Genomic DNA, 120,712 nt, shown 5'->3' with positions numbered 1-120,712 from the left:
CTAATCCAAAATAGCTCACAACAAAGGATTTTCGACAATTGCAACTTGCCCCGTTGTCCGGCTTGGTTGCAACAAACATGAAACCTAAGGCCATTTGTGTAAATTTGAGATGCTGAAACTTTTACCAACATTGCAAATGTTTCCTTGGATTAAAAGAAATAAAAAATTGATTTTAACATGTGATGCACACATTCTAGCCTTGCCTTGCCTTGCCATACCTTCCTGCTACTGTCAGTGTGACTGTGTGAGTCTGATGACCAGCTCACAAGTCTTGGTCAAAGTTTGTCTTTCTTGCGTGGTTCACATTGCTTTGCACATACATCAGCGTGACGCACTTGAATGAAACTGGCTTCACCGTTCAACTGCTGCAGAAATTCAGTCATATATTATGGTAATAGAACAGAGTGATATAATCCTCATATAGTTTGCAGAACAGCAGAAATACTTCACCATGGAACCAGAACAGAGTGATACTGCCGAAGCAGTCAAGCAGACTTCAGGTAAAAGGTTCAGAATACACTATTGACAGAGACGCTCAAGTAACGAGCCACTGCAACTCTGCAAAGGAAAGCACCACACTTTTTTAAAGAGAGAAGCAACATACAACAAGGAATATCCGACCAAACCTATCTTATTTTAGTACTGTTTGTGTTGCATGAAAGTAGGCATCATGATTTGTGTGCACCAATTAATTCACCATTGACGCCGATTTGGCAAATCTGCACAAGGATTTCTTAAAGATGTACTCGTAGAAGATTCTTCACTGATTATATGATCTCACCTCTCTGGAAGGATTTGGTTCAGATCATGATAAGATCAAGTGTCTGTGCCCGCTGTCCCTTGATCCTTTGTTTAGGTTACTAGTCAATTTCAGACAATCTATTTTGCATCCAGAAAGGCATAAAATTTTCTTGTAATGACCAGTCTAAAGTAGTGGATAATAGTGGGTGAATCAACAAGTATGTATTTTCTAGTGGTGACAGGTATACCTAGTCAACAGCAAGGTTACCAGCTGTCTCCAAAGAAGAAGACAATTCAAAGCCATAGCCCCAGTCAAGAAAAATATTCTTGAATAGGGACCCCTAGTCAAATAATGGAAAACTTGAGGAATTATTGACGTATAACAGCTCCAAAAATGATATTTACGAGTTGTATGAGCATATGAGTTATTTGAAATGTTAGTGGATAAAAATATGCATGATTTTAAGTGGACCACAGAAAGGGGCAGCCTGACCATCAATCTGCTTCTATTCTGAAAACCAAGTCTGTTTTGTGTTTTCTCGTAGCGTGATATGGATAGATGGATGGATATCATGCACGCATTCACAAGTACTTCGATGGGAACTTGGATCGAAGGTTTTACAAAAGAAGAAAAATAGGTGAACTCCCATAAGTGCATGATCTTCCTGATACAAGCTTCCATTTCAAGATTCGCGAACATTTTACATTTTGACATCATGACTTAATCCTTGAACTTTCAGTTCTGGTGAGCATGATATTGTTTTAGGGAATGATAACATCATGATCCCAGCAGCATACTTTGTAGTTTGTTTTAAACATGTGGTTAAGAAAAATGCTCTCTGAAAGAACTGATTCAAAGCACTAAAGAATTCAACCAAGGGTCTACCATTGTGGATATTGCATAATCGAGTAGACATAACCAAGGAGACAACCCAAACATACTAATATTTGCTTCATGACATCAGATATTGCGGTTCAATCCAGTGCACTGTGATATTCGTTACCACCAATGGTATGTGCTAATCTTTTCTCTTTGAAGTAAAAGATATGGATACATCTAACTATCCTTCAGTCTCTTTCAAAGGAATTGATATGCGTCTAGTGAGATAGGATCTAAAATTCTAACTTACGGATTGCTCAACCAACAGATTGTTTGATTTTTAAGTTAAAATGCATTTCTGAACGAGTCAGGAAAGGCAGACCTAATCCAAGAAAAGGCTTTAAATCTTATAATAGATCAGAAGCATGTATGTGAACAGCCATATCATACCTTTATGCGGTTCAGACTTCAGACCAATCTAGCGACTACAATACAGGTACATTTGATCTGCAGCAGATCCTAGTATCTCTGAAAGCAATACAAGATATTTTTTTTCAATACTTTTCAGTACAGTACTAGACTGCTACTTTTCTAGTGGTCAAGTTCACTGAACATACGATATATATATCATTATTGAGACCCTTCCAGCAGACTTTTTTCTGACAGAACAAACATGAAAAAGCTAGAATAAATACTTGATTCTTGGCAGAATTTTTTCATACGGAACAAACATAAGATAGACTACTGAAGCAACAGAAAGATTGAGACGAAAGTCTAGTCATGGAGCACGAGGGACTACATGATTCTTGGCTGTTCGTTGATCCTAACGAAAATGATTCAGTCAGGCAGGCAGAGGCGTAGAAAACAAGAGCTGCATATCACTGGGAATCTGAATAATTAGACCGCTCGAAAGAAGACGTCGACCAAACCTATGGTGGCTGTTATAGAACTCTAAACCTGCTGTTTCTGTAAATATATGCACAGCTTAATTCAATCATGGCAGATTCCTTGGAGAAACCAATGGTTGTAAGGTAGAGCCAAAAGCTCGGTTTCATCTCAAAAAAGAGAATGCAAAGGCACATCAGTGCTGACCGTGGACCTCTCCTTTGTCACAGCCTGGAGACTGAAGAGCCTTGCTCTGTGCAGTGAAGTAGATACGGAGCAATCACAATTCACAATAACAGAATCATCAAGGAGATAAGAACAGAGGAATATAGAATGGCCATTGCGACAGCTCCTCCCCTGATGTTGGCAGTTGGCACAAACACGAACATCGATTGAGAACACCGGCGTCGAAGAGCATCACCGATTCACCTTGCTCACAACCTGACCTTGCCCGCCATTTGTGCTGCTGCACTGTTGCGCTGTCAGTTGTCAGCTAAACAAAATACGGCGTACAGTCGAGTGTGCTGGAGCGTTCTCACTCACAACGACGCGCGCCGGTGTCAGAGGCGTTGACCCGTGCCTATCAGGCTAATCACTGGTCTGGAAACTGGGTGTGAAAGCACGAGCTTCCGCCGGTCAAAGCTTGGCTGGATCACCGTATGGCATTCTTCGCCAGTCGTCACCGGTTGGACGTCACTCACTTCTAGCAGAGCTGCAGCCTTCAGCGGCAACTAGTAATGCCAGCAGCACGCAGTCCTAGCTTGCCTCTCTCTGCTTGCCGCCTCTATATAAAGGCAGCACGTGTGTGTGTATTCTGCAGGCATAGGGACACAGAGAAGTAGTAGTGCAGAGACATGGTTGTGTGTATCTTCAGGCAGCAAGCAAATACTTGCAGAGCAGCAGAGGTAGTAGCAGACTAGTGGTAGGGCACGAGGCAGAGGGGGGACGAGAGGGACGAGAATTGCTAGCTGTTGTGGGTGTGCGTCCTAAGCTCAGGAGAGATGACACCGATGTCGGACGGGCCGATCGAGATGTGCATCTGCTGTGTCGATCCGTCCGAGGCCGGTGTCATTTCCCCAGAACTCAGGACCCATTAGCCCTGAATGAAGGGCACGAAGACACCGCGGCGAGCCGTCCCCGTTTGCTGCTTTGGACGCTGGTCCTCCTGAGTCTTGAGCCCGCTTTTGCCAGTGGTTTACGAGGTGACGCAACAGCTTCTTTCAGTTCTGAAGTTCATCTTGTTTTGAGTTTGTGTGTTGTTTTGCAGATGAACTAGTGAGGTGAGGTGGAGAACTGGCATGTGAGATGTGAGACGGGATGTTGGATGGTAGTGGTCAGTGGAGCAATTAGCCATTCGTGCAAGGTTAGCCATGCGACCAGAACTAGATGGCTATTCCTTGGGCTGACCAGCGGCAAGCACTTTGCCCACTTCCAGCATCGCTCCTGCTTTTGCATGTCTGAAAAACGAGAGATTTCAGAATTTGGGTCTCAATTCGTGAGCCTTTCAGAATTTGACACCCCTATCACAATAATACGTGGGGTCAATCTGAGTCATTGACATATGGGTCAGGGTGTCAAATTCTGAAAGGCTCACGAATTGAGACCCAAATTCTGAAATTTCTCTCTACAAAACACCTCCCAGAGCCCAAAGCTAGCTATTTACCTGCTTAAGAGAACCTGAAACGTCCCGGCAACACCTGCCTGCACTAACTCGGAGCTTGCCCCCCCCCCCCCCCCCCCCCCCCCCGCGGCACGCACTGTATTTTTGTTCGATTCATCCTTTCTCTCTGCCTGCACGACCAGTTGGGATGATGTGCTCTGAAGTCTGAGCTGCCCTTTGGATGGGCGTCCACCTGAATCCTGATGGACCTCGTTTGCACCGCACATTAAACCAGGAACAGTATGATTCAAACAAAAGTCGATCGATCTTGAAATCAATCCCAGTTTCACTGTTTTCTTTTTCTTTCGTTGCTGGGTTACGACGAAATAAGCTGCCTGCCAGGCTAGTTAGTTTCCTGATAGGGTTTAGATCGCTCACCGTCATGTATTTTTCTTGGAGCATTGCATTGGTCAAAAGAAAATACTGTTAAATCTTTGTGTGCCAATCAAGCTCAACGGTCATCATGAATGTAAACTTGAAGTTGTTCTATCTGAAATGTTATTAGTTCAGATAAAGATCATGAGAACACTCTGAATAGTGAATATGATGCTCTGTTGTCTGTCAGACTTGGGCACTTGGCCTCTTCGGACTTGAGGTTGGGTTTCAGTCTGTCAGGCAAAGTCTCCGACGATCTACTTCGATCCCATCTTGCTTCAATCCATCAGCCTTATATTTGCTGCCATTCAACATTCATTGGAGTAGAGAAATCAGGAGCATTTGACATGGTGGGGTATGGAATGCAATGCCGAGGGGAGATTAAGAGGACTCACTCCAGCAGTACAAATAAACCGTTCCAGCCGGCCGCGAATCCCATCCGCCCCTTGACCAACTCTGACATCCGACGAGCCACCATGAGCTGCTACGCCCGGTGGCCGGCGCCGCCCTCCGTGGCTCGCGGGAACGCCGAAAAGGCGGGTCCTTTGCTGGGCTGCAACAAGGTGCCTGATAGAGTTGAGCGGAGGATCTCCGGCCGTGAGCGGGGGTGGCTGCATCATCAGGGCACGCGAGCTTGAGGAGACTTGCCTGGGATGCACGGCGGCGGGGCTTGCCGACGGCAAACCGGGCACGGTCTGTTTCCATGATGACGGAGGAAAATTTACATAATATTTTACACAATTCATATTGTGATTACTAATCACGATCCAATATTTTACAAATACGCCCCTCTTTTTGGATGGCCTGCTCATCTCTTCTCCCTCGTCGGCGTATTCTTCGCGATCGCGCCCGTCCTCCGCTTGTCCACGCCGTCGTCCTCCCAACCTTCTCAACCAGCCAGTCCATTTATTTTTCTTAGCGTTGACTCAGAGAAACTACGAAGAAATCATACAAAAATAGCAAAGAGCCGGATAAAATTGTCCACCAAATCTCAGTGGTTCGGTACCCTGGGTGTCCAGAATTACCATCAGCGTCAAGAATTTAATGGTGACACGCCGGAGCCTGCCCTACCCTACCATGAACGGCCAACCACCGAGCATGAAGCGGCGCGGGACCTGGATCCAGTGCAGTTGTTACTGCTACTGGAAGATAAGCGGTCGCCGTATCTGGACCATTCAAGGAGCTTTCTACGGCTAGGATTAGACCTATTTTTTTCCATCTTTCATCCCAACTTTTGCTGTTAGTCAGTAAGCAAAAACAACAACAACAAAAAACAGAGAAGAGAAGACACGTATTTCACTAGAAACTGAGAGTTTAATGCCCTACAATTTACATTTCCAAAAGAGCATATACTAAATTGAGATCCTCTTGTATATATACCAAGATTCTCTATTTCTATTCATATACAAAAGCTTGCATCACCCAGATTTACATTCACAAAAGATCATATGCTTAACACAAAAGAGCATACGCTAAACTGGGATCCTTTTATTGCATATAAGAACTCCCTAAAATTTGCATCATCCACTAGCAGCCATGGCTTCAGTATACGGCCTGCTAAAATAATTAGAGATCATGACTTGTCAAGACAATTGAACGTGTATAGTTGACCTACACTTACAGTGCTACACTTACGCTTACTATTTTTGACCTACACTTACACGGCCTGCCATATCTTTTTCACCATTAGATAGCCTATTTCTGGTTAATAAAAAACAATTTGTTCAAGTAGTGACGGGTGCTACAATGCTGCTCTGTTAGCTGGGGACTAAAGGCCAGAACAACGCCGTCAGACCTCAGTACCAGGCGTTTGGTCTACCTCTTACGTCTACGATCTCACGCACTCGGAGTGCGCCGGCCACCTCGTCAGGCCCGCTGCCGTCCTGTTCAGCCCCCCGGCGGCGCGGAGGACGGCCCTGAGGTCGGCGACCTTCGCCCGCTTGGTGGGGCAGCAGTTGACGTGCATGAAGAAGCCCGTGTTCAGCTCGTTGCCGACGTAGTCGCGCGCCTCACCGTTGAGCTTGTCGGAGCTGATCAGGAGGTCCTCGCAAGATGGCAACGGGTAGAAAAAACCCGCAAATCTGCGGACACCGAACCCGTTGGGCGCGGATTCGGGTCTGGGTTCGTACCCGCGGGCGCAGGCGCGGATACGAATTCAAAACAGATTTCAAAATTTAATACCCGAACCCGCATATCCGCTGACATGTGGGCCCAAATACATGAGTATATATAAGAGTTTTAGGGTTTGCTGGCTCCCAGCCGCCACGGCGCCACTCAGTCACTCACCCACCCCGACTCCCAGTCCCAGCCGCAACAAACCCCATAGCCCGGTCGCCCCTAGCCCCTGCGCGGCTGCGCCCCCAACTCCTCGCCATCGTCTCGGTCCAGCTTCGGGAACGGGTTTCTCAGCCACATCATATCCATGTCCTTACAAAAATCAGCATGTCCATGGCCCTTCGATTCGTTCCTGACGCTCAGGATTGTCCGACTGCTAAAGTTGCAGTTACGATAAGACTGCACCTGATCTCGGTCGAGCAGCGCGTCCAGGCGGCGCAGCGGCAGGATCAGGCCACCGGCGGCCGCCTCTCGCAGCGCCGCGCGGGACGGCCGCACGCCCCCCACGGGCCACGATTATGCACAATGGGAGGCCAAGGCCCAACCCGCAGCCGCAGATGCTAATAATTGGGGTCCGGCCTACGTGCAGACACATTGGGCTTCGTAGTTGTAACCGGCCCAATGCAGTACGCGGATCACGACGCAAACCGGCAAACGAAAAGGAAAAACCGTGGACATTTTCTTGGATGCAACCACCTATCCAAAGCGCAGGCGCAGTGCTCGTTCGTATACTTCTTAAAAAAAAAGAAATTGCCTGATGTAACCAACATGTCACCATTTATGCTATTTCGAGTGCTCGTTCGTATACTTCTTCTTAAAAAAAAAGAAATTGCCTGATGTAACCAACATGTCACCATTTATGTTATTTCGAGTGATTTTAGTGATCGAATGACAACGCAATCAATGAAACTAATGGTTTTGTTAAGAGAATATTTATAGATCCCATGGATGAAGTAAAAAGGTCATGCAAAACAAAACACGAAGAAAGAACTCTAAGAAACGTTGAAATAGACGAGTTCTGCAGAAACCTGTAGCACCGGAAGAACCGATGCCCAAGCATCGGTGCATCCGATGGTTGTCGGATGATCCGACGTCCTCGCTGTGGATCAAGTCTGAGTGCCTCTAGAAATCAAGTGGAGAAATAAAGTGAAGCACCGGTTGAACCGACAGCTTCAAGTTAGGCATCGGTGCATTCAGTGTACCATGTTCCAGAGACGTTGTCAAGCGAGCAGAAGCGAAGTCTTCAGCGCCGGTTGAACCGGTGGTGCGTCGGAGAATAGCATCGGTGTAATGACGTCAGCAGAAGAGAAGAGGGCCAACGGCCAGTTGAGTGCTGAGAGTGACCGGTTTAACCGACGGCTAAACATCGGTTCAACCGGTGGTCACTGTGTCAGCTGTCAGAAGCCAACGGCTACTTCAGTTGCTTAGAGAGACTGGATGAACCGACGCTACTCATGCCAGAGGCATCGGTTCATCCGATGATACGCAGTTTCTGCTGACCGTTGGAGCAACGGCTACAAGACTTGGTGGCCTATATATATGCCTCACCCTGGCCATTTGAAAATTGCTGGAGTCCCAAGACACCTCATACACATCCAAGAACACCTCCAAGCCATACAAGAGCTCATTGATCATATCCTTAGCTTTTAGCACTATCTTTGTAAAGTGTGAGTGCTAGATTAACTCTTAGTGAGTGTGATTGCAAGGTCTTGAGCCTTTGTGCTGTGGTTCTCTAGTGAACCAAAACAAGAGCTTGGTGCGCCGGCACCTTGGAGCTTTGAAGCTCACCGGCAACATCATCGACCCTCCGACTTGGTGTGGAGCGGCGACGACACTTTGTGCGGGGGACGTGGAGACCCCCATCCTTTGTGGAGAAGCTCCTTAGTGGAACCCGGGCCAAGGTGACCGTGATTGTGTTCACGGAAGAGACTTGGTGGCCGAGTAGCAATACTCTTAGTGAGTGCTACAACAACGTGGATGTAGGTGTGCCTTTGTGGCTAACTTTACCACGAGATAAACACCCGCGTCAAGAGTTTGCTATCTCCTATCCCGCTCATTAAGCTTCCGCATTTCATACTAGCAATTTATGTGCCTTTACTTTCATAGAATAGTTTTTTGATAGGAAAGACTATAGGTTGCTAAACTCTCTTGGGATAGGGGTTTCACACTAGAACAACCTAGTTGCACATCTAAATAGTATGTTTTATTTTAAGTTTTGTGCAAACTAGTTGGAGCCATAAGTCTAAGTTTTTATTAGTGTCTAATTCACCCCCTCCCTCTTTTAGACTAGAGCACCCGATCCTTTCACCCGACACGACTCAAACTCAAACATCTTCTAGTCTGATATCGAGATTTGTGAGTACTCATGTATTATTAACGGTGCCAGTGCTATGTGTTTTTTACACTAAGTTGCTATCATAATTTTCTTCGTATAAATGTCCAAACGAATGGAAATTAGAAATATCAAACGGTAACAAGATGATATTACTACTTGTATCTTGGGAACTTTATAAAGAGTGATACACATAAAATTTTCAACGCAATGAATCAGCACCTTCATACTTCTGATCAGAATAAAAAGGTGTAAACTGAGTCTAGTAAGGTTATTGTGTAATATAACCTCTCTCCCCGGTTTGAGTCCTGGACTCGATAAAGATTCTAGATGTATTTAACAATATAACCTCAACTATTCATTCAATAGTGGACGACATGATCGTCATATTTGGTAGCATCTACATTCGTATAGCGGCGGATCTTTAATGTAAATGGGATCTTTAATGTAAATCTAGTGTGGCTCATTTTCCTCTTTCTCCTCCTTTTCCTCTTCCTCTTTTTCAGTCATGGTTGAAAATTGTTGGTGGGCTCCATGGGCTGTATGGGGTAGGGGGCACTAGCCCCCACGCTAGATCCACCTCTGCATCCGTACAACCTGGGAGTCATAAATAACAAATGGTAGATAATTAAGGGAAAAGGTAGGAGTACCGGCTCTAATTCTAAAAATTGAACGTGGGTGTGTGAACAACCGTGACACCTGCAAGCTGAGATATAGCTCATCCTCGGTTTTTATTATTCTCCTAAACTTGAGAATTATGCTAATAATTATTCTCGCCTAAGTTAGGCCGAACAAAAAATAGCAGCATTTATTTTTTAAAGAAAAATACAGCTTAATTTTTCCTGGAATATAGCCTAGCAGATCTTGTTGAGAAAAGATTTTGCATGATTAAACTTTGGCAAGAACTAAACATTTGCCTAAGCATGTCTAATAAGAGTCTATTGCAGATCAGACTGTGACGAAGTATTTCATAGTGACAGGCTGACAGCCAGTCCAGTGGATCAAATTGATGGCTAGCCTCCAGTCAAACGAAATGGAAAACCCATGATGTGAGCCATCGATAGTGTCACTATTCGATTCCACAACTAAACCCCCACCGGGCCCGTTCAGCCGCTGGCTGCTTCGCTGAATATAAAATAACCGGGCATCCCTGAGCATTTCCTCGTCAAGGCGAACCTGCCGTGGTGGCGTGGTGCATCAACAATGGCGTCCATCCCCGGCAGTCCCTTGTGTTGCTTAAGCTTCTTGCTTCTGCTTGCACAAGCCTCAGCCGCCGTCCCACCACCAAGCAGTCAGAGCAGCGGCCACCATGGGCGCAAGCCTCGCCCGCCTTGCAACGCCTACATCGTCCACACCGACCACCTCACCAAGCCATCCCACTTCGCCACCCACGGGCACTGGTACACCTCAATGGTGGCCTCCCTCTCCCCGGCCACCAACTCCACCAGCCGCGTGCTCTACGTTGTTGGCGCCGGCTGCCGGAGTGGCTGCGCCGACGGCGATCGGCACTTGCGCCGGCGAACTCGCTCTCGCTCACGACGTCGCTCAGAAACGCGAAAGGGAACACGAGAGAGTTTGTTTTCCGCCGCACGAAAGTCACGGCCTTTTCTGTGGCGTTTTCCTCTCTTTATTCATCGGTGTTTACACGATCTCCCGATCCGACTTCCCCGCCACGCCCGCGCACGCTGCGACGTGCCCACCTAAAGCGCGGGGACGTTTTCAAGCGTGCGTGGCGGAGGACCTGGTCACCATCCCGTGAACCCAGCACGAGTCTGGTGCTAACACCGTTACAGACATGCAACCAACAGCTAGCTATGATGAAACGTAAACATGCCAATGCAACTAACTTATTTACATCATGGTCCAAGCATGCACGGGATTACAATCAACAGATCACCCCCTAATCCCGCTGCACCTCGATAACTCCCAGCTGCTGACGAAGTTCAACAAACCTGACACGCCCGAGTGCCTTTGTCAGGATATCAGCTAGTTGTCCAGTCGTGCTCACATGATCAATGTCGACTTCACCTCTATCAACACAATCTCTGATAAAATGAAATCTTGTGTCGATGTGCTTACTTCTATCATGGTGAACTGGATTCTTGCTTAGAGCAATTGCTGATTTGTTGTCTACAAGGAGCTTCACTGTTGGGGCCTGAATGTCAAGCAGTCCACCTAGCAGCCGGCTCAGCCAAATTCCCTGACATGCTGCACTTGCACTTGCAATATACTCGGCTTCACAGGATGATAATGCTACCACCCGCTGCTTCTGAGATGCCCATGTCACAAGACTCGACCCTAACAGAAACACACACCCACTTGTGCTTTTCCTGTCATCAACATCACCGGCCAGATCACTGTCACTGAAGCCAACTAGGCTAACTGAACCCTGCCTGTGATATACACACCCATAGTGTACTGTACCAGACAGGTATCTCAAGATTTGTTTTACAGCTGCCCAATGACTTGCTCTAGGTTCCTCCATGAACCTGCTCACAATCCCCATGGCATATGCTATATCTGGTCTCGTGTTAACCAAATATCGAAGGCTCCCAATTATGCTCCTGTACTTGGTTTTGTCGACAGGTGGTGTCTTATCATTCTTACTGAGCTTGAGTCTATTTTCCATTGGTACAGCACAAGAGTTACATCCTTGCATCCCTGCCTGTTCCAAAATCTTCATAGTGTATGAGCTTTGACATAATTTGGTCACACCCACCTGCTGATCAACTTGAATTCCCAAGTAGTAGCTTAGCAGTCCAAGATCACTCATGCTGAAGCTGCTCATCATCTCCTTCTTGAACTGATCAATACTTGTTTTGCTTGAACCAGTGATTATCAGATCATCAACATAAACCCCAACAAGGAGAAAACCATCTTGATCTGACCTCCTGTAAACAGCATGTTCCAGGGCGTTCCTGACAAAACCAAGTTTCAGCAGCTCACTGTCTAACCTGGCATTCCAAGCTCTTGGAGCCTGACGCAGCCCATACAAGGCTTTCTTCAGCTCTAGTACCTTTTCACTGCCACCCTTGACAACAAATCCAGGAGGTTGTTGCACATATACCTCCTCCCTCAGATCACCATTTAAGAACGCCGACTTAGCATCCATGTGATGCACCTGCCAACCTTTTTGTGCAGCCAAAGCAATTAACAGCCTCACTGTTTCAATTCTTGCCACAGGAGCAAAAACCTCATCAAAGTCCACCCCCTCACGCTGAACATTTCCTTTAGGGTCCTTCTTGACTTTGAACACCCACTTAAGTCCTATAGCTCGGTGGCCTGCAGGTAATACTGACAGCTCCCAAGTTTTGTTTGCCAAAATTGATTCCATCTCGGCCTCCATGGCTTTTCTCCAACATTGCTCACCCAATGCTGCCTCAACACTCCTAGGCTCTTCTGCTGCAAGATAGCACACTCCATTGTACTCAAAATCAGTAACTTCATCGGTTGTGTCATTTATATTGTCTATTGTTCTGTATCTTAGTGGCACTCCCTCTGAATCAGCTGACTCTCCAGAAAGTGGAGTTGCAAATTCAATCCCTTGCACAGCTGGACTACCTGGGGGCGTTGAGTGGTTTGATCCAGCACTTGAGTTGTCGTTGATGACCCACTGATCTTGGGAGGGCGACCCTTGATCTGGATTCTCAGAATCGGCTGCTGCAACTTCTGAATCTTCTTCTACTGTTCCTTGTCCGACAACTGTGAAAAACTCAACTTCAAATGTAGGAACAGCTGATTCACCTCGGGCTTCTTCTTTCCATGGCCAAGCTTGATTTTCCTCAAACACTACATCCCTGGAGATATGTAGTTTCTTGGCCACAGGATCATAGACTCTATAGCCTTTTGTCCCGGCCTCATAGTCGATAAACACCGTCTTTGTCGATCTGTCCGACAGCTTATTCATCCCAGGCCCTACTTTCTTCACGTGTGCAACACAACCTAAGGTACGTAGGTGATGCACCTTAGGCTTCCGGTTGTGCCACGCTTCATATGGTGTTTTACCTTGCAGGCTCTTGGTTGGAGCACGGTTCAACAGGTACACAGCAGTGGACACTGCTTCACCCCAAAACTGTCCTGGCACATTCTTGCTTTTCAGTAAGCATCTTGCCATTTCCACCACGGTCCGGTTTCTTATCTCGACGACCCCGTTTTGTTGTGGGGTGTATGGCGTGGTTGTGAAGTGCTTGACCCCATGCTCATCACAGTACTCTTTGAATTCGATGGAGTTGAACTCTCCACCGCGATCACTGCGAAAAGCACGCAGCTTACTCCCATGCTAGGTTTCAGCCAATGCCTTCACTCTTTTAAAGCATCTGAAAGCTTCATCTTTTGTTGCCAGGAGCTCAACCCACATGTATCGACTGTAATCATCAACTATGAGCAGAAAATAACTCTTACCTCCAGGTGTCTTTGGTCTGATCTGGCCACATAAGTCTGCACGAAACAGATCAAGCTGCTTCTCAGCTCTGTAACTAGCTGTGGCAGAACCGCCTAAATTATCCCGGCTCAAGTGCGCAGGCCATCACCATAAAGGCAACATTAGCTTAAACGCACTTCAAACGGAACAATTTTTGGTCTGTCGGGTAACGTCCCGATACAACCACCGATTCTAGGATCGAACAAGCATACCCCGCACGAAGGCGAGTCCAGAGATATTACAACCACAAGTTTTGCATCACAGGTATAAAAGTTATTACAAACTAGTTCTAAAACATTATTACAAGTACAAACTTTAAAAAGCAGTTATACAAATTATGATTATAAGTTCAGAGTCTAAACAGCGGAAGAAGAAACACGATAACTATAACACGTCGCAAAAGTATACCAAGCTAGCCCAAGCATGGTATCACTCGTCATAGTCATTGCCGGCCGAAGACGTATCCCATTCTACGGACCAGCCAGGAGGCAATGAGCAAGGATAGGTTAAGCTAGCGATCTGATCCTCAAAACTCATACCTGAAAAAGAGTTTCAACAGCAAGGCTGAGTACTCTAATACTCAGCAAGACTTAACCGACAACGGGTGTAAGTAGCCCACTTTTACTAGACTATGCAAGGCTTTGTGAGGCTCTGGTTTTTCCTTTGCTGAAAAGCAATAAAGCGTAGGTCCTTACTTTCAAGTTTTAGCTTTCAAGATTCTAGTTGATTAACCATTCTAGGTAAGCATATACTATCCAATCATTGTGGAACTTCCAAGCAAACATCAAGATTAATAAGAATATTGTTGCTCTTATTACTCTGTGTGGCAAAGAGATCAAGCAGTCTCATTTCATCGTGAGAGGCGGACGATTCTGAATCGAAATTCAACCTTGCAAGGATAACCTAGCACACACGTCTGGAACACCGTCGGGTCATTCCCAAACAACTGTTGACCTTTCTTTCCGGCTTGTGGATAGGGTCACTCTCCCCGACTACAGGGCTCCAAGGCCGAACCTTGTCCCTTGAAGTCGTAGTGTTGCGCAACATAAAATAAAACCTATCCCTACTGAGAGAGTGAAAGGTATATCCACTCCCCGGTCCAATCGGCTACTAGGCTTGCCGCGTACCATATTTACGGCATGTGGCTAGTACTTTCAAAAACTTAACCAGCACTACCACACACCGCGACCTTAGCAAGTTCATCAACACAGACGGGGTCTCACATAAGGTCATGATATCGAACACAACCCCGTCTGTCGTCCTTATATTGATAACAGAAAGTAAACAATCAATTCCTATAAAGCTCGCGAGTGACAGGCAATCACTCGACTTTTACCGGTCCTATAAGCTTAGCAATTATTCGAACTCAAGTCTAGTGTTCAGTACATAGGTTCCTAGGATCATGCATCTAGGGTTTCAATTCAACTCCTATGAACTGTAAATGCACAAGTAAAATAATACAGTAAATGATATTAATTTGAAGTATAGGTTATGTCCGGGGCTTGCCTTCTCGGTAGTTGCTAACTATTTCAGCCCTAGGCTCTTCCGAACTTTGGTCCGGGGCTTCAGTTAGTTCCGCAGTGTTTACTTGAGCTTCGAGATCACCTCCGTCAGATTCCGGGATTAGCTCGTACGTCCCGTCCGATAAGGCAGTCGTGTCTATATGCAATGCAAGAACAACATTATAAACAAACATGGGCAATCGTTTATAGAGTAGTTAAATAACAAATTTAACTACACAAGGCATCATGATCAACAGCACAAAAGAAGTTAACTGACTTCATAAAATGAGTGGTGGTGATTTACTATACCACTAAGTCATGGTTTGTAAATAAAACAACAACTCAGAGTACAAATAGTAATAAAATCTACCAAAATTACACTAAACAGAACATGAACAAAGTAATCTACCCTGTAAAAATCATGCCAAGACATTTAACCATTTAAACACAATAAATCATTTACTCAGATAACATCTAGAACAAGCAAGAATTACACAGGTCAAACTAAAGAAGATCAGAAGCTCAAAATTTAACATGAGATCTACACAGGGATTATCTAGCTACTGTGAATTTTTCATGATTTTATATACACGGAATTAATTCAGATAAATTAAACAAAACAGACACCAGTTTAACAAGATTCAATTTTAACTCCTGTTCTAGCCATTAAATGAAGCTTAAACTTCCTGGACAAGCTAAGCTACTCAAAAAGAACATGCCAAAATAAAATCATGATTTATTACAAACAGAAACTATTTACCATAAATAAAGCGTACTAAACAAAGATTAAAACAAATAAATAGCTACACAAGAGAACTAACCATGAAATTTTTATAGAAAATCTAGTGTTACATGAGTAAACTACCACCAAAATTTCATAGCAATATCAGCTTTCAAGCATCAGATAAGAAAAAGACTAAACATCTAGTATTTATTTATCTAGTGACACAAAACCATTTATACAGCAAAAACTTGCAACTAAAGCCTAACATATTATGGTTCTACTGCATAGAGCTCTTCAAAAGGATTCCAAAACATCAAGATTTGCTATTTTACGAATTTTCTATGAATTGATCTAGAATTTCAAAGTTCACTGAAAAAATATTACAAAGCAGTCACTAAGGCACTATTCATCTGAGTCTGAGCCTAATCAAATAACCCCCTGGGTTTTCTTTCCTTTTAACCCGAGGTCCCTGGGCCGGGTCAGAGAGGGGAGGCGGCGGTTGACCGGTCGTTTCCCGGCGAGGGGCTCACCGGCGGCGAGGGTGGAGGGGTGCGTGAGCCTCACGGGTGCAAGGCGCACCTCTAGGTGCTTGGAATCGAGGCTAGGGCGGTCGGAGGTGGGGTGTCGACGGCGAGCGGCGGCTTGCGGGCTCGGAGCACGGCGGCGGGGTAGCTCCGGTGAGGTTTGGGCGAGGGGAAGTGGCCTGGGAGCTGCGCGAGGTCGAGGCGGTGCTAAGGGTGGGGGCTGTAGGGGTGGAGCGGGTCTGGGGTGGCGGCTCCGCGGCGGGGTGGAGCTCGCCGGGGTTCAAGCAGGGCGGCGGCGGCGTTCTGCGGCGTGGGAGCGATGAGAGAGCGAAGGGAAGCACGAAATCGAGTTCTGGGGCTCTTGTAGTGCGCGGGCGCTCGCTAGAAGAGAGCGGCGGGCTCTGCAGGGGACGCTCCACGGCGGCGTCGCGGTGGCGGCCGTCGGGGCGGTTCTGGAAGCGGCGGGGCGGCGTGGCGAGGGGTGGGGGCTCCAGCGCGAGGCAACAGGAGGGGGAGGAGCTCGTCCGCGACGCGTGGGCGCCAGCGCACGGCGGAGTAATGGCCGGGAAAGCCGGGAAGGCGCTCCACGGCGGCGCTGTCGGTGGCCGGCGGCGAGAAGCAGAGCAGGGAGGGGGAGAAGGGGATAAGGGCGATTTTGCAATTACTAAAAGTTCCAGGGACCCCACTGTAAAACAGCGATAACTTTTAAACCAAAGCTCAAATGAAAAAGTGCCCAACATGAAAGTTGTTCAATTTTTCAAGAGCTACAACTTTGATGTTGTGCAAAAATTTATTTGGCCAAAGATTCAAGAGCTAAAATTAAAATCGTTGAAGGGATTTTGAATTCCAGGAAATTTGTCTTTTTCAAAGCAATTTCACTTCAAATGTAGACCTTCAAGCAAAATTTGATGCCATGCAATAAATGCACTGAAATTTTGCACAAACACCCTCCACTAAAGCTATAATTGCTCAACCTATTCAACACAACTGCAGAAAGGACCTTGCATAAAATCATAATTACACATATACCCTTTCATAATTACAAAAAGATCCTTTTTAAGCATTTCAAGCACATGATGCAAAGCAAACCTACACCATTACTGTGCAGACACTTATTTAATTACTGTGCAAACACCCGGGGTGTTACACTAGCCACCTGTGGAAATGAGTGGCGAGTCTGTTTGCCCTGAGCACATCCATCACAGAATTCCTCAACCCTGTCAATCAATGGCATGCCATTTACCATCCCCTTTGCACCCAGCTCCTGAAGAGCACGAAAATTCAGATGGCCATATCTCCCATGCCAAAGCCAGGCCACATCATCAGCTTTTGCCACTAAACAAATGGGTGCTGCCAATTGGGTTTTAAGCAAATACAGTCTGTTTTTGACCCGCGGTGCTCTAGCCAGCAGCAGGCGCGGAGCCAGGATGGCGTTTTTTTCATTGTTAGGGGGGGCAACCATATAAATTTATCTAAAAATTTAATCAAAATTTAAATTTGCAGTGTAAATTTGGGGATGATAGGGGGGCCAGGCCCTGCCCGCCCCCCTGTCTCCGCCCCTGGCCAGCAGAGACCGCTCAACATCAAACACATTGCAAAAACCATCCTCGATCACTACTTTGCAGCCACCTTCTTCAAGTTGACCCAAGCTAACAATGTTACTTTTCAGTTTAGGAATGAAATAAACTTCTGTGAGTACCTTGTGCCCATTATTCTTGGCTTGGAGCATCACTGATCCGATGCCCTCGATCTCGACGAGTGATCCATCGCCGAAGCGCACCGGGCCTCGCACCGACGTGTCCAGCGACACGAGCGCCTCACGACACCCCGTCATGTGATTGCTGGCCCCGTATCGAGGACCCAGACATCACGATCTTCGTCGTGGTCGCCGGGAAGTACCTTCTTCTCGTTGAGATGCACGACCTGACGTGTCATGCACCTGGCCGGCGGCTCGACGTCACGCGGTTGAACATGCACGGCGTTCACCGTTGCCAGGAGCAGTGCGGCTTGATCGGTGTCAGCCTGCGCGTGATGGGCCTCCTCCTTGCGTTCCTTTCTTGGTGGTCGCTTGCAGTCCTCCTTCCAGTGGCCATAGATGCCACAGTTCCTACACCGCCCCTTCCGCCTTGGAGTCCCCTCGGACGTGAACTTAACGACCGGCTCCTTCTTGTCGCCGCGAGCGCCTCCTTTCTGCTTCCCGGATCCTCCATTCTTCTTCTCGCCAGAGCCAGATGATGACCCCTCTGGAGTCAAGCAATGGCGATACTTTGACAGCCACTCTTTTCAGATAGCAGAAGCCGACTGGCTCGCTCCGTGACGGAGTCGACGTTGAGCCGATCTTCAGCGGCCTTCAGACGCCCCACCAGGTCTTCGATCATCATGGTGTTGACATCTAACAATGTCTCGATCGAAACACCGATCTGGCTGAAGCGCCTTGGGAGTGATCTCAGCAGCTTCCTCACGACCTTGTTCTTGGGCATGGTTTCACTGAACACCCGAAGCTCCACCGCGAGCGTGTTGATCCGCATCGCGAAATCATCCACCAGCTCGCCATCCTTGCAGGCGAAGTTCTCGAACTCCTGCAGCAGGCGCTGTGCGTGGGCCTCCTTGACCCGATCTGCACCTTGCCTCATGCTCTTCACGGCCCCCCACGCCTCCTTCACCGTCTTCTTGGACCCCAGCGTCGCCCACATCTCCCTGGGCACAGAACGCAGGAACACCCCCATGGCTTGGCGATCTTGGGAGCGCTTGACGCCGGCACCGCCTGGCTCAATGGCTTCCCAAATCTCCATTGCTTCGAAATTACACTGCATCAACATTACCCATTCGGAGTAATTCGATCGTGTTAGCATCGGCCACATGAGAGAACTCTCACGAACTCCGCCCACCATGGTGCTTGACGAGCCGCCCACCATGGAGCTCGACAATGAGTCTTCGCCGGTCATCTCTTCCGAGGCCGCCGCCGGTCTTCCGCGTGAGGTCACGTGCTTCTTCCGCAAGGGTTCGCGAGGTGGGCTCACAGAGCCGCTGTAGAACATGCACCTCGCTCTGATGCCAGTTGTTGGCGCCGGCTGTCGGAGTGGCTGCGCTGACGGCGATCGGCACTTGCGCCGGCGAAATCGCTCTCTCTCACGACGTCGCTCAGGAACGCGAAAGGGAACACAAGAGAGTTTGTTTTCCGCCGCACGAAAGTCACGGCCTTTTCTGTGGCGTTTTCCACTCTTTATTCATCGGTGTTTACACGATCTCCCAATCCGACTTCCCCGCCACGCCCGCGCACGCTACGACGTGCCCACCTAAAGCGCGGGGATGTTTTCAAGCGTGCGTGGCGGAGGACCTGGTCACCATCCCGTGAACGCAGCACGAGTCTGGTGCTAACACCGTTACAGACATGCAATGATGAAACGTAAACATGCCAATGCAACTAACTTATTTACATCATGGTCCAAGCATGCACGAGATTACAATCAACATACGTGTACGACGCCGCGATGCACGGCTTCGCGGCCGAGCTCACCGATGACGAGGCCCTGCGCCTGTCGAACACCCCGGGCGTGGCCGGCATGCACGAAGACAGTGTGCTGCATCTGCACACCACGAGGTCCACGGGCTTCCTCGGCCTCGACAAGGACTTCGGGATCTGGCTGGACACGGACTTCGGCGACGGCATCATCATCGGCTTCGTCGACAGCGGCATCTGGCCGGAAAGCGCCAGCTTCGACGACACCGGGCTCGGCCCCGTCTGGCCGAGCTGGAAGGGCCGCTGCGTCGACGGCGATCGGTTCAACGCCAGCATGTGCAACAACAAGCTAGTCGGCGCCAGGTTCTTCACCGCCGGCACGAGCCTGGCGGCAGGCGACTTCCTGTCGCCGAGGGACATGGCCGGGCACGGCATGCATGTCGCGTCCACGTCCGCCGGCTCGGAGGTCCCCGGCGCCAGCCTCTTCGGGTTCGCGCGCGGGACCGCGAGGGGCGTGGCTCCAAGGGCGAGGGTCGCCATGTACAAGGTGTGCGTCCTGCACGACTGCACCACCGCGGGCATCGTTGCGGCGATCGACGCCGCGATGAAGGACGGCGTCGACATCCTGTCCCTGTCCGTCGGGGGCCTGGACGACCCCGACTTCTACAAAGATCCTATTGTGACCGAACCGCCAAATTAAAACTCTAAATTAAACGTAATAACCGTCATTTGAACACATCGGGCGTATTAACTTAATGATTTAATTTGGCGATCCTTTCTCAACCCACGGCCCGATCGAAACAACACCGATAGTCCCGGGCGAAGGCGGGTGCAGATGGTACAAGCACAACAAATATTTGAAAATATACAAGAGTGACATACGATATTAACAAAGAGTTTTACAAACCGAGTTCAAATACACTAATAGTTTACATAATCTACATAAACTAAATAGTTTACAAACTATACAATAGAGTAGCCAAGTTCAAATAGAAAAGAACCTACAACTACGCTAGTGTTCTGCCTCTTCTCAACCGGTCAGACCGGTTCATCCAACCGGTCAGACCGGGCTGCATGGGAATTCTACGTAGACACCGGTCAGACAGGTCCCACCGACCGGTCAGACTGGTCTGAACAGACAGAGAAGCTGCACACATCGCCCACACGCGTGCAACTCGCCAAATCCCTAATTTAGGGGTCTCGCTTCACCACTTCCCACCCCACTGCATTATGGCGGATAAATTTGACATAGCAGTGACAGAAGTCAATGTCCGGGAGCCCTGAAACAAAAATATGTGGCAACAAACCCTAAGCAACTAATACTCAGCAAGACTTACCCGACCAGTGGGTATAACTTAGCCCACATATCTAGACATACAAGACATTTTGGCTGGAGGTTGATTTTTTTTAAAAAAAAAGACACTAGAGGTGAGTCCTTATTTTTCAGGTTTTAACTTCCATTTATATTAATAGACTTACTAACCACCTAGGATTTGCAAAACTACAACAATCAAGATGAGCAAACCATTAATTAAATAATATCAGCCCTCATTGCATCTCATCTCATTCTTATTCCATTTTTTTCTACGATGTGACCAAGAGATCAAGGCTCTCATAACCGCGAGACACGGCGCATCTCATCTCATTCTTATTCTATTTTTTCTACGATGTGACCAAGAGATCAAGGCTCTCATAACCGCGAGACACGACGAATCGATCCGATTTAACCTTGCAATGTGGACCTAACTAACACGGCACGCAAAAGCCCCGTCGGACCCCACGCACCAACATTTCTCCTCTCTGTCTCGAACTACAGAACCGCCACAGCTGCATATAGTCAGCCGAGCCCTACGAAAGACCACCAAAAGTAAACATATGCATCCCAATTCTCCGTGACCACTCGACTCGCCCTGAGGGGTGGGTAGAAGTTCTGTACTTTCGAAGCAAAGCAGTAATCGGCTTACCGATTTCGACTACCTCCTACTCCCGGCATGCAGCTAGTACAGTTCAATCCCCGATCAGTACAGCCGACAACGGAACGATCCTTAATCAACACAGATAGGGCTACACCTTCCCCCATCCGGTCTCTCATCCCATACCTTCCATCTTGAATAGAATGATTCATATATTGTAATATAAAGGCATCCTATATCTCGTGAGTGACAGAATTATCACTCGACTTCTAGCGAGCCCTATTAAGCATAGCAGTACTAACGACCTATTCATACTAGTATAAGGCCTAGGAAAACCTAGGGATCATGCAACTAAGGTTCCAAATAACTCCTACAACTTAATGCACAAGTAATAGATACATATATAGGTGTCATAATTTAAATTAATAGATTGTGCACCGGGGCTTGCCTTCTGGCTGCTGCTTAGAACTGGAGTGAGTTGGGCCTTGGGCCTGGTTCTCACGCCTCTCCTCCGGCTGGCCCTGCTCTAGCGGCTCCGGTGGCTCCGCAATCACCTCGTATATCACCTCCTCCGCGGCGGTTGCTACACCTGTGCATATACATATGATATGATAATGCATGCATGATTTATAAAAATTATAAATAACCAATACCCAAATTAAATTCCAACTATTTGCACCAACACCCACTCATCACCTCCTCTCAGCCAGGGCCACACCGGTCAGACCGGTCCACTTGACCGGTCAGACCTGTCCCAATTAAATCAATTCCGCCACCGGCCAGACCGGTCCCTCCGACCGGTCAGACCGGTGCTACTCAGACCATAAACTAGAATCTAAGTCGTGGCTAAACTAGTCCACAACTTTCAAATCCCTTCTAGGCCCTAATTCAGATATGCATATAGATGATCGTGACCCAAGAAAATCGACTAAAACCTTACAAAAAGGTGGATTCACCCAACCCTAGGTGAATTACCTTGAATGAGTTATCTAGCCCACCAAATCTAAATTTCTTCTAAGCTTTAGTTCAGAGATGTAAGTGGACACGTTTGACCAAAAGAAATCAATTAGAACCACCTAGAAAAGGAGATCAATCCACCCAAGCTTGATTACCTTGAATGGCTTCTTCCCCACGAAGAACTTGGAATCCACAACACCTCAGGAAGGAGCACGTGGAGGAGATGATCACCTATACAAATCCGAAGCTCCCATGGCCTCGAAATCAAGGGAGAGGGAGGATTGAGGAGCTTAGGGCTTGGGTAGGGAATGAGAGGGAGAGAGCTCGGGGAAAGAGTGGCCTGAGCGTGGTGAGGATGGGTGAGTTGTTGAGAGAGAAGAGTGGTTTAAATGATGTGGGCTCAAAACCCACAAAACATGTTCAACCGGTCAGATCGGTCGCCCCGACCGGTCAGACCGGTCCGACTAAACTGAGCCAAGAAATTTGATCGGTGAGTTTTATTGTTTAGGTTTTTTCAAACTAATGGTTGGGCTTAGTCTTAATTATGAATGGTTAATACCTGAGGTGTTACACCCATGTCCATCGCCTTGTTCGGCGCCGTGCGGGCGGGCATCTTCGTCGCCTGCTCCGCCGGCAACTTCGGCCCGCGGGAGTCCACGCTGAGCAACGTGGCGCCGTGGATCGCGATGGTCGGTGCCGCCACCGTGGACCGGGTGTTGCCGGTGAGCATCACGCTCGGGAACGGCGAGGTCCTCACCGGGCAGTCCCTCTACGCCCACAGGACCAAGCGAACAGAAATGATCCGCCTACTGCCCAGCAACTGCTCTTCGACCTTGGGTCCGACAGGATCAGGGGCAAGATCGTCATGTGCGCTCGCGATTTCGGCGTCTACCCGTCGTACGGCGTCGCGGTGAAGAAGGCCGGTGGCAGCGGGCCGGTCTCCATCTCCCCCCTGATCGGCGTATGGACGGGCTCATGGTCCAGCCCTTCACCCTTCCGGCTGTCACCGTCAGCGCCCGTGAAACCGACAGGCTCTCGGCGTACATCGGCTCGGTGCCTGACCCGGTGGCATCTTTCTGCTTCACCGGCCGCACGGCCACCGGCGAGAATCGCGCGCCGGTGGTGACGTCCTTCTCGTCGCGAGGGCCCAACCACATCGTCCGCGAGATCCTCAAGCCGGACGTGATCGCGCCGGGCGCCAACATCCTCGCCGCCTGGCCCGACGAGTCGCCCCTGACGCAGAGCAGGAGCGACGCGAGGCGATCGAGCTTCAACATCGTCTCGGGCACCTCCATGGCGTGCCCGCACGTCGCGGGCGTCGCGGCGCTGCTCAAGCACAAGCACAGCGACTGGACGCCGGCCGCCATCCGGTCGGCGCTCATGACGACCGCGGCGACGCTCGACAGCCACGGCCGGGGCATCGCGGACAACAGCCGCACCAGCAGCGGCGTCGCGACGCCGATGGCGGCCGGCGCCGGGCACGTCCGGCCGCAGCTGGCGCTCGACCCGGGCCTGGTCTACGACGCCGTGGAGCAGGACTACGCCGACTTCCTCTGCGCGTTGAACTACACCGCCGCGCAGGTCAGGATGTTCGTGCCCGGCTTCGCCGGCTGCACGAGGGCGCTCCCCGGCGGCGCAGCCGGGCTCAACTACCCGTCGTTCGTCGTGGACCTCAGCGACGGCACCGGCGTCCGCGTGCTGAAGCGCACTGTAACGAAGGTGTCGGAGGGTCCCGAGACCTACACCGTGAGGGTCGTGGCGCCGGACCACGTGGCGGTGACGGTCACTCCACGGACGCTGCAGTTCGAGAAGCAGAAGGAGAAGAAGAGCTACAAGGTCGTGTTCAGGAGCAAGAGAAGCGCGATCGGGTCGACGGAGTTCGGGCACATCGTGTGGGAGAACGATGTGCATCAAGTGAGGAGCCCTGTTGAGTTCCGCTGGACCTGATTAATCCCTGATGGCAGGCGAGTTCAGGCCCTCAGGCGCTGAACAAAATGAAGCTTGGACGTGCTCGTTACTAGTAGTTATTAGACATAGTTTACTTTTTATATGAAATGAAATGCAAAGTTCAAAACCTCGTTACTGTATCGTTCGTTAGTGCCATGAAAAAAAACATGAACAGACGCTTTAATCCTCCCGCATCCAAGACGCAGCTGTGATGGTGTCCTTCCTTGCTTTACTTCTTATGTTGCTGTAGGTGAACTTGCTACGCTTGTGATTTAACTGGCAAGATGAATTCGAAAAGAACACATGTGGTTTAACTTGCAAGATGAATTCCAGAGCCAGTGTAGTATGCCCAATGACAGTTTTTTTAAGCCTTGACTGAAGAAAAAACAGGATTACCCCATATGTAAACCCAAATATCTGCGCTAGCAATATGACTCATTGACTTCCTTTTCCTTGACTTCCTTTTCCTGCCTTCTCTCCTCTGCCATCTCTTAAACAGTTGATACCCTTCTCCATCGATATCCCTTGTCTTCTCTCTTGAATAATCCCCTCTAGCAAACTGCTTATAAGAATAAACTCCGACTGCAGGTGATCTTCATAGGGACGCACTGGACACACGGTGCTGGGCGCTCCTTTCTAAAGAGGAAGAGAAACTCCGACTGTTAAGAGGCTGCCAGAGGTTGGAGATCACAGCTATGGGCGTTTTGAGCAAAGCTGGGTGGAATATCTTCAAGAGAATTGATAACTAGAATCTATTTAGATATTGGCCTTGTTTGGTTCACACTAGATGTTCCTAGCGTACACAATCCGAGAAAGAAATCTTGCATGCATGGAGTGCTAAATGAAGTCTATTTGCAAAACTTTTTCAGGGATGGGTATAACTTTTCGCGATGAAATCTAATGATGGTAATTAATCTATAATTGGTTGCAGTACTGCTACAGTAACCATCCTCTAATCACGCGGTCAAAGGCCTCATTGGATTCTTCAGAGTTCGTAGTGCAGGGGTTCTGAAGTTGGTTTTGTAAACTGACTTTATTTAACACTGTAATTAGCGGTCAAAGTTTCCTAGTACTCTCTAGTACAAGAAACCAAACAGGGCCATTGTTGTTGTCTTATTGGGGTGATCTAAACCTCTTGTATCGTGTCAATTTATGTAGTGTGCAGCTTATATGCTGTAGGGTAGACTCTTGTTGGTTGTACGCGATCAAAACCTTGATTGCGGAGACCAGTTTTTTATCTTTAATCTAAAAAATAAGAATAAAAGAAAATTTAACAACATCCTATTTCTGACATGTTTTACGAAAGAAATAATTGATAACATTGATTGATAGCTCTGACAAGCACATCATATGAATAAATGATTCCCCCCGTCCAATCAAGTCATGACACAACATCAGTTCAAACATGATCTTATTCTAGGCCGTGTTTGGTTAGACGTCAAATTAAAATTACACAAAAAGACGAATGTCCGTATGGAATACTAAATGAAGTCTATTTGTAAAAAAATTTCAGAGATGGATGTAACTTTTCGAGACCAATCTAATGATGATAATTAAGTAATGATTTGCTACAGTGATACTACAGTACCAATCTCTAATCGTGCGGTCAAAAGCCTTATTAGATTCGTCTCGCGATTTACAGGGGGTTGTGGAGGTGGTTTTGTAATTATACTTTATTTAATACTTCTAATTAGTGGTCAAAATTGAAAAAAAAATCCATCAATTCCTAACCAAACACTGCCCTAGTGCATTTCTAAAGGAAGTAATCAGTTCTTCCACCGGAAGATCCTGACTTTGCCTTTCATTCTCCCAGCCGATGTATCCGAAGTCCTGCCTCTGGCTTCATTTCTGAACTCCACTGTGGCTGCAAGTGCTTCTTGAACTTGAGGATCGTCAGCGTGACGATCACAGCGGTGCGGCTGTGGAACACCACGACTAAGGAAGGGCCTGCCCTCGTCGCCAAGGCTTGGCTTTCTTTGGCCCTGTATGGGGGAGCGTTTCCCAGCTTCTGCGACTGCGGGAAGCTCCAGAAGCGAGAAGCTCCCCCAAACGGCATTGCTTCTCTCACAATCCTAAAGCTGGAAAAGCTCATTTTACACTAGAAGCGAGAAGCAACAACGGAGGAGCTTCCCGAGCTTTTGCGGTTCCGCCCCCTTCCTCGTCTCCTCGCCTCTCCTTCCCTTCCACTCTCTCCCTCGTCTCTCCCCCACTCCAACCGCTGGTGGCTGCGTTCGCTCGAGCTCCGGCCGCCTCCACCGAGCTCCGCCCGACGGATCCACCCTCGACCCGAGCTCCGCCCGCCTCCACTCGAGCTCCGACCGTTGGTGCGACGGAGGAGGATGAGCCCGCCCGCCGGCGCGGAGGGGTGTGAAGGAGGTCGACGAGAGGGGCGCGGAGGAGGACGAGCTCCCATGGGCGCGCGGCCGGTGCGAGGGCGAGCTCCCAGGGGCGGCGCTCCCTCTCCCCAAGCTGCGGCCGCCGCATCCTCCCTCGCTCCAAGCCGCGGCCGCCGCATCCTCCCTCGCCCGCCGCGGCCGCTGCGTCCTCCCTCGCCTATCGCCGTCGCCGCGGCCACCGCGGCCTCCCTCCCCTGGGCGGCGCGGCTGGGGTTTGGGCCTGACGGGGTGAGCTCCCCTAGGCGGCGCGGCCGAGGCTCGTGGCCGGCTGGAGCTCCCCTCCCCTGAGGCCCTGACGGCCATGCCGCCCGAGCTCCCTCTCGTGCCGATAAGCGCATTTTCAGAAGCTCCCCCAAACAAACATGGTTAGCTTCTCTGAAAAGCAGCTTCTTAGAAAAGCAAATGGAGCTTTTACTAGTAGAGCTTTTGGAGAAGCTGCAGCTCCCCCAAACATGGCCTTTATCTTCTCTTCAATGGCAGTTGGCAGGCCTCATCCTGGAGGATTTTGATTCCGAAGAACTCTCTGTTCCTCACCTTATCGCTCGGCCTGAAGGACATGGAATTCTTATCTGAAGAAGATAAAAATGCTTAGCAGCTTGCAAATGCAATTATTTTTAGAGAAAAGGTTTCCCCCATTTTACTCAAACGAATAAAACGTTCACAAGTGTAAGCATCTGCGTATTCGAAGCGCGCCCACTGTATAGCCAACAAAAGGGAACAAACATCACATATCATGGGCGAGGGCGAGGAAGTTAACATCAGAGTCACAACAGAAGACACTGATTTTTTTTTTTGGAAATACAAGATACTGAATTTTTCATGATCGACCAACTCATCAACACATCTGCACTCCTTATTCTACTGCAAGTCTGCAAGTTTGTACTGGAAGTCATCAGTTCTGCCAATGGCAGGCCACTGGGCTCCTGACACGATGGTTCTCGTTCTCCCAGCTGATGTGTCCGAAATCCCACTGTCTTCCGGTTTCCACGGGCTTCATTTCTGAACTCCACCGTGTAGCTCTTCCTCTCGTTGGGCTCCTTGAACACCAGGGTCGTCGGCGTGACGGTCACCTTCACGTGCTTCGGCGCCTTGACGATGACATTATACGTCTCGGCCTCCTCGGACACCTTGGTCAGCGTCCGCTTCAGCGTGCGGGTGGCGGTGCGGTTGTCGAAGATCACGACGAAGGACGGGTAGTTGAGGCCGGCGGGGCCGCCGGCGAGCGTCGTCGTGCACCTGCCGAAGTCCGGCACGAACAGGCGCAGCTGCTCCGCTGTGTAGTTGAGGGTGCACAGGAAGTCGACGTAGTCGCGCTCGCCGGCGTCGTAGACGAGGCCCGGGTCCAGCGCGAGGTCCGGTTGGTCGTACCCGGCCCCGGCCACGAGCGGCGTCGCGACCCTGACGCCGTCGTCGTCGGTGGCCCCGTTGTCGCGGATGCGCCGGCCGCGGTTGTCGATAGTCCAGGCGGTCGTCATCAGCGCCGACCGTATCATCGCCGGCGTCCAGCCGGGGTACTTCTTCTTGATCAGCGCCGCGATGCCGGCGACGTGCGGGCACGCCATGACGTCCCCGAGATGATGTTGTAGTCGGTTCTCCTCCCGTCGACAGCGTCTCCCGACACAGAAGCGTCGCCCGACCAGGCCGCCAGAATGCTCACTCCCGGCGCGACGACGTCGGGCTTGAGGAGCTCGGGGACGACCTGGTTGGGGCCCCGCGACGAGAAGCCGGCGACCACCGGCGCCCTGTTCTTGCTGATGACCGTCTCGCAGCCAAAGCTGAAGGACCCCACCGGGTTGGGCTCCGAGGCCATGTACGCCCTGAGCTTCTCGCCGGCGGTGTAGCTGAGCACGACACCCGGAAGTGTGAAGGGATAGGCCGTGGTGCCATCTCGAGACCACTCGCGAGGATCCACACCAACTATCCCTGCTCCACCAGCATTCTGCAGGAGAATGCCGTGCGCGTCGGTTGCTCCGTCCATGCAAACCACGATTTTCCCCATGACCGTGTCGGGCGTCCAGTCACCAGGGGATCGGCATCGGCTGGACACTAGAGGGATCATGGCGGTTCCCTTCGCCTGCATGGTGTAAAGGGACTGGCCCGCGAGCACGGCGCCATTCCCAAGCGTGAGATTCGCCGGGAACAGCCGGTCCACGGTGGCGGCGCCGACGGTGGCCATCCACGGCGCCGTGTTGGTCACCGTAGATGCTCCCGGTCCGGCGTTGCCGCCCGCGAGGACGACGAAGATGCCGTTGCGCTCAGCGCCAAAGGTGGCGATCGCGATGGCGTCGCTGTGGAAGGAGCGCGGCTGGCCTCCGAGGGACATAGAAATGATGTCCACGCCGTCCTTCACCGCGGCGTCGACCGCCGCGACGATGTCCGCCCAGAGCAGCCGTCGGCGTCGCACGCCTTGTACATGGCGATCCTCGCCTTGGGTGCCATGCCCAACGCGGTCCCTCGCGAGAACATGTGGAGGCCGGCGTCCGGGACCTCCGCGCCGGCGGCCGTCGACGACACGTGCGTGCCGTGGCCGTCCTTGTCCCTCGGGGAGGGGACGCCGCCGCCGCCGCTCTTGCTCCTCGCCTTGCCAGCGCTGAAGGCCTTGGCACCAACCAGCTTGTTGTTACACAGGCTGGCGTTGAAATCGTCGGCGTCGACGCACTTGCCCTTCCAGCTCGCCCGGACGGGGCCGAGCCTGCTGTCATCGAAGCTCTTGCTCTCGGGCCATATGCCGGCGTCGATGAAGCCGATGATGACGCCGTCGCCGAAGTTCGTCTCGTTCCAGGCGCCGTTCTTTGGGTCTAGGCCTACGAACCCCGGCGACCTCGTGGTCTGAAGGTAGAACAGCTCGTCCTCCTCGTACACGCCGGTGACGCCGGGGGCGCCTGACATGCGCCGGGCCTCGTCGACAGTGAGCTGGACGGCGAAGCCTTGCATCACGGTGTCGTAGGTGTACAAGATGCGGCTGGTGTTGGTGGGGCGAGGTGAGTCAGCTGCCACTATGGCATGGTACCAGTCCTCGAGGGCGGCGAAGTGGGGCGGCTTGGCGAGGTGGTTGGCATGGACGATGTAGGTGCTCGGTGGTTTGAGCGCAGCATGGCTCTTGATCTTTGAGGCGAGAACTGGGCCGGTGAGCTGAACAAGGAAGAGGAACAGTGCTAGGTGGTGCAAGAGCTTTGTGGTGATGGACGCCATTGCCGGTGGATGTGTGATCGAGCTCGGTGGTGAAGGAATGCGTGCCCTGTGTGGGCTTTATATAGAGGCTGATCGAGCCCAGTTCATCTGCCACACTGGAAACCTGCTGCTACACAGGCACACAGCACATGGTGGATTGACACTTCGAAAAGAAATTTTTGCTCGCTATCAAATTACAAGGATACCCACAAAACATGTGGATGGTATGTGGGGGCGTAAGTACCATTTGTCAGCGATAACAATGTTATTTTTTCTTTGTAGTACAACAACATGGCAAAACTTTGCTTGATAGTGGAAAAATGGACGTGATGCAACCAATATGAGATAATTCTAGGACTATCACACTAGTGACCAAGTCCAAGTGCCTCTAGGCTCTACTTTTTCTATTTTAAACTTCAGCAAGTTGTTGATGGAATTACTGATGGTGTACCAATATGGGCCTTTTTTCAATTACCAGGCTAATCATCCTATACTATTTGTTTAGAAAGAAAAAAAGAGAAAAGTTCCAGCCTATGCTCATCTTATACTGCATAAACTTCCAGGACTTGCTTGCAGATGCCAGTTTTTCTGGAGGTCCAACGCGACGAAAATATGTAAACACTGAAGCGTGCAGGTCATAACCAGTGCGATCCTGCACTCTGAACTCTGAAGCAAGCATTAGTGGGCATTCTGGGCCGTAGAACAAATCAGGGTCTGGAGCTATCTTACTTTGGTACACAAGATAGGAATCTACACATAGTTAAGGGAAGCGTAAGGGTTTCAATTTCGCCAAGCCACTAAATCCAGAAAAAGATGACACGTATATAGCGAATATGAACTCTGAAGTATCAGATTTGGAATGAGATAGAAATAAACATTCAGTTGACACCTTGCAAAATTCACAGTACCGTGTATTCAGAATGAGAGGGCATCACAAGGCAAGGCTTGTCTGGCCTCAAATAGAATTCCCTCTAATATCCTCATGGTTCAATCAGACCCAGTTACACTAGAAAAATGTTGGGGATTGGACCTCCGGGTCAAGCTCCTACCCTCGGAAATGCTCCCTAACTCTTTTGCAGGGCTTCAACGAGAAGAGGATAAGCGCACCCGAGGGTGACGAAGGGTCACTCAGAAGCACAGGCTTAAAGACCAAGACCTTCGGTGACCACCTTCGGTAGGCGAAGGAAACAAGCCACCGCTCAGAAGCAAAAGGTCTAAGAGCAAGACCTTCGGTGACCACCTTCGGGAGACGAAGGTGACAAACAGCTACCCGGAAGCATAAACTCGAAGGCCAAGACCTTCGGGAAAGGAGATCACCACCGGGAGCGAAGATGACGGCTGATTGCTCGGTCATGGAACCTTCATGGCTCAAACTCCCGGAGGTACCCGAAGGTTGTTGTAACCTTCGTCGGTTGTAGACATGTGAGTAAAACGTGAATATGTGAGAAGGTCGGATTTGTACACCTCCCGAATACGTGAGAATGTCGGATTTGTGAACCTCTCACCTTGTAATTTTACCCAGGAACCGGTTAGGAGTGAACTGTAAATGAGTTGGGAGGGGACAATTTAGGAAACCTTGGCCGAGGGCTAGGGGTATAAATAGCCCCCCTCTCCACAGTGTAAAGGGTTGAATTTTCTAATCATTATTGGAGAGTTCGACACCAACTTTCATTGTCATCTTTCTTACTGTTCATGCTCCTTGTTTGGGCATCTAAGAAGCAAAGATCACAACAAAAAAAAGTCAGACCACACATGTGAAAAAACGGTGGTCAGTTAGGCTTCTTCCTATCTAGTGAATTCTGAAACCAGTTGCTTGCATCTGTCTCCTGAAGATCAGAATTACTGATGGACTGATGGTAGGCAAAATGACTGTCAAAATGGATGAACAAAGGTATAATTCAAAATGGGCCTAGCAATTCATCAGCCAGCCTTCCTGAGCTGCGCGCGAAAGGCCACCTCCAAGTTGAAGTCGTCTTGGTGACCCGCGCGCGGCGGCAGTCGAGGTACCGGAGCACGGAGAGCGCGGGGCGACGGAGGCGGCGCCAAGGCGTTCGACGTTCGTGGTCCACCGAATGGGGAGCCATCGGGGACGAGCTGGGCCGTCAAGAGAAGCCGTCGACGCGTGCTCTGATAATCCAGGGCCCCGCCGCCACCCAGCCTCATGGCCGCCGTGCCCTGTGCACGCCCGGAACACGAGCGGCTTCTGCCGCACGCGCCCGCCCGGCAGCGGGATCTCCGTCCAAGCCGGCAAGCCGCCGTCCGTCGATAGCTCGCACGCCGCCGAGCGCGGTTTGGCGGCTCCAGGAACTCGCGCTCGGAATCGCCGTGGACGCTCACAGTGTGGCAGCGGCGATGGAGGTGGTTCTTTTCGACGATCCCGGCGGCGACGTCCGCCTCTCGGGGTGGACGGTGTTCCATCTACCCCGGACGGTAAATGAAATACCGTCCACCCCTTGGCCTACTGGTCGTTGGATCGGCCACGTGCGGCCAGGATGGACGATGCGCTGCGCGGAGCTCCGTCCAGGGAGCCGCGGGATTTGGAAGGGAAGGCAAGCTCGCTGGGGACATCGTGCTCTGCTCCGGCGGCATTTGCGCTGGCTCCTGCTCGGTTCGTCGCCATAACTGCGCGCTCGTCGCCGCCATGGGAACGCCTGCACTACCCGTGCGCGCGGCCGTCCGACCCGTCTGTATGAGCCTCCAAGTTGAAGTCGTCTTGGTGACCCGTGCGCGGCGGCCGAGCGGCAGTCGAGGTACCGGAGCACGGAGAGCGCGGGGCGACGGAGGCGGCGCCAAGGCGTTCGTGGTCCGCCGAAGCGGGAGGGGAGCCCTTGGGGGCGAGCGCTCATGGTCCAGGGCCGCGCCGCCACCCAGCCTCATGGCCGCCGTGCCCTGTGCATGCCCGGAACACGGGCGGATTCTGCCGCGTGCGCCCGTCCGGCAGCGGGATGTCCGTCCAAGCCGGCACGCCGCCGTACGTCGATAGCTCGCACGCCGCCGAGCGCACAGTGTGGCAGCGGTGATGGAGGTCAGCACGGCGTGGTTCTCTTCGACGATCCCGGCGGCGACGTCCGCCTCTTGAGGTGGACGGTATTCCATCTACCATCCAGGGTGGACGGTAAATAAAATACCGTCCACCCCTTGGCCTATCCCGGTCGTTGGATCGGCCACGTGCGGCCAGGATGGACGATGCGCTGCGCGGAGCTTCGTCCAGGGAGCCGCGGGCGCTGGAAGGCAAGCTCGCTGGGGACGTCGTGCTCTGCTCCGGCGGCATTTGCGCTGGCTCCTGCTCGGGTCGTCGCCATGACTGCGCGCTCGTCGCCGCCATGGGAACGCCTGCACTTCCCGTGCGCGTGGCCGTCCGACCCGTCTGTATGAGCGCGAGCAGCACCGCCACAGAACTCGCGGGCGCCGAACCTCTCGCGGCCGCGACGGCATCGAGCGAGCCGGAACGCGCACCATCCTGCCAGAACCCTCGCCGAGGATTGAGACCTCAGACCTACCGCTGTACGCAACGCAGCGCAGCGCTCACGGCGCAGACAACCTACGTTATGTGATGCCTAGGGTGGGACACGCATGGCATGGATGGAGACATCATGTCATGGAGCTGAAGGACGGCGAGGGAAGGTGTTGCTTCTGGAGGAGAAAGAAGCTGCTGGGAGCCTGGGACCTAGTACTCCTTTCGATTGGGCTGCTGGCCTGGAAGATGAGCAGATTAGGAATGGATAGAAATAAACATTCAGTTGATTTACCTTGCAAATTCACAGCACCATGTATTCAGAATCAGAAGGCATCACAAGGCTTGTCCGGCCTCTAATATCCTCATGGTTATAAAGTTCAATTCAACCCCCATAATACAACTTGTCTCTTTTTGTTCTGCACTTACTGCCCTAAATTTGTCCTATGCTGAATGAAATTGCATATAAGAACTGTACTAAATGTGCTTTTGCAATGCAGCTGAAATAATCTGGCACCCCACGACGCAACAATAGCACATTTTTTGGAAGCAAAACGTTAAACGTGTATTGGAAGCGTTGCAAGTTGCAACAGGTACCGGACTCCACATACCCTTGAGAAAGAAATCCTTAAAAATAAACTGCAGCTGCTATTATTCAGCACTTGGACAGGAGTTATTTACAGTTGAACTGGTGTAGGAATCAGTGTACAATTAGAGATGAAAGTTTGAAACTTTCTTACAGTTGTATAAGCCATACGTGTGAATGTAGTAGGTTTGGAAGGTGACAGATGGCAAGTGGACATCAGGGTATGTTCCTGGATGAATTTCATGTTCATCACCCCCACCAGAAATAGGCCAGTTAGCTTCCATACCATGTATGCATCAATGATGAACTGTTAGCATAACTCCTGAATATCAGAAGTAATTTACATGACCGCAGGTGATTTCATCCATCAATATAATTATGAAATGTTTGTTTTGAATCATGGTGTCATATGTACAATGAAATTACAGTCCTATAAAACAAAAACTAGAGTGAACATTTTTCCCTTGGAAAGCGCTATATATGCCTATGTGGCAGTTTATTTGTTTTCAGAAGAATTGCCATACACGCCATGCACTTTCTGAACAATGAAGATAAGTTGCATTTACAATGGATTGTGGAATGATTTGTACAGATCATTGTGATCAATAGAAGTATTCCTATTCCTATGCTACTTTTAATTCGTACTCAACACGTCGCTGAGTACATTCTCTCCATCATAATTTATTCAGACTATATACGAAGCTGGAATGAATTGACCAAGCATCCACTTACTCCGCCCTATAATGTCGTTAGTAACTTCAGGCTCCAGTCATTCCATTGCGTGACCATGTGTCTATTACTGATGACCAAATGTTGACATTCAACTGTAGCAGTGACACCAGCAAAATCATGCTAGAAGTGGCTCCACCAAAGGTCTTCGCCGAGCATCAGGGAGGTCCATGGTATAAGCTACTATTGCTGAAAGCAGCGAACAGGCAGCTGGAACAAAGCCCAAACCAAATCTTGTAATTGAATAGCCAAATGCCGTTGCTGAATTTGATCTTATCTGGGTACTTCCTGCATGCAAAATCACAAAAATTTAACTGAAATATTACTAAATGCTTATGTTGATTTGCCAGTACTAAGACAGTTACACTATTACCTTGATAGGACTCCAGTATATACAGGGCTATTCCACATGATACAACAAAACTTAATGAGCCATACACAAAAGCACAACCATTTATATCTTCTCCTACTAAAACACCTTCCATGCTAATACTTGTCACCTTGTATCAAGGAAAGATAAGAATCATGGAAGTAATACGCGTGGAAAAAAATCTGCTGAAAATATGCAGGATAGCATATACACATGGTTAAATTGTTTATCTCCACTCCCTCTTAACATAACTGATCAAAAAGGACAATTACTAAACCAAATAGTACTGAAGGTCAGGATTGAAATACAAGCCAGGATACCATATGTCCAGATCCATGACCCAGCCAACAGCTAGCTACATGGGCCAGAATGACAGCACACCACCATGGCATGATTAATTGGTGACATCCCTTCTTAAAGGTTTTTTCCCTTTAATTGTACATCTTATTTACTAAAGTTTGTATCATATCTTTGCAGTACATGTATTAATCAATGTTACATTGTACTTACTGTCATAAGTGCATTGGCAGCTCCTATTATGGTTGAAATGGCATACATGACGTTGTGCAATCTGCTTGGTAGAAGAACAATCCCAAGACCTGACAATATCCAAAGCACTGCTCCAGCTGAAAAGTAAAGCTTGAGACGCCAACTTGACCACCTAGTCTCCTATAAACGTTTCAAAACTCCATTGAGTTGAAAGACGAAGTACTAAATTAGAGAAAATAGTCATTACAAATAATCTGACCTGTAATATTACAGATACTATCAAACTGCAGATGTAGATAATAGCAGGAATCTGAAAAACAAAAATGTGAAATAATTAACCCAGGGGACGCACATATTACAAGTCAACGCACAGGGGCGGAGTTGGGCTGGTCCAGCGACCAAGGCCACACAATGGTATTGCTGCCCTGATTGGGCTGGACTACATAAAAAACAGAAGGGAGTCCAAAACGTAACTGGGTCAAGACTAGGCCACGGCCCTAGTTGGAAATCCATGGCTGCCAACGCAACATCATGGTTAACTGATATAACATATGGAGTATGTGTTACGAAATTGGTGATGGTGTCTTAGCTGTGGAAGAAGAATACAATTACTACTATTTAACATCTATTTCAGTAATGAGATTATTTTGACTGCGAACCATCAGATTATATGGACTGATCACCAAATGTACTGGAGTTCAGATTAATTTCAGAGAACAGACTGAAATTCGGCAGCTTTCAGGTCTTCAAAAATTTTCATCTCTTACATCATTGATAATAAGTTCTATCGAGTACAATATCTCTCTTGTTTGTTCAGTTGTTTAAAATTTCTACAATAGCATGTGTATTAGATGAGTACGCTTTCCACAGGATAGAATAAAAAAGTGTGGGGTTGGACCTTACCAATGCTTTCGAGGATTGAGGCATTTCTAAATCATTTATCACATAGAAAGCAAGAAATGCCTGTTAAGACAAATAGAACATTATCACTGACTGGTCGTATCGTTGAAGTTCCAAGCATAAGTCGTATATTCAAGAAATAAAATGCACCGCCTAAATAGAATGAAAAGTATAGATGCCTTTAGAAATTCTCAAATAAAAGGTAATTTCAGTCCTATATCACAGATCAAAAGATTACTAGATACCTGTGAAACATTGGTCACTAATCTAGTCAGAGTATAGACTAGAGCAACTTGGTAGTATAATACTCTCTTGAACCAGTAGGCCCATGAAATTCTGGAAAGGTTCTTATCCGTAGAGTGCTGAATTGACCTAAAGATAAAATACTTTATTCAACAAATAATATAGGAGAAGAAAAACCTAGTGAAAGTCAATAACTCTTTCTAAAGAATATTAAGTGCATAGGTATCCATCTTACCCTGGCTCCTTCGTTCCAACTAAGAAGATGACAACAAAACAAGATCCAAGGGAAATGGACACATAAGCAATCCACCGATACTGTCCCAAGTATTGAAAAATTATAATGAATATCAAGAATGTCAGGCATACAGTGAACATATTACTTAATACAAGAGAGTACCTGAACTAGTACGCTCACTGACCGCAATAGAGTAAATATTAACAAAGCAATTCCATACAGGCTAAGATTTGCAACCTAGCAAAAGCATGGAAACTGAGAACATCAGATGCAATATTTTGTCATTTGGACATAACAGAAAAAACACTGGAGTAGAGTATTCTAACCATTGTGAAGGCATTACGACAGCTTACAAGTGAAACCCGGCTAGATGGGTTTGATGTCATGCAGTTCACCATTGACCTTAAAAATATGTAAAAGACATCCATAAATGAACTGCTGAAACCATAGACATAAGCATGGGGAAAGTGGTGAAATAAAGGAGCAATTACATGTGAGCAACTTGAGCAACTGCCCAACCAACATTAAAGATAGCGGCAAATGTGCTGTATCCAACAGTCTCCAAAGTAGATGAACTAGTCTCCATAAGTTTGCAAGGAACACAGCTACCGAAAACAGATGAGAAGGAAATTGCCACTAAAATAGATCCTCCTGCATGCCACAGTTTGAAATGCCCGAAACGATCTATCTGGAACAGAAGCAGTTTGTTTATATATCTTCCCCAGAATCATACACAGCAAATGTTAAAAAAAAATTAGCTCGTGGAGACTAAAAAGAGAAGAGAATCAATTAAAATGTTACTGTATTGAAATTATAATACATGGATCATGTTGTTTCTTGGGTCATACCAATTCCCCAGCAAAGATTGTTGTGAATCCATCCGCCAACTGTCCAGAAAGCATGACAGCAGCAGCATCGCTGCAAAGGTGAATTATAAAGTAAAGTGTCTGAAGTTATCCTGAAGCTTTTAATTCCAAGCTTTCAGCATCTCAATATTTCTCATAACCTGGGTAAACAAATATGGTTGGATCCAACAATCCAATATTTTAGGCAGACTCTACGGCATGGCATCGATCAAAAAATTAGTTGGCTTTGTTTTTTAAAAAAAAAGGTAATTCACATTCCCTAGGAACTAACGTTTCTGTTATAGCCTCATTAGTATTTAGACATGGTAAGTCTTATTGCCAAATTTTGAACATTACTAGCACTAGTAACGAAAAGGGACAGAAGAATTTGATGAACAGTTGTGCATGCTTACATTTAAAGTTGTAGATCATAATTTTTTTTAAAAAAAGGACATTTTAGACTATTGCAGTAAGATACTGCATCACGTCTAACGGTCTAAGACAACTTGAAATCAAACATGAACTTACTTCCTAATTCATAGCAGCGTAAAATACCTCTTCAAGTAGAGTGGACAAAGAGTTAAGACTAAAGCTAAAATGAGTTCAAAAATACCTCCAGTTTAACATGATTCAGCAACATACTACAGGACAGAACATACTCATTGATTGGAATATGAGAAAAAGAGATGTAATCCAGAAAGCACATACCCTGGACTAAGTCCCACATCAGTCAAAAACACCAACAAATAAGTAAACCAACACGAGGAAGTGATGTCGTTAAGCATATGCCCAGAACCGTAAGAAAGTATAGACACCCTCCCTAAGGGCTCTTCCATTTGTGCTTCATATGGCGATTCGTTGTCCCTCATATTAACCATTACTATTAGCAAGGCTACAAAAGCATCACCTGCACCACAATGGCAATCATGTTATATTCAGTTATCACTTAGTTAACTAGCACAAAGTCTCCCTTGCAACTTTGGACAAAACAGAATAACACTGCAAAGCTGCTACCTAGAAGTTCCATAAACATCATAAACACAGAAACTGTTTGCATGCTACTCATGAGTTTTTGCAGGGGAAAAAAATCAGCTTAAAAACCAAGTCTAGTTCATCAGGAATATATTTGGATTAACCAAGTGACAACACACTGATACATTGATTATAAGTTGTGAACTTTAATACGATGGCTACATTTACAGAACAAGATCCAAGTTTCAATTGCATGACTGATCCTGACAGGTACTGTACTGTTATATTGTCCTGCAATAAACACTAGATGTGGACGGCCTTACTGATTGCAATTGTGAGAAGTAGAAGCTTTGCACCAGGCCAATCAGTCTCAACTATCAAGCTGATCACCCAAATGAAAAACCATGTTTCTATGACCAGCCCTTAGGAGCACATCAGTTTTTTTTTAAGAGAGAGAGGGAGTAAGGGCCACATCGACTACTAGGATCGCGTTTCCACTATCTCCACCATCCAACTAAACCTTCAACTTTATGAGAATGAGACCACCTTCGGTCTCACCTTTCCCACCCAATCCGGCAATCCGAATTCAGGCCACACATCCAGCGTGCCTGAACTCCCGCAAATCGCAACAAACATTCAAACAGCAATTGCACCGCACTAGAAGTGCCCCCAAAGATCGTTCTTTTAGCAGGCCCAGGCCCAGGTCCGCAAGAACTGAATCCAAAGCGAGGGGAGCATCAACGAGACTGCATTAAATGCTTCCGAAAATGATCGACTCATTAATAGTCCTAGTCCACAAGAACCGCCCGCAGAAAAGAAAATTGCACACCCACCCTAATCAGAAATATCCCCCGAGATATCTTGTACCCCTACCGCAGAAGATCACACCCAGACGCACGAATCCGTCCGGTCCGCCCATGTTCCGGGAAGACAACCCCGACCTCAAATTCCATGGCGATCAACCAGAGGCAGCGGTGAAACTAACCCAACCACTGCCGTCCCCCAAGAAACCGCGGAAACCAAGCAAGCAGGGAGGCCATGGAGCTCACCTGCAGGAGCAGCGATGGTCTCCGCTCTCGCCTGCTCCCAGGAGTCTGGGGCTCGGCACTTTCCGAGTGGAACGAACCCCACCGCAACTCTAGTACTCGGGTCAGAGAGGTCGGGGTGGGTGGGTGGGCCGGGGAAGGCGACGGGCCCGAGGAACGTCGCGTGGACGGCAGGAAGGCGGAGGGTGGGAGGAGACAGGAGGGGAGAAGCGGAAGCGGGGACGCAATCGCGGAGGAGGAAGAGGAGTGTTGTATTGCATATCGGGGCGCGCAGCGCGCCGGGCGCACCACCGGCCACCGGGACGAGCGGGGATCGGACAGCGGAGGTCGCGGAGTCCGCGCCGCTCGGGTGGTGGGCCCGGGTACCGACTAGGAGACAGGGTTAACCATTTCGTTTTCCGGTCAAATCCCGGTGTTTACCGGAAACGAAATTTCGTTCCGAAATTTCGGTAAATTTCGGCGAATTTCGGTCGAAATTTGTTGAATTTTGAATTTGAAAACGAAATTTTCCGAAAAATACCGAAATTTCGAATCCCGGTAACTAGCGGAAACGGAAAATTTTCCGAAATTTCGGCGAAATTTCGCCGAAATTGTTAACCCTGCTAGGAGACAACGAAAAGATATGGGATATTATTGCCGACTTTTCGCGTCACGTCACGGCCGCCACCCGCCCGCCGGGGGTGGTGGTGGGGCTTTGCCGCTGCACGGGTACGGTGGACAGCGGAAACTGGGATGCCGACGGTGGCGGCGGGCGCTGGCCAGCGTCCTGCGAGACGCATGCCCCCGGACCGGCGGTCAGCGATCAGTGCGCGGCGTGCCGGGCTGCCGGCCCGTCCTGTAAAAACCGAACGGCGCGCAGGTGATGAGGTGAGCGAACGGCTGGGACGGAGGGCAAGTGGCGTGCAAGGTGCAACGGCAACGAAGTAAAGTACTCTACTTAGAGCAAATATTATTGGTGGGTGTTTGGCTTGCCTGGTCAGCCCAGAAGCTGAAGTGGAGGAGAAAGAAATGAGAAAATTCTGTCAGCTGATGTCATGAAACCGCAAGTGTATACGTGTTTGGGGTTGCCATTTGCTACCATCACTGCCGAACCGTGCAGTACATTAAATAATTATGAGGCCTGTCACTACCAGCTTGTCAGATCTAGTGAGCTAGAGCGCGAGATGCCAACGTGCAGGCGCAACTATTATCCTTGCTCTTATATAAGTGTAGCTTTGACTAAGATTGGAAGCAGTAAAGTACTCGAGCGCCGTGGTCCACGGAAACGGTTCTCACTGCCCGTCGCTGGAGCCGAAATGCTATCCGGAGAAAAGTCAGAGGCAGACGGAACAGTGCACGGTTCCCGAGAAGATGATGCTACCGCATTCTCTCCTCCTGGAGACGATCGCCGGACGGCGTGAACGTTCCGTCCGTGTAACCATTACGTAGATAGTCTTCATGGGTAAAAAAAAAAGAGAAACTGTTGATGCCTTCATAGTGTCTGCAACGGCCTCACCAGCAGCGCCGGCGAGGGATTCCGGATTCAGAATCTCCCGGGACGAGGAGCCCCGCACCAACCGTCTCGGGCGGCGGACGGCGAGAGGGTCGGGGTCGCCGCCCGCGCGTGGCGCGTCTCGCAGCCCCGCAGAACCTCCGAAACTGGAACCCGGCCGGAGCAACCGTCTCCGGACGTCTATTTCCGTATTTGGAGCCGAGGCCGACGACGATGGAAGGCGACGAGGGCGTACGGACAGGGAAACAAGTACTATGCAGGAGCCCGGGGGTCGCCGAGGTGGGGCCCGACGAGGAGGCCGGGACGATGATGCCAGGACAACACTGGGGAAAGGGACAGATTGCCTTGCCCGGTGTTTAGTTGCGCGTTGTAAAGTTTTTGAAAAGGCATCTTTCTACATTTGAAGTACTAAACATAGACTAATCACAAAAATAATTTCAGAACTTGTCTGTAAATCGCGAGACGAATCTAATGAGTCTAATTAATCCGTCATTAGAGGTTGTTTACTGTAGCATTACTGTAGCAATTTAGCATCTAATTACAGTCTAATTATGTTCATTAGATTCGTCTCGCCATTTACAGACAGCAGTCGCAATGCATTTTTTATTTCGTCTAGATTTAAATCTCAATGCAGGTGCCGAAATTTTTTTTTGGAATTTTGATTTTTTAACTAAACACGGCCTTGGTGGTGGTGCCGTGCGGCCGACTCACGTCACGTCACGTCATCCGCCGCCAGACCCGGGCGTGCGGTGGAGGCGATTGGACAGCGGGGGGCGGAGGAGCCGGCGCCGGCTACGTGGTTCCGGCCGAGGATGCCAGCCGGCGGCGACCGGGCGACCGTGGGTGGTGGGTCGATCCATGCCCGTTGCTTGGGAACGGATAACCAAGCTGGGAATTGTTTTAAGCTCTGTTTAGTTTCAGTGTAAATTTTTTTCGTTGAAATCTTACTAATTTGAAGTACTAAATTAAGTCTATTTATAAAACTTTTTGCACAGATGGGTTGTAAATCGCGAGACGGATCTAATGATGCTAATTAATCCATGATTAATCAATAATTAGCGGATGGTTACTGTAGCATTACTGTTTCAAATCATGTATTAAGTAGGCTCATTAGATTCGTCTCGCAATTTACAGCCCATCTATGAAAAAGTTTTGTAAATAGACTTTATTTAATACTTTATGCATGTGTCGAAACATTCAATGTGACGATTTTTTTATATTTACGAGGTTTACAGACATGGCCTTAGAATTGTTGTGCGGTCCAGATAAATGGCTCCCCATGCATCCATCTCACCTTTTTCTTTTCCCGGACTACGGATCTCCCGTACATCCTGCTGAAGTCGATTGTTTGTCAGATAAGGAGATAACAACAAGTATATAGTAGACGTACGCCACTTGCAGCTCTTGCAGAGAAAGATAATGCTGCAGGATTCCTTTACTCCCTCCGTCCCAAAATAATCGCATGTATAGCATTCAAATGTGAAAATTAATGTAGATGTGAAATTACATTTTTACCCCTAAAAAGTGAAGCAGACATAACCGGCAATATCAGAAAGTGTGGTCAGAAATTTCAGAAAACAAGACAACAGCACAACACGTGGCTCTGCCAAGAGCCACGAATGAGCAATGTCCAATAAATAAAGTTTTTTTTGTGGAAGAGGGAGACTATTATAGAATGTTCTAGCACTACTCTTGCGCGGCCGGCTGGAGTATTTTTTATAGTAAATTCCCTTATGCCATTGGAAAATTGAACTGATTCTTTATGTATCATTGGAAATTAGCTCATCCCTTCTATGCCATCGTTTATAATTTTCCACCCCCTCCATGCCATTGCTGTTAAGTCTCTCTAACAGATCCGTTAAAGGGTATGGCGAAAAGACCAGAATACCCCTTCATTCCCTCTCCAGTTACTTCTTTTTTCCCGAGCGGCCCACCCTCCCTCGTGCGGGAGGTCACCGTGCTCCCCTGCTCCCTCCACCACCTCCTCGCGGCCTCCTATCGAGCGGATCCGAGCGGCGGGGAGGACCGGCGGCGAGCAGGGCCGACGCATCCTCCCGCCGCGGCGCCTGCCCCCTGCTCCCTCCTCCGCGAGCGCCGCTGGATCTGGGCTCAGCGGCGTCGAGCTCGGGATGGCGAGCGGTGGCCGGCGCGCTTGCCGGGCGGCGGCGGCGGTGAGCAGGCGGCCCCTGCTTCGGTGAGGTGCGCGGCCCCTCCCCTGTTCCCTACTCCGGCGACCTGCGGAGCCGCACCGTCCTTTCCCTCCCCTGCCCCCTCGCCACGGCCCCTTGCTGTGCCCCTCGCCGTTCCGCGGCGAGGCGGAGCGGCCGCGACGGCGTGCACGCGAGGCCGCCGCGCGGCGCGACGTCCCGTGGCGGGGAACACTCGAGGCCGGCCGTGGCGAGGCGGAGAGGCAGCGGCGACCTCGAGCTCGGACCCGGAGGTGGCGCCAAGGCGGAGCAGCGCGTGGACGAAGGTTCCGGCGGCGCCATGGGCGGAGGAGACGGAGAGGAGCTGCCCCCAACACTGGCTCCGTCCCCACCGGGCTGGGGCACGCGGGGCCCGCGCGAGGGAGGGAGGCCCGCGCGAGGGAGGGAGGCGCGCCGCTCGTTCAGATCGGCGGCAGAGCCTAGGGTTCGGCGGCAGGGGGCTCTAGCGGCGTCGGGATGGGGAGGGGGTGGGCCGCTCGAGAAAAAAAAAAGAATCAACTGGAGACGGAACGGAGGGGTATTCTGGTCTTTTCGCCATACCCTTTAACGGATCTGTTAAGAAGACTTAACAGCAATGGCATAGAGGGGATGAAAAATTATAAACGATGGCATAAAAGGGATGAGCTAATTTCTAAAGGCACATAAGGATCATCTCAATTTTTCAATGGCATATAGGGAATTTACTCTATTTTTTATGCCAACGCCCAGCAGCGATTGCAGCTAGCAGCACGAGAGAAGTCTAGGACCGCCATCTTCGCTATCTTGACACTTCATTTTGGAATTTTATTTGAATTGCAAAGGTGCAAATAAATTGGGATGGAGGGAGTATTTACTGTCGCGATAGAAGAATGGCACATGGCAATGCATGTCAGAGAAAAAAAAAATCAAGCATGATTATTTTTTATATGAACTTCCTTTTATATATATTAAATTAGAAACGTATTACATCAATGAGGTCAACAGGACCCCATGTTACATCTTGAAGTGTTGTGATGGTATCACAAGCAAACTGGTGATTCAAAGAGTTACAAGAAAAAAGAAGGTAAACTATGATTGTACATAGACAGGGGCGGATACAGGAGGGGGCTAGGGGGGCTCAAGCCCCCAAGCTCCCCTAATTACACGTAAAATATTGTAGCAAAATCTCCAAATCACCATTAAATCTTTACACAAATCAACATCTCTATTGTTTCAGTCCTCCCTTGCCTCCAATCCTGCATCCGCCACTGTACATAGACATAGCTTTTGCCTGCATAGCAAGGCAATGTGCAGTCTTATTTAAGCATGATTGTTTGGATGCTTGCATAGCTGTAAATGTTAGAATTGTATACAGGGCTACATGGTATGGCCCCACATATCAGAAATTCGGAATCATCAAGTAGTTCTCTGACATCTGGGACCCAGCGCCAGAGACACGGCTTTCCGCCCTTTCCCGTTTCCTATCATCCGCAGTCTCCCCCATTCCCCTTCCTCCCCCGCGTCCGCCCGCCGCCGCCGTCACCGTCTGCCCCACGCCGCCGTGTCCGCCGCCGCGTCACGAACTCACGATCCCTCGCCGATTCGAGCCAGGCCCGGGCCTCTGTACACCCTCGCGCGCGGCAGGGGCGATGGCGCACCCGATGTACGGCTCCGGCCCGCTCCGATCCAGGTACGCCCTACCGAACCACCTCCGCGGCGTCTCGTTCGATCCTCTGTACCCCGAGAAATTGGATCGGACCTAGTGGTGGATTTTGAGCGTTTGTGGTGGGGGGTTTGCAGGAACGCGGCGAGCTCGGACGAGATCCAGCTGCGGATCGACCCGGTGCACGGGGACCTCGACGAGGAGATCGACGGGCTGCACTCCAGGGTCCGCATGCTCAAAGGGGTAAGACTTGATTTCCCTTCCGGCTTGGTCCATCGCGGTGCTTGATGTTCCTTGCGCGGTATGTTTGCTTGGTGCTCAGTTGAGGGGGGTCTTTGCAACCGCGATTCCGTAGCTAGGAAACCTATTGATTGGGTGTGCAGCGCGTAGTAGATTGTTCATGTGGCGATTCAAGGTATATCTCGTAGTTGCTCAATTTTGTTCTAACATGTAGTTCGATTCGTGATTTAGCGCATGGTGGTGCTGCACCTTGCTATTTCAGCTAACTTTGTTCCACCGTCTTTAAACATAGAACAGTTGGGAGTGTATAGAACTAGATTTAGAACCATGTCAGATGAATAACAAACTGTGGTTTTGGTATGAGTTGCTACCAAGGTTTTAAAAACCCGTTTTGATGAATTTCCTGGAATTAGGCATTTTCTGGCCGGCCACAGCCCTTATCTGATTGCCTTTTATTTTCCGCCAAACATTCATGAAATTTCAACAGGTTGTGCTACTACCATCTAGAGGTAAACCAGGCCAAACAGTAAAAAACAGCTCAAAGTAACACTCACAGTGGGACCTAAAGTGCTCCTGGCACCCAATGGGATTTCTGGTTCCCAACGGCAATAGCCCGTTAGTGCCAGTTTTTTTCAAGCAAGGAGACTGCTACTTTGATATTAGTTGCTAGAAAGGTTTCTAACACCGATTCATTATGCTTCTAACAGCAAGGTTTCTAACACAAGAATTTCATGATAATGTTGTAGGAATTTTACGGGGAACTATTCAGTCCCCACACGATATGAAACTTATTTCCTTGTTCCAAATGGGCGTTCAGTTATTTGATATTAGTGACATGGTGGTGTTAGAGTGGGTTTGGTGTTTTGTTATAACTGATGTGATCTTGGTGTTTGGAAATGCAATATATGAATTAGTGTATGTTATCAGTCATTTGCTCAGATCACCATACATATGCATGTACTGCGGTTTCATTGTACCTTTCCATTTGTGAATCTGAAATTCATGATGATTTATGTTGGTCATGGTCCTGACCCATCATTAGATTTTATATATGATTAGCTATCTTGTTGGTCTCTTATTTTCTTTTATCTTCTGCTGAGAGTATTCATTGATTTCATTAAACTTTCATGTTGAAGTGGCTCCATTACTGATTATCATAGGCCTTGATGCTGCGAACTCTCTCACATCTAGAGCTAGTCAATGGCTGTTTTTTTACTTCAAATATACTGCATGTAGGTCAAGTAGAAACTGCTCATTTTTGCTATCGTTGTTCTAAGCTGTTCCTTACATTCTTGAAAGCTACTGATGTTGGGTTTTGTTCTCATTCTGGGATCCAAGATTTGAACTTTTGGCATCTGTTATTTCTCCAGGTGGCCCAGGAGATAAATTCTGAAGCCAAGTTCCAGAATGATTTCCTTAACCAATTGGTAATGTTCTCTGCTATTTCTTATTTACGTTTACTGTGGCTACTTACTGGGATTATATCTTGGCATCCTCTTTGTTGTGTCTTCTTTGTCCTTTAGTAGTTCGCGTGCCTTTACCTTTTTCATCTGATATCAGTGTTTGTTCAATCTTACCACCACGCACCATCTATAGTCCTCATCATGAAATTTCCTAAAATGTTTCCCTGTGTCATATTCTATATTTGCATCTACACATGAGGTCAGTTATCTTATTTGATCTTATAAATGCCATGGATGAACTGTAGCCAACATAAAACAGTGGATTGATGCATTACATATAACTGCATTTAGGTTGTTAAGGCCCCAAATGTAATATAACAGCAATATTACCTTACAGAACAGCTAATTTTGTATGCTCTCTGACAATCTATGTCACACTCTGACCTTTGTTATCTCCTGTGCATGTACAGCAAATGACCCTTGCAAAAGCTCAGGCAGGAGTGAAGAATAACATGCGAAGGTTGAACAAGAGCATCATCCAGCAGGGCTCAAATCATCTTCTCCATGTTGTTCTCTTCGCTCTGTTTTGCTTCCTGGTTGTCTATCTCCTGTCAAAGTTCTCTAGAAGATAGTTTCATTGTCAGGTGGCATCAAATCTAGGATACCTTGAGTTGTATGTAGTCTGAAGAAAAAATATGATATCTGTTGTACTTCGTGTCTCATGACAAACCAGAAAAAAGGAGGGGAATTATTACTCTTATAAGGTCACTTCTAACCTCATCGACTGATCTGTTTGAGGTATTATACTTGTTAAGGTGATTGCATCGGGCACAGATTTGTGTTAAGCAAACGCTCAGTGTATCGCAGCCCTCGAGCACATGCAACGGTTGAGTGTGGATCAAAACTATCACAGGAGCAAGAAAGCTTCAATTGATCATGTCGCTTGGAAATGGAAACTGTATATAGCTTGTACGTGAATCCATTCTGGATTGTTTTTATAAGATTTTATTTCATTATAAATGGATGAAGCTATTTCAGAGCTACTATCAGTTACACCATTTCTGATATTCGAGGAGTCAGATGCAAGCAACTGGTAGCATCATCCATATATACGTGGGAAGAAACATAACTGACCATTTTTCTTGCATGCTTTGCTTGCTGGAACTGGATTTCATTGAACCAAGAGGGTATTTAAGGCTGGACAGGTATAGTGGAAGCATTCTCATTCAGAATAACTGGTGCTGTGTTTTTGCAAGGCGACTTCCACTTGATGTTTATTTCTACCAATTCCTGATCTGAAATGGAAGGAGCCTGGAGTTTTCCTTGAAAATGGCTTTGTCATGTAATCTCAGCCTCCGAATGGCACAATATGAGCCAAATTTTGATGGTTGAAGGAAGCTACAGGAGAAACGTCTAACCTTACAAGGAGTATTTTTTTTTTGAGCCTCTCATCTGGGTACAGCTGTAGTATCTGTTCATGTACAACTCACATCAACCCTACACGCACACCACACTCACACCACACGTACACAAACAAACCTACAACTACACTCAGATCAAAACGCGTCCTTCGTGAGATCACCGGATCCATCCAAGGCTCCGTAGGCGACGGGCACGTCGCAATTACAAGGAGTATCCTATTGCTTCAGAGTTAATCTTTTCCAAATGGAGATTGCTTCAGAGTTTATATTCACTATCCCACACTGCTATTTATGAACTTGGCGGCATGATAACTCAAATTCTGTGGATGCATTCTCATTCAGAATAAATGGTGCTGTGTATTTGCAAGGTGACTGACCACTCGATGTTTATTTCTACCAATTCCTAATCTGAAATGGAAGGAACCTGGAGTTTTCGTCAAAAAAGGATTTATCATGTAATCTTGGCCTCCGAATGGAAGAATATATGAGCCAAATTTTGATGGTTGAAGGAAGCCTTTCTAGGAATATCATATTGCTTCAAAGTTAATCTTTTCCGAATGGAGATTTCTTCAGAGTTCATATTCACTATTCTGCACTGCTATTTATGAACTTGGTGGCATGATAAATTCAAATTCTTACACCTACATTGCGCATTTACACAATCTTGTTTACCAAAGCCAGATAGCCCCAAATTTTGGTTTGTCTTAAAACCCATAATTTCCACTAGCGCTTTGCAGCGTAGCAATGGTTGCGACCTGCCCGCTTCAGATACATATCTCTGGCCTGGAATTTGCTACCCATGGGCATAGAATGCAAGATAATTCATCTTGTTGCATTTTCAGAGTATGAATAGGATGAATTTGACCTAATAATTGCAAAAAAGGACCAAAATTTGGAAAAGCTCCTGACCAGGGTTCATAAAATTTTATTTATTTCTTTTATTTTACTGGGAACTTTATATCTTTCTAGTAGACCTCCAACCCAGTAATTTTTCCTCTCTTTTTTTTGCAAGGGGTTTGTGTGATGAGATTAAATCTAGGATAATCCTCAGATGAACTCACCTTGTGCTGGTAATTACCATAAGCCATGAGGATTGTACAAGCGTTACCAATAGGCTCACATCTCAAATAAATCCATCTGCCACTTGCTGAAGTGTGCACTAGAGCCTAGAGGCACACTCTACGCATTTCCTTATTGTCACTGACAAGTGGTCCTGGGTCCCACGTGTCATCCTCATGTGTGTTACCTTTATTGAGCAGAGTTTCTCCTAGTTTCAGTCCACGGACCACCATGATCTACCACTACACCAGTTTGAAACAACTGTGCTGTGTGTAGGCTGACGCAGTATCAGGTTTCCAGGGTGACAGATGAACTGAGCTTGGCGCCTATATAAATCCCTCCCCGGGCAGGCACTCCTTCACCACCGAGCTCACACATCCACCAGCAATGGCGTCCATCACCGCCAGGCTCTTGCACCACTCAGTCCTATTCCTCTTCCTCACGCAGCTCACCCACTCAGCCCTCGTCCCAAAGACCAACAGCCAGCCTGCCCTCAAGCCTCAGGCGTCGAACACCTACATCGTCCATGCCAACCACCTCGCCAAGCCCCCCCCCCCCCCCCCCCCCCCCACTTCGCCTCCCTCGAGCACTGGTACCATTCCATGGTGGCCACCCACTCACCTCGGCCCGTCAACACCAGCCGCATCTTGTACACCTACGACACCGTCATGCACGGCTTCGCCGTCGAGCTCACCGTCGACGAGGCCCGGCGCATGTCCAGCGCGCCCGGCGTCACCGGGGTGTACAAGGACAGGCTGATCAACCTTCACACCACGAGGTCCCCGGGGTTCATCGGCCTCGACCCGGGGAACGGCGCCTGGAACGCGACAAACTTCGGCGACGGCGTCATCGTCGGCTTCATCGACAGCGGCATCTGGCCCGAGAGCGCGACCTTCGATGACAGCGGGCTGAGCCCCGTCCGGGCGAGCTGGAAGGGCAAGTGCGTCGACGCCCACGACTTCAACGCCAGCTTGTGCAACAACAAGCTGGTTGGCGCCAAGGCCTTCGACGCTGCCGCCAAGGCAATGTTGGGGAGCACGAGCAGCGGCGGCGGCGTCCCCTCCCCGAGGGACACGTTGGGGCACGGCACGCACGTGTCCTCGACGGCCGCCGGCGCGCAGGTCCCCGGCGCCAGCCTCTACATGTTCTCGCGAGGGACCGCGTGGGGAATGGCGCCCAAGGCGAGGATCGCCATGTACAAGGCGTGTGGCCGCGGCGGGTGCTATGACGCGGACATCGTAGCCGCCGTGGACGCCGCCGTCAAGGACGGCGTCGACATCATTTCCATGTCCCTCGGAGGCAGCCCCGAACCCTTCGACCGCGACGTGATCGCGATCGCCACGTTCGGTGCCGAGCGTAGAGGTATCTTCATGGCTCTCTCGGCCGGGAACGCCGACCCGACGGCGGCTACGGTGATCAACGCGGCGCCGTGGATGACCACCGTAGGCGCCGCGACCGTGGACCGGCTGTTCCCGGCGAACCTCACGCTCGGGAACGGGGTCGTGATCGCCGAGCAGTCCCTTTACACCATGAAGGCCAAGGGCACCAGCATGGTCGAGCTGGTGTCCATCGATTGCTCTGTGGAGGAGGACTTCACGCCCGACAAGATCATGGGCAAGATCGTGGTGTGCATGACCGGGGCAAGCATCCCGCATGGCGTCAAGGCGCAGAATGCTGGCGGAGCCGGGCTGGTTGTGAAAGATAATCAGAGGGCTTGAAGCGTGCACTTTACCTCGTGCCGCCTACATGTTATATATAGCCTGGAAGAGCCCCTGGCGTGGCTTACAAGAATTATGGAAGGTTCTTGACTTTCCTAATTACAGAAGATTAATTACATATTCTATCTATAGTCAAGAACCTTCTGGATGCATATGTTACAGATTCATCTAATACTCCCCCTCAATCACAACTTTCCTAAGTTGAGATGGTACTTGAAATTCTCCAACTTTCGTACACTCAAGGCTTTGGTGAAACCATCTGCCACTTGATCTTCAGAAGGAACAAAATCAATCTGAAGTAATTTGCTGTTTACCCGTTCTCTGACAAAATGAAAATCAACTTCAATGTGTTTAGTTCTAGCATGGAACACAGGATTTGATGCAAGATATTTGGCCCCCATGTTATCACACTTCAACTGTGCAACAGGCGGACTAGATACCTTTAATTCTTTCAACAAAGTCTGAATCCAAATAATCTCAGCAGTTGCATTAGCCAATGCCTTATACTCAGCTTCAGTACTTGACCTTGATACTGTAGCTTGTTTCTTTGCATGCCATGATACAAGATTATTTCCCAGAAATACTGCAAAGCCACCTGTTGATCTTCTGTCATCAGGACAGCCTGCCCAATCAGCATCTGAATATGCACTTACCAAGAAAGAAAATGACTTGTTTATCTTTAGACCAAGCTTTGCACATGACTTGAGGTATCTCAATATTCTTTTAACAGCCGCCAATGTACTGTTGTTGGTGCATGAAGAAATTGACAAACCTTATTTACTGAGAAAGCAATGTCAGGTCTTGTCAATGTAAGATACTGCAAGGCTCCTACAATACTTCTGTATCTTGATGCATCTATAGGACCGAGCGGATCTCCTTCATAAATTGAGAGTTTCTCACTAGTCGATAGAGGTGTACTTACCGGCTTGCAATCTGCCATATTTGCTCTTTTCAACAGATCATTTACATATTTTTCTTGTGTCAAAATAATTCCATGCTTAGTCTTGGCAACTTCGATACCGAGGAAATAGTGCAAGTCACCTAAATCTTTTAATGGAAAATCACTATGGAGATCCTGAAGTAATGCGGCCACTGCCTCTTGCTTAGAACTAACCACAATTATGTCATCAACATAAATTAACATGAACATAATGACATCACCCTTACTGTAATAGAATAAAGAAGTATCAGCTTTGGATCCTTTAAAACCAAGGGCATAAAGTTTCTTACTTAACCTTGAGAACCATGCTCTAGGCGCCTGCTTCAATCCATATAGTGCCTTATCTAACTTGCAGACATAGTTTTTTTTGGAATTGTCCTCGTACCCAGGAGGCTGCTTCATATATACATCTTCTTCAAGAAGCCCATGCAAGAAAGCATTGTGAACATCCAACTGTCTAATAGTCCACCCCCTGGACACAGCAATAGAGAGAACAACTCGAATAGTGGCAGCTTTAACAACAGGGCTGAAAGTGTCTTCATAATCAATACCATATCGTTGCTTAAAACCTTTTGCAACCAACCGAGCCTTGTATATATCTAAGCTGCCATCTTGTTTACGTTTGATTTTATATACCCACTTGCAGTCAATAATATTACGCCCTTTCTGAGGAGGAACCAAATGCCATGTTTTATTTTTCATTAACGCATCATATTCAGCATCCATTGCCTGTTTCCAATTATTATTCTCTAATGCTTCTGATAAGTTTTGTGGCTCACCGGTAGACGTTAAGAAAGAATATTTAACCGTACCATCGGTGTAGCGCTTCTCCTTGCGAATACCACTTTGTAAACGGGTCTTTGGCCTTTGATATAGTTCGCCCCCAGCCGAAGGTGCCGTAGAGGATACCGGCACGAGATCTAGAGTGGATACAGCCGCCGGAGGCTCCGGATCCAGTGCGCTGATCGTGTCAGGTGCGCCGGACGCAGAACCACCCGCATGCGTCGGAGAGGCGGTCGTTGGTTCAGGCAATGTGTCACACGACGATACACCGGGCTCGGAATCCTGGGCAAATACACCTACAGAAGTCGTTGGAGGCGCAGGTGAATCACCTTGGGGGTCAGTTCCACCAGAAGGAGCTCCGGGCACCCCTATATGCGATGACGACAATTCCTGCACGACTTCATGCGCTGGGATATCATTGTTAGCAGGATTAATTGAAGAATCAGCCACATGATCACTTATGCTACGAACCCCACTAGTCGGATTTAACAAATAGGTAGGTAAAAGATTAATTTCATCTTGAAACCTACGACCAGCATTAGGACCAAGAAATTTAAAGGGAAATAGAGATTCATCAAAAGTTACATCTCGAGAAATATAAACCCTTCCAGAATCAGGATCAAGGCACTTAAACCCTTTATGAAACAGACTGTATCCTAAGAAAGTGCATTGCTTGGAGCGGAATTGGAGTTTATGGGTATTGTAGGGTCGTAGATTGGGCCAACAAGCGCATCCGAAGACACGAAGAGAGGAATAATCTGGTTGTTGGTTAAACAGCCGAAAAAGGGGTGTGTCATATGAAAGTAACCGACTAGGCGTTCTATTTATCAAATGTGTGGCGGAAAGGAAAGCATCAGGCCAAAATTTTAGCGGCATGTTGGCATGAGCAAGAAGAGCTAGACCAACCTCGACGATATGGCGATGCTTGCGTTCGGCTGCCCCATTCGGCTGATGTGTATGCGGGCAGGAAATATGGTGTGTGATGCCAACTTGGGCGAAAAAGGGATGTAGTTTTTGATATTCACCCCCCAGTCGGTCTGCATAGTTATAATCTTACGATTAAATAAGCGCTCAACAAGAGATTGAAATTCTCGAAATTTGGTAAAAACCTCGTATTTGAATTTAAGGAGATAAATCCAGGTGAACTTACTATAAGCATCAATAAAACTCACATAGTATTTGTGTCCACCAACTGATTTGGGCGCAGGACCCCACACATCAGAATAAATAATTTCTAAAGGATGCTGGGAAACAGTACTGGAATGAGGAAAAGGTAACTGACGGCTCTTGGCCTTTTGACATGCATCACACACCGAATGTTTATTTGAATTTGCTAAAACAGGAAGATTAAATTGGCTGATAACTTTCTCCACAATTGGAGCAGCCGGATGACCTAAACGAGAATGCCATCTATCAAAAGAAATTTTTGCAGCTCCATAGGCTTGCTTTATTGTGCGCCTAGCAGGGAGAGGATAGAGCCCACGATCACAGCGTCCCCTAAGCAGAGTTTTCTTCGTTGCCTGATCCTTAATTAAGAAAAAATCAGGGTGAAATTCTATAAAGGTAGAATTATTAGATGTGAGACGATGAACTGAAACAAGATTTTTGTTGGCCTTGGGGACATATAGAACATTATTGAGATGAAGATCACGACTAGGGGTTGTAACAGTAGAATGACCAATGTGACTGATTTCCATACCTACCCCACTGCCGTGTGGATCTTATCGTGGCCCTTGTACCTATCATGGATCGACAGTTCCTCCAAGTTGCTGGTGATGTTATCTGTAGCACCTGAATCCATGTACCAGTTGGTGTCTACTCCGTAGGATGTAGATGTTGCACCTGCATATTTTTCTTCTGGTACGAAATCTTTATCAAATCTGTACCAACATATATCAGTAGTGTGTCCTTTTATCTTGCAAACCTGACACCTAGGTCTGTTGTCAGACCCATGCTGCTGATTATTTTGTGCGCCTTGATTCTGCTGGCGCTGCCCATTGCTTCGGCCACGCCCGCGAGATGGAGCACCCCCACGCGAGCGCCCTCTGCCTCGCGTGCCTCGTGATGCACCGTGCCCCCGGTTGGCGGAATTAACCGAGGAGCGGCTATCAGGCTGGAGAAGATCCATGTGCTGCTCAAACGAGAGCAGCTGGGAGAACATCTCTCCCACACTGATCGGCTCAGTCCTGACGACTAGGGCTGAGACGATGGGATTGTAGTCGAAGTCGAGGCCGGCAAGAATGTAGGAGACCAGCTCGTCGTCGTCAATGGCCTTGCCAGCAGACGCGATCTCATCGGCAAGAGACCGCATCTTGGCGACGTATTCCGCCATGGAAAGATTGCCCTTCTTCGTTGTGGCGAGCGCGATCCTAGTGTTGACGGTGCGCGCTCGTGACATCGAGGTGAACATGGCCTCGACAGCACTCCATACTTCAGCAGCAGTCTTGCAAGCAGTTAACTGAGACAAAATATTTGGAGTGATAGAAGAGAGCAGGAATCCCAGGACCTGTTGATCCGTAGCAACCCACTCAACGTAGAGTGGGTTCTGCACCTCCTCTTCTTTGCCATCTGCTGTCGTCTTCATGGTAGACGCAGGGGGGGTCTTTGTGGCGCCTGTGAGAAATCCCTCCAGGCGTGCGCCCCTCACGATGGCAAGCACTTGCATCTTCCACAGTGCATGATTGTTCTTGTTCAGCTTCTCGGAAACAGCTTGGCCGACCAAGGGATTGATGGCGGCGGCGTAGGAGGTTGACATGGTGGAAGGTGGATCTAATCTATTATTGTTTGATGGCTCTGGTTACCATGAAAGATAATCAGAGGGCTTGAAGCGTGCACTTTACCTCGTGCCGCCTACATGTTATATATAGCCTGGAAGAGCCCCTGGCGTGGCTTACAAGAATTATGGAAGGTTCTTGACTTTCCTAATTACAGAAGATTAATTACATATTCTATCTATAGTCAAGAACCTTCTGGATGCATATGTTACAGATTCATCTAATAGGTTGGTGTGGATACAACCAGCTGGTTACGGGATGGTATCGATGCCACGGCCTTTCCCCTTCCTGCTCTCACTTTGAGCTACACCGGAGGCGAGAAGCTGAGGGCCTACATGGCCTCGGAGCCGAAGCCGGTGGCGTCCTTCAGCTTCGGCTGCGAGACGGTAATCGGCCAGAACCGGGCGCCGGTGGTGGTCAGCTTCTCGTCGCGGGGGCCCAACTTCGCCGCCCCTGAGCTCCTCAAGCCCGACGTCATCGCGCCAGGAGCCAACATCCTTGCCGCCTGGTCCGGCGCCGCCTCTCTGTTGGGAGATTCTTTCCGCTTCGACGACGGGAGGAGAACCGACTACAACATCATCTCGGGCACCTCCATGGCGTGCCCTCACGTCGCCGGCATCGCGGCGCTGATCAGGAAGGAGTACCCCAGCTGGACGCCGGCCATGATACGGTCGGCGCTGATGACGACCGCAGGAACGCTCGACGACCGCAGGAACGCTCGACAACCGCGGCCGGGACATCCGCGACAACGGCGTCACCTTGGGCAGCAGCAACGACACCGCCGCGACGCCGCTGGTGGCCGGGGCCGGGCACATCCGCCCACGGCTGGCGCTGGACCCGGGCCTCGTCTACGACGCCGGCGAGCGCGATTACGTCGACTTCCTGTGCGCCATGAACTACAGCGCGGGGCAGATCCGCTCGTTCGTGCCGGACTTCGTCAGGTGCACGAGGACGCTCGCCGGTGGCCCCGCCGGCCTCAACTACCCGTCCTTCGCCGTGGTCTTCGACAACCGCACCGCCACCCGCACGCTGACGCGGACGCTGACCAAGGTGTCCGAGGAGGCCGAGACGTACACTGTCATCGTCAGGGCGCCGGAGCACGTGAAGGTGATCGTCACGCCGACGACCCTGGAGTTCAAGGAGCCCAAGGAGGCAAAGAGCTACACGGTGGAGTTCAGAAATGAAGCCCGTGGAAACCGGAAGACAGAGTGGGAGTTCGGACACATCATCTGGCAGAACTGATGACCTCCAGTAGAAACTTGCAGACTTGCGGTAGAATAAGTGCGATGTATTGATCAGTTGATCGGTCGTGAAAAAAAAAATCAGTATCTTGAAGATTATTACTGCCCCAGTGTGCTTGTGACTTGTGAGCTGCCCGCTAGCCTGCTACTGCTTGTGTGGTTCGGGCTGCATTCAGCACATTCAGGCATGAATAATATGTCGGTTTAGTTTACAATTATTTACACGTCTAGGAATCATTACTAGTTTTTGTCAACAAATATAAGTCATCGTGCAGGCGCAGCGAGGACGATGACCGAGCCTACTCGTCTGGAGACATGCAATCGCATGGATCCCCAAATTTTTCTCCATCCTAACTTGGCATCTACTTTCGAACTGAGAAAGACCTTATTCTTTTTTTCTTTTTCTTTTTTGAGTGGTGAAAGACCTTATTCTTGCTTTAATGCTTTCACAGCTGACACCTGATGTTCTGAACTAATCGGAACAGGTAGAAGATGAGAAGAGTACTGCTTGAAATTTGAATAATGTTCTGCTTGGCATTGCTCGTCAGTGACCACTGATACTGCTCACTTGACGGAGCTGAGGTAGGTTTCGTTCTATTCTACTATGTTCTATTCCAGTAACAAGCGCCAACTCCATACATTACTTAAGGCACAAATGAAAAATATGAGCAAAAATTTGGACAAACAACACAGGACATCGCATAACACAGCTACTCATGGCATACGCAACAATTTTTCCTCATCATAGAAGTATTGACAGCCTTTCATCTGCAACGGCAGACAGTCGGTGACCACCAGCACGGCGAGGGTGATGAGCCAGCCTAAAAAGTCGCATGATTAAACATGACACCAATCGCATGCGGCTAAGTAGCTTAATCAATGCAAGGAAGTAGCAATTTGAGGCAACTATTGTTACGGTGACAAAATCTGCAAATTTCGAGTAGCAGTCAGCTGCGCCAAGCTGTGCAGTTGAACCAGCAGCCAATCACGCGCACAAATTTCTGCTGACATTATACACATGTATGAATAATACAATTTGCACTGAAGACATGCCAACAGGTCAATAAACCTAGATTGAAAACTTTGTCAAATGATAAAAAAATTTAAACAGCTTAGGCATCCAAATTGACTCTAAGCAAAACATCATGTCCATGATTCCAGAATGTCTTATTGAAATGAGCTCATGGGAAGGATCCTGGTGCACACAGCAGATAATTAAGGAAGAAAAGGAAGCCTGAGTGGTTTTGTTTTGTGGCCAGCGGCACAGCTCTACCAAGGAATTGCTTGCAATTACCCCACGAGCACCAAAAAGAGGTTTTCCAATGCTTCTCAACTGTACCATTTCGTCTCCCTATTCTACCATCCCACGCTGCTTGAAAATTTCAAACATTGTAGAACCAATCTTTGCTGGCGACTCGACGACAGTGACACCAGCATCTCTGAGTGCCTTGATTTTGTCCTGGGCAGTACCCTTTCCTCCTGACACAATGGCTGCGTAACAAGGATGGCACAGAACTATATTAGCACATGTAACATGGTATAAAAGGAAATGAAACTGAATTAGGAAGATTAGCGTATTAATATAATAAAAATCAGAATGGGCAGATAAATCCATTTTAGCATACTACCGTGAGTTGATGATTACAGTGTATTCAAGAATGCAAATCAGGTTGTCAGCGCAAGTTTGATGAATGTCACAATAGTAACAAGGAATTTCGCCAAATTGGTAGACATGTATAAATTTGCCTACCACAGTATGCTTGGGACTAAAGGGCTTTGTTAATCATGTATAATCTCACAAATTGCTTAAGTCTCTTTTTGTTGTCTATAGACATTTAGTTTTTTTTATAAGGACATTTAGTAAATTGATATGAAGAAAATACGTAAGATTCAAATTAAAAGAATGGAGGTCTTGTCAAGGTAATACCTCCAGCATGACCCATTCGGCGGCCCGGGGGTGCCGTAAGTCCAGCAATGAATGCAACAACAGGCTTCTGTGTTTTGCTTCCCTGAGGAGCATAACCGATGAAGTTAGTAGATGGAAAATGTAACTTAATTCAGCAAAACATTAAAAAAAAAGGAGACAAAAAAGTTCCAGAACCAAGCCCGAAGACATGGTATGAAATGTAATGTCTGCAGCAACTAATGATAAATTCCTTCATATGAGAAAAGAGCCCATAGGCGTTAGTTACTTAAACTTTCTAACCCAACCAGATACATGAAGTCACTCCATGTCACATAAAACTTCTTTGGTTCATAGCGACTACCTTAAGTCTATGGCAAGAGTAGCTAGCCACAAGCCCACAAGGGCCTACTTAGCGAAAATGTGGGCCATAATCCAGAGCTTGCATATGAATTGTGGGATCAGCTTAAAGGTAGGGTTGAGTAATAAGCATATTCTCAAGTTAAATCAAGGTCCAGGCATCTAGCTTAATTGCCTTCCGTAAAGAACAATAGGAAATGTGTCCCTATGACACTTTAAAAGTGCTCAAGACTACACTAGTTCATGAAGGAATGGTGTTGCAGAGTGCAGAATCAATACAGAAATATGGCATGTAAATATGTCACTTAGAGAAAAAGGACTACCTAAATATATGATGGTACTAACAAACTCTTACCTGGATGAATGCCGCAGCATCCTCCTCAGCAGTACCTCCAATTTCACCAATGAGAACAATACCTGAAAGACACAGAATATTGTCCAACAGTGAGAAGTTAGAACAATCCATAAATGGAATGGAACTGTGTTGACTGAAAAAGGCATATGGAGATGGTATTGAAAAAACAAATAATTTAGTTAAAGCATTCAAGTGCCAAAAATACCAAACATATGGATAATTCCACATAGAAGAGTACGCAGTTCACAGCTATTCTTTTAATAAAGTTTTTTTTTTGCTTAAATTGTGAAGTATCAGTTACAATAGGTATACCTTCTGTCTGAGGATCGTCAACAAACTTTTCAAGGCAATCAACAAAATTTGTGCCATTGAAAGGGTCACCACCAATGCCTACACAAGTTGACTGCCCCAAGCCTACAGCAGTTGTTTGAAACACCTGCCAACAAAAATCAAATGCAACTTAGTCAAACAAATTATCTGGGTAGGTGCATACATAAGAAAAATAATAATAACAGGCATACCGCTTCATATGTCAAGGTACCAGAACGAGATACGATCCCAACACGCCCAGGCTTGTGGATGTAACCTGGCATGATTCCAATTTTACATTCACCAGGCTTAATGATACCAGGGCAATTCGGCCCAATCAATCGAGTTTTTGACTGCTTGTTTAGTGCAGCCTTCACTTTCACCTAAAATTTGCAAAGGGAACATTGATGTCACCTCGTGGAGTTCCATTGACAAGGTAAAATATAAGTAATTGTTCTGTGACACAAGTTAATCGGTAATAGCAATATGTAGAAAAAAATATCATAAAAGGAAGCAAGCAAACTGCTAAAACGGACTATGCTTGAAAATCTGTCTCTCTTTGAATCACCTACTTTATTTAACAAAATTTAGAACTCATCTTGCCCACTAGAGAATAATAACATATTAAATATCCATATGCCCAAGATGATGTTGACCACACATTCACACTATTTTCTAATGCTTTGGCAAAAAAAAAAAGTAATTTACAAGTACAGTTACTAGTGAACCAAAGATGATATGGCATTGAGCAGATTCCCAAGCTCAGAAGACAAAGAATGATAGTAACTAACGAAGTAATGAAATGGCAAAAATTACCATGTCATGCTGAGGAATTCCTTCTGTAATGCAGACAACAAGGTCGAGCTCAGCCTCCATTGCCTCCATTATAGCAGCGGCGGCAAAAGGTGGTGGAACATATATAACAGATGCATTGGCCTTTGTTTCAGCCTTAGCCTCGGCTACAGAGTTAAACACTGGGAGCCCTAAATGTTCAGTTCCACCTTTCTTAGGAGTCACTCCACCCACCTGTTATAACAAAAAAAAAGGAACTTAATAAAAAAAGGAGTTCCACAAAATACAAGCAAAAAAATCAAAATTATCACATTCAAAAATATAATACTTATTTACTTAAACATTGTAAACACATAAATCCATTGCCCAAAGCCCCAAACAATTTGTGCAATTGTGCAGCATGAATCCTTTCAGCCGTATTGGACTATTCATAATAATGCTAGTGCAACACCACATGACATGCAAAAAAATGCATCTGAGCCAATTCTTTTGTTGTGGCAAAGTTAATTATATGAATCTACTAGTCAAGAATATAACTGTAAATTAGAATATGATGAGACCTCCAAGCATCATGCCAGGTCCATGGAACCTATCATACCAAACACCAGACTTCAACATGCTGGCTTCCATACTTCCTTCTCCCTATGTCACAATTTCCTTGTGTAAGGACTGCAGCCCATTTACATAAAACAGATAAGAAACAGAACTTGCTTCGATCCCACTTACTGAGGAATGATTGCATCTTCATACATGATATTTGTGTTAGATTGAACTACAACAACTTGAAAGGTTTCAATGCATTCATGATGGATATGATTCTCATAACCTCAAAAAATTCCAATTAATTTGCATGTTGGTCATATAAAACATCAAGAAATTCATCAAAACATTGTATGCTTTGACAACATTTTCTTGAGTCACAGCACATAAATCACTAATCCCTATCTAACTGACAAATGCTGCCTCTAGATTGCATGTGAACAGCGCTCAAAATTACTAGACAGTGCAAATAAAAATTCATCACCAGCATCCAAATCAACTCAACAAATGACAATGAAACCTAGGTATTGCTGCTGCTTCACTTACAGTTTCAGGCATTGTACCACATAATAGCACTATCCGCGAAAAGAAAAGGGCAATTATAATAGCACACATTTTGCCTCCAACAAGGCAATATCATCCAGTTAAGCGTACTAAATATCCCGCTCTGGATCGGACCGTAAGGTAGCGAAACGAAACAGTAGGACCCGAGGAAATGAAGATCGGCGACCACACGTCCACTAGATTCGACAGCACGGGCTCCGTCAAACCCTAGAATCGAGCAGCACAGAACGGAACGCACGGATCGAGGGCGCAAATCAGAGGGAGATAGACAGGGGTTGGCAGCGGCGGGGGTGCGTACCATGTTGGTGCCGTACTCGATGGCCTGCTCGGTGTGGAAGGTGCCATTCTTCCCCGTGATGCCCTGGCAGATCACGCGGGTGCTCTTGTCGACGAAAACCGCTGGCGAGGGCGCGGCGGCAGCCGCCGCGGCGAAGCCCCGCGTGTGGAGGAGGCGGGAGGCGGCGGACCCCAGCAGCTGCGACGCGCGGCGGGAGGAGGCGGCGGCCATGGCGGGCGCGGTGCGGCGGCGGCGCGTGCTCTTCCGCCCTTTTTTTTCTTCTCCCCCTACTCGATTCGATTTCTTTCGGGTTTTTTGGGATGGTTCCCCTCGCCTTCCTTTGTCTTCGGTCTACCCTTCTGGGGTCTCGCGATCCATTCTTGCAGGGAAAGTTGAGCGGTCAAACTTCGTGTTAGACCCCTCGTAATGTCGATATTTCGACAAATAAGCGAAACTTGAAGCAACTGCTAGTACTTTTCAATCGTCTTCCCAACCAAATAATGTAACAGTATATTCTTTGCGAATAAAGCGTTAAATTTGTATGCAGCAAATATTCATAAAATTGAATGTAAAATTAAGCGACTAAGATATAAACAAGACTCTATTGATTGAAAGCGTAAAAATCATCTCTTCTTTTTACTAGTTCACGTCTCCTGATGGCTTTCTATGATTTTTTTTGAGCGGAATTACAGGCCACATATCAAAATTCTCACACTCCAGTAGGCTTTCTTTGCATCAAACCTTGGCTGAAAAATAGCATGGTGTCTACTTAGAGTAAAAAAAAGGCCGTAGATATCCCAAGCTTGCTCCTCGCCGTTTGCTCTAGGCCAAATGAAAACTGCATTGGGTGAAGGGAGCCGTGGCTAATTGTTTTTTTTATCCGACTAGCAATGCAAATGGGTATAGGGTATCCAATTGTGCATGTCATCCCTATTCTAAAATACCATTTTAGTTCATTTTTATTAATTTATTGGATCGATTCAATAACAAAAAAAATTATAAGTTGCATTCCTAGATCTGAATTTCAATTGGAATTCCATTCTTCTCTCTCAATGTGCCTCGGCTCCAGACATGCTCAGATGCCAAGGGCGGAATGGCCCAAAAGCTATGACGGTGTCTCCAACAAGGCCACATATGAGCATTACTGACATCATATTTTCACTTGTGGTCTTCTTAACCTGCTATTCACTCTGTTCTGCTGGCTGCTTCTACATCCAGTCAACAGTGTTTTTGGGGGGCAACCTATCAGCGTTCGCGTACCTAGTATACACAATATCATTAGCGCGATCACCACGAGCGTTGCACAAATCATCAAGAATCGTTGATTCAGTGACAGAGCATAGCATCTAACGAGTATTGGATTTTTACATTGGTTACAACATAGTACAAGTACACACGATCAACAGGCATGCATCGCTCCACAAACCATTCAATCATCATGACAGTCTTCCGCCCCACAAACAGAAAAATGTCGCATCGATCGACAATCAACCTAACAATCTCCACCCCTATGCATGCTTGGTCGCAATCTCAAATCGCTAACTCCAACTCCTCATTTGGGGGTGAAGGCCTGATCAAGAACACAACAAAAAATTCACCAATCAGTAACCAAATCGTATATATCAAAGATACAAGGCATGTCAATGTTCGGCTGACCTGGAAGATGGTGGCGTGGCCAGGGTCGGCGAGGTGGGCGAAGAGATTGTCGATGGGGCCGGTGCCGGTGTACTCGGCCTGGAACCAGGCGCCCATGACGGCGAGCATGGCGAGGCGGCCGTTCTTGATCTCCTTGGTACGCAGCTCCTTGATCTTCTCCGGCGAGCCGCTGCCCCAGCCGAGTGGGTCAAACCACAGGCCACCAGGGTACCTTGATTACATTTCCAATACACGGGGTGGAATCATCGTTAGCCTTAGCCATTGACCAGAACTAATGGTTTTGTCTTTGAAAATGTTTTCCTGCTGGTTCGATCATGCATGGAGCGAGAGGTAGGTGGTACCCGACGTCGGTGCCGGTGAGCTTGTTGTTGGGGAAGATGGGGTCGGTGTTGACGCTCCCGGGCTTGATGATGTCGGCCCAGCGGCGGCCCTCGGCCCAGCCGATGAGGATGAGCTCGATGATGAAGAGGGTGGTGGTGTCGGTGAAGTACTGCTGCTCGCCGGCGGTGTACCAGAAGGGCGTGTTGAGGATGCCGATCTTGGTCAGGAACTCGGGGATGAAGATGCCCGCCGCGCCGAGCATCGCCCACCGGCAGTGCACCAGCTCCGCCTGCACGTTCCACCGCAAGCTCTCCGGGTCAGATCCTGCACGCAGAGTCGGCAGCACAAACATGCATGGACAGTTAGTTACATCGCTCGGCTCGATCAGAGATTGTATGTGCACAGGAGAAACAGATTGATCGGTGATCAGAACTCACCGAGGCCCCAGGGATCAAAGCCGAAGTCGCCGGGGAGGCTGCATCAACAAGGCAAAGAACACTGTCAGAGTCACACACAAGCTGAAGCTGCAGCTGCCCTTTTTTTTTTAAGACAACTGAATGAATACAGAGCTCCAGGAATCAACCGACCTGCCGTCGAGCCACGGCGGCGGGGTGCTGCCGGGGAACCAGATGGGCCTGTCGGGGTCCGCCGCGGCGCGCACCGCGAACGACGGCCGCGCCGCCTCGGCCTGCCTCAGCAGCGTCTTGCCGCCGAGGAAGGACAGCGAGCGCTGCCCATTCCTGGGGAGCGCCGCGACGGCGGTGGAGGAGGAGGAGGCGGAGACGAGTGCCATGGCAGCGAAAGCTTGTGGCGCGGGAGCTGCTGTGTGGCGGGTGGCGCGCGCGCCGCAGGTTTAAGGGATCTTCGCGGTCGCGGCGGGCGCGCGCCGGGGCGGGGCCTGCTTATCCGCGGGGGGATTGCGGGCGCGGCCGCCTGGCGCCACGCGGCGCGGAGAATCTCCTCGTCTGGCTCCGGCACGCCGGATCGCGCTGACGTGGAGGGCGCCCCCGGCTGGGAGCTGATAAAAATCAGTGGGAGCCGCCGCATTGGCTGCTGCCATGTAGGCACGTCACTGCTCGTATCGGCTAGCGACGAGGCGCTCGTGTGCCACGCAGATTTCCTGTGCTTATGGTGTGAGAATATATATTGTCTCTAAAAAAGAGAGAAAAAATGTTATGGTGTGAGCTAGTCAAGGGGGAAACCTGTTTGTTCAATATCAGTTCATAAAAGTTCGTAGCAAATCTTTTTAGATCATGAACACGTCCTGCAGTACCAACCTCAACAGTGCACATTTTTCAAACCGAGTAAATTCAGAGAGACTATAAAGGAACATGGTGTGTGATGGCAGACCATGTGATACAAACATCATCAAGACCTCAACCAAGACACACAAGACACTTCACAGGCTTCAGCTCTTCCACCTTTTCTTTTGATCAAACTTGTACTCTCAGCATTTATCATACACCAAACCGAAACGGGACGTGACACAGGAAAAGGGAAGAAAGGGAGCCTGCACCAAAACCACTGCTGACCTGGGGGAGAAGTGTCGGTACAACCGACCAATTTCCCTTTTGTGATCACGATCACACTTCTAAAAGAGGCTTCGCAGAGGGAAATCAACAGCACACGCGTTCAGAGCCTAATCTCGACTCCTTTGACATTTTACCCGTTACATCGTCGAGCAAATAGTGTACAACTTCAGTGAGTAGAGCATCTTATAACAAAATAGTAACAGACTGGCCATCTTCAGCTAAATTTTACAGTTTATTGCTATAAGTAGATGGTATAGACCGGAGCGTAAAAAGCCCGGTGCAGCTGCAGAGTTTCTTACCAGATCTTGCACATTCTGAATTATGCCCACAACTGCGTGTGCATTCTTCAGAGATGTGCAGTCTACTAAGAAACTCTCGAGTCTGGAACGCACGTACCATCATCATGTACTCATGAGTCCTGTTCAACTTACAGATGCAAGTTCTTCTTGGACCCGTGCTTGGTCTTGATCATCTGGTTCAAGGCCTTCACGCACCGCCGTATCATCCCCATGGACTTCTTCCCTCCCTCAGGTCGCTTTATCACCATGGCCAGCGTCGTGCCGCCTGCTTCTGCTCCTACTGATCCTGAAACCTTACGCTCAGGAAGAACAGTCTCCCCGTGGCCGGATAGCTTGCTGGTAGGCTTTGCCTCACCGGTTTGAAGCTGCTTCTGTTGTATCAGCTCCTGAAGGGAGAACCGGGGCACACTGTCCACAGCACGCTGTGGTGTGCCAAGGTTGTTCAAGCCTTGGAATTGCTCCGGCTTCTTCTGCTCCGTGTTGCAGCATCCTTGCCGATCCTTCTGCTGCTGATCATCATCTCCTGACTGTTCTGACACCTTCTCATCTGCCTCTTGGCATTGTTGAGGTGCCTCCTGCTCAGGGTCTTGGAATCGCTCTGCTGCCGTGTCCTCATTGCTATCACATTGGTTTGGTGTCATCAGCACTTCATCTTGATACTGCTCTGGCGTCTTGTCCTCTTCATCTTTATGCTGCTCTGGTTTCTTCTCCTTTTCACCTTGATAATGCTCTGGTTTCTTCTGCTCTTCACCTGAATATTGTTGAGATTTCTTCTCCTGCTCATCTTGATATTGCTCATCATCTTCATACTGGAGTGATGTTTGTGGAATCTTCAGCTCGTCATCTTCATATTGGAGTAGTGCTTGTGGAATTTTTTGCTCCTCATCTTCATCCAGACACGGTGCCAGATGCTCTGCATCCTCGCATTGTTGGAGTGCCTTCAGCCCTGCATCTTGGCATTCGAGAAATGCCTTCAGCTCTTGGTGGCGATGATGCTCCAGGGATGGCACGTACTGATCTTGGAAACAAGCAACCAGGCTTGTGGACCGCCGTGTCCGCCTCGACATGGCAATGTCGAAGCGGCGAGACTTGCTCACATCTAGCTCGGTGGCCATGGTCTGTGGTCTGAGGAGAGAGACCACCAGAAAGAGTTGCTTTGCATCTTCTTCTGTGGATGGAGTTATAAGGCCACCAGATGTGATCAATTGAACAGACCGTACTGGGAATCAGTGAACTGGTGAGGCGTCCATTTCAGAGGTGAAGCCCAGTTTGGTCATTTGTCATTTGTAAGATCAGTAGCTGTCCTGGTAGCTTTTCATCCCTACATCTACATGAAGTGAGATCCAAGTTAGCAGCAGTAGGCAAAGTGACCATTATTCTGCCATAAACATATGATATCTTTGTTCTGCAATTAGCTTTTAAAACAACACGATCATGCTTTGCTGGATGGCAATATGACATTTATTCTGTCCAAGGAACACCTATGAACTAGGGACAAAGTTCTGGAAGGGAAAATACCTTTGTAACTGAAGCCTTGTCCAACACCAACACCAGAATGATAACCAGCAGGATTTGGTTTCAAGTGAAAGATTTGAATGGCATGCTTTAACTACTTTGACTGGAGAAAATGAATTGATCATTTGCACAACTGTAACATCAACAGTTCTCGGTCACTGAACATTTCCGATTATCTTAGGTGTTTTGCTTTCAGTATATGAAATTGGCATCCTCAACTAGGAACTGGTGCCGTTTCAACAGAAAGCATTTCAAGAAACTAATAAACTCGGATAGCAGGTTCTGAAGAGTTACTTGAGCAACTTTGGCAGAAGTGCAAAATAATAATAAAAAAAGGTAATTCTGCACCTACAAGAAGCAACTAAATAAGAAATAACCTCAAGCATAAAGTACATTTTTATGTTACAACTCAGACTAAACAAAACATGGGTCCTTTGCCAACATTCTACATCTCAAGACACATTAAGGAATATTATTTTACAAGGTCAACATTGCTTAGATACAGACAGAATTCTCTATCTTGCAAACCTCATTGTCCACTCAGCTGCTATTTCATCGTGTTTAGTTCTGTCAGTCAGATACTGACGTGAAATGTTCATCACAAGCGGGGTGTCTCTACAAACAAAGATCATAACGTAAGGCTTTTGAGCATTAAAGCAAAGTAGAAACTATATAGATAGCTGGCTTAATTTGCACCAAAATCCACGACCGTTTACATAAGTAGTACAAAAGATTATAAGAACATACATGGATCTGGATTGCTGATGATGTCTTTGATGGCCAGTAACACCTTTGAAATAGTGAAAGCTGGACTCCAGCCATCCTTCAGAATGCCCAAATGCACTTTACCAGTGGCGTCAACATTGCAGTGGTAAATCCTTGTTTTGAAAGTTACCTGGGAGAATACCAGCACAACACAAATCCAGAGGTAAGAAGCTAAATTGTCCAATTCAGACTATAGATATACTCATAATTTTAATAGATGCAACCAGAAGAGTAAAATAGTTTGTGAATACTTTCAACTATTAACATGTGAAATATCAAGTCATGATTAACATTGCCTATAATACTACAAACATATACCGTACGTAAGTATAGATCTGATAATCGCATCGTAGAACATTACGATATTTCAAGAACACAAAAAACAACAACAAAACCATTTAGTCCAAAGCAAGCTGGGATGGGAAACAGTCAAAAATATTTTTAATACTATCATATCTTTAATAGCTTTAGTATGGTTGTTGCATGGACTGCATTAGCTGCACCAATAGTTCCATTAGCTAATCATGGTAAAACTGTGCCCCTGAAGGTTTGAGTGGTAGGTGAAAAGCTAAAAAGGCTGGCTGTTTCTGGTCCGTCATATCTCAGCAACCTGTCAAAACTCATAAATAAATAATAGGAAATAGATGGTAGTGGTGTTGGCATCCTCTGGAAATGTGTCGGTGGAAGATAAAAAAATATTGGTGGTGATTTTAGCTATGGCTAGCAACTAGCAGCCCGATTGTGGCAAATAAATATCAATAACAGGAATGAGTGGATTCTGCATTTACAATCACTTCCCCAGTTAGCAGAATGACACTCTCTTGTATTCTAAGCCAAGATAAACAATATGTCATCGCATGATAAGATGTTATGTCAAAAGTGCATGTTACCATAGTAAGGCTGTCCCCAAGTAAAAACAAATTTACGATATCTTTTGCTCAGGAAAGTATTAGTTGAAGCATTCCAGAACAAACACAATACCTTAGCAGCTCTACATTCTTTCTTTTTAAACAAAGAAAAAAACAACAACAACAGTAAACTAGAAACTTTAGATAGCTTTTCTTCATACGTCAAGATCATACTAAGAAGACATAAAACATCACAAACAGTACTTCACATGAAAACGTACAAACACCGCTTTAGAAGAAACATTTAGAAGAAACATGGTAACTTTAATTAGAAGCAAAGAAAACTGTCTTTTAGCACAATCTTTTTTCATATTAGGTCCACTCCTCACCATCAAACACATGCCTTCCTGCCAGAGGTGTGGTCGTGTGGCACTTCTAGATTAACCATCATTCGAGAAAGCTGAATGTACTCTTATGTCTCTACGGCACCTTCGTAAATTATTGTTTCAAAATCATGTTTACCCGTATTATGATAGACAGACTGTGGAAAATTTGGGGATATGAAACTACGGATTTTATAAAGCATACTAAAGTTCATCGGTCTGATAACCCTTTGCATGGTTCATTCAGTTTCCTAGGAAGAATTATAAATGATGAGTAAATTAAGGACCCGAAGAGCAGAACAATCAGAAATAGAACTAGAACACTGTTACCAGCCTAACTGATCTGACTGCCCACTTGATTTTCTGTTACAAATACTTTCTAGTACTTCGGCAGTCATAGTCACCACAACCAGGTGTGACATACATTCCTTGAAACTTGTCCATTCAAAAAAGAGTACACGAATCAGGAATCGAGGGATTAGGTAGAAGGTGTACATAACAATATGTGGAGAAATGTCAAGTTGGAGCCTAGTTTTCAGGACACAAAAAGTTTCTGTACTAAATAAATATTTCCCAGCACATTTCAACAGACCAACGTTAACCAATGCTAACAAGAAAAGTGAATCCTTACCATCGGAGGTTTGAAAGGATAATCGGGGGGAAACACGATATCAAGGAAAAATATCCCTCCTTCATACGGCGATCCTGCAAAACATAACATGATGAGTTAACTCAACCGCAACGTACTCGTGATCCCAGTTAGTATGCAAACCAAACTACTGCGCCTACTCTAAAAATAGAAGCAGCAATTTGAACAAGTAAAACTGTCATCCGCCAGCGCAGTTAAATTTCGACGAGCTCTCAAACTGTCTCGGACCAATTGGAGAAGCGGAGGGGAGGGATCTCAATAGCTCATACCTTGGGGCCCGATGATGGTGGACAGCCAGTGGTAGAGGTTGTCGCCCTTGGGCCCGGCGGAGCAGTCGGAGGCGTTGAGGTCCAGCAGCTCCTTCTGTATCCGCTTCCCCGAAGACGAAACCGACGTCCCGCCGCTCGACCCCCACGGCCGCACGCTGCTTCCACCTCCTCCTCCGCCACCGCCGCCGGGGGCCCCGGCGCCGGCGGCGAAGGGGAAGCGGGAGGTGGGGAAGGACGAGGACGAGGACATGGCCGCAGCGACAGTGACGGAGGGTGAAACCGTGTGGGCCGGCTCACCATCCAGGTGAGGCTTTAATCCAATTGAGCAGGCCCATTACGGTAACTGAGAATGGACCCGGACCTGGTGGTGGGTTAATGGGCCTGAATGGGCCGTTAGTCACTCACAACGAGTCCAAACCACAACAAAGCCATTTCCTGTGAGGCCTAGTGTTCGAAAACACTGAAGTCCAATTGCAAAGGGGAAAAAGAACAGCAGCATACCACTTAAACCATGAAAAAATTGCCCAAGGCCAATGTTTGCAGTCCCATTTTTGCAAATTTCTCCTTAAACCATATGCACGGGGGACAGATCATTTGGAACTTCCAGCGTTCCAGGTAAGCTGTTTGTCACAGCTCGCAATGTTGATTCCTAGAACAACAAATTTGGGGATAAGATTACAAGGCGTCTACCTGAGTACACTAAAACAAATATGCCCTACAGTATCTAATGACAAGATCCACGATAAATGACGGGTATCTCATCCAAAATGCGACATGGTTACAATGCTCTACATCACTAGAATGAGCAGCAATGCAGCTGCTAGGTGAGTCAACCAGCAGGATTGGGATTTCGAAGCAAAACTGTCAGGGCTTACAGGCCCAGAAGCTGTACCACCGTTGCTGCCGTTGGCGCCAGTGCTACAAACAGGAGCAGATCAGATTCTCAGTAATCAGTATAGAGCACAAAACAGGCTTATAGAACTCAGAAGCTTTTAACACGAAATGGTGCATTGGACATACCTTCCAGCGAAAATGCATGGGTCATGGCCTGCAAGAAATACAGGAATTCAGATTAGGTTCATGTTATCTACATGCTATACAACGGTTTGATATTAGCACCAAAATCCTACCCTTGATTTTTTGAAATTAAATTAAAATGATAAAAAAGTGAGTTCTTTAAACTAGGAAATACATTTCTTGAGATTAAAATAAAACACAAGATGTTGATGAAACTTGTGGCCATAGATTATTTATCTTGCATTATGATTTGGACAATGCTTATGCTTTTGATAGGATGTAACAGCTCGAGCTATGATCCTCGTTTGACTACCCCCCACATCCCTTCATATGATTTATCTTAGGACACACGTCTAAGGTAAATGCTTGCCAGTTTATTTACGTGTTCCCTACAGAAATTTGCACAAGTAGGGATTGCTTTGCAGGGTAGGGTACATTTCTAGGACTGTCTCATTGCTGCTGGGAACACAATAACAGATCAACAAGCGATTGAGTGCTGGCTAGCTACAAGTGTAGAACTCTTGACTAATGATAGTAAAACAGAAGTACAGTAGGGATTTTGGACAATAAAAAACACAGATCAAAACAACTGCGGTAGATAATTGATGGGTTAAATTTTGCATAATGACCTTGAGCCCTTCAAACATTTCAGTGCTAAATTTGTTCTTCTCAAACGTCGCTTTAGCGCTGATGTAAAGGGCAACTGTAACTTATTTGCCAACAAAACTACAAAAGTAATTACAGAAACCCATTCTAAGTAATCAATAACTGTGAAAAGAAATCTACTGTATCCTATTAATTATAGAAGAGCAAAATGCAGCTTACTTGGATCAGTTGATGTCATCATTGCAGTGCCATTAAAGCTGCATGTACCACCACTAGCTTGTGTTCTATGATAATAATCGTTGAAAGCATATGATGCAACAGCTACAATGTTATCTGATTCATAGCACGGTTGTCCAGGCTGAATTGCACTGCAGTTCGCAGAGCCAGGGCCACATGCCCAATCCAAACTATGCTTAAGTGCACTATGGGGTGCACTTGAATTTGCCACACAAAACATCCCACGCAGAGCCGGTGATTCTGGGATAGTTGTGGCCACGTCCTCAAATGATAGAGAGTACACAGTGGTTGTGTTAGGAAACATAATCCCCCAACTTTTCTCTGATTCAGGTCCTGAACGAAGATCCTCGTTGAATAGCTCAAAGATGTAGGTGCTCGACTGGTTCATTGGTTGGCTAGGTGTACCAGAATTATTCAGTACATGACGTATGAGGTTTGTATTGTAGGCCAAAGCATTATCAACAGTAGCAGCCTTCTCATTTGGCCCACCACGCCATGGCCAGCCAGAAGCTGTGACCAGAACAGGGATCTCCGTGAAATTCATTGCTTGGATTGAGTTGTAAGTAGCATCAATTATTGCATCAAACATATTGGTATAGAACAGATTGGTGTTGGGATCTGAAATTTGACTGTTGGGATTGAGAGAGCGGAACAGTGCATACTCCAAGGGGAATACGCCTTGCCCTCCGACGTAGCCATAGTATGGTTGGGCATTCAGCATGAATGAAGATCCTGTATCCTTCGGAAACCGAAGATACTGAGACATTACTGTGTTCCATGTCGAATTGAAAGTGGCAATGGAGGGAGGAAATGCCTTCGAGATCATATCCATTGAATGTGGACTCGAGATTTTCACCTGAGTATTGAGGTTTGCAGCTAACAGTGCTGATTGGAGGAATTGCAATGCAGGTACAAGAACAAGGGCTGCATTTGGAATGTTAGTAAGAACCTCATCACCCACTGCGATATATGTGATGTTAGTTGCTGGAACATAAGCAGCGACGTTCTTGTTAATCCAATCAGCAGCTGTGGAACGAGACTGCCCCACACATAGCAGCTGATCATTGGGAACCCCAACCATGACTTCTATTCCAGTATTTGCAAGGGCAGTCAACATCTGATGGTTTGAATCAATCAGACGAACATGCTGAATCTTCTTTTCTTTAAGGATAGCCACTATGTCTGTTGCTGATGGTAGGTTTGACATTTCGTTGCCAATAGTGATACCAACAAATGCGCCTACAACAAATTGCAGAGATGATTGTCATGCATGCAAATATAGGCATTATATTTTTAGAACCTATTTTTCGGTTCAAAACAACATTTTGTAATGTCCTTGTGAAACTACTTTCCCGCAAAGTCAGGAAAATCAGAATGAGGTACTACAATACGGAAAATAATGTTTTTGCACATCTATGTAGAACATAGTATGATTTTTGCACCACCAAAGTTCTACAGTCAGTAGTATAATTTTTGCACTAGAACTGTATCTACGTACTCCAAACTAATATGATGAACTGGAGTACCTGAAACATCGAAAACCATGAGCATTAACAGCATAACCACGCCATGTGGTCGCTTGGGCAACATATTGTTGCACCCAAGGATCTGATTAGCTGTGAAGAAGGTATACTCCGGAAGCTCTCAAGCAAAGCTGAAACAGCAACAAAAAAAGGTGATTATTTTATTCATTTAACAAGATCACAAACTACTATGTATAGCAACTCTTAACTAGAGAATTGCATATATGCCGAGATATTTAAGCTATGAAAGTCATTGATGATACCAAGTGCAAGCAGTATGCATCCACGTTTGTAGAGCATACGTTAAATATAATACTGGGAAACCAATTTTCAGATTTACCTAAATCTTCAGCGCGGAGCAACAAACTTAGAAAACATTAACGTACTGCATTACAGGATATTCAGGCAGTCCCATGAACTTGTCCAATGGCACTAACGTCTTTAAAGAATCCACGACTTAAAATGTCACCCTGAATTATGGGCAAAACCTGCTGCTAATAAATGGAGAAATTGAGGCAGTGTGCGGGCACCCCTAAAACATGAGGGCAAAAGATTCCCAATTTCTATCGCCACACATTCATGAACAATTCAAACCTACACTAAAAAATCTCACGAACTAAACCACCATGGACAGAATAACAGAGAACTGTGAATGCCCCTTCAAACTAGAAACAGCAGAGAACACGAGCAGAGAAGAATGAACACCTAGAAGTTCCTTCAGGCACCATGTGAACAAGGCTTCAGGAAAAACTTCATCCGCCGTTTGTCGGCTAAAATGCCACCCCTTTCTAGAGGAACCTCGGTAGAAAGTCACGAGCAGGAAAGGCCGCAAGGCTCCAAAAGAACATAACAAACGGCGACATCGTAATCTCAACAACAGTACAGGAAAAAAGGGGAACAAAATCAGCAAGGGAAGAGAAGATCGCCACCTGATTTTGTCCTCAATGAAGAGCCCTTTCTTCATTCCTTTCCTGACACGCGCACGGAGGAACACGCTACAAACGGAGATAGGACCAAGAAGCCGCCGCGGAGCAGTACGAACCGCGGCGGGCCGCCGCCCCCGACAGTAGAAGTGAGCACGAACTGGGGGAGTGGAGAGTGGAGACTGACTGCTGCAACATTCCTTCGAGGTGGTAGATGATGTGAAACGGGAAGCTCTCTCCCCTCTCCTGCGGCAGCACGCAGAGAATCCGAGGAGGTATTGGAGCGTGTTCTTCTTGGCTATGGGCCTATGGCCTCTGGAGGCTCTCTAGCTTCCCTCTGTTTCTTGGAGGTTTAATTCAAAACACTTCATAATAAGCGCCATTAAAAACTAATCTCTCCGAGAAGTGGCGATTAGTAAAGAAATGCGAGCGATTGACCGAGAGCTCAGAGAGATCCGATTAAGTTTCCTGGAGAGGAGGGGAGTAGGGGACACGGAGGATAAACTAACAGGGAAAAGAGAGAGGTGGGTGAGGACCGGAGGAGGAATCTCAAAGCCGGAGTGTGGAGCTTTTGATCGTCGGAGGGATGAAGGACGAATAAAAAGAAGTATCATACATGCAATTACAAGTCGATGGAATTTGGACATTTGAGTAGACTTTATCAAAATCCTAAGAGTAAATTTGTTACATGATTAGGTTGTTCAAAATGTAATTTCCATATAATCATTATGTGATTCTTGCAGTCCACTTGTTGATCTTAATAGTGCACATAATGTACCAAAAAGTTTTCACGTGTTTTTGCGTTATGGAAAGTAGATTATGTCATGTTTAATTTCAAATGCAAAATGCAGTGTTATGTAAAATAATAAAACAGAACCACATGTTTTCATGGTACATACTTGCATTGAAATTTCTAAAATATATAAGGAACCTGGACACTATTATCCCTGAAAAAATAGTCCCACAGATGTTACCCTAAATCCGATCATGCCCCACAGAAGATCCAAAGTTGCAGAATTCACAGTTTTTTTTTCTTTCCATTTCATCGCTTGACAGATCGACGCTTCAGTAGGAAATCGGCAGTTTATCACCTCCTGGCTCCTGCCAGTGGTGAAATACTGAAATGTGGAGTCACTCCCATTTTCCTCTGTTTATGAACGGCACTTGCCTGGCACAAGCAATGCAATTACAAACCAATTCACTATGAAATAATCAGACTAGCAAGTGGCAACACCTTTCGAAGCATGTGCAAATGAAAATTCCGGAAGTATGGTTCGATTAAACTATCGTTTGGATCATACAAGTGTCGTCGGACACATGGGACATGTCCGTGTTCATACAAAGATCCAATCGTTCCTTTCTTTTTTTCCCTTATTTTTTTATTTGCGATGGAAAGATCCACTCTGAACTCTGAAGTGCCGAGCCTGCAAACCTACAGATTTGTGCCGGGTACTACTGCTGAGAAGCATGAGCATTCTGAATTTGCAAATTGCTGTCAGACAGACCCTGCTGCTATCTGAACTTCACAAATCCATTTTCGCGAAAAACATTTCAGTACCATGGAACGAGAAACCGAAGAAATCCGTGTGTGTGTGTGCAAAACATGTAATATAATACTATAGAGACTTGTTGCATTTTTCACGCCGTGGGAACATGCGAATTCAAATTGTTTCGCCCATGTTTTTTACTTTCACCTCCCCCGCCCCTTTTGAAATGAAAAGGTCGCCGGACAGCAAGTCGCAGGAAAGAAAAGGGCACGGGCACGATGCAGAGGCAGCGTTCGCCGTGCCAATCACACGCGGGGCTCTCTTTTCTTCAGGACTCCGCTTTTCGCTCGCGGACGGGCCATTTCGTCCTCCAAAACTACCCCCTCTGCAGGCTGCGGGCTTGCAGCATCTTTTGACTGAATATTTCAGAACTGCAATAAAACGTTGTGCTCTTTTTAATTTTCTTTCAACATAAAAATTTTATGACCTTTTTCTTTTTTGCAAATAGTACACAGTGTACGCAGCCGGATTTACGATCTCTGCAACGCAAAGAATCTTCCCTACACAGCAGGGTTTACGATTCTCTTCATCTCTTGTGTCCTTTCGGAGCATCGCGACTGGTACTGACCGTGCGGGCTTATGTTTTTTTTTCTTCAAATGGAGTACGATTCTCTTCACAGCGGCTTGAGAAATCGCTGCTACCGAGGCCGCAACGTTGACCTTTGACGTCTTCATAAGCTGTGACTGACTGTGTGAAGTGGTCGTGCGTGGCACGTGCGCTCTGCTGCGTGTAGATCCTGCCCGCAGATCTACCGGACGCCGCCGCCACCGCGACGTGGGCGCGGCCGCGCGGGGGCGTACAGGTTGGCGGATGGCGGTAGCTGTGTGTTTGGTGCGGCCGGTGAGGGCGGTTCCGGGAGCCCGAGTCCGGGGACAGCGGCAGCGGAGCCGGGAGGCTACCTCCCGCGCTGGGAACAGCCCGGCTCCGCCGTCCACGTCGCCGGGCCGCACGCGACCATGCGTTGTCTCACGCGAGCCGGGACCGGCTCGGCGGACCCGCAACCCTGCGTGCCCGAAAAGTGACCGTGACCGTGCCTTCGCCCGTTTGCCGGCACCTCGCCATGCGCGCCTTCCTCCCTAGTCCCTACCCGCCACCACTTCTGCTCCAACAACCGCCTCGTCGCACGTTGTGACCGACGGCGGAGGGCCCGGCGCGAGCATCGTGCGTGCGGCCGATTCCTGTAGCTCCTTGCCTCCCTGGCTCTTTGCTGCATTGCTATAGTATGACACGAAGCTAGTAGTTGACATGATGCTGAAAAATACACATGGAGGAAGTTTCTGCCCTTCCAGAACGGTTGAAAAGACGGTGGTTTCTACTATACAACAGGTACAGCTGAAGCTCAAGAAATACATCTACAGTATAAGCCAAGGGGATGCTAGTAGTCCGTGGTCTGTATTCAGTATTCGTGACTCACTGAGAGGGCACGCCGTCAATATGTCTCGCATACTAACCTCGAATGACAAGAAACGAGCACCACCACCACCACCCTTTGGGGCCAGAACTTGAGTTTCCATCGATGCGAGACCTGAGCTCAAACCTCCCGGACAAGACCCTACAGAACGGGGCACTGCTGAATTTGTGCCGAAGCCAGCTACAGCAGCTCCAACAAAGCCCTCACCCTCAGCATTACAAAAGCATCCGAAGCTCCTACAACTCCAGGATCCTTGAAACATCACCGCATTTTGTTTCCGTACAACATATGCACAACAAGTACGCTTTATATTATATGCACAAAAGAGGCATCTGCCGACTATGATCGCCCCTGCACTTTATCGACTCCTCCCTTTTTGATTTGCTCCCATCATTAAGCTGTAGCCCACTCTGAACTACCAGATCTAAGAATTTTTATGAAATAAATCTCACAAGTAAATAAAATTTAAAAGTAGGGTAAAATGCTAATAAAATTCCTCAAGAAAAGGTTACCTCTAGGCTCTATATCAACGGGAAGAAGATATATTCAGCATAGAAGAGATTCCAAACGAACCGGTAGTACTGCGAAATAGCATCCTGCAAAACAGATGAAGGCAAACTTTATATCATAAATGAGGCACATGTGGTCACCAAACAAAAAAAAAATCATTTTATCATAAGCTTTTGCCCCCATCAGATAACACAATTATTTTTGCAAGTTCTCTTCCAAGAAGAAAACGGTTAAACAAACACAGGATACAAGTAAAAAAAATGATTATAACATCTATTGTGCCATCTCATCCAAAAGCAATAACATAGATAATTCATGGACACATGCTGCATCAAAACATGAAAGATTTTTACTTAGACACATTTCCATATCTAAGGCTCTGAAAGGCCCATGTTTCCTCCCAAGAAGAATTAAAGTAGATTAGAGTGCATTAAAAATAAAAATGGTAACTACTTTTCGCAGCAAAAATACACGCAGGGTCACATGCAATAAGCTTTTGCTAGCAATTTCAATTACTGAACCCTTTCTTTTCTTAATAGTATAACTATACACCTCAACTGTGAAAAGTGTAACTTGAAAGCTTCACCTTAGTGTACTTAGCTTGCTCCAGAACCCATGTCTGAAATCATGGTAAAGAACAAACAAGTCAGAACTAGAACATACATGCCACAGAAGCAAGGTAACAATACTGATTAGTTCAATTCACTAAACACGTAGGTTTGCATCGAGAAATTAAGAACATTTTCTCTCAAACACGCAGGAGAACTGCATATGTCTGAATTAAGAAGAAATAGTAAGAACATATATAAGCTGCAGGACCAATCATTCATAATACCAAACATGTTTACCTGGAAAATTAAACCAGCTGCAAGGATAACATGCACAGGGACCATGACAGAGCGCCTGAAGGCCTGCAAATTAGAAAATATTAGTGCAAAAGGAGCCAGGTAATACCATCTATATTGAACCATACATACTGTTCTGAAAAATCAAATGGAAAGAACAGCAATCCTTCATGTTGATACACTTCAGAAATATAAGAGTCTGAATATTGAACAAAAGTTACAGAAAATTACAGTGACAAATCATCACTAAGAGTATGAAATGAATGCATTTTATAGCATAAATATAAATGATAAAAAAATATGTGGAATTATATAAAGTGTGAGAATTGACAGAAAGGGAGAGGCCATATTGATTGAACATGTTGCGTGAAGTAGAGGAAGAAAAGGTGCACATCTTTCAAAATTTACATGCAGGTACATGACTACACCATGCAATCATCATCATCAAACATGCCTCAAGATTGATTATAACTTTTGATATTCAAACAAAATCCTGTTTGCTAATCCTTGCAATACCCTTAAATAAATCTTGATGCTCTTGGAGGCTAAGATAGTGCATATACCTACATTTACAAGTGGTTTTGCATTTTCCAAATTGTAACACTATGTATGGAAGTGTAGTATATACTAATACTGCAGGTAGCAGTAAGGTAGTAGTATAATTGTCCTTATTTGTGTTTCTACCATCTAAGCATTTACTGGAGTTGGATTAGAGATACGCAAAAACAAGGTATTGGAAATGATTATAGTAAAATGTACATTATGTACAACACTTGTTGGGTTTGTGTCTCTTTAACCAGAAGGAGAAAACAAGCTACAAGGGAGGTCAAACGTAGCAGTAAGATAACCTGAGGCATGAGAAAAGCTACAGCAATAGCAGCAATGTAATTTGCTACCAATAGACCAGACCCAAGGAAAGCAATATTTCTGACACCAAGTTTTGTTGCCAAAGTTGATATCTGATACCTGACAGGGGAAAACATTATAAGTAGAATGTCAGCAATTCAACCATTGATATTTCTTTTCAAAGGCTTGCTGTTAATCAACCTTAATTGGAAGTCAAAGGTTAGCTTCAAATTCCTGATCACATACAGTGTTCTTTATTCTTGTGAAATCTTTCCATATCGTATACATGCTTGCCTATTTTAGACATTCTCCCAGGTTAAAATCCTTGTGCCAGCCTGACCATCCTGGCTCAGGCCAGGTGGCATAACTTCGAGAAGTGTAACACAAACCTCACAGGTTCAAAATATCATTGTCTGCTTTACAACTTCATCTTGATAACTAGGTGTTGATGGTTTGACCAATTGATTTCAGGCATTAGTATGAACATTGTAATGACCCTCGATGCATGTTCTTTAAAACAAGTACACCTAGACAAAGAGAATTGGCTCCAACCGCTACCACTGATACCCGAAATCAATGTAAAATTAGAAAAAGTGCGGACACAACTATAGGACAATGTAAAATTAGAAACTCACTTGCGATCCCCTTCAACATCAGGGAGATCTTTGGTTATAGCAATGACCAAAGCAAATAGTGTCACGAAGCATGTAATGAAAGCAACAGGAGAGCTGCGTTTAGAAAAATATCATATGGCATTAGACATCATGTCGTCTCTAAATGTTCCTCTGCAATGAGAAGCAACAGAACCTTAACCACTTCTATTAAGTAAGATGCATGGAATGTCTACATATAATGCTGAATGCAAGAATAGTTCCACAGAAATTTCCAGTGACTATTTACCTCCATTGGAATGTAAGACCTAGTGCAGCCCTAGTAGCATAGTACACACCAAAGTTGAGAAGAAAACCCCGAACCTGATAAAAAATCTAGAAATGTGGGATTCTCTTGCCAAAAATATATGCATATCTACGAAGTGTTTGTATAAACATGAAATGTAGGAAACAAGATCATGCAGGGTAAACCGAGAGAAATTAAGAAGTTCAGGCAGTATCATGTGTGAATTGTAATTTGTAAAGAATGGAATTACCTCGGTAAGTCAAACTTCCAGCAAATAAATAGATCAAAAGTTTTTCAGAAAGTCTTGTCAGGTACCTTTTTAAAGGCATTGCAAGACTGGTACAGGTGAGTTGCTAGTCATGCTATTATTTCTCTTCTTCCAACAAATACATTTCCTAGAAATTTGAGTTCTCAACTAATCATTCCTTTCTACAAGGAGCTTCAATATCACGAAAACAAAATTAGCATGCACAAGCATGCCATGACTATTAGATCTTAGTACTGTTAGCTCCAACTCATGCTTGGTTAACACTTGACAAATGGATTTGATGCCACTACCATCTTCTTAAGGATGTAGAATAAGAAGCATAGTTATGTTGCAAGATACACTGACATATCTAACAATTTTGTAAGCCACACAAGCCTTGAATCAATAGAGTCAGATATTCTGTTGTAAGCAACTATTATAGGAGAATATAGTAATTTCTGAGATACTTCCCTTTTTTTGCATTGAGTTTTGTTTCACTAAGCACATAATGTAACCAACAGCACTTCAATACAAATTGTGGTAAGAATGACCAAAACAAAAAAGGAATCAGTCGGTGCTAGGAAAGTAAATACAGAGTGAGGAGGGCGCCAAGTACCGTTGCGATGATAAGAAAAGCAGCAACCGGATATTTCTTCAGTCTGAATGGAGGAACAGAATATATAGTGCCAAGAAATAAGCCAAGGCAGTATAGAGAGGTAATGAAAGGTCCAAAGTTTGACACTACAATTGAAAAGCCTGCAATTGCGAATAATATCACCAGCAACCATGCTGACTCAACTGAGAGATCACCGGCAGCAATGGGCAGATATGGCTTATTTACCCTGTTCAATAGCACAAAATCAGAAATGTGAGATACACAATAACAACTGTTGGAAATATTTCACTATCAATCATAATTCGTAATAGCACCTGAAGTTTAGGTACTAAAAATAATCCAAGTCATGGAATGATTGTACATACTTGTCAATAGCAACATCGTAGATCTGATTGATCCCAACTATGTAACCATTGCCACATATTAACGCTACAAGTCCATAGAATGCTTTGAATAACAACCACCAATTTATCAGGTGGGAATTCTCTATCAAGGCTCTAGCAACCAAAGCTCTGCATCAAGTCATCAACCCAATTATAAATTACCAAAGGAAAAATCACAACATAATTACCAACATAATCCAACACTAAAGCAACAAAAGATAGTAATGAGAACAGTAAATAAATACATGGATCCCAAAGCAGTTCCTCGAATTGTGTGTGGCCTCAGAAATCTCCAGCAGGAATCCTTGAGGTCTGACAGAGTCTTTGATAAAGGTGTTTGTCCAGCAGCATCAGCTTGGGAAAATGTCTGTGTAAGGGACCAGGTGAGATCAATATGGCAATACTATACAACAAGACGCACATAATTGCCAAGATAATAGTGATGCCCCGACCCCTGAGTAATAATAATAGTGATCCCATTCTCTCATTTTTTTCACTAGGTAAGGCCAATAGAGGGGCCCACCGGTGCCACCATGGTGGCCTAGGACGCGCCGCAGAGGGGTCGCGCCCCAGCGTGCAAGCACCCGGGTTCGAGCCCGGGCAGGTGCACTCCGCACCTGGGAGCCGCACCAACCGAGCTACGCTCAGCTTGCAACCATTCTCTCATATTTCTTATGAAACTGTCTTTAAGTAACACAATACAGGTGCAAGTGCAATCGTATCCATTATACTTGTGATGGTCCCCCAACTAGCCTAAGAGCTCAATACACGACTCCAAATTGGACTAGGTACTTACTAAAAAGCCTTAGCTTCACCATTTAGTAACAGTTTAGCACAGTTTCAGTAGTGCAGACAAAGTACTGATCAGAATGCTGAGGAAATTATTAGAAAAATAATGAACTAACATATACAAACTAGGAATTTCTAAAGTATGGCTGACTAACATGAACTTCTACATGACTCGAAGTAGGGGTGCAAATGGGTGATCCTTAGGTGCACCTCCAACCCTTAGTTCAAAATTTGCACCCCTAACTCGAAGTATGGCTAACTAGCATTTTTTTTTCCTGTCCTCCACCTATGGCTGACTGAACCAGTTGAGAGTTGAGACGCATCCGTATTTGCACTCTCCAAGTAACTAAACAAATTGATTCGCATCCATGTTTGCAGTGTCCAAGCTTCCAATCTAAAAAAAATGTTAAGGAGAAATTTAGGAAGTCACTCCTACCAGGCAGGATCAATTTATTCACAAGGCCACAAAACACTTCAAGCAGACAAAACACACTCAAGCATACTCCTAAATTTCCTCACCATACATTCAGAAATGAAAGCTCTATCAGATGCTCCTCCAAGCCCCAATGTGCCTTAACAAAATCGTGGAATAGATGTAGCTGACCAGAGTTAATTCATGATGTATGCTTGTTACAGGTACAGCAGTTTCTAGTCGTCTGACCTAGAGGAAACAGCAGCATTATTCCTGAACGTACTGGTGTGACGCACTAACACTGGTATCATATCAGTGGTATGTATAACCTGTAATGTCGCTGAGCCATCATGAGCCCGTGCGTCCATCTCTAATTCGTATCTACACGATCTCACTTCACACACTCGATTGGCGCAAGCGCAGCAGCACAAATCACGAGCGCCGCAGCAGGAGAGACATTGCATTGAGCTAGAGACGGGAATCGGCAGCCTTACCCGCACGGCGTCGCGGCGGCGTTCGCGGGCGGTGGTACAGGGCGCGAGAGGGGCGCGGAGGAAGCAGCCTGCGGGGCCGGAGGAGAGGAGTGGGGACCGCGACGGGCTGAGCAGTTGTGGAGGCCGCCCGCTGCGGATGGCGAGGGCGGCGAGGAAGGCAGGGGCGCGGGATGGGAGAGGAGGGGAGGCGAGGGGGGCCATGCGGGGAGGTTTGGGGAGCTTCCACTCTGTTTTTTTCAGCCACCCGTCGCCATTGGTGATGCCAAGGCAGGCAGGGAGAGTGAGGTGGGTGATGGGAGCCGTGCGTGTGTTATCCTATGGCTGCTGGCTGCTGTGCGGTGCTGCTGACGAAGGCCAAAATGGCATCAGTGCATAGTAGTTTTTCCTATGATATTGGATCAACTTAAAACCCATCAAACTAAATTAATCAGGTTTGAAATGGACCATAAAATAGGGCTCTGTTTGGTTTGTGCTATGCTAGAAATTGTTTCAACTTTGACCTCTAATTAGAGGTATTAAATTAAGTCAGTTTTCAAAACCAACTTCAGAACCCCTGCGCTAGGAACCCTGAAGAATCTAATAAGACCTTTGATCGCGTAATTAGAGGATGGTACTGTAGCATCATTGTAGTCAATCATCAATTAATTATCGTCATTAGATTCGTCGCAAAAAGTTACACCCATCTCTAAAAAAAATTTAGCAAATAGACTTCATTTAGTATTCCATTCATGTGAGATTCTTTTCTCGGAAATCGTGTGCTAGGATGATGGAATGAGAACCAAACAAGGCCAGGTTAAAAGAGTAACCAAGAACTAAGCACAGAATGTCCCACTGCATACCTCTGTATTTATGCATATTTGGTTACAAAACTAAACTAGGATCGAGGAATTTAATTTGATTCATCTCATTTTAGTTACTTGAATCCATAGTTGATCACAACAAACGTAGGAAGGAATAAATCATTTAATTTCAATTTTCACCCCACAAATCCAGTGGTCTACACGTATTTAATACTATAACACCCGCTACATTTACCCGGAGGGGGCGTACTCATTCGGTCAGATTTATCTTGGAATACACGATCAAATTTTACCTTCAGTTGTTCTTTTTTATTTCTAATTTAATAATCCAACTATTAATCAATAATTGAATTAGATCTCATTTTCCATTTCCATGTGGATCTGAAATTGGGTCTCAATTCAATTTCACATACGGAGCCTAGTTGTCAGCGTACAAAGAACGGGTCCCCCGTGCAGACAATTTATAAAGACGTTTTATCATTACAGCACACGAAAGGAGTGGCCTGTGAAAAGAACCCACCTAATTTTCCTGACCCAAGAGTTCGGAGGATCTCGGGGTGCAGCCCGCCATCCCGAGGATGGCACCATGAGAGGACCCCGAGATGCTGGTGAGCTGCCTTTGATCTGAAGGCAAGGTAACATGCGACATTAAATGACTTCTAACCACACCAGTCTAGGCAGCTGGTTCCCTCCCTCTTAACTATTTGGACACGGGACCCAAGGAGGTGTGGACTCTTCCCACACATGTATGTTAAAAAGCAAGTATTATAAGGGGAAAGTGCGGGTGAAATCTAACATGAGAGAGAGAAAAAAGAGAGAGGGAAGCAGGCTGTTTGCGGAGCGCCAGCAAAAGCGGACGAAATGCTCTGACATGCAACTACCCCACTGTTCTCTTGGCTCTGATTGGTTCATGTCCATAGAGAGCACTCAAAATGGCGGGGTCCACCACAACAGCTAATTTGTATAATGAGCTGGCCATTTTGCATAATGAATTGGCCATCTTGCAGCCGGCAGCCGGCAACGTTATTAACCATACTCTGATACCAAGCAAGTGGAGAAAGGGACATGCATGCAGCATGCATGCACCTAGCAAATATTAAAGGACTCTCAAGGCATGCATGCATCTCGGCTCCTAATTAAAGGATAGTGCTAACTTACATAAAACTTAGATCCAAACAGACCCAGGCCCGTATCTAAGCACGTGCGGGCCGTGCGACCGCACAGGGCCCCCAAATTTGAAGGACCCCCAAAATATTAGATATACATTAGATATAGTCATGTAAATACTTTAATTTAGTTAATTATTGATCCAATTTGTAGCAAAATATGACCCAAATTGCTCCTAAAAGATAAATCATTGTAGGCGTATCACTTATCACTTCCTTTTACATGGCTGCTACTCGGGGTCAGGTGTGTAATCTCGAGTGGACCTATCACAGCACCACAACCTCTCCAGGATTCCATATTTTGAACATAAAATCGGCCTAATAAACCAGGCCCCTCAATGCTTTGTTGCTAAAACAAACTTTTTTTGGAAATTTTTTTGTTGCTCAAACAATAACAATTGTTCCAGCAATAAAAGAAATTATTCCGGAACAAAAAATAGTTATTAGACCTTTTGTGATGATTTAACTGCCAGTCACACGTGTGACTTCTAACATTTGTACTTTCACACAGCACATCGCGCTTATCACACTTGCCGGCTGCTATCGCTTGGTATTCGCAATCCTGCACAAGCCACTAGGGTCCAGTCCATTTTTCGCACAGGGCCCTCGAATTTGCCGGTACGGCCCTGAACAGACCCTAATTACATTTATCTCAGTTGTTTCGTTAGACTCGAATGTGAGGTTCAAATGCTGGACCAGAGAAGTATGCCAAAATGTGACGACGAGGCGCCGACGACGTTGACGGCCAATTAACCCGGTTATCGCGGAGTACATCAAGAACAAGAACCACGTATGAGCTCTCGGCACTAGCTCATGCGCGCGTGGCGCCACTACCCGTTTGTGTGGGCGTCAACGTCAAACAATCTCCGCTATTCAGCTCGTAGTCAATCTTCCCGAGAATTTCCATGGAAACGTTCAAAGTTTTCCAGCCACCATCAATTCAGTTCATCATGCACGGACGTGAACGACGACCCATATGACATCTTCCAGATTTCCGATCCACTTCATCTTTTCCGCATCCCAATCCATCCAGCAGTTCATCCGATCCGTCCACTATAAAACCCCCCAGTCCATCTCCTCGTGTCTACTAAGCAATCTCTCATACCCACACTTAGGCGTCCTTGGCCGCTGCATCTCTCGGTTTCTCAATGGCGCCCTCCGCTATGATCCGCTGCGCCGCCGCCGTCGCGACGCTCGCCCTCCTCGCCGCTGGCGGCGAGGCCGCGGTGTTCACCGTGGTGAACCAGTGCCCCTTCACGGTGTGGGCGGCCTCCGTGCCGGTGGGCGGCGGGCGCCAGCTGAACCGCGGCGAGACGTGGCGCATCAGCGTGCCCGCCGGCACGACGGCGGCGCGCATCTGGGCGCGCACGGGGTGCCAGTTCGACGCGGCCGGGCGCGGGAGCTGCCGCACGGGGGACTGCGGCGGGGTGCTGCGCTGCACGGGGTACGGGCGCGCGCCCAACACGCTGGCGGAGTTCGCGCTGAAGCAGTTCAACAACCTCGACTTCTTCGACATCTCCCTCATCGACGGCTTCAACGTGCCCATGAGCTTCCTCCCCGACGGCGGGTCCGGGTGCGGCCGGGGCCCCCGGTGCTTGGCGGACGTGAACGCGCGGTGCCCCGCGGAGCTGCGGCAGGACGGGGCGTGCAACAACGCGTGCCCGGTGTTCAAGAAGGACGAGTACTGCTGCGTCGGCTCGGCGGCAGGCAGCTGCGGGCCGACCAACTACTCGAGGTACTTCAAGGGGCAGTGCCCGGACGCGTACAGCTACCCCAAGGACGACGCCACCAGCACCTTCACATGCCCCGCCGGAACAAACTACAAGGTCGTCTTCTGCCCCTAAATAAGGCCCTGAAGATGGCGACAGGACTGCATACTACTAGCACGAAGAAATAAGAACTGGCCGGCTTGTGCAGCAGCCGACACAGCCCCGGGCTTGTAGAATCCAGTGTCCTCAACTGGAGAAGCTAATCAATAAGGACGTGTGATTTCTATATCACCATAATAAAGTCATTCAGAACCTTTGCTTAATTTAAACAACGGTCCTTACTAATAAAGTTGATTTCCATATGTGGTGTTTTCCCCATTTTTCAACACCTCATACTTTTATGGAACTGCTGCGCCCGTTCGGCCGTTCTGGCCTCCGACGAAGCTTATTCCGGCGCCCCGCGCAAGATGCGCCGTCCTTGTGGACAGGGGCCGATCAGAAGTTGCTCGGCCGTGGAATTGACGCACGAGGCACGGGCAAGACCCCAAGAACACAACATGGCATGGTAGGCGGCACCACCAGCGAAGAACAGGTCTGGGCGCTGGGCGGTGCGGCGGCGGCCCTCCTGCGAGCCAGGGTGTTCTGGGCGAACTGATCACGTACTTTCAGTCTCTGCTGTACTGGGCCAAACGATCGCAGGCGTTTGGAGTCCTCGATAGGCGCATCATAGATACGAGGTCCTACACGCGCGCTGGGCCAATTTCGGTCCAACAGCCACCAGTCAGGATGCAAGTGGTTGTTATTGGTTGACTCAAAAACTAATCCACCCTACCCACTTAATTATATTTGGATTTTGGATTGGCTTGACCCAAAACAACTTTTAAACTAGTGTCACCAGTGTACCCTGATAATTACACCAAAATGCATAGTTGTTACTGCTTCCAACGAACACTGCAGCCGTTCCGCATAGTAGATGAACGCTGCTTCCAGGTGATCATCAGTACCAGAGAGAGAGAGAGGAGCGCGTCTAGGCATCTGTCAGCCTTGGAGGAAGGGTGTTGTCTTGTTGCGCTGGGAGACTTGGTGATGTCGGCGATACGGCTCTAGCTTCGGATCCGTCACGCGGTCTGCGATTTTTTTTAATTTTAATTCTTTTTAATTTAATATTTTAATAATAGTCCATACAGATCTAAATTTCTAAAAACTAACTCTCTTAGTCGCGCCAAATCTCGTGACGCAACTCCCTGAAAGGTCACGCCACATGCTTCGGCGCGACCAAACTGTCACGCTGGCACACGCGTGCCAGCGGTTCTGACGTGGCAAGGCTGAGTCGCGCCACATGCTTTGGCGCGACTGAGTCGCGCCATGCGCCGTGACGCGACTCAGCCTTATACAGGTTCACCCAGCCAGCCTTATCTTCCTCCTCCTCCCATTCTTTTTTCCTCCACTCCCCACTCGACCTGACCTCTATGGCGCCACCACTCCCCCTCTCCCTCTAGATCCACTCCATCCTCCACCCGATTCGAATGGGAAACGAAGGGAAACCGATCCTTGAAGGTAACTCCTTCATTCTAACCGATTGTTTTTCTTCATTTCGTGAATTTTTTAGAGTTTGAATTGATTACGGTTTAGGTAGGGTTTGACCCGAGCGCGCCCCTCCCACCGGGGCCGTGCGCTGGCGCGCCGCCTCGGCTCGTTGGCATCTCGCCCCCGTCGTCCCAGATTCCCCGTTGCAGTCCCCTGTTACCGTGCTGTCGCCTCCGTTCTACAGCTCGCTCCTCCGGCAAGATCCGCAAGCACGCCTGCAAGCGCAGCTATTTCCGCGCAGGTACGCACTGCTACCTCCTCTCTGTATCTTGCCCTCTCCGTCCCTTTGCCCTTAATTTCGTCTGTGACATTTTCAATTCCATGTGACATTTTCAATTCCTTTACGATAGCAATTTCGACTAGGCGAAGAGAGCGTCTGCACATGGACCTTGTGTATCTATCATGAACTGTTGTAATTTGAATTTTTTCCGCATGAATTACTGTGTTGTGGACTATTGTAATCTTTAACTACTTGTAGTGGACTCTTAATGTGCACTTTGTGGTCATGTATTGGTACTAATATTATTAGACGTGTAATGGATGACACTTTTCGCAATCAAGTATATTATAATGTGCTATCAAATATGTTGGGATGTCCTATCAACTATCTTGTAATGTGATATCGACAATCTTGTGGTGGCCAATCAAGTATCTTGTCTTGCAAGGAGTCGCGTCATTTCCCTTGGCGTGATCAGTTGGCACATAATTGGCTTGCGCCGACGGCCAAAGCGCGACTCATCTTAGAGTCACGCCATTTCTTTTGACGTGACTACTTGGCACATAATTAGCCTAGGCCAGATCTGGTCGGCGCCACGGTGTGGCGCGACTCCCCAATGAGTCGCGCCGAGCGTCTTGGCATGACTCTTCAATGAGTCGCGCCATTCCATCCAGATTTAGCCCAGGCAAATCTTTGCCAACTTGTCATGCCAATATAAATGGCGTGACTCCTTGCTGTATCTGATAATTACCTTGACCAAGCAAAATAAGTTGTAAGAAGGTTGTTTTAAATATTTCAAGGTGGACAAAAATTTACAACAATATATTCTCTGTCAGACTTGCATGCAATCACTTAGGGACGGCAATTTTAACAGTAAAATTGAATACAAGAGGTAATACAACAAAAAAAATAAAGAAATAGGTAAACCACAATTAGTACCAACAAGGGAGCCAGATAGTTATAGCACATTACAACAAACTCCATTACAAGTATCCCTCAATCCAGCTGGAGAGATGGTACCATCACGGCTCTGCCATCTATACGAAGCCCAAATAGCATGGTCACATCTTGAAGTGTCACTGTCATCTCACCGACGGGAAGGTGGAATATGTGTGTCAGGCCTCCACCGGTCCACAAGTGCTATCAAAGCTGCATTATCCATCTTGGGGAGCCCCTCCTTGACCAACCACGCCAAAGGGACGAATCCAGCCGTTTGAGGTACGGTGCGTACCTATCGTCCCACATGAGAAGCTTGTGAAGGCGGGAACGTAGAGGCTTCAAAACCTACAAACATATCATTCAACTTTATAATCAACTAAAATTGAATAAGTGATCGAATACAAAAAAAAAAATCAATTACAAGTTTACCTCCGTACGCTCCTCATGTATATTGCCACGGTGCCGCTCATCGTAAAATATTTCCAGAAGAGGGTAGAGCGGTATTTCCCTAGCAGTGTTCGTGAAGCAGGTATATCCCTAACATAAGTATTATGGTTCCTTCTATGACTAATGTTATAAGTTTTATCAATTTTTTTATGTAACAACCAAGGAAGAGGTCATCAAACTCCCTAGCTTCTGAGGGTCTATGTAGGATTTGGGAGGCAAGGAGGGGCAAACAAATTTTTGTAACAAGTTGTGGTTCCGGACATTTGGCTGCTGGTAGTTTGTGCTTTGAATTTCGTTAGCCACGCAAGAAGTTTGCTAGGTATTTGGATGCTAGTTGCAAGTTTGTCCAAAGAAAAGAAAAAACAATGTCCTAATTGGTGCTGCTGCGATTGTCTATATGCATCTTTGTTTATAAAAACATTGTCTATACTTTGGGTTCGTGTTCACTTATTATCATTTGGTTTGTTTTGCAGAAATAAGGAGAGCAAAATGACAAAATTGCCTGCAAAGGAATTGAAAATGTCACAAACGGACTGAAGCGAAATTAAGGGCAAAGGGACGGAGAGGGCAAAGATACAGAGAGGAGGGAGCAGTGCGTACCTGCGCGGAAATAGCTGCGCTTTGCAGACGTGCTTGCGGATGACGGGGCGAGATGCCAGCGAGCCGAGGCGCGATGGGTTTGCCGCCGCGGCGCGCCAGCGCACGGCCCCGGTGGAAGGGGCGCGCTCGGGTCAAACCCTATCTAAACCCTAACCAACTCAAACCCTAAAAAATCCACGAAATAGAGGAAAACCAATCGGTTAGAATGGAGGAGTTACCTTCAAGGATCAATTTCCCTTTGTTTCCCCTTCGAATCGGGTGGAGGATGGAGTGGATCTAGAGGGGGAGGGGGAGTGGCGGCGCCATGGAGGTCAGGTCGAGTGAGGAGTGGAGGAAAAAAGAATGGGAGGAGAAGGAAGAGGAGGCTGGCCGGGTGGATCTGTATTAGACTGAGTCGCGCCACGGCACATGGCGCGACTGAGTCGCGCCAAAACATTTGGCGCGACTCAGCCTTGCCACGTCAGGACCGCTGGCACGCGTGTACCAGCGTGGCAGTTTGGTCGCGTCGAAGCATGTGGCGTGACCCTTCAGGGAGCCGCGCCATGACATTTGGCGCGACCAAAACGGCTAGTTTTTGGAAATTTAGATCTGTATGGGCTATTATTAAAATATTAAATTAAAAAGGATTAAACTAATAAAAAAATTCGCGGTCTGCGGAGGTCGGAGGGGTGAGGTCAGTGATACCCTGCAGCTAAGCGCACACCACTGCGTTCGGCAGGCTGGAGCTAGAGTGGTGTGAGAGAAAAACACTGTTACCTGACTAATGGCTGGAGGCTAGTGTTGGAGCGATGTGAGAAAAAAATACTATAGGGCTGGAGACTGGTGCACCAGCCGAACCCGGTGTAAGCGGCCACGGAGCAGCGCAAGGCCGACGGTGAAGGCGGCGACACGTTGCGAGCCAGGAGATCGATATAGGATATCACAAGTCAGGTTACCCAAATGACCCAAGAGGTTTGGCACTAATTGACACCAAATATTTTTGGATCAGTTTAATGGGTATTTATACCGAAATTTTTATTTTGGATACTGGGTCATTGGGTTGGCCCGAGAAAATCTACATCCTGAGCCACGAGTTGTGTTGTGCTGTTACAACGGAGGTGTTTGAATTTCCTCGAACTTCTATGGTTTCTTCTTTGGTCTAGACAGAGCTCATAGAGCCCCTGCAATTTTTCAGGATGCTTCGTTCACATGAAAATTTGTTGCTTCTTCGAAGATGAAACTGTACACACTTCTCTCTTTTCCACAAATTTGAATCGGAATACTGCAACCTTTTTAGTTTACTTTACAAACCGTTGATTCGACCTAACTAAATCCTGGAGCAAGTGTTGTACCAAACAAGTCATGTATTCCGGTCCAGCTAGCAAGCATCGCAATGATCCAGATTGCGGGCTCACGTGAAGTAAATCTTTTGCGTTCCACGCTACAAACGGACGTGTCGAACAGCCTTTCGATCGCTAGCAAATACCATACACGACACGCGAGTACTGCATCGATCGGCAAGCGTCTGATCGGCCACGCAAGGCCTCATCAGCCGTCAGGCCTCCCTCTCGTCGTTTCTCCAGTTGCCGTGCATCTTGGGCCCCGTCGGCCCATCGCCGACGAGCACCTTCTCCACCAGCTTGGCCAGCCGCTCCCTCACCGACCGCGGCAGGATCCTCGCCACGCGGTTGATCTCGCGCCCGATGTCGTACTCCTCCCTCGGCCCCCACTCACGCTCGAACCCGAGCCACGCCGGCTCCGCCACGCCGAGGTACTCCGCCGACACCACCTCGCACCGCCCGCCGCCGCCGGCGTCCAGCCTGCTCCCCCTGGCTGTGTCGTTCCGGATCCCCACGCCCAGCCTCGCGTCGCCCTGCAGCACCAGCCCCGCCTTCGGGTACAGCGCGTGCCCGTGCAGCGACGCGTACGCCACCGGCCTGTTCCCGCCGTCGTCCCCGCCGAGGTACTCCAGCTGCGACGCCTCCACCCACGTGCCCGCGCTGTGCTGCGAGAAGTACATCCGGAGGAGCTCGCCGGAGAAGTTGCTCACCCGCAGCGTCACGTGCTCCCAGTCGCCGACGTGCTCGCCAATCTCGCCAAGCGGGATCGTGAGGAGGCCCACCTTGGCGCGCGCCGGCCCGTTGAACGGGTAGAAGATCCACACGGCGAGGTCGGTCACCGTCCCGCCCAGCATCGGCTTCGCCTGCACGTACACCTTCGCGCCGGCGAGGTCGCCCTTCTTGACCATCTCCCTCTGCTTGCTGTCCACCGGCAGGTCCAGCCAGTACCCGCCGTCGTTGCCGCCGCCTTGCGGGAGGTTCGACCCGTCGGCGGCCACCGGCGTCGGGGTCTGGCTGCCCTTCTGGTACAGCAGCGCGCCGTTCTCGAAGAACCACGTCACCGACGAAGGCAAGTAAGGCTCGTTCGGGTGCAGGTACACGTGCGGCGCGTAGGCCGCGAGGAGGGAGTTCAGCTGGGCCAGGTCAGGCATGGAGGATGTGTAACGCGCGCTGTTGTTCTTCAGGCACGCCAGCGTCGAGGCGCCGCCCGGCGTCGCGCTGCTCTGGGCGAGGAATGTGCCGGCGTGCACGCCACGGGCGTCGATGGCACGGACAGCCGGCCTCAGAGTGGCGGTGCTAAAGCCGTCCTTGTCGCTGCTCAGCACCGACTCCTCGGTCTCGCACGCGTCGGCGAAGTCGGCGCGGACGCACCGGACCTCGTCGAGCGAAGGTTTGTCGGACGTGGCCGTGACAAGCGCGCCGGCCGCCTTGTAACCGTCTGGCGCCGTCGGGAGCCAGAAATGGCCGGCGCCGTCCGGGCTGGACCAGACGAGTTTGTAGTCTACGGGCGCGGCAAGGAGAGCTCCCGTGCCGGACGTGTCCCGAGCGACGAGCACGTGGCCGAAGAGAGGGCGGTTGTTGGGCTGCGCGTAGTGGCCGAGCACGGAGAAGCCGCCCGGGACCGGCGAGGGCTTGAAGAAGGTGGCGCCGTCGCCGTCCTGGCCGCCTTGCGTGGTGGACCACACCTTGTCGAACGTGGTGATTTGGAGCACTTCTAGGCCTCCAAGGTCTATGCTGCCCTTTGCAAATCCTCCATCTGAAAACAGAAATAGCAGTTCCACTGGTGAGCCACACAAGAATGATTCAGAGAAGACAAGCTAAGCTAAGTTTCAGATCGATCGGTGTGATGGTCAATATATTTGCATGCATGCTAGTGTCCAATTTACAGCTGACTGAAATTATTGTTGTTCCTTTTGAAATTTCAATAATCATTTTGAACGAATTTATACATTTTTAACCAAGCTTTTAGATGATTTTCGTTCGATCAAATTTGTTCTGCTATGCATGCAGCAATAAAATCGCAATACTTTTTTTACTAGAATTTCACATCATGCACTCAAGATAACTAAATGGTCAGATTTAGGTAATTTTAATTTGGAGATAAAAATAAATTTCCAGGGTGTAAAAATTGCTGTAATAAAGGATTGCTGAATTATGCTTGAGGAAACTTTGAAAAAACATTTATAACCACTAGAGCAGAAAAGCTTCTTCAGCTTTATTTGCTACTCTGAATAGATCGAGATAAACATAACGTCAAAGCAACATTGACATGACAGAACGTCAAAATCAAGCGGGCTTCAGTGGCTTGAGCTTGAGCCTGAACTTATCCTTGCCCTCATCTGATCAACTTAAGAATCTATGCTAGCTAATGGGTTTAGCAAAGCATGTTCAATTCTTTGACGTGATTGCAGGCAAGCTACCGCTACCCAAAGCTTAAAGATAACATTTGACGTGTGTTTTTTGCTGTCTACCAGCAGGACAAATTTCAATTGCTACTGTAGTACTAGTACTAAACTCAAATTTATAAGGAATTTAAGTACCATTATATTCACGCACCGAATTTCTCAGAAATCAAAACATCAGCGCAAGAAGTATTATAAATTAAGTAGTCAATTAGCTTGAACGTACGTACCTGCTGAGGCCGGCCACGAGGGTAGCACGGCCGGAGGAACGAATTGCCTCTCAATGGGCAGCGCCTCCGTTCCCATGGGCAGGCAAGACAAGCACGACCTTCTCCTTCGCATAACCCCGGCGAGTTCGCCGACCGGAGAAGAAGAAGAAGGCAAGCTCCCAGACGCGTCCCAGGGAGCTCGCTCGGAGCCACGCAGGAAGTTCAGAACCGAAGCAGGAGGCAGCTCGCTGTCTCAAACCGATCCCCTCCGGACAAGTGACAATGTCTATTGGATCCTTCGGCGACACTTGTCTGCTATATACGCAGCGGGGGCCTGCCCGGCCAAGCAGCTCCCGCACCGAGGCCTGGGGTTGGCTTGCCGGCCACCCCTTGCGGCAGCCGGCCGCCGCAAGGAACCGGCGGTTGCTTGCAAGAAACCTCGAGCTCGCTCGCAGCGCTCGCCGCCGTGGCCGCAGTGGCTTGTTTGGCGACAACTCCACTGCTCGCGCCCTTTAATGCATCCTCCTCCGCTTCACACGGCTCGTCCATATACACACACTACCCTTATGTTCTTGACGACATGGGTCTATCTCTATTCTCTAATCCACACGCGCGCGCGCGTGGTGCCCCTGCTCGCTTAGCGTTCCGTGTCGGCTAGGACTTGGGTGGCGGTGGTCGTGTGTTAGTTAGAGAGACAGCGGCCGGCATGGACAGGCCCGTTCGTTGGTTGTGGCAGCGTCGTCGCATGGTTTCGCACATGTTTCCCAAATTTGTTATGGGGGAGGACAGATTGTTTTGGCTGTGATGAGACTGATGAGTGATGACGAGGCCGTCGCTTCGTCGAAGGAAGGGCCAGCCTGTGGATTTGTTTGCTTGCTTGTTTGATGAGATGTTCAGAGTACTGTAAGTTTCACACGAATAACACGAGATGGCTGACCAAATACAGGGAGGAGTTGAAAGATTCCAGTGATGAGCTGATGGTGCAGAGCAGCAAAGATTATTGGCAAGTGTCTTGCAAGTTGCAACTTGAATGGCTCGGTCCTTATCCTCCTGTGGGACTACGCAAGTTTTCAGAGTCGTAGAACGAGAATCGTACGCAGCTTTCAGAGTTCAGATCCATAGGATGAGAGCTGTATCGTTTCGCCGGAATTGGAACGGTGAACTTGCACAGAATATGCAATTGTGCAAGGGGAATATCCATTTTTCTGAGCTGCTGGAAGTCACATCGACTTTGGTGTCTTGGAGCGCTCCAGGTCACGTTTCAGACGCGGTCACGTGGACAAGGGGCGACTAGCAATTTTTTTGTTTTCATGTACATGTATAATCGGTGGACCATTTCTTGTGTAATCATTCAGATAAGCAAATATTGCCCTGTTGCATGGAGACTCTGAAGAAATTAGGTAGTACAGCTGATCTGTCCAATCAACCGATACACGCTATTGCAGAAGCAGCTATGAGATGGACAGAATTTTTAAATTTTTTACATGTGAATGTAGGAATTTCACGGGGTCTGTACTTACTACAGATATTGCAGTATAGACTATCGGTGACGAAGGGAAGTGCATAGACATACGGAATTAAAGAACAGGGGTTTGATGCATTTTAATATTATTAACGCCACTACCATGCAAAATTCAGAATTGGATTTCCACAAGCGCCAAAAGTATCATAACTCATAAGTGAAGTCTCTACGGTAGCAGTTAACATATTAAAGTGAAATTCATGAAAATGCAGTATCATATAGTGTCAAAAACAGGAACATCCAAATTTTCATTTCTTTTTCCTCTTTATTGCCGAAAGAGATACTTCAAGTCAAGTGTCAACATAAATGTTATGTCTATACAAATCATGCAGGAACTTTTTTTTTTGCTGTAATATATACACATACATGTAGGAACTTGCGTTCACTTTCACTATAACTTCAACTAGAATAGAACCATTGTGTCTGTGCTGCTGCCTGCTGGTACTAACCTCTCTGCTCGGAGGAGACATGTTCTTCCTATTGCTGTAACAAAATCAGATATTTCCTTGTGATTTCCTATACTTGAATAATAATTTGCCAAATGATGTTTGCCAACGGCACTAAGATGCAAGTACTGCAAAGCACAAGAACAAAACTTAGTCCCCAGAAAATAGGGAGTAACAACCTTTTTTTGTCGTCAGTTTCAGACAAACATATGACCATGCTGGTAATTCGGAAGTGGGAACACTTACCATGGCCTACAACAGAAGGGCCCATTTATTATCCCAAAATAACATAACCACGCGTTCCCTTCCCAGGAAACATAGAAGAGCAGGTTCACCCATGTGCTAACTATGACGCTCAACAAATGATTGGACAAGTGGGTTTAGAAGTTCAGGTGCTTCATCCTGCAAGGTAAATACAAGCAAATAAAACAAGAGCCACTGGAATTAAACTTGCAAAACAATAGGCAGATTGCGATAGATAATAGCCAACTAAATTCAACTGTTACAAAAAGGACCTGAGGGCAGTGTCCAACATCTGGCAAGACAACAAAATCTTCAACTGTATCAAAAGATGCATAGGCTCTTCCAAGCTCCACAGGCTCCCATGGGTCCTTCTCCCCCCATGCTACCAAAACTGGACACTGCAACAAACAAAAGAAAACCGTATATAATTTCTAAATCAAAACAAACAACTAATCACACAACTAAGAGCATCTAACCTTCATCAATGGAAGCAACTCTTCAGGTAGAGGTCCTCCAGAGTAGCAGATGAACTCAAGGAATACATCCACTGCGCCTGGATCAAGCCCTGGCTGTAGAATAATCTGAACTAGCTCATCTGTCACTGCAGATGTGTCATGATAGCACTGCAGAAAATTTCGTCAAAACCAGAAAAAACATAAAAGGTATAACTACTTTTCATTAAGTAGGCAAAAAATAAATCGCATTCTATACTTTTAAGGACAATAAAACAAAATGATATATGGGCTTCAGTGAGGAAAAAAGAAATTGACAGAGTTCTTCAGTTGAATTTCTCTTCAGCACACGGATCTTAAGCCTTTCTGCAGAGCACATCTATCGTCAAAGAAAACATTGAGCAGCAAATTGTCAAAACGACTTTCAGTTATCTCAGATAGTAGCCGAGGCATCGATTTTATCCTATCAAAACATTGTTTTTTTTGTCTGTTTCTGCTATTACATATGAGAAATGAGTATGTAAACCTCTCACAGCCTCAGAGGATATTAAGATAAGATACCTCTTCAAAACATCTAGTTTACTGTTATTGTCTGTGAGAGCCTTGGCTTGTGCATAAAACCCATACACCTGTAAGTAAGGGTTAAACTAATACATGGAAAAAGTCTGACTCATAACTACATGTTTAGGCTTACAAGCCCGAGCCATTGGACCCAATGTACTAGTGGAGTGTTTCACAACACAATTAGTTTTTTCTTTTCATGCAAGTATTTTTGTCCTCAGCATTAGATTGAATGTAGTAGTCATAATTTCATAGGAAATTTCAGAACTTCTCACCTAAATATTATGTGCCATAAATTTATATTTATCCTTTGAATATATTTTTATGAGATCAGAGGCTACAAAGGAAAAATACCTGGCAAAGTATATTTTTCACAGATTCTGGTGTAGCGACAGCATTAAAAAATAGCTTCCCAACAATAGTGTTCCTAGAAACCAGTAAAGGTATTATAACAACTAACAAGCAACTAGCGAGTACCAAGATACCGTAATGGAGTACAAAATACATGTTACCTTAGGAGACTTTGGAAAGATTTGATGAAAGGCTTTCCAAACCACGGCTGCTTCTTGATATGAAGCATTCTTAGTGAAATATCCAATAAAACAATTCCCTTACATTTCTGAGGTTCCATAACGGCTGCCTGCAGACCAACAACCCCTACAGGATAACAAACACAACCCAAAGGTTTAATATACTCCAATGATATATGAAACAATCAAGATTCAGTTTAATTAATCAGAATCAGGAATTGACTCATTTAAGTAATAACTAAAATAAGAATGCCAAGATGGGGTATCCAGAATTTCATTATTGGAAATATGCCTTTCAACAGGTTCTAGTTTTCTACCAAGTAACCAGTGTCATTCTGCTAAGACTGCTACATCAGTATGGTCCACCAGATATACAATTAAAGATGATTAGAGTACAGGTGCAATAAAAGGGGAAACATGCTAGAAATTCTGACAAAAAAAATCTGAATCTCATCATGGGGAGTCCTTATAATGATCCTAATCTAACAATAGGATGCTATTAGTAACCTTTTGAAATCCAAAAGATAAGGGGATGGAATACATAAAACTAACCATCATTAGGTGTGACATAATTTCCTTGTGTTTAAAAATAATTATAATTCCCTTGTGTTTAAAAATAGTTAAATTTAGGAGTAACAGCACAACTATGCAGAAGCAGTAATTAGACTAGCTGTTGTCAAATCATGTAAGCATCCAACATACCTCCAATTGAATTACATATGAAGAAAGCTTCACTCTTTACCACTTCAGCACAAAACGTATTCAGCTGCTCTCCCCATGTCTCAAAAGTATAAAAGTTCTCTCCAAGCTCACGCGGATTAGGCTTATCAGAATAGCCATAACCAATTAGATCTATTGCATAAACCCTATTTGCCATGGCAAGAACAGGAACATTTTTCCGCCAATGATCACTGAAAAAAAAAGAGAGGAATATTTACATCACTGCTAAGCAAAGCTAGCTATTTACTTTCAGATAGGCACCTTTGTCGTTACTAAAGGCCTAGCAATATTTTAGTCTCATTTGGAAATTGGGAACAAACCTAACTTTCAAGCAAAATAACCAGGATAAAAAAAATGGAGTAATAGGTAAAATTTTCTTCTCTTAAAGCTGGATCATCAGATGAGTAAAGTTCTCAAGCACCAACTAAATGAACAGCAGCCCAACTCTATGTTGTTGCTTACCTTAGCAGTTATCTACTGAAAAATGTACCAAGTGATAGTAAACATTTGCGCTTACGAACTGCGCAATTTGCAATATGACGCGCACCTGTTTGCCCCAAACCCATGAATCAGAACCAATGCCGGGCCCGACGTCCCGGCCTGCTGGTAGCGAATGTTGTAGCCCCTCCATTTCCATGTGCTGCATGCAGAGCGGGGAAGTAGCAGTCGACGGTAACCAACATAGCTCGCAATTTCGGTGACAATAAACCTTAATCGGAACGGAGACGTCACGTCAGGCGCGACGGTGCCTACCCGGTGCTTACTTGGGGCTGAGGCTCCAGCGACGGGCCCGGCGGGGACGCACCGGCCGGAACAGGAAAGCCCGCAAGCGGCGCGACGGGAGCTCTCTCCTCGACCGGGTCCACCTTCGAACTGGAGGCCACGACGCGCAGGCTGCAGCGCGGCGCGACTCCCGTGGAGGGCTTGAGACGCCTCGGGAACCCCAGCGCGTGGGGAGCCGCGGCGGCGACCGCGCGGGGCGCGGAGAGGGTGGCCACGGGGAGGGGACTGGGAGCGGCCGCGCTCGCCATGCCGCCGCGCCGCGCCGCGCGCACGGTGGTCGGGTGGTGTTGGTGTCACTGCCTGTGTGGAGTGCCGAGCTCCTCGTCGGTTGGTGTCGGGCGTTTCGCCACGTGGGCGAAACGAGACGGCAGGAGGAGAGACGAGAGGGCGCAGTAGTTGGCCGGCGACTAGGAAAAAGACCATAATGGGCCTGGCCTTGGGCCTTGGTTGGCGCTCCTCATCAGTCTACAGCATTCTCCTCTCAAAAAAAAAAAATCAGTCTACAGCATTCTCCTCTCAAAAAAACAAAAATCAGTCTACAGTATTCTTTTGCAGTTCTGCTCGCTGTTCTGAAGCTGAAAATGTTCAATTGTATTGTATTGTATGTCGACTCGCCTTAAAATTGCACTAGTCAAATTAGCGATACTCGAGCAAGTTGTTAGAGTTGGACTAGCCATAACAAGTTGTAACAAACTTTCAGCCACATGAAGATAAAGGGAGGAAAAGCAACAGACTACAGGCACCAGCCAGATCATCTCCCCTCGGAGAAACAGAAAACAATCGAAGAGGATGCACCAATGCTGGCCGCAGACGGATCGCGATAATGTAAGATGTATCAACATCTATTAGATAATTAGATTTTTTTTTAGGGAAACACCGGGGGACGATTAGTCCCCACCTGAATTAATTCCATAGATGCCGGGTGATCGGTGATGGAAGTACATCGTTCTATGATTACAAGGACGATTACATTAGCAGCACATGGCTGCAGGGGGTAGAACCAGCACAAGGTGAGGGTAGTGTATTACATGGCAAAGAGAGCACTCCAGTAGTCGACCTCGTTGCGGTATTGGTCAGGCAAACAGCCTCGCCAAAGTTCAGAGGCTTCACGGCAGGAGGAGAGCAGGCGGCCGAGGCATGGCACACGGTGACAGAAGACCACATCATGGCGGTGTAGCCAGAGTTCCCAGCAGCAGAGGAGGATCATCGTGTGAAGGGTCTTGGGGGGGGGGGGGGGGGGGGGGCACCAGCTTGAGCCTGTATCTTTCAGAGTTCAGATGCCGGGGGGATGAGGGACGGCTCCCAGTCGATGTGACGCCAAAAGCTTTGAGCAAAGGGGCAGCCTGAAATCAGGTGGGTTGTAGTTTCCGGGGATAGAGTGCAGAGCTCGCACATGTCAGAGTCAACGACGTTCTTCTTTAGTAGATTGCTCTTGCACTGGATGCGCTCCTGGACAAGTAGCCAAGCAAAAAACTTCACCTTCGGGGGGGGGGCATAATTTTTCCAGGCGAAGTTGTAGTAGACGCATGCATCGGTAGAGGAGGTCGCGAGCTTGTAGATTTTGCTGGTGATCAACCAGTGACCGGCGTCCTCCAGTGCGCTGTGGCGCCCGTCGACGCCGGGATCTGGCTTCCAGGAGTCCAGCATGCGTTGGACCGAAGCAAGCTCGGAGCGAGCCTGGATACTTAGTCGAGTGGTGAGGAAGTGATCCAGTCCCGTGGCTGCGACATCACAGACGTTTGCGCCGTGGCGCAGCACATGGCTGTATAGCACGGGGAAGGTCGAGCACAGAGGGGCGTTCCCGGTCCATTTGTCTTCCCAGAACGCCGTGGTGGAGCCGTTGTGAACCACGACATGGGTGATCTGGCGATAGGCCGGCAGCAGTGAGCGCCATGGACATCACCATCCATGGTGTGCACGTCCCCGCGTTGACGAACCCAAGAGGCCCAGGAAGATCCAGTAGGATAATGGAGCCGATGGAGTAGTTTGAGCAGCAGGCATGCGTTCTGAACGCTGATTTGTTTCACACCGAGGCCACCTTCAAGTTTGGAAGTGCAGACTTTTTCCCAAGCAACAAGGCACTGAGAGCCATGGATGGTGTCGTGACCTGACCAAAGGAAAGCCCTACGCCGTCTGTCCAGGGCGTCAATGGTGCCAGCAGGAAGGAACAAGGCGGACATAAGGTGCGCGGGCATGCCATCCAGCACCGCATTCAGCAAGACAAGCCGTCCAGCATGGTTAAGTAGGGTGGCTTTCCATCCAGCAAGCTGTTTGTCCACCTTGGAGATGAGAGGAGCAAAGGCTGATAAATTGAGTTTCATATTAGAGAGCGACAAACCCAGGTATGTTTGGGGGAAGTCAGCGCGCTGGCATTGGAGGACTTTGATCAGGCGCCGCAGACTGGTTTCCGGAACATGCATCGGGACAACGGTGCTCTTGTGGTAATTGATCTTCAGACCAGTGGCTGCGGAGAAGGAATCCAACGTAGACCGGAGGTTGATGACATCGGCTGTTGTTGCACGGACCAGGATGAGTGTGTCATCGGCGTACTGGAGGACCGGGCATGGCGCGTCGAGCAACGGATGGCGCGCGGTTGATTTGTCCTTAATCAGGCATTGGAGAACATCAGCGACCAAGATGAACAGGTAAGGGGATAGGGCATCACCCTGCCTGAGCCCACGTTTGCAGGTGATCCAAGGTCCAGCGCAACCATTGACAAGCACGGCTGATCTTGAGGTCTCCAGAATTTGCGACAGCCAGGTAATCCACAAGTTGGGGAACCCCCTGGATTGTAGAATCCGGATCAGACTGTCCCAATTGACGGAATCAAATGCTTTAGCGAAATCAAGCTTAAGGACCAGGGTTGGTTTCTTCCGGCGGTGACAACATCGCACAAGTTCTGTGGCATAAATGAAGTTCTCTGAGATAGATCTGCCGCGGATGAACCCAGTCTGATCGGTGTCAACCAGGCACTGAATCTGATCTTGCAGCCTAGTGGTGAGTATTTTGCTGAGGATCTTCACCGGGCAGTTTTGGAGGGAGATCGGGCGGAAGTCTGAGGGGGGGGTGGCGGCCTCTTTCTTTGGCAGGAGCACGATGTGTGCTCTGTTCATGCAGTCAAGTTGGGCGACATCGGCGTGGAAACCGTGGAGGAAGCGCATCACGTCCGGGCACACCGACTGCCAAGCAGCCTTGTAGAATCCTGGACCAAGCCCGTCAGGCCCCGGGGCGCTGTTGGCATTCATGGAGGATACAACGCGCCAAGCTTCAGAGGCGGTGAATGGCGCAATTAGGGGTGGAGCTTGCACTTGCTGTCGTTGAGAGTAAAGGGTGGCAACATCAAAATCCCAGGTGACCGTGTCAGGCTACCCAAGGAGCGCGGTGAAGTGAGCTGTGAGCACAGCGATCTTGGCGGCATGAGTAACATGTGTCTGACCGGCCGAGTCCACAACGAGCTGGATCTTGTTTCTACACAGGCGTTGGGAGGTACAGGTATGGAAAAACTTTGTGTTGGCATCTCCTTCACATCAACCGAAACTTCCCACGCTGCTTCCAGTACGCGGCGCGTTGCTGTACATAGAGGGCTAGTCGGTCTTGACAGAGAGTGCGCAGGAGGCGCTCGCCTGCACACAATGAGTGAACTTCTTCCAGGAGATCAAGCAGCAGGATGAGAAAACGACAGTTATGGTAAATGGAGGGTGGTGTTCGTTTTTGTTTTTTCCAAACCTTCGCTTTCTGCCGGTATGCTTTGACGCAGGCAACCAAGGAACGTGCAGCGTCGTCACGAGGGGGACCCGCCAACCAAGCAGGTAGCGTGGTGTCAAGGAAGAGTGGGTGTTTGAGCTAGGCGTTTTCGAAGCGAAAGATGGTGGATCGGGGAATGTTAGTGTGGAGGTTGAGGAGGAGAGGAACGTGGTCAGAAGTGGATCGGATACGGGAGGTGAGGGTGCTATCCAGGAACAGGCAACTAAAATCAGTGTTGAGGAAGGCATGGTCAAGCCGGGCCAGGGTCGGGGTGGCCCTCTTGTTGCTCCAAGTGTAGAGCCGATCCAAGAGAGGGAGCTCAAGGAGAGCGAGAGAGTTGATGCAGGTGTAGAAGGACTCGGCTAGTGAAGAGTTAAAGAGGGGGTTGTTCTTATCCGAGGTGGAGCGGAGGAGATTGAAATCTCTGACGAGGAGCCAGGGACCAGAGATATGGGCGGGGAGCTCTTGTAGTTCATGGAGGAAGGCATCAGTGAGGGAGTGGTCTGCCGGACCATAGACGTCCGTGAGGGTGAAAGTGTGGTTTGAGGAGGTGGATGCAAGAGTGACAGAAAGGGAGTAGCGGCGAGATACAAAACTCTACTGTGAGAAGGAGGCTGAGTTCCAGGCAGTGAGGATGCCGCTGCGTGAGCCGATGGCCGGAACAGAGAGGTGAGAGTCGAGAGAGGGGGGAGGAAGGGGGGTGTTGGGATGGGGATACATCATGGAGCTTGGTTTCCTGCAGACACGCTATTTGGGGGGAGGAGAAGGAGATAGCGTCCCGAATGTCATCGCATTTAACAGAGGAACCAAGGCCGCGGAGGTTCCAATAGAGAACAAGATAATTGAGGCGTTTGGAATTCATAACAAACACAGGGACAACATGACATAGCGAGGGGAACAGGGGGAGTTACACAAAGAATGAGAAAACGGAAATAGAATAGAAACAACATAAATTGGACGCCTCATGCTAGGGGAACGACGACGGGTAGCCTGCACCGTCGGTGGGCGGCGCACAAGTTCGTGGAGCTTGGGGATCATGGGCACGACGGGGCACCAGCGGTGACAGACACGGCGTGCTGGTCAGTGTAGCTTAACCCGGCAGCCTTGGTGAGGCGGCGGAGGTCGAGCGTGCCCAGCGGGTGCTTGCGCTTGAAGATCTTGCGCTCGGTCACGTGCTTCTTCAGGACGGCGGAGCAGGGTGCGAGGCTCTCGCGGAGGGCTTTGTGCTGCATGGCCTTGCTCGCGACGTCGATGAACATGCCGGAGGTCTGGTTGGCAATACGGGTGCTGTTGCGGGAAGCGGTAGTGGATGGAGCCGAGGAACGGGGACGGCGACCATGCCCAGGAGGAGGGATCACGCAAGCAGTGGGGGAGGGGGTTGGAGCGGCGGGGGATGGTGGTGGCGGCGGCGGTGGTGAGTGATGTGGAGAGCGGAGACTAGGCAGAGATACGGACGCGACTGAGGAGGCAGGGGAGGGTGGTGGGGGGTACTGTCCGGGGAGGGGTGTCAGGGGAGCAGGAGGAGGGGGGCGGAAGGCAGCGGAGCGACGGGGCGGGCGGAGTCGCACAGCGGGACGGAGGGGAGGATGGGCGGGAAAGCGAGGAAGCGAAGGGCGGAGCGGAGGAGGCCGTCCTCTTCATCGAGTCCACGGTGGTGACCTGGCCCGGCCCAGAAGCCGCCGAACCCCTGAGGCCCACCAGCAGGCCGTGGGCCGCGACGAGGCCCGGGGAGCAACGCGCCGGGCGGGCCGCGCAAGCCAGGCCCACCATTGGGGGGGCGGGCGGCGGAAGAAGGGGCGCAGGCGACCCGCATCATTGAGTTGCTCCGCCCTCGGCCAAACACTAAGGGTTTGGACCTGGAAGCTGGTGCCGAGGCGGTCAGGGTTGCCGAGGAAGATGTCGTCAGGGAGATTCTCGGGGCGGTGGCGCTCCAGGACGACCCGAACCGATGAGCAGTCGGCGGGCTCGCAGTCCGGGTCGTTGGGGTCGTCGGCGAGGCAGTCCGGGTCGATTTCGACGACGTTGCCGAGCTTGTGGAAGGCTGCGCGGATGCCAAGGGGGTCCAGTGCTCGTCGGGGAACTCGGTGGCCGTGACCGCAGCAAGCCAGGGGGGCGGATGGTGAAGCGGTTGCCGCCCTCTTCAGAACGCTCAAGGTCCAGGCGGCCGCCGTCGTGGACAATGGGGGACATGTCGACCACAACGTCGCGTTCCGCCCTAGAGCGGAAGCGGATGCCCATCGTACCACGGGAGGAGGGGAACAACTTGAAGTGCACGCCGTTGGCCATGGTGTAGATGGCGGCGCTGATGAAGGGGGCGGGGTTGACAGTGGGACCTTCCGAGTTGATGAAGGCGTAGGCGGTGCGGTGGGCCTTGTCGAGGTCGCCCGGCGGCATCCATAGGACATCGTCGGCGTCGGCCCCCGAGCCAGCAAGTGAGGGGTGGACAGGAAAACTGAGGGAGTCGACGTACTCGTCATCACGGAGGTCATCCGGGTCAGAGGCATCGCCCGGTGCCGCATCAGCGGCGGCCGGGGCGAGAGGGGGGCTGGGTGGACAGGCGAGGCGTGTGGGGGCGGGGAGCGGCTCCCGTGCGCCGTCGAGGCCACGGCGGGTGCGGAGTGAGGGCGGGTGGGAGAGGAGGTGACATGGATGTCTAGCATGGGAGCTGGGGAGGTGGCGCGGGGCGATGGGGGGAAGGTGGCTGGATGGTGGAGGTGGGGGGCACTGGGGGGCACGGGGAAGTGCACTCGAAGTCTGGGGGTGAACGGCTCGAGGAGGCGATGAGGTGCAGGGGATCGAACGCGGAGGTGAACGGAGGGGGGGTGACGAGGTGGCTAGGTGGAGGGACGGCTGTGGGAGGCAGAGGGGTATGGGTGGCGGAGGCGAGGCGATCGCTGTCCGTCGGGGAGACGGAACAGCGGCGACGGGGGAGTGACCGGCGGGGATGGGGATGGTGGGACGTCGTGGCCAAGGAGTGGCACGACGGGGAGGTCACTGGGAAGCACGGCACCGGCGCTCCATGTGGCCAGAGGCACCACAGTGATGGCAGTGGACGTGGTCGCGGCAGGCTTGGATGTGGTGGTCGGAGGCGAAGCACCGCCAGCAGGCGTTGGGGGACGGATAAAAGGAGCCGGGGGACGGGCTGGTTTTGGAGGCGCCGGGGGAGAGGAGGCCGCTTGCAGGTAGGACTTGAAGGCCGGAGTTAAAGACGGAGTAGGAGGGGGTACACTGGCGCCAGCATTGGGCTCGAGGGCGGCGATGGCGGTCATGTTGCCAGCATTGGTCATGTCGCGGGTACTGGCGCCGGGTGTGGAGGCGCACGTCGGGAGAGGGAGGGGAGGGGGGAGGATGGCGCTGTCAGGTCCATTCAAGACTAGAAGATATGCAGATCTTTTGCTCCTGGCGCAGGTGGGCAGGGAGGAGGAGGCGGCCGGGTGCAGGGAGCAGCTGGCTGCAGGGAAGCAGCTGGCAAAGGAGAGGGGGTGGCAGGGGTACCGTTAGGTGCCAGAGTAAAGGCAGGAGGGGGGAGGGTGTAGCCGGTTGGTCGGGAGCAGTTAATGCGCCTTCTTCCACCTTGTCGAATTCGGAAGCGGCAATGGCGGCCTCAGCGAACGAAACATGCAGACGGATGGAGGAGGAGGCAAGCACCAGGCTTCCACGAAGGCAGATGAACCTCGCGACATTGGAATTGGCGACACGAACGCGAAACACCCTAGCACGAGGCGACAGAGCACGGAGAAAAACGGGGGGAGCGGCAAGGTTGAAGTTGACAATGTTGGTGACTTGCACAGACGACAAAGAGGGGGAGGTAGGAGAGGGAGTGAGCTAGAGGGAGCCAGGGTTGGGATGGAGGGGGCGGCAGTGTAGTAGAACTCATGGAGGAGGAGGTCTTGGAAGGCGATACCTGGTGGGGGGGGGGCAGCCGGCGGACGCCGGCAGGACGTTCCTCTGGTAGCCCGCGGCAAAGCTGTGGCGGCGGCGGAGGAAAGGGGCTGTGGTGGGCTGGGGGTGGCGGATTGGGTGGTGGTGGTGGGGGAGGGTTGACGAGTCGCTCAGGGGACAGTGACCGCCGGCGGTGGGGTGCTGGCGGCAGGGTGGCCGCTGGGGGGGGGGGTTCTCCCAGCGGAGATTCTCTCATCTCGTCGACTCATGAAGCAGGATTCTTTTTGTTCTGATTTTGAAATAGGTTTGGCGTACCTATTAGATAATTAGATTACGCCCTACATCAGGTCATAATAAGTCATCTAATTGGACAGACTGGATATACTACCGGATCTCTGCACAGTTGTACAGAAAACACTTTTCTCGTCTAAAATGAATACCCCTACTCCCCTAGAAATAGACCACCTGCATCACATGCGACGTACATGAAAAGAAAACAAATTTGAAAGTCGCCTCCCGCACAGGTCTCCAACGAGAAAATTGTGCTGCGGCCCTGTTATACTCCGAGGCGATGATGAGACTTCCAGGCTTCCAGCAGCTCAAAAAGAAAAGAACTGGGGATTCCCGCCCTTGCATTAGTACGGCATACTCTTTGCTAGTCCATCTCTGACTCTGCTCCTCCTCCGGTGAACTTGCAGCTGTGCGCGTCTTGTTCCATGGCCGGGTCTGAAAACTTCCATAGTCCCATTGGGATTTGGGAGGATAAGGGAGCCCTGCAAACTACTGCAAGTTGCAAGGCGCTTGCGAATAATCTTTCTTTGATCGCGTCAAAAAAAAAATCTTTCTTTGCTCGGCGTCATATCATCACTGGAATCTTCCAACTGCTCTCTCCGTTTCTCTATTTTGGTCTGACATATTCCCATATCGCGTGTTAGTTCATGTGATCTAATTGATAAACGCGGACATGTAGTTTGTTAGACTTAATGATGAGTCATTCTTCGACGAAGCCATGGTCAGATTGTCGATCACCATCAGAACGGGCTGTTGCATAGGCCTGGCCTTCTCTGACCTGACCAAACCACTACACGACGCAGCCCACAGCGCGTCGTCGCCGCCGCCGGTCGCTCGCCTCGCCTAGTCGCACGTTTTCCTCCAATCCAATGATACAATGCGAAAGGAAGCGACGACGACGGCGACGACCATGTCTGTCCGTCCATGCCGGCCGCTGGGTCTAAATCTAATGTCCACGCAAGTCCAAGGCGACACGGAACACTAAACAACAGAGAGGTAGTACGTGTGCATCTGGTGGGGGGCAAAGCGGGGGGGTGCACCGGAGGAAGACGAAGCATTAAAGGCACGAGCAGTGAGCTGAGGTCATCGCCAAACAAGCCATTGGCGAGCACCGCGAGCTCGAGGTTTCTCGCAAGCCAACCCAAGCCTACCTAGGAAGCTGTTGCCGAAGGGTCCCATATTGTCGTCACTTGTCAGGAGCGGGAACGAGTTGAACTCGGCGCCCTGCTTCGATTCAACTTCTGTGGCTCGGAGCTGCCAAGGATACGGCTTCAGAGCTCGCCTTCTTCTTCTTCTTCTTCGGTCGATCGCCCTTGCAAGGGTTATGCGGCGGAGGAACTCGTGCTTGTTTTGCGTGCCCATGGGAACGGCGGCGCTGCCCATTGAGAAGCAATTCGTTCCTCCCGCTGCGCAACCGTCGTGGCCGCCCTCAGGTACACCATGCATGTTCATAAATTCACTGGTTACTTGAATTATTTCGTGTTTTTTCTAAGAAATTTGGTGCATCAATGATACTCTCTCTGTTCTTAAGTATACGATACTTAGGATAAACAAAATATTTTTTTGTAGTAATTAGCTTTTCCTAAAGTCAAATATCTAAGGACAGAGGTAGTACACGTTTTCCTGAAAAATTGAGTTCAGTACTAGTACCTCTTCAAAATTCTACCTCTCAGTCCAATCAGGCCATTAGTAGAAATTCAAATTTATCCTGCTGGGGCTGTTTTGTTTGCACGTAGGTTGTTTCTGTGGCCTCTCGTTTAAAAAGGACGGACACGGTGTAGAAATTTAGACGGTAAAACACACGTCAAATGTTATTTTGAATTTTTATGCGGAGGTAGCTTGCCTGCAATCTGCAAGGCTGCAAACACGTCAAAGAACCTGCTTTACATAATTCATTAGCTATACAGGATCCTCATCTGGTCCTTTTGTTTGCTCCATGTTATCCAGATTCTTAAGTGTCTATGAGCAAAGCTAAAGCCACTGAAACCAGCATGATACAAACCCTTTCTCAACTCTCAGATCAAACTTGCTTTGAGGTTATGCTTGTCTCGATCTATTCAGAGTAGGCGAGTAGCAAAGCTTAAGAAGTTATCTGCTCGTGGTTATGAAAAATTCCCCAGTTTCATCATGAACATAGTGATCAATGAGCCCCCGAGTCGGCCCCGCGTCGGGCGACTCGGGCGGACACCCCAGCCCCCTCGCCGCCACCCCTTCCCCCACCCCACTTCGTCGTGCCGCCGCCGGAGCTGGCCGCCGGAAGCCTGTGCGGCCGGCGAGGACGGTGGCGGCGGGGCAGCCCTTCCCCTCCCCTTCGCTTAGCGGGCGCGGCCGCTACAGGTGTTGAAGGAGGCCGCCGTCGGGCGAGCGATGGCGGTGCCGGCGGCTCCGGCGAGACCAGATCCGGGGTCCCCACGGCCGGATCCGGTGCCCGAGGTGCCGGATTCGACGCGGGGGTGGCCGCCGGCGGAGGCGTGGCTGCGACGGCTCCGGCAAGCCAGCGCGGCCGGCGGGAGCGCGCGCGAGGAGTCCGGCCGGGGATGGGTCTGTGCTGGTGCGGGGGCGGCCACTAGGCAGTGCTGCACAGCTCGGTGAGGGCGCGTGCAGCGGCGCGGGAGCGGCGCCGGCCGGACGAGGGCCCTGCGCTGGTGCAGGGGCGTGGAGGAGGTTCTGCGGCGGCCGCGTTCGGACGGAGTCGGCCGCCGTGGACGCGAAGGCGGCACACGTGCCTAGCGAGGCACCACAGCGAGAGGGTTCCCTGCTTCGCTTGGTCGCGAGATGGGCAAGCTCAGGCGAAAGCCGTTTCGGATCTGCCGGCAAGACGACGGCGACGCCCTCGGGCGCCGTTTACCTTCCTGAAGGCGTTGTTATGGTGTCTTCCCATTCCGGCCAGCTACAAGGGTGCGTCGGCAACGCCGTGGCGGCGTGGCTGATGGCAGTTTGCTTCGATAATTGCCGGCGATGTCATGGTGGCTTGGCTGGTAGTAATCAAGCAGGGGCGGCGGTGGCGCCATGGTGGCGTGGCTGGTGGCTCCTGGCTGCTTCTCGTGCTGTTGGTTGTTTGAGCTTGGCTGGAGGTGTTGGCCGCGATAGGAGAGCTCGTGTTGATGGCCCAATCCGACCGAGCGGAGTTTGTCTGTTGTAGGTTGTGGTAACTCGGGTCGATGTCCCAATCCGACCTCGTTGTAGCTCATGTCGATGTCCCAATCCGACGAGCCAAAGTTGAGTGGGTTCCGGTTGATGTCCCAATCCAACCGGCAGGTGTTGCTAGTTGTAGGTGCTGTAGTTGTAGGTTTTGTACTTCTTTTGTGCGGTTTTTGGGCCCGGTTTTTCTATAAACAGGGTCAATTCTCTTCTTCTTATTAATATACACCGCAAGGTTCAGGATCTTTCGGGAAAAAAAAAGATAATCACACTGACCTGAAATTTAGTTTAGTTTATTTTTTCTGCTCTGTAACATTTTTTTGCTCACCGGTGGAACTGCTATTTCAATTTCAGATGGAGGATTTGCAAAGGGCAGCATAGACCTTGGAGGCCTAGAAGTGCGCCAAATCACCACATTCGCCAAGGTCTGGTCCACGACGCAAGACGGCCAGGACGGCGTCGGCGCCACCTTCTTCAAGCCCTCACCAGTCCCGGGCAGCTTCTCCGTGCTCGGCCACTACGCTCAGCCCAACAACCGCCCTCTCTTTGGCCGCGTCCTCGTCGGCCGTGACACGTCCGGCACCGGTGCTCTCCTTGCCGCGCCCGTGGACTACAAACTCGTCTGGTCCAGCCCGGACGGCGCCGGCCATTTCTGGCTCCCGACGGCGCCAAACGGTTACAAGGCGGTCGGCGTGGTGGTGACGACCACGTCTGACAAACCCTCGCCCGACGAGGTCCGGTGCGTCCGCGCCGACTTCACCGACGCGTGCGAGACCGAGGAGTCGGTGCTGAGCAGCGACAAGGACGGCTTCAGCGCCGCCACTCTGAGGCCGGCGGTCCGTGGCATCGACGCCCGCGGCGTGCACGTCGGCACCTTCCTCGCCCAGAGCAGCGCGACTCCGGCCGGCGCCTCGACGCTGGCGTGCCTCAAGAACAACAGCGCGCGTCACACGTCCTCCATGCCTGACCTGGCCCAGGTGAACTCCCTCCTCGCGGCCTGCGGGCCGCACGTGTACCTGCACCCGAACGAGCGCTACTTGCCTTCGTCGCCGACGTGGTTCTTCGAGAAGGGCGCGCTGCTGTACGAGAAGGGCAGCCAGACCCCGACGCCGGTGGCCGCCGACGGGTCGAACCTCCCGCAAGGCGGCGGCAACGACGGCGGGTACTGGCTGGACCTGCCGGTGGACAGGAAGCAGAGGGAGGAGGTCAAGAAGGGCGACCTCCCCGGCGCGAAGGTGTACGTGCAGGTGAAGCCGATGCTGGGCGGGACGGCGACCGACCTCGTGGTGTGGATCTTCTACCCGTTCAACGGGCCGGCGCGCGCCAAGGTGGGCCCCCTCACGATCCCGCTGGGCGAGATCGGCGAGCACGTCGGCGACTGGGAGCACATGACGCTGCGGGTGAGCAACTTCTCCGGCGCGCTCCTCCGGATGTACTTGTCGCAGCACAGCGCGGGCACGTGGGTGGAGGCGTCGCAGCTGGAGTACCTCGGCGGGTACGGCGGGAACAGGCCGGTGGCGTACGCGTCGCTGCACGGGCACGCGCTGTACCCGAGGGCGGGGCTGGTGCTGCAGGGCGACCCGAGGCTGGGCGTGGGGATCCGGAACGACTGCGCCAGGGGGAGCAGGCTGGACACCGGCGGCGCCGGGCGGTGCGAGGGGGTGTCGGCGGAGTACCTCGGCGTGGCGGAGCCGGCGTGGCTCGGGTTCGAGCGCGGCTGGGGGCCGAGGGAGGAGTACGACGTCGGGCGCGTGATCAACCGTGTGGCGAGGATCCTGCCGCGGTCGGTGAGGGAGCGGCTGGCCAAGCTGGTGGAGAAGGTGCTCGTCGGCGATGGGCCGACGGGGCCCAAGATGCACGGCAACTGGAGAAACGACGAGAAGGAGGCCCGCTGAGGGGCTGCGTGCGAGCCTATTTGATCGCTGACCAACCAGGGTGTGATTCTTGAGGTACACAGCGATCAGACGGTCAGTGATCGGTCCATCGATCGGGCACTCGTGTAAGGACGTGCCGGGGGTTAGTGAAGGCGCTGTTCATAAGTGGGTATTGTGTTGCCAAAAAAAATGTGGGCGCTGTTCATAAGTGGGTATTGTGTTGCCCAAAAAAAAAGTGGGTATTGTGGAGATACATACATTATCTAAAAAAAAGAAGTGTATTGTTCTTCGTAGATGTTCAGATGCAGTGTATTTCGATGTTCCTTGGTGCTTGGTATTTTCGATATTATCTAAAAAAGAAGTGGAATGGTGCTACTAATAGCAAGGATTTGACGACATTCCTTGCACAAGTGTAGGACTTTTTGACAATTTTGATGCTCTTTTGCTGTAAATCTTCAAGTTGCTGCTTGTAAATTTCTATTTCATGAAGTGAAATTGCCACATGTCATGCTTGTCAGTAAGACTTTCAGGCTTTCTTTTATGGCTTTTATGTGTTTTCTCTACAGCATATGAAAAAGTATCATGATATACGAACTGACATTGTGCACATGGCTGCCTTTTTATTAGAGGAAATTGCAAAAGCACTTCATATGTCACTTGGCTTTTGAGATATCACCCATAAAAATTATTGTTGGAAATGTGCACCCCCTACTGCACTCCTTTGCAAAAACCACCCCGTTATGCATGGCCATAGCTGATTCCACACACAACATGGAGCCATTATAGGCCATGCTTATTGAGTCAAATTTGTTTCCAGAGTACTTGTATTATACTTGCTCATCATATTACTATCAAAAAATTGCATATGGAAAAATCCAGTGATGTTTAAGTTTTCTTTTGGTGATTATTTTGGCAAAATCTCTAAAATTGTCAGGTTTTGTACTTTTAGAATTATCTAACTTTCATAAAGACTATATCGGCGAGTCACTTTGATAAAAATGGGCAGAATCATCTTAGCACATTTATGTTGGGTGTATTTTTTTCATGAAACAGAGTAGGGGCGGGTCTTTGCAAAAAAATATTTTATGAGGGTAGAATAGCAAAACAAAAGTGACTTATGGGGGGTTTTTTAAAAAAAGTAGTGAAAATTTCCAAATATATCTAGGCATTTTAACCTAAGATGTTGACGAGCACGAACCTGTGTCACCACCACCCAATTCACTCCCACTTATATTGTTTCCTCTCTCTAAATTCCGTATCAAAAATTGTTCAGGAGCTAGAAGGAAGCCAAGACTAATATATGCTTGCTCGTTTAAAATCTGCAGTAGTCTAGTAGTATAAACAATTGCTTAGAAAAAAAAATGGGTGGACATAAGAATAGGTATCATTTTTTATTGAAAAGAATGTATCATTTTTTTACACATATATATAGCAGCGAAGATCCTCAGTGGCGCAGATATATCCAAAGATAGGCCTGCATAATGGCCGGACTTGGCTAAGGCATCTTGCCTCAAGCAAAAATCAGACGACGCTGATCAGCTGAGCCGCTCGGGGATGATATGTTCTATATGCAAGATAATAAACTTTCATGTCTCCGTCTACCGACATATTGTGTCATAAAAAGTATACTTGCTCTATTCACAAAAGAATACAATTATGAGATCCCTACCGATCAAACTAGTTCAAATTTGGTCAAATTTATAGTAAATAGTATTAGTGCTTATATCTCAAAATAAATTTATTATAAAAATATATTTTATAACTAATCTAATGATGCTTATTTTGTATTATATGAATGTTATTATTTTTTATATACTTTTAGTGTACATTATAACTAATCTAATGATACTTATTATGTATCATGAATGTAATTACTTTCTTATATAACTTTACTTAACGTACAAACTGTTTGACTTATCGAAAAGCGACAATTGCACTCTTTTATAGACAGATAGAGTAGTTATTAGAACCGGATTTGACGGAAGTTTGATTGGAAAACAAGGGACCAAAGCCGCCATCATTTTCTTCATAGCCAGCATCATTTTCCTCCACATAAACGACCTATATGCAACTGAGCGGCAATTAAAATTGAAAATCAGGTTTAACTATGTGGCTCAAGGGGAATCACTCACAAGTCAAGGGATTGAATTCAGGCTTTTGGTAGGCACCGGAATCTAGCTATGTGTTTGTTGGGAACCGGTTCCTTCAGAGTAACTGGGGGACTCGGTCATGGGGCTGGCCCACGTAGCTGTGGCTGCAAGCACCCTAGCAGTACTATTTGTTGCTGAGTTTGGTACTAAAATCAATCTATTTAAAATGTACTAATAAACAGTTATCCAACTTGTATACCAATCTACTCCAGGACAATAACTTGTGTAACCATTAGCTGAGGGATACGCCGGTTCGATTTTTTGCCGGGTCTCACCAGGACAATAACTATGATGAAAAACCATTTTAGCAAAAAAAAAATGAGTAAGATGGTCTGATTGAAGAGAGGAGCAAATCTGAATATTCTAACCTAGTAGGACTAAAACGTTCATGAAGAGTCCCTGGAGACTTCAGAGTCGTCCATGCATTTCAGTCCAAGTCCGCCGCAGTCTTCAACTAAGTAGGTGATGTTCTTCACGCGCCGCGAGGATCCCTGAATTTTCCTCCCAACAGGCACTTGCAAGAAACTATCCTGACAGATGCTTATCCCTCCCGAGCAAAAACTGAACTATGCTGTCTCCAATTCAGAATTTCAACTCGACGTCGGAGCGATGCTGCTCCAGACTTTCCACCTGGCCGCTCTGCTCCTCCTCCTCGTGGCCGCTGGCCGCTGCGCGGACGCCGCTGCCGGCGGCGATGGCGGCCGGTTTGTCTACAACGGCTTCAAGGGCGCGAACCTCACTCTCGACGGCGTGGCCGCCGTGACGCCGAACGGCCTCCTGATGCTGACCAACGGCAGCATCCAGTTGAAGGGCCACGCGTTCCACCCGTCCCCGCTGCCGTTCCGGAACCCGGGCGCCCCGAACGCCACCGCCGCGCGGTCCTTCTCGACCACCTTCGTGTTCGCCATCTTCGGCCAGTTCGAGCAGTACACCGACCTGAGCAGCCACGGCCTGGCCTTCTTCGTCGCCGCGGACAGGGCGGTGCTGTCCACCGCGCTGCCGGGCCAGTTCCTGGGCCTGCTCAACGCCACCAGCAATGGCGACCGGAGCGCCCACATCTTCGCCGTGGAGCTCGACACGCTCTTCAACGCCGACTTCAACGACATGAACAGCAACCACGTCGGCGTCGACATCGACAGCCTGGAGTCGCGCGTCGCCGCGGACGCCGGGTACTACGACGACGCCACCGGGCAGTTCCGGAACCTGAGCCTGATCAGCCGGAAGGCCATGCAAGTCTGGGTGGACTACGACGGCGCGGCCACGCAGATCAAGGTGGCCATGGCGCCTATAGGCTTGGCCAGGCCCAAGACCCCGCTGCTACAGACCACCGTCGACCTCTCCGACGTGGTGCTGGACACGGCGTACGTCGGCTTCACGTCGGCGACGGGCATCATCTTCTCGCGCCACTTCGTGCTCGGCTGGAGCTTCGCGCTCGACGGGCCGGCCCCGGCGCTGAACATCTCGGCGCTGCCTGCCTTGCCGCCCGCGGGGCCCAAGCCGCGGTCCAAGGTCTTGAAGATCCTGCTGCCCATAGCGTCTGCCACGCTGGTGTTCGCCGTCGGCGTCGCGATCTTCGCCTTGGTGCGGCGGCGGATCAAGTACGCCGAGCTGCGCGAGGACTGGGAGACCGAGTTCGGGCCGCACAGGTTCTCGTACAAGGACCTGTTCCATGCCACCAAAGGGTTCAGCGACAAGCAGCTGCTCGGAGCAGGAGGGTTCGGAAGTGTGTACAAGGGTGTTCTCCGCAAGCCCAACACGGAGGTCGCGGTGAAGAAGGTGTCCCATGAGTCCAAGCAGGGGATGAAGGAGTTCATCGCCGAGGTTGCGAGTATGGGACGGCTGCGGCACCGCAACCTTGTCCAGCTACTCGGCTACTGCCGGCGCAAAGGTGAACTTCTCTTGGTCTACGATTACATGCCAAATGGTAGCCTTGACAAATACCTGTACGATCGAAGCAACGGTGGATTGGATTGGCGTCAGAGGCTTCGTATCATCAGAGGAGTGGCGTCTGGGCTACTGTACCTCCACGAGGATTGGGAGCGAGTTGTCATCCATCGGGATGTTAAGGCAAGCAATGTGCTCCTCGACGCCGAAATGAATGGACGCCTGGGAGATTTCGGCCTTGCAAGGCTGTATGATCATGGATCCGACGCGCATACTACACATGTGGTCGGCACCATGGGGTACCTAGCCCCTGAACTGGGCCACACCGGCAAGGCAACTCCGGCGACCGATGTCTTTGCTTTCGGGGCATTTCTTCTGGAGGTCACATGTGGACGAAGACCGATTGAGCAAGACGAGCACGGCAATCACACCATGCTCGTGGATTGGGTATCTGAGCGTTGGCGCAGGGGGTCGATCATCGACGCGGCGGACACGATGACCCCGGATGGTTTTAATCCTGATGAGGTCTCTCTGGTACTGAAACTTGGGATGCTTTGCTCGCATCAATTGCCCAACGCAAGGCCAACCATGCGACAGGTCATGCAGTACCTCGACGGTGATAAGGTCCTTCCAGACCTGTCACCCGAGCATTTCGGCTTCACTGTAATGGAGACGATGTATAGCAGGGAGTTCAACAAGAATATGACCATGTCATGTGTGTCGTCCACGAGCATGGGTGAGGTTTCTGATATCTCTGGAGGAAGGGGATAGGATCATGCAGTTAGAGACAGGGGCGGAGCCAGGATTTGATCATTGAGGGGGCCAAACAGTGATTGGGGGGGCCAACAGTCTTACCGCAGGCTGCCGCTGGGGTAAGTACCACTTTTAATAATAGTACTATAATGGTGCTACGGGATCATTAGGGGGGCCAGACCCCTGCCCGCCCCCTTGTCTCCGCCCCTGGTTAGGGAGGGTAACCGGTTATCTGTTTCCTCTGTAATAATAAGAAATATATGTAGATTCTTGTGTCATAGTACTGAGTACTGAATTGTTCTGTTCTTTAACACGGTTCAGTCAGACAACTCTATACCATAATTACAACAGAAAAGAAGCTACTACTAAATGTCCAAATTCAAACCCACGGTGTAGTAGCGCGATTCCAATTCCGCACTCGCTCGCTTGTTTCAAAACGAGCGAGCGGTCGGACCCAGGCACCTAGCTTCCTTTTCCAATTTGTCTAGGCGCTCACACGCCCCTCGGTTCCACATATGCGAGCGCTTGCAACATTTGACACGCTACCTGTTTTGTAGTACGTATAGCTAATACACGTGATGGAACTTAAATAAGATGCAACTGATTCTAACTAATCATGGTAAGCTGAACGTGGGTGGTTAGAATCATTTTAGCACATAGTAGGTGGTTAGAATTATTAGCATGGATCTAAACCTGAACGTTCCTTTTTTCCCCCTTCTATTTACCCTTTTCTATATTTAACCATACAAACCTACCTATTTCATTTTGTGCTATAATCAATTTTATGTCTGAGAACTTGTTAAAAAATGCTTATACATACAAGTTATCCCAAGTAAGTTGTGTCTACAAGTTTTCGATTATGTTGAACAGATAAATTATATCAAAGAAGTTGTTGTGATAAATTTGTTCAGAAAAAAATATGTGTAAAGTTGTATCTTGAAAAGGTTGTTATGACAAATTTGTCTTCAAAAGTTAGGTGTCAAAAGTTATTTCCAGGAAACTATATGCATAACTTTTTGCTCTGAAAAATATTATGTACAAAAATTATGTATATAAGTTATAGTTTTCCAAAAGTGGAAAGTTGCGAAAAAAATCTTTCCAGAAAAGGAAAGACACGGGATGGTCGAAATCGATCGCCAATTGCCGTGCGAGCGAGCGCTCGCGGATTAGCCAGCCCCGTGTAGTAGTCTAATCATAAACCCAGCAGATGATGACAAGAATGTCCTCCTGTTTCTTCAAAAAAAAAATCAAGAATGATCAATCATGCATTGTAGGATGATTGGCCGTCAAATGACAAACGCTCACTGAAGCAGTCAAATGCGCATGCTCTAACCGCAAAAAAGAAACGTCATCCGTGCCAAGATCGATCGAGAGGATGGATCCTTCTACGGTTGCTGTGTTAAGTCGAAATTCTTCGCTGTCAAGAGCCAGAAGTCCATCTGCCCAAGAAACGTCAACTGGAGAGTCCCCCCCCCCCCCCCCCCCCCCCCCCCCGAGGAACTGAAGACGTGTTTGTACAAGTTTTCAAAAAATACGAAAGAAAAAAAACACAGTCCGTCTATCAAACACTTCTCACTGGAAGTCTCTGGAACGGTCGGTTTGTTTGACAAAGCAGAGCATTGTTCCGTCAGCAGCGTATAGAAGTCAACTGAACACAACACGACTGATCATCCATAAATCACATCAAAGATGTCTTTTTTTTACCACGCCGCTGCCTTTTTCTACCAGCCGCCGCCTTTTTTTACCACGCGCAACGATTGCGCGCCCAGCAGGGCACGGCGACTACCAGAACAGCTCGATTAGCAGCCATCTTTGAAATTCTTGACGGCGCAATTGTCGCAGCGGAAGTTGCAGTATGATAGGCCGTGTTTAGATGAAACGTAAAAAAAATTCAATGGAATTTTGCTAATTTAAAATATTAAATAAAGTCTATTTACAAAATTTTTTGCATAGATGAGTTGTAAATCACGAGACGAATCTAATGATGCTAACTAATATATGATTAATTAATAATTAGCAGATGATTACTGTAGCATCACTGTTGCAAATCATGGATTAAGTAGACTCATTAGATTCGTCTCGTGATTTACAGCACAGCCATACAAAAAGTTTTGTAAATAGATTTCATTCAGTACTCCATACATGTGTCGAAATATTCAATGTTATGTTTTTTTTGCGTTTACGGGGTTTACAAGTTGTGATCCAAACAGGCCCATAGTTTTTGGTTCCACAAGAGTCAAGTCATCACCCACTCTTACGGTCTTAACCAGATACAAGTCCAACACCCCACTAACCCTGCATCTCATCATGCCAAAAACACTGTAGGTTTGTCAATGCAGGGCATCTCAGTACTGAGTTGTGGTTAAGCAAAGCTTGTTGAGGGTGCCAACCCCAAGTGTCCCATTCAAAAAAAAAAGATGCTTGCCAAGATTGTATCCTTCGCCGTTCTGCTCCTCCTGATTCATGTGGCCTCGTCGTCCGCCGACGGCGGCCAGTTCGCTTACCAAGGCTTCGCCTCGGCGAACCTCACGCTGGACGGGCTCGCCGCCGTGACGCCCGGCGGCCTCCTCGCGCTCACCAACGCCACGCTCCAGGCGAAAGCGCACGCCTTCCACCCGTTCCCCGTCCACTTGCTCAACGCGTCCTCCTCGGCGGCGGCGGCGCGGGCGCGGTCCTTCTCGACGTGCTTCGTCTTCGCCATCGTGTCCGTCTACAACGAGCGCAGCGACCACGGCCTCGCCTTCGTGGTCGCCCCGACCACCAACTTCTCCGCGGCCAAAGCGGGGCAGTACCTGGGCCTCCTCAGCGCGATCAACGGCACGGCGAGCGAGCACGTCCTGGCGGTCGAGCTCGACACCATCACGAACCCCGAGCTCCGCGACATCAACAGCAACCACGTCGGCGTCGACGTCAACAGTATGATCTCAGAGCAGGCCCGGCCGGCCGGCTACTACGACGACGCAGCCGGCGGCGCCTGGAGAGATTTGCAG

At 48.6% G+C, this 120,712-nt stretch overlaps 13 protein-coding genes, 1 non-coding gene and 3 pseudogenes across 21 annotated transcripts in view; 7 read left to right on the top strand and 10 right to left on the bottom strand.

Moving 5' to 3' along the window:
* The first annotated feature begins 19,589 nt into the window (after positions 1–19,589).
* Positions 19,590–24,375, top strand: LOC120695564 (annotated as a pseudogene).
* Positions 24,376–27,663: 3,288 nt separating this feature from the next.
* On the bottom strand, positions 27,664–29,963 carry LOC120696207 (annotated as a pseudogene).
* A 4,374-nt stretch (positions 29,964–34,337) lies between these two features.
* On the bottom strand, positions 34,338–40,149 carry LOC120692693 (major facilitator superfamily domain-containing protein 12-like). Of its 2 annotated transcripts, XM_039976071.1 has the most exons (13): positions 39,815–40,149; positions 38,502–38,700; positions 37,797–37,866; positions 37,440–37,636; positions 37,275–37,350; positions 37,111–37,185; positions 36,949–37,028; positions 36,716–36,842; positions 36,474–36,533; positions 35,830–35,880; positions 35,592–35,750; positions 35,085–35,211; positions 34,338–34,999 (listed from the first exon to the last, which is right to left on the bottom strand). In XM_039976071.1, the coding sequence occupies exons 2-13, from the start codon at positions 38,669–38,671 to the stop codon at positions 34,830–34,832; spliced, it is 1,362 nt and encodes a 453-aa protein (XP_039832005.1). In that variant the 5' UTR covers positions 38,672–38,700; positions 39,815–40,149; the 3' UTR covers positions 34,338–34,829. The 2 variants fall into 2 exon arrangements, with proteins under 2 accessions (XP_039832005.1, XP_039832011.1); XM_039976077.1 differs by lacking the exon at positions 35,085–35,211 and having other exon boundaries at positions 39,815–40,136.
* A 4,768-nt stretch (positions 40,150–44,917) lies between these two features.
* LOC120692678 (bet1-like protein At4g14600) lies at positions 44,918–47,790 on the top strand. Of its 2 annotated transcripts, XM_039976056.1 has the most exons (4): positions 44,921–45,158; positions 45,269–45,374; positions 46,742–46,798; positions 47,245–47,790. In XM_039976056.1, exons 1-4 carry the CDS (start codon positions 45,118–45,120, stop codon positions 47,404–47,406), a joined length of 366 nt encoding a protein of 121 aa, XP_039831990.1. In that variant the 5' UTR covers positions 44,921–45,117; the 3' UTR covers positions 47,407–47,790. The 2 variants fall into 2 exon arrangements, with proteins under 2 accessions (XP_039831997.1, XP_039831990.1); XM_039976063.1 differs by lacking the exon at positions 46,742–46,798 and having other exon boundaries at positions 44,918–45,158.
* A 1,812-nt stretch (positions 47,791–49,602) lies between these two features.
* LOC120692670 lies at positions 49,603–56,930 on the top strand (annotated as a pseudogene).
* On the bottom strand, positions 54,829–54,967 carry LOC120696359. The gene has a single exon (XR_005684135.1). It is a non-coding gene; the product is annotated as a small nucleolar RNA Z247 (small nucleolar RNA).
* Positions 56,931–57,651: 721 nt separating the features above from the next.
* On the bottom strand, positions 57,652–62,171 carry LOC120692640 (succinate--CoA ligase [ADP-forming] subunit alpha, mitochondrial-like). The gene is made up of 7 exons (XM_039976022.1): positions 61,832–62,171; positions 60,454–60,663; positions 59,850–60,020; positions 59,641–59,764; positions 59,329–59,390; positions 58,638–58,719; positions 57,652–58,201 (listed from the first exon to the last, which is right to left on the bottom strand). The coding sequence occupies exons 1-7, from the start codon at positions 62,039–62,041 to the stop codon at positions 58,062–58,064; spliced, it is 999 nt and encodes a 332-aa protein (XP_039831956.1). The 5' UTR covers positions 62,042–62,171; the 3' UTR covers positions 57,652–58,061.
* Positions 62,172–63,131: 960 nt separating this feature from the next.
* LOC120692660 (photosystem I chlorophyll a/b-binding protein 2, chloroplastic-like) lies at positions 63,132–64,697 on the bottom strand. Its single transcript, XM_039976037.1, has 5 exons — positions 64,375–64,697; positions 64,225–64,262; positions 63,808–64,111; positions 63,467–63,677; positions 63,132–63,380 (listed from the first exon to the last, which is right to left on the bottom strand). The coding sequence occupies exons 1-5, from the start codon at positions 64,578–64,580 to the stop codon at positions 63,363–63,365; spliced, it is 777 nt and encodes a 258-aa protein (XP_039831971.1). The 5' UTR covers positions 64,581–64,697; the 3' UTR covers positions 63,132–63,362.
* A 702-nt stretch (positions 64,698–65,399) lies between these two features.
* LOC120692650 (probable serine/threonine-protein kinase irlF) lies at positions 65,400–67,140 on the bottom strand. The gene has a single exon (XM_039976031.1). The coding sequence runs from the start codon at positions 66,731–66,733 to the stop codon at positions 65,747–65,749; it is 987 nt and encodes a 328-aa protein (XP_039831965.1). The 5' UTR covers positions 66,734–67,140; the 3' UTR covers positions 65,400–65,746.
* A 320-nt stretch (positions 67,141–67,460) lies between these two features.
* LOC120695563 (glucan endo-1,3-beta-glucosidase 4-like) lies at positions 67,461–74,928 on the bottom strand. Its single transcript, XM_039978782.1, has 11 exons — positions 74,360–74,928; positions 74,136–74,264; positions 73,434–73,561; positions 71,890–73,146; positions 71,068–71,095; positions 70,845–70,965; positions 70,619–70,696; positions 70,048–70,357; positions 69,761–69,834; positions 67,881–68,028; positions 67,461–67,746 (listed from the first exon to the last, which is right to left on the bottom strand). Exons 3-11 carry the CDS (start codon positions 73,495–73,497, stop codon positions 67,649–67,651), a joined length of 2,178 nt encoding a protein of 725 aa, XP_039834716.1. The 5' UTR covers positions 73,498–73,561; positions 74,136–74,264; positions 74,360–74,928; the 3' UTR covers positions 67,461–67,648.
* Positions 74,929–77,153: 2,225 nt separating this feature from the next.
* Positions 77,154–83,676, bottom strand: LOC120692591 (probable homogentisate phytyltransferase 2, chloroplastic). 3 transcript variants are annotated; one of them, XM_039975955.1, is made up of 11 exons: positions 83,352–83,676; positions 81,902–82,023; positions 81,639–81,785; positions 81,274–81,499; positions 80,414–80,487; positions 80,149–80,241; positions 79,516–79,633; positions 78,671–78,733; positions 78,409–78,441; positions 77,825–77,908; positions 77,154–77,736 (listed from the first exon to the last, which is right to left on the bottom strand). In XM_039975955.1, the coding sequence occupies exons 1-10, from the start codon at positions 83,550–83,552 to the stop codon at positions 77,834–77,836; spliced, it is 1,152 nt and encodes a 383-aa protein (XP_039831889.1). In that variant the 5' UTR covers positions 83,553–83,676; the 3' UTR covers positions 77,154–77,736; positions 77,825–77,833. The 3 variants fall into 3 exon arrangements, with proteins under 3 accessions (XP_039831889.1, XP_039831895.1, XP_039831904.1); XM_039975961.1 differs by lacking the exon at positions 80,149–80,241 and having other exon boundaries at positions 83,352–83,668; XM_039975970.1 differs by lacking the exons at positions 77,154–77,736; positions 77,825–77,908; positions 78,409–78,441; positions 78,671–78,733; positions 79,516–79,633 and adding an exon at positions 79,652–80,073 and having other exon boundaries at positions 83,352–83,668.
* Positions 83,677–86,264: 2,588 nt separating this feature from the next.
* Positions 86,265–87,388, top strand: LOC120692631 (alpha-amylase/trypsin inhibitor). The gene has a single exon (XM_039976014.1). It carries the CDS (start codon positions 86,466–86,468, stop codon positions 87,159–87,161), a length of 696 nt encoding a protein of 231 aa, XP_039831948.1. The 5' UTR covers positions 86,265–86,465; the 3' UTR covers positions 87,162–87,388.
* A 4,631-nt stretch (positions 87,389–92,019) lies between these two features.
* Positions 92,020–95,655, bottom strand: LOC120692584. Its single transcript, XM_039975943.1, has 2 exons — positions 94,768–95,655; positions 92,020–93,891 (listed from the first exon to the last, which is right to left on the bottom strand). Exons 1-2 carry the CDS (start codon positions 94,877–94,879, stop codon positions 92,351–92,353), a joined length of 1,653 nt encoding a protein of 550 aa, XP_039831877.1. The 5' UTR covers positions 94,880–95,655; the 3' UTR covers positions 92,020–92,350.
* An 846-nt stretch (positions 95,656–96,501) lies between these two features.
* Positions 96,502–100,373, bottom strand: LOC120692609 (pheophytinase, chloroplastic-like). Of its 4 annotated transcripts, none has more exons than XM_039975978.1 (9): positions 99,974–100,373; positions 99,768–99,860; positions 99,203–99,411; positions 98,483–98,627; positions 98,325–98,397; positions 97,434–97,580; positions 97,230–97,355; positions 96,961–97,116; positions 96,502–96,842 (listed from the first exon to the last, which is right to left on the bottom strand). In XM_039975978.1, the coding sequence occupies exons 1-8, from the start codon at positions 100,249–100,251 to the stop codon at positions 97,057–97,059; spliced, it is 1,131 nt and encodes a 376-aa protein (XP_039831912.1). In that variant the 5' UTR covers positions 100,252–100,373; the 3' UTR covers positions 96,502–96,842; positions 96,961–97,056. The 4 variants fall into 4 exon arrangements, with proteins under 4 accessions (XP_039831912.1, XP_039831922.1, XP_039831939.1 ...); XM_039975988.1 differs by having other exon boundaries at positions 96,502–96,751; XM_039976005.1 differs by having other exon boundaries at positions 99,985–100,277.
* Positions 100,374–108,961: 8,588 nt separating this feature from the next.
* On the top strand, positions 108,962–113,466 carry LOC120692575 (vacuolar protein sorting-associated protein 62-like). Its single transcript, XM_039975931.1, has 2 exons — positions 108,962–109,353; positions 111,416–113,466. The coding sequence occupies exons 1-2, from the start codon at positions 109,245–109,247 to the stop codon at positions 112,954–112,956; spliced, it is 1,650 nt and encodes a 549-aa protein (XP_039831865.1). The 5' UTR covers positions 108,962–109,244; the 3' UTR covers positions 112,957–113,466.
* Positions 113,467–115,445: 1,979 nt separating this feature from the next.
* Positions 115,446–118,028, top strand: LOC120692566 (L-type lectin-domain containing receptor kinase SIT2-like). The gene has a single exon (XM_039975921.1). The coding sequence runs from the start codon at positions 115,623–115,625 to the stop codon at positions 117,738–117,740; it is 2,118 nt and encodes a 705-aa protein (XP_039831855.1). The 5' UTR covers positions 115,446–115,622; the 3' UTR covers positions 117,741–118,028.
* Positions 118,029–120,024: 1,996 nt separating this feature from the next.
* LOC120692565 (L-type lectin-domain containing receptor kinase SIT2-like) overlaps positions 120,025–120,712 on the top strand; it is a 2,394-nt gene continuing 1,706 nt past the window's right edge. The window contains exon 1 of the mRNA XM_039975907.1: positions 120,025–120,712. This exon is cut by the window's right edge and continues 1,706 nt beyond it. Within this exon, the coding sequence (XP_039831841.1) occupies positions 120,140–120,712 (573 nt within the window). The 5' untranslated portion in view covers positions 120,025–120,139.

This window comes from Panicum virgatum, chromosome 2K (genome assembly GCF_016808335.1).
Source record: "Panicum virgatum strain AP13 chromosome 2K, P.virgatum_v5, whole genome shotgun sequence".
Classification (NCBI taxonomy): domain Eukaryota; kingdom Viridiplantae; phylum Streptophyta; class Magnoliopsida; order Poales; family Poaceae; genus Panicum; species Panicum virgatum.
This window is presented reverse-complemented; position numbering and strand designations above follow the sequence as displayed.

Coding starts and splice junctions, on each gene's coding strand:
- LOC120692693 (XM_039976071.1), bottom strand. CDS start 38,671: ATGGTTAATATGAGGGACAACGAATCGCCATATGAAGCACAAATGGAA. Junction 37,351..37,439: donor GTTGCTCAAGTTGCTCACAT/GTAATTGCTCCT, acceptor CATATTTTTAAG/GTCAATGGTGAACTGCATGA. Junction 35,212..35,591: donor CTGCCAATGCACTTATGACA/GTAAGTACAATG, acceptor CCTTGATACAAG/GTGACAAGTATTAGCATGGA.
- LOC120692678 (XM_039976056.1), top strand. CDS start 45,118: ATGGCGCACCCGATGTACGGCTCCGGCCCGCTCCGATCCAG. Junction 45,159..45,268: donor TCCGGCCCGCTCCGATCCAG/GTACGCCCTACC, acceptor GGGGGTTTGCAG/GAACGCGGCGAGCTCGGACG. Junction 45,375..46,741: donor GGGTCCGCATGCTCAAAGGG/GTAAGACTTGAT, acceptor TTATTTCTCCAG/GTGGCCCAGGAGATAAATTC.
- LOC120692640 (XM_039976022.1), bottom strand. CDS start 62,041: ATGGCCGCCGCCTCCTCCCGCCGCGCGTCGCAGCTGCTGGGGTCCGCC. Junction 60,664..61,831: donor TCGAGTACGGCACCAACATG/GTACGCACCCCC, acceptor TTGTTATAACAG/GTGGGTGGAGTGACTCCTAA. Junction 60,021..60,453: donor GAATTCCTCAGCATGACATG/GTAATTTTTGCC, acceptor TGCAAATTTTAG/GTGAAAGTGAAGGCTGCACT.
- LOC120692660 (XM_039976037.1), bottom strand. CDS start 64,580: ATGGCACTCGTCTCCGCCTCCTCCTCCTCCACCGCCGTCGCGGCGCTC. Junction 64,263..64,374: donor CCGCCGTGGCTCGACGGCAG/GTCGGTTGATTC, acceptor TTGTTGATGCAG/CCTCCCCGGCGACTTCGGCT. Junction 63,678..63,807: donor CTCACCGGCACCGACGTCGG/GTACCACCTACC, acceptor AATGTAATCAAG/GTACCCTGGTGGCCTGTGGT.
- LOC120692650 (XM_039976031.1), bottom strand. CDS start 66,733: ATGGCCACCGAGCTAGATGTGAGCAAGTCTCGCCGCTTCGACATTGCC.
- LOC120695563 (XM_039978782.1), bottom strand. CDS start 73,497: ATGTTGCCCAAGCGACCACATGGCGTGGTTATGCTGTTAATGCTCATG. Junction 71,096..71,889: donor GATGACATCAACTGATCCAA/GTAAGCTGCATT, acceptor TATTTCTTGCAG/GCCATGACCCATGCATTTTC. Junction 70,697..70,844: donor CTGCATTGCTGCTCATTCTA/GTGATGTAGAGC, acceptor TTGTTGTTCTAG/GAATCAACATTGCGAGCTGT.
- LOC120692591 (XM_039975955.1), bottom strand. CDS start 83,552: ATGGCCCCCCTCGCCTCCCCTCCTCTCCCATCCCGCGCCCCTGCCTTC. Junction 81,500..81,638: donor TACGATGTTGCTATTGACAA/GTATGTACAATC, acceptor GCTATTGAACAG/GGTAAATAAGCCATATCTGC. Junction 78,442..78,670: donor CAGCTGGTTTAATTTTCCAG/GTAAACATGTTT, acceptor CCATGATTTCAG/ACATGGGTTCTGGAGCAAGC.
- LOC120692631 (XM_039976014.1), top strand. CDS start 86,466: ATGGCGCCCTCCGCTATGATCCGCTGCGCCGCCGCCGTCGCGACGCTC.
- LOC120692584 (XM_039975943.1), bottom strand. CDS start 94,879: ATGCGAAGGAGAAGGTCGTGCTTGTCTTGCCTGCCCATGGGAACGGAG. Junction 93,892..94,767: donor CTCGTGGCCGGCCTCAGCAG/GTACGTACGTTC, acceptor TTCTGTTTTCAG/ATGGAGGATTTGCAAAGGGC.
- LOC120692609 (XM_039975978.1), bottom strand. CDS start 100,251: ATGGCGAGCGCGGCCGCTCCCAGTCCCCTCCCCGTGGCCACCCTCTCC. Junction 99,861..99,973: donor CAGCCCCAAGTAAGCACCGG/GTAGGCACCGTC, acceptor CTCTGCATGCAG/CACATGGAAATGGAGGGGCT. Junction 99,412..99,767: donor CATGGGTTTGGGGCAAACAG/GTGCGCGTCATA, acceptor TTTTTTTTTCAG/TGATCATTGGCGGAAAAATG.
- LOC120692575 (XM_039975931.1), top strand. CDS start 109,245: ATGCGGCGGAGGAACTCGTGCTTGTTTTGCGTGCCCATGGGAACGGCG. Junction 109,354..111,415: donor ACCGTCGTGGCCGCCCTCAG/GTACACCATGCA, acceptor TTTCAATTTCAG/ATGGAGGATTTGCAAAGGGC.
- LOC120692566 (XM_039975921.1), top strand. CDS start 115,623: ATGCTTATCCCTCCCGAGCAAAAACTGAACTATGCTGTCTCCAATTCA.